Source organism: Chelon labrosus (genome assembly GCF_963514085.1).
Source record: "Chelon labrosus genome assembly, chromosome: 19".
In the NCBI taxonomy this organism is placed as follows: domain Eukaryota; kingdom Metazoa; phylum Chordata; class Actinopteri; order Mugiliformes; family Mugilidae; genus Chelon; species Chelon labrosus.
This window is the reverse complement of record NC_140352.1, coordinates 17,096,916-17,241,094: the sequence shown is the minus strand read 5'-3', so window position 1 is coordinate 17,241,094 and position 144,179 is coordinate 17,096,916. Positions and strand designations below refer to the sequence as shown.

Genomic DNA, 144,179 nt, shown 5'->3' with positions numbered 1-144,179 from the left:
CCTAGTATCATCCTGGTGGCAGTTATTTGCAGTGGTGCGGGCTGTTTGTCCACTCACGGAGGTGACGCCGCTCCGAGGCAGCTGTTCAAATGAACTCAGATTGTTGAGGACTTAATATAAACACTGGTGCTGTGATTATTTTTCTTTTTTACAGAGGCAAAATATTAGGTTTGCTGTTCCGAGTGAGCCTTCTGTTGAATGGATAACATCCGGAATCAATTAGTTTTTGTTTTTAACGGTCAACAAAATAGAAAAAGTTTCAACAGACGAGTTTAGAAATTAGCTTTGTCCCAACTTTACTGGCAGAGAAAATAAAAACTAAGCTGGATCGGAATAGGATTCTGTTTAATTAAATGATGCTGAACAGATCAGAAGAAATGCTCCTGGGATGCGGAGAGTGGATGCTTGCAGCCGGAAAAAGTGACAACTGAACATGCGCTGAAGTGGTTGTAAGTGAAATAGAGTTTACGGTAATATTCTCTAAAGAAATTTTTTTTGCATAGATCATACAGCCGCAGATGGTCGCTGGTGGCTATACCTCCCTTCTCCAGCCCATTCCTTCCTGTTCCTCAGCTCTCTCCAGAGAATCCTCTTTGTGCATACCTGGACTACACAATGGCTCCCTGCAGGATGCTTCGGAGAGAAAATCTTGCCAGGAGTTTCCTGTCTCTAGAAACTCTGTCTTTTTGGTCCACTTCTTGAATTATTTAAAAGGGAAGTTGAGGCTCTGTTACCGCATTCAAACTTTTTTCCCTCAGTGCTTGCATTGGAGGAGAAGGAGGAGGCGGCAGTGGAGGAGGAAGAGGCTGTTTTGGGTGTCTGTGTTATTTTCTTTCAGCGGTGCCACACGCTGGGTATCTGCAGGAAGAGCTTAGCATCAGAATTAAGGTTGCAGATATTAAAATGATTAAGTCGACCTCGCCGAGCCAAGCTCCCGTTTAGCCTGACCACTTTTGTGCATCTCTCCTCTCCCCTGCTCACCCTGAAAATGTCCTATTCATGCAGATGTTCCATTATGAGCCTCCTACACACGGGGATGTTGATGGGCAGGAGGCACAGAGGGTGTATGTGTGTGTGCGTGTTAGGAAATGATAAAGATTCTGTGAGGGGCGGGTGGGGACAGGAAGGGGGTAAAGGCGGATGAGAGAGCATGAGGAGAGCATTTGTAGGAGTGGTGGCTGTATGAATTCAAGACACTCAAACATCATACACAGACTGATTGTCTCCCAGGTGAACATTTGATGCAGACTACAATACTACTGTCTTTCTCGTTCAGGCATCAAGACTCATCTTTGCATTTTATAAAGGGAAAATTCTAGAATAAACATTTGCAAAAACAAGTCACTTATTTCCTAGAAGCAGACACCATATAACCAGAAAGCAAAATGATGTTCAATACGGAAGAATAAGCGCTAACGAGGCATTGATGATATCAGGATGATTATAAGAGAAGTACATTAATGGTCAGCAACACCTCCCTTGACAATTCACGCTCTGATTCTTGGAATCTTCTGCTATAATGTGATTAGATGCTGCGATCAGATGTGGCCTGCATCCGGTTGGATTAAATAAAGTGAACAGAGAAGGAACCTTGACTGCTCGTAGTGAACTTGGCAGGAGTGGAATTTTCATAAAATAAGCTGCACTGTAAATTGCCATGGAAGCGCGGGTTCGCCCTCACAGGAATTTGTATTCTGCAACAGAAGTACTACTGGGAATTGCCAGGAACTGGTGCCGAGGTCAAATTTCAGTGTTACAACTTGGCATTTGACCAAGCCGGCCTTTAGACCGCGAGCAGGGTTTCACATGTAAATAGAAATGCTGCTGCAAATGCTAATCAGGACAGTAGGAGATCCCTAAAATCAAATTGTGGAAAGTTAAAGAAAACTTTAAAACTTATAGAAAGTATTGGCATCCCTTATGAAACACATTACATGCTAGTGTATTACAACAAACAACAAAATGAATCATGAGTTTAGTGTTTGGTGGTTATTTGATTTTTTCCTAGATTACACCCATTCTGCTGAGTGGCATGAATACAGCAGACTTTTCTACCATATTGCTCTAATGCTTGTTCAGTGTGTTTACCACACATCTTCCAGCAACGCTGTTGCACTCTATGGAGAAATTACACTGTATATGATAGGGGTTGCAAGAATTCAGACTATTATGCGATGAAAGTGAAGTCGACTTTGACTAGTTGCTGTTGACGTCACTAATAAAAACACAGTAGAAAGATTTTTGCAACAATGAAATCTATATTCTTGACCTGAATGCATACGCTGAGAACAGACAGCTCATGCGCTACACACTGTGCATTGTGCACTGTATAGCCTGTATAAAAACAGGCTGCAACTCGGCACCATCAGTAGCATTTAATAGTAGGCTACTCCACAGCGTGTTGTAAGATGGGATAGTGAAGCCGGGTTTAAAACAATGCGGTAGGTCTAACAACTTTAGACAATGAAATTCACCGGCAAATTGCTGATTTGCACCCTGCTAGCGTTAGCGGATACATTTTCAGATGAGTGTGAATTGCGGTTGCACTTTTGTTGACTGACTTACATATTTTGCATGTCACGGTAGAATGGGCTTCATCTTCAGTGAAGCATTTCCACACACTTGATGAACCTAGTTTGCTACAACGACCCACTGGGCTCCTCACCTGTCTTCTTGGAGGCGTCACTGTTGTTATGGTCACATGATCAGTCGACAAACTGACTAGTCAACCACCCCTAGTAGTATATGAGGCATTTCCTTTTTCTTTCTATGGTAATGCCAGAATACAGGGCTGTCTTTCTGCTTTAGCTCAATATATATAATAGCATGGCATCATTTAAAACAGAAAAATAATGTTTTGAAAGGTCAAAATCCTTCCCGACCTACCAGGCTTTCACAGCATTATGTAAGCCTTTAAAAGTCAGCTTCACTTTTATCAGATTTCAAGCTTTCAAAACTTTCTGTTTTTCCCCATAGGTATCGTTATATAATCAGAGTACACAATCTTAACTCATCATGCAAGTAAACCGTTGCTGCTGAAAGCTGACCTCAGCAGTAGACTGAAGCAAACACAGCAGCTACCACTCTAGAGAACATTAAAAATACGTATTCTCTTACTGTACTTATTTTGATGAAGTGGTATTTCCCATGAGAGAAAGCAAACCAGTATTTTTTCGTGGAGTTGCAGCTGGTGATGGAGCGCTGTGTCAGAATCAAAGGAGAACGTGTCCCCGACCTGTAGCCTCGCCTGCCCCACTTCAGCTCTGCGCTTCACATTCACTCTCCTAATTGCCCGCCTGTGGGCATCCTAATTGGCTTAGTAGACCAGTTTTAATCAGGGAGAGTAACCAGGATTAGGACCCCAAGACTATCACTGAAAAGTTAAGACAGAGTGAGAGACGGGCGAGAAAGAGAAAGAAAAGAGCGACTTACTGCACCAACAGACTCCGAAATGACTATTTAGTAAATGAAAACAAAGCACTTGTGGCATTTTGAGTCACCTCACACACAAGCGAGCACTTAATGATGCGCATTAAAGCAGAGATTTATTAAGGAATCTGTAGACCTCTATTAGCTACGCCTTTGATTTATTCATCGGGGACTGAAGCGGCACAATAAATATGGAAATAACTCCTGGCCTTTCCAGACTACAGCTCTGGGGATCACCCAACCCACATAAGAATTTGGATCCGGAGGGTGTCGATATCTTGTTGGTTAGATGAGCTCGTGATGGCTACTTTCTGTACGCGGCGACATGATCGCTGCTGGCACAGGGCTGCAATAAATCCACCCTGCACAGATCCACACTGCACACGCAGCTCCTTAATGCAAACTGAATTATACATAATGGAATTCATAATAGTAGTTTTTCACCGACTCTCTGCTCAATGAGCCAAACACAAGAAAACCAGTTATTTGTTAAGGATTATGAGGTCATGGTCAAGTAAGATAATCAGTTTGAGAGGAGACAAGATGCTCTGTCTCTCAGACCTGGAATAATGAGGGGGGCTCTGCCAAATGGCCTGCTCACATCCACAGTGGTGGAGCTAGTGTGACAGATTTCACCACTTAGCTGTTAAAGCAGGAGTCAGTGTGACGTATTCATACAAAACTGAAATGATTTCAGTATCTTGGATTACGATCAGACCAAAGAAGATGTGCTTTAACACAATTAGGCACACGTTAATTAAAGGTTTCTGTGTATAATTATTTGATTAGCTTGTTCTGCTCTTTGTGTGAATACACCTTGCAACCATTTTAATCAGATTTGTCAAAGGTAGTTTGCTCTATTATAATTAACATTTTTTATTTTAGCCTTGGCCTTCATACTGTCTTTTACCATGGTTACTGATTTACAACATTTGCCAGAATTTCCCGCTGCAATATTGAATTTCTTACATGGACTCATCCACAGTCTCATCAAAAGAAAACACGCCTTGTGATTGCGTTGCAGTCTGATCTATGTTTATGGCCACCGTTTGTGTACAAATCAGCATCTCTGAGTCCTCAACAATGTTTTTTTTCCCCCAGTATGATATTTGAATGAAAGTGTGAAATGGCGACTCTTGATGAAAATTGGCATCTGGGCTCAAAGAAGAATGGATGCTGTGAATGGGCTTTCCTTTTTCTGGCCACCAATGAGGTAACCTCAGATCACTCATTCCAAGTATTTTGCGTGTAAACCTGCTCACCAGAGCAACTGCCTCGAGTGCAGTACTTGTACTGTAATATTATAGCTCATGCTAAAGTAACACAGTGAAACGTCAGTTTTTGTGAAGCACCCTTACTGAAGCAATAAAAATTCTCAACCCACAATTGAAAAGACCCCATCTAATCTTCATTCACGAGCAACTCAAATGTAATTTCAGAAAACATTTGGTCTGTAAGCTGTAAGTTCCCTTTCGGAGCCGCAGAATCATCTCAAAAGTTATCATCTCCGGCGTCACCAGTCCACTGTTTATGGAGCAATACATCACTGTGACAGATCTCATCACAGAGAAAGGCAGGACAAGTGCTTCCTTTCGTTTCTAGCAAACTAAATAACTCCCCGACTGCATGTGAACCACTGCACTTTGGATTCCCAATACTTCAGAGAGGTTTTCCAGTCATTCTGCTGACGGTCAGAAGTCTGATGTTGCGCCATAACAGCAAGGTTCAACTTGTAATTGTGAAAATGTTTGGATTTGTGAGCTGGAAACTTACAATCGCCCAGCTTACAATAACACATGCATTATATACAACTGCATCACTGTCTGTATATACTTCACATACTTTGCTGTTTCTTTTTCCCTATTATTCTAAGTGCGCTGAGAGAAACTTGTAACTGGAGTCAAACTGTAGTGTGTGCATACTGGCCAAATAAAACTGATTCTGATTCTGATTTAAGCTACATTATACACAGATAAAAAAAAAAAAACCTAAGCTGCTTTTCATTGTTATTGCATGTGATGTCTCCTGATACGCAACAGAATGCGGATTGTGCATGAACATATTTAGAAAGTAAAAATATGTTGATACACATAAACATCTCTCTAAATATTTTGTAGTCCAACATGCACTCGTAGTGACTGCTGAATTTGCGAGGTCGCATTTTGGAACTGACAGCACTATCTTAAACCTCATCACAGACTGAAATCTGCATGCAAACTGTAGGTGTGAGAGCTGTGTGTTTTGCACACCCACCAGTAACCCCGAGAGCCACCTGCCAAGTTGATTGCACTTTGTAAACATGGAGCTTCTGTCATTTGAAGCGTGCAGCAAATGTATCACCTGAACACACTTAATTCAGCCAGGGATTAGAAAGCCACCACAGCAATGCTAGGAACACATTTTATTTTTTTAGAGACAGGGTAGAAGAGGAACGTGCACAAGCAGTATTATTTCAGTTGAGATTTAAAAATGCATCTAATTAGCAGTTAACCAAATGTATCTGGGAAATTAACAAAGAAATTATTATGTTGGACGTGGGCATAAACTCTGGCATAAACTTGGGGATGAACTTGTGCAGTGGCAGCGTGGAGGAGGGTGACTCAGGACACTTGAATTCACTGTTAAGCCTTCTTGAGGTGTCGTGGGCCTAACTTAACGAAACATCTGTGAAGGGAGGTGCCCACTTGAAAACCCCAATGACATGCAGCATAGTGCTGTTGACTAGACCGGGTATCTGATGTCTTCATGTTGGTTGCTGAGTGGGCCATACAAGCCAGCAGCATTTACTTACTTCATTTAGATTGCAGGTTAATTGTCATATCTCATGACCGTAGGCTTGTTAGGGTTTCTCAGTCGGACAGGGCCTCTAAATGTGTTTTGCCTGGCATCTTGGCACAAGGGATTGTAACATCTAATCCTGTGTATTAACGAATGGCATAAAGTCGATGACTGCTTTTATTGTTTGTGACTACAGATTCCCCCAATACCTGTAACGTGATCAAGGACTGCAGAGGCTAAGTCTCAAAAGGAAATCTATGTCCATTCATATTACTTTTGGCACAGGACACAAGTTCCTGTGTGATCACTGTCTAACCTCTCTGAAGTTTATCTTGGCTGATGACCAAAGTCGCTGATGATTTTCCAAGTGTTGCTCTTCAAGTTACCCTTGAACAACAATCTTTAGAATCTTTCCAAGACATGTTGAATATTGGATTGTGTACAACCCATCTCAATGCTTGTGTTCACAACTGCACACCCATGCCTCCATCCCAGAGGACAGGAAGTACCCCATATGTACGTCCCCTGCAGTTATTTGCATTACAGCGGCCTTGTGTCTCGTGATGCTGGAGCCTACAGAGGATCTTCTGCTTCTAACAGTGCACACATCTTGCCATATGTCTGCGGATGAATTCAAACAGAGGCGAGCTGTATATGCTGAATATCCAAAGGCACTTTTATGCATGCCCAAACAGACACAAAGCCTGCCCACCATGTATATGCATGCACACGCATGGTCTCATTTCCTCACGCCTCTGAGGAAATCTAAATAATAATTCCGTGTGTAATAATGCCAGTAATGCCAATACACACTAGAGTGTGCACTGAGCGTCCTGCGGGAGTGCTGCCTCGCACACACTTCAAAGCCATAACGGAGAGATAGGCATCCAAGCTGGCTGCTGTGTTTCTCTGTGTGTCAATTACATACAGTAATGTGCAACCAGATGCTCCCATGTGGACGTCATGCAGGACTTAACAGTGCATTAATCGGATGAATCATACCTTACCAAGCACCTTTGTTTTTCTGGAGGATCAAGCTATAAGGTATGTAGTTTATTATGATCAGCACCACGAGTCTCCAGTGCACAAGCCAGATGCAATGTCTTCATCAAAAGTGGCTAATCACGTTGGTTTAGCTGTGAAAATGCATGCACATAGTCAGAAAGACAGACACCTGGTTCATTGTTTGACTCAGGAGTAACATAGTTTGGACCATATTCTGGCATAATTGTGGGCGTTATCAGTCTGACATTTAACTACAGCAGACAGGGAGCTTCAAAGCAATAGTGTCACAAATATCTACACCAATGGGCCATGCATACACACACACATACTCCCAATCTTGTGTTTCCATCTTTGGAAAGACTTTCCTTTGATAAAATGCATACTTTTTCCCCTCGCCCTAACCATCTCAGCCCTGATCCTAAACTAATTGAAACCTTTTACCCTAAATCCAAGTCCTAACTCAGAAAGCTTTGTGTCCCAGAAAAAAGGAAACAGCCCCACAATTCTGTTTGGCTTCCACAACGTAATACAATGAGAACACACACACACCAAACAACAACTGCTGTTGTTCAGATAACGGCGTTGAGGCAAATTGAAACATCAAAAATAAACAATAGACCTGCAATTTCAAATAGACTGAGGGAGAGGAAGTGAGCCTATTTACACAGAGCTCCGCACATACTATATGTATCTCTAATCCACTGCTGATGCGGAAAGTAGATAGTGTTAACCATCATGGCCCTGTGAGTGCATGTTTATGCCTCCATATGCAGTGGCCACACAGCTTTCCAAAGGCATTGCTAGCTCCTGGAATGGGAATGGTTCTAGCTGTTGCCCTTGGCTGCAGATTAATGTGTGTACGGGCTATGTGCGAGTGTGTGTGAAGAGCATAAATGTGTTATAGAGGCATATCTATCTCTCAAACACCTGTGATCCACTTTCTAATACCCCCCATTTCCTTTACGCACACGCAAGGAGTCTGAAATAAATTCAATGAATTCCTTCCAGTGCAAAGTTTGCAATCTTTTCTTTGGGCTTTTCAGCTCATAAGTATGACAATCACACATGGGCACACATGAGGTTCTCAAGGGAGGATTTCATAGGCTCACAAAGCTCATATTGATTTGTGAAGATGGATTATGTGCAGTATGTATAGCCTGATCAATGAGATCAAAGCGAGAGGAGCTCTTGAATATAATGCAAGGGTCGTGACCAGCCATTATTCAACTTAAATGCAGAACGACATGGTCATGGATGATACCCATGCACGGTTATGATGCTACAATATTAACTGCAGGGGCACAACAGCACTCTTGAATATCTGGAGCTAAGCTGAGGGAAAGTTCTCAATTCCCCGACAAAGAAAAACTCTTTATTTTGGGGATCCAAATGTGCATCCTTCAGTTTGAGTTTAACTTACTTAATATACATCACAATGTCACAAAATATTGATTCACTGATCTTTTTCCTCAAGGTTTTAACTTTGCTAAAAGCTCAATATTTACAATTTGACTGCAGCGTTATAGACATTCGATGACTTCAACTAGATACCGTCAATAAAAGGCTTAGAAAAGACAAACGGATAGAACGCAGCAACCCTTCTTCATCTTAGTTTGGCCTGTTAGTGTGACAGTCATTACATTTAGCCCAGATGGTGGTTAGATGAAAAACTGACCGCCAATCTGAAGGGTGCATTATTATGAGAACAACGTTTTGTTGCAAAGAATACCGCAAATATGTGTGAATATCAGTCACAACCACATCAATGTTCGCGTACCTGCTTGCTTAATTGTGTGTATCTGTAGGATTACAAATGTTTGCACAAGGGGGGCAGATTGCGACCTAATCATTCCCGTTCAAAAGTGGAAGTATAATACTCTTTTGATGGAGGTAAACAGTTGACATGGCGACAGTTGGCAAGGTTACAGTGTTAGTGGGGTGCTGTGGGTGTGCAGTGCACATTGCGGGCAAAGCAGAGAAAATGGCAGCAAAGACATGGTGATCCAAAAGAGCTGCAAATGCAAGTGTGTTGGTGTGTTAAAAGGATCACCAAAGGCGGCTAGGTTTGCTCGGTGCAGACCATGAATGTTTGAGCAAAATTACGTGACAGTGTAGCCATTATTTGTTGAGATATCTGAGTCAGAATTAGACTAGTGGCCCAATCAAAAGAGTGTCCAACAGTGGTATGTCTGAAAACAAACCATTTGTGTCAGGTACTGTCTTTAGAACCTTCACCAGTTTTGGATCTAGGATTCATTGTCTTTGCAATAAGCCCTGTCTGTACAATCATAATCCCAATCAAAAGCTCACAAACACTCCATATTTCCATCAGTATAACTATCATTAACTGTCCATTTCCTTGCCGTGTTTTCATGTCGTCATTGTGTATTAGGCGATGGTTGCGTGCAGATGGTCCCGGAGTCACCTATGTGCCGCAAATGAAAGCTGTCGTCTGCGACTGAAAAACAGTGACTGATGTTTGTGCGTTAAAACTCCGTCATTGTGTGGAAGAAGTGTCTGACAGCAACAACACATAGCCTCCCCAGTGATTGCGCTGCATTTCATCATGCACGAGCTTTGTTGGTGTCAGTTGTCAGCGCCGTAGACTCGCTGATAGATTTTAACAGTTGAAATGAGGATCGTTGACTGATTGGTTATGGGTGAGTTTTATGTCCTTGAGCTGTCAATAGACGCTGGGGCGGGTGTCTCAGACTCACGGCGGCTGCCTCGAGCTGGAGACCTCCTCACACTTTGTTAACTGAAGGAAGCTGCAAACCCATTTTTATTGTTGCAGTGTTTTCCTTCCAGAGGAGCGTGTGTTTGCTGCATTCTAGACATCGTTTAGAGCATTTCTATATGTCCTGTAAATCCAGGTAAAAAACCTCTTATCCCTTTCTACCTATATCCCGTCCTCAAAGGAGAAGATGTACTGTAGATACGAGAGGGATTTTAAAATGTTACACCACATGTATTATTCAGTGTCGGCTCCAACGTAAAGTCCTGGAGATCTCCTTACTTTTTTGCCGTTGTGTTAAAGTTTATCTTGTCTGCGTACGTCTGCCTACATACAGAGAAAAGATTTTTCAGTCAGCAACCCTGAACGTGTGCGGTTTTAAAGAGAAGTCTTTTTCATGGGCTTGGCAGAAACGCTGGATCTGCTTGTGAGGGCTAAGTTTTTCCCCTTCAGATTTTCCAAACTTTGACCCACAGAGTTTTGCCGAAGTGTTTGCTAAACTCCCCTGTGAGCCGAAGTTGAGAGAAAACCACTAAAGGTCCCTTCCACGAGTATGAAAGCCCTGTTCAAAATCCTTTATACTTGCAGTACAGAAAACAAGTAAAAATCCAGCCTTGAGTTGTGTCCATACTGAACAGTATGTTGCAGAATTGAAATTGAATCTGAAAATGAACTGTCACTCAACAATAGAGGCAATAACCATAGGTGAGTAGAGGGGCCACTGGTTCTGTGCATCTTTTGGCATTTTAAAATGTATATATTTTATGTTTGAAATCATTGAAATACGTTCATTTGTCCCTTTCTATTTCACGATAAAAAGCATAAAAACCAGATAAGTTCATCTACAAGGCAAGAGTGCGAACAATGAGAACAATCTTGTGTATAAAAATGATGAATAAAGGTATGGATGTGTGCAGCTGGCTGTGATGCATGGACACTGAGCTGTACACTGAGGCCAAATCAGATGTCATTCGCGTTTGATTGGTCAGTCCAACCTCCACCAGGTTTCATGCTGATGAAAATTGATCTAAGGTTAACACCAAGCCCCATGAAACACGTGGAAGTGACTGTTGAATACAGTCTCACAAGTATGGTGAGGCCGCACTGTAATGCTTTCACGTTATGAACTCAATAAACATTGAATCAATAGGCAGCTTCATAGATACAGTATTCATCCCTAAAGGATCTAAAGGATTCTGTTTCCTTTACTTCGATTATTTGCCATTAAATAATAGAAAAATGGTTGTTTATTCAAAAAACCACTGCAAACCAGCAGTTCGATAAGTAGCTCAAAATAATTATGCTGATGAAATGAAAACTACTTATGGGCTAATTGCACAAAGAGGCTACACAGCTGATGTGTGCATGTTGAGATATCCAATGTCAAAGTCCCTTTTTTTTACATGACTAGTGGATTGTGGCTTATTTGACCTCAGAGTGCTGCTCAGTCTTCAAGTATCACGGTCAATTGTGCAACACTACTTCTTTTACTTTATATATTTACAGCACCATCCTCCTTTGCCCTCTTGCCTTGTAAAAAACATTTCAGTTATCTAGCAATTTCATATTGTGTTATTTGATACAGACATCTGTATTTATTTATTTATTTTTTAATAAAAATCCTGTTTCAGACATGATTGAAATACCTGAGACTGCGTGGGTAGTTCGTGCCTGTATTCTCAGCTCAGCTCTGAAAACCAACATAGCTTTCGAGAGCAGGCTCTCTAAATGATCAAGTTGTCTTGACAGTGTGGACATTGAAAAAATGGAGTCAGTGTCAGAATTAAGGAACTTATCAGCTACGTTGCATTAACATGACCTCTGTCAGAGCAGAGACTAGATATAACTGGAGATGATGGCATTAAAACATCACTTACCGATCAAAATACAACTGTGTGTTAGATTTTCAAAGTAGTTATGTGACAATGTCTCAATCAGCTAGCTTTTATGTAATCAGTTTTATTGTGCAATGTATCAAACCTCTGACTAGTTATGTACTTGTCAGCAAGTCGGAATTCGCTTTTTGCAACACGTTGTAGCGTGACTGAGCCTTTAAAATATGGTGGATAACATTTTTTTTTAGTTCTGTTCTTAGATATATGAAGTTGTCTTGTGTCTCTGTTAAAGTGTGACTTCATTCATTTTGTTAACTCTGCGCTCCTTCACAACTCATGCCGAGCGAAAAGTCATCTGCCGAGGAAGAGGAAGCAACTGTATTTAGCCTCCAGTCCTTTCTGGAATGATTCAACAGTTTCTGTTGTAGGTGTCAGAGCCAACCTGCTGGTGTCAGGTGGGTTATATTTCACAGGTTAACCTGATAACCCGCCAACAACCCTCTCAGGATTTGCTGTCACATTCAATTACCTTACCTGAGTGGCTGTGTGTTTGTATGTGAAAGCAAGAGAGAGGAAGAGAAAGCAAGACGGAGAGAGAGGATGCACAGCCGAGAGAAAAGAGATTGATGGGTGTTTGTGCGCTTGTGTGTCTGTTTGCTTGTCTGTTTGCCTTCTGTGTGCCCGCGTGTGCGTGCTGCTAATTTGTGTGCACCCGTGCCTGCGCGGGGCACATCCCAGCGGTGTGTAAAAATGCTGTCAGAAAGTTAATGTGATTTCCACTGGTGGCTTTGAAGTCAGTTGTGTCATCCCCATCACATTGTGATTCATCATTATTCAGCTGTGTGTTTGGATCATGAAAACCAACTTGCTTGTGTCACATTTATTGAATCAAAGAGGTACACGGAAAATATTGATCAGGAGCTCGCGGGATAGTGTGTGACAGTGATGGATGTGCGCTTGTTAAAGTAACCATATTGTTGGTGTCAAGGAATCCTTTCTAACCTTCACTATGAGCCTCTTTAATCTCAACTACTCAGGACGTTTTATGTTGGCTAAGGTAATGCATTTGAAGAGGAAGCTGCAATGTGTTGTACAGACATTAATAATATGACGGCATTGGGTTGTTAGGTAGTTGCCTATATTTGCTGCAAATGATGCGACAAATTGACCAAGCTGTAATCAAGGGGAGCAATAATTCTCAATGAAGTAAAATCAGTACTGTTCACAGCATCAAGGTGTGAGGTGTGTTCACTTAGTAAGCAGAGAAATGTGCCTTTTGCTTGATCAGTTCAAGTCGCTATCTACATTATATAAATGATAACACAATGCCGACTGAGCCTGTGGACTACCGATAACAGTACTGCAGTATTTATATATTTTTTATTATTATGAATTGGTATCTGAGGTGATATTCCTGGAAAAAAAAATGCTGTATTAAGTTGTTGCTAATGTAATCTCTATAAACAGATGTTGTCAGAGACTGCTGCTAAAGCAAACTGAGCATTTCCTTCTGCTGCAGCTTCATATCAAAAGCATTATACCAGCAAAACACAAGTTCATCATCACATGGATAGCAGAGTTGCTTCAGTGAGATTAGGACAATTTTCCAGTGGATCAGCTCCCAATGATTCTTTCTTTAAAGTGAAAAAATAGCATGGCATAGCCAGAATCAAATCTTGACAAATTAAACTCCACGAAGCTCAGGTGATGTGTGTGTCGCTCTTGATCAGCTAAAAAAAGTCTGCCCAAACGATTTGATTCGAAGATCTTTGCAGAAAAAAGCAAGACCAACTTTTCACCTCAAATAATTTGTGGTCAAGGAAGTTGGTCTGGTTGCCACAGTCTCCAGGGAGGAAGTTCTGTACATGACTTCACCATCTGTAGCTTTAAACCACATTTGCCGTTATCAGCAACAATTACAGGTACTGACTTATATGTTAGAGAAAACCTCTAAAGGCATAAGAGCTGGTACCACTGTTAAAACTACTATCCTCACACTCAGGGACACCTGTACACCTGCTTATTCCTTTAAACTACTGTTTTTTACAACCTGGACCTTATTTCTAGCATAAAATACAGTCGTTTACTCACCCATATAACTTTTGTGTCATTTGTACCTGTTTAGGAAATAATTAGATCAGCGTATATCCATATAGCGGGAGTGACAGGGCACCGAGACGCAGCCTCTAAATAACACATTATCTGCCGGGAAACTCGTTCATTTCACCAATATTTTGTTATCGTACGCTAGTGCTATTCCCTGTTCAGTCCGGAGTTACCTGTTATCATCATCCAGGGTCTGTAGATTGACCTTCAGACTGCGGATGATGTCTTCTGACCTGGACAATGTCATCTCTGAGCGGCGCGCGCACCCGGGATGGTCGGCTTGTTTTCCTGTAATTTGCTACTGCTAGTTTTTTGCAACATGGCTGAATTTTTTTCCGATTCTGAGGGTGTGGACAAACCATAACAGTAGCAAATTACAGGTAAACAAGCCGACCGTTCAGAGATGACATCATCCAGGTCAGAAGACATCGTCCGGGGTCTGTAGGTCAATCTACAGACCCCGAGTGATGATAACAGGTAACTCCGGACTCAACGGGGAATAGCATTAGCGTATCATAACAAAATATTGGCGAAATGAGCGAGTTTTGCGGCAGATAATGCGTTATTTAGAGGCTGCGTCTCGGTGTCCTGTCACTCCCGCTATATGGATATACGTTGATCTAATTATTTCCTAAACGAGTGCAAATGACACAAAAGTTATTTGGGTGAGTAAACGACCATATTTTATGTCAGAAATAAGGTCCAGGATGTAAAAAACAGTAGTTCCCCTTTAAATGTGCCCATCATGGGGTAACAGTATATCTAATGCAGATTTCTTGTAAAACACACTCTGGAGTTTACTCAAGGCCAGCGCAGAGAGAGCATCTTGTTGTTAAGATGTCAGAGGAGAATGACAGAAAGGCTATGATAACTCAGATAATCATTCTGTTGCACAATGTGTCGAACCTCAATGCTCTGTAGGACGGGCTACAGCAGGAGAAGACCATGCTGGGGTCCACTCCTTTCAGCCCTGAGGATAAATCTGAGGTTGCATTGGGAATTCATCAAAACTGGACAGGCAACAAGTAGCCTGGTCTGCTTAAGCTCGACTTGTGCCGAGACTGAAGTCTCAGATTTTGGTGTAATCAGTGTAAATTCATAGACCCAACTGCAGTGTGGGCAGCTGCTGGTCATGGTGTAACAGTGTGGGGGATGTTTACTTGGGCACACTTTGGGGCCCTTGATACCAATCAGTCGTGGTTTGAATGCTACAGTGCATCAGACTAGTTTTGCTTACAAATTGCTAGGTGAGTGTGAATGTGCTGGATGCCACACAAAAACATTTATTCATGTCCTTTCATGTCGGTGCAGTATGGAGCTTTTGTAGGCCTTTTACACCCACACAAATGTTTTCAGTTTGTCTGGTTAATTATACCTCTGCTCAGGTTGAAGTTAGTTGATCATATGCTACAAGTCATCTAATGTCACAAAATATTAAATATATATATTTATCAATATCAATATTAAAGATAAAAGGTGCACCACTTTGATTGGTGACCTCCATATTAAAGGGTCGAGCAGATGCAGTATAAGTCGAGCAATTGGGAATATTATGCAATTTAGGGGTGAGCCCCTTATGTCTGTATGGGAGGAGCTCAATGAATGCTCTACACATACTATAATTTGCGCTTTGCAGCATTTACCACCCTCGTTAGGTATTTTTCTCCGTCTCCACCAAGTGTAAAAAATTGTAATATTTCAACTTTTGCCGTCAGGTTTTTTAATACTTTTGAAAATCCACAGTGTCCGCAGTGTTCATTGCTTGCAGTTTGCAGCACAAGGCTGCAGAGCTGTGGGAACATATGAATAACTCAGAGGCTCATAACATAACAGTTTCATAAACTGCAACTGGAACAGATTTTTTTATTTTTTTATATAGTGCTTATCAAAATCTCAGCGGGTTAAGCTGTAAGCAAAGGTAAATTTGAGCAGCTTTGGGTATTTAAAGTTTAATTAGGCTTTTAAATCGTACGCTCAGATTCAATTATTTACTGCTGGTTTGATGTCTGTTTCATCAACCTGTTTATATTTAATTTATATTCCATCTTGTTTGTACTTACTATTGCAACATATGTAATATCTTATTTCACTTGGACAACTCAGTGAAGACTTCATCCTGTTGTCTGCTACCCCTGGATTGACACCACAGTATTAGTATATCTCATTATCATACTGAGCGACAGATGAGCTCAGGGAAGCTTAAGAAGTGTTTGTTGGGATACAATGATTTGCTTTGTTTGTCTTATCGGTTGTGAAAATGAATCAGTGAAATCACTCAGTTTGAGAGATACTTTGTGTTCCTGTTTATTATTTATTTAGTGTTGCAGGAGTCAGATTTATTGAGCTGTAGACTGATTTTAGAGTAGATGCACTGGCTTACTAAAGTAATGATTATGTAAAGTCATGTAGGATTTATCAGAAGTTCTCATTTCATGTTTATTAATCATCATCTTGATCTTGAATTTGATGCGCTGTTAAATGAATGTTCATGTAAATAAATGTGTGCATGTTTAAGTTAGGAGTGGTTACCATTTACACCAGTCACTGCAATGTGATACTAGTACCCTCTGTACCCTTTAACATTTCTTGATTCCCTCTGAATTTGAACACTGTTCTTTATTTAGAATGCTGTATGTGCCACAGGAAATAAAACGGTTCCCTACCTCCCTAACCCATCCCCCCAATCTCCAGGCTGTCACGTGGAGGCTTCGACTTCTTCTGCAGGTGTGCCACTAATGTTAGCTCCAGCAGGGGACCTGGCTTTCAGGCTATAAACTACGGTACACCCTTTAGCTTCTAGAAACACTGTGTTTCTTCATGTTAGACATGTAGCTATGGCTCTTCACTTTGCTTTGTCTGCTTGAGGTTTTGACAAGCGCAGCCCCACTCGTGGCTGCTTTTCGCTCGCCATGATTGCATTGGATTTCAACAAGTTGCATGGGTGTTGTTGTCTGGGTAGTAGGCCGCAGAGAACATCGAGATAGATTACTCTTATCGAGTCTTGAGTTGAGCTGAGCTGAACCAGTGCACAAGAGAATCAAAAGTGAGGAAGTCAACAGGGCACAACCACCTTACATACAAAGACACATATTTTCACAGCAACATGGTCATGTGGAATATACACCGATCATAACATTATGACCACCTTCCTAATATTGCGTTGGTCTCCCTTATGCCTCAGAAACAGGTCAGGCCAGGTTCCTAAACTGTTTTTGTATGTGTGTGTGTGTGTGTGTGTGTGTGTGTGTGTGTGTCAGGCTGCATCCTGCTGGGGATGCCTGCTGCCATCAAGGAGTGTCATTGCTATGAGGTGGGGGTGCCTGGTCTGGTGTAGGTGGGTGGTACATGTCTAAGTAACATCTACATGAATGCCAGGTCCAAAAGTTTCCCGGCAGAACATTCAATTGTCTCAAGATGGTCAGTGTTATTCACTTCACCTCTCAGTGGTTTTAATGCTGTGGCTGATCGGTGTATAAACTATAGACAATGATAAATATAGAGTGACTAGTTATTTCCTTTCACATGGGTGAAGAACATATGACCTACCATACTGTGTTAAGTTGTGCACATTAACTGCATATATACAACATATATAGAAGAATTTGAAACCTCCTCCACCAGCCTTTCAACAGGTGATTTAACAGGCCCATAAGACACGACACAAAACAAATGTTTTCCGTTTGTTTTCAGAGACATCGAATTATGACACGTACGACGACTGTGACATATGCTGCCGTGTTCCACCGGCTGGAAAATGAGGCAGACTTTTTTTCCCCCCATCGATCACAGCATTATTGGCAGTATTTCATAAATCTGTACTCGGAAAAAAAGAGAGATAATCTGTCACTGAAAAACAGATGTAATGCTTTAGACGACTTGCATCCATTTCTAGGACAGTACTAGTGTTTGTGTGTGTGTGGATGTGTGTCACTGGAATATTGCCACTAATTACCCTGAATAAATCCTGTCCTTATGGCAATTGACTGAAAAGTGTGAAAATATGCATAGTAATTCTCTACAGTTGACTTGGTTGATACTGATGGCATTCGGTGTTAAATGTTGATTGCTCTGCAGTTGAGCTGATGAGGATGGTGATGAAAATGTACACGTGCAAAGCAAGTCAAAATGCCAAAACAAAGCTGTGGGGTGGGAAATTCACACCGCTCTTGCATGAGTCGGTATGTGAAAACATCTGCACTGCCCCCCACAGTGCACCCAGGTGACTTCCAAAGGGTGTTTGTTTACCTGCCTTCTTTACATTCCATCATCTCCCAGTGCATTCTGGGAATGGCTCCAGAAACCTCTCCATGTAATTAAAACAGATTGTGTGCTGTGTAGCCTATCTGTCTTGTGTTAAAGAACAGCTCTGTCATCAGCTGACCTGATTGCTTAGTTTTACTTAGCTAAAGACCCTCTTAGACATGTAGGTTTTGCCAGAAATTTGACAGAATTATGGCATTACACTTCCATAATGTTGGAGGATTGGAGACAGATTACAGACTGCATGCAGAGATGGCCTAATTTTTTATGAAACTGGATCCTGTGTCCCACAATGCTGCTCAAATTTGTCTTTTTAGCCATGATAGCGTAGGGATAGTAGTAGGGATAAGGATTGCAATGTTGTATTGAAATCTCTTGACAACTATTGAATGGATTACCATCAAATTTGGTGCAAATTTACCAAAAGCATGTTGGCAGTGTGTGCATGTTAACACGTCAACATTAGCAATCAGCTCAAAGCACCATCTCACAGGGAAACTATGTAAAAGTTGGTGTATGAACTGGGTGTTGTACAGACTAGTCGACTAGTCAGTTTGTCGACTTCACTACTGTGCCATGACGCTTTAAGCATCGCGCCTAGTCACTGATCATGTGACAATAACAACATGGATGCCTCCAAGAAGACAGGTGAGGAGCCCAGTGGGTCGTTGCAACGAGCTATCAGCTGTTCATCTAGTGTGTAGAAATACTTCACTAAAGATGAAGCCCATTCTACCGTAACATGCAGAATATGCACGTCAGTCCTGACATACAACAAATGTATTTACATATATATATATATGTATATGTATGTATATGCACACTCGTGCGTAAATGCATCCGAGTCTGAGTCTGGAGAAGGTGGTCTCGGCGCTGGGAGTCCAGGCAAAGGGGTTGGAAGTGGATGTGAGGCGAGCTGCAGTCAGCCACCAGGAAGCCATGCCCACTCACTCTGAAAGACATGCCTCTAATTACTGAGGCCATAACACAGTAAAAACAGATACACAGGCCAGATATATAACAGCAGACGGATAGAAATGCCTTGATACACATACTGTATATTGTAGGTCTTGATTGTTGTTGCTATGGAGATGAGGCCAATCAGACATTCAGAACAGAGAGAACAAAACAAGCCACCACAGTTTCTTTCTTCTCCTGCAATCCAGATCCAGAATTTAAGATTGAAATTGATTTAAGGTGCAATTTGTGTACTTGTTTTTATTCAACGCCATAGTCTTTAACTTCGGGCCACTGTTAGTAGTGCGTAAACTGTTTACACGGTTGTTCAATAAAATTATCCAATATGATTTATTCTGATTGCACATTGTCAAAAAAAGTATAAATGCATTCACAAAACCAAAACATCGAAGTGTAGGTTCTGCCCACTGTGGAATGTGGAGTTTGTTGAAATTACAACAGAAGAAGCAGACTTTTTCCAGTCAATAGAAGAAGATGACCAAAACAGACTCGCAATTTAGTTGGTGCTCTCTGCATTGATTGCGTTGACATTCATCTTTTTAAACAATTTGAACAATTGAGCTTCTTTTGCTACCACCAGGTTTCTGTCCCTGCCAGAAACTCCTCATGACACCTTATGTTTATCCTACATGGGACTAACGTGGGGTGGCACAGTGGAGAGGTGGTTAGCACTGATGCCTCACAGCGAGAAGGTCCTGCGTTCGAATCCATGGGCCGAATGGGACTTTCTGTGTGGAGTTTGCATGTTCTCCCTGTGTCTGCGTGGGTTCTCTCCGGGTACTCCGGCTTCCTCTCACTGTCCAAAGACATGCTGGTTAGGTTAATTAGTGATTTTAAATTGGCCGTAGGTGTGAGTGTGAATGGTTGTCTGTCTCTCTGTGTTAGCCCTGCAATAGACTGGTGACCTGTCCAGGGTGGACCCCGCCTTTCGCCTGATGACAGCTGGGATAGGCTCCCGCGACCCTTCACAGGAACAAGCGGTTACAGAAGATGAACGAATGAAAGAATGGGACTAACGTGCACTAAAGAATGCATTTTCTCCAACTTGAGGGAAAATATCAGATGAAGCTTTTATATGATTATTAGTCTTAGTATTTTCCTTCAGCAGCAAATCAAAAGTTTACACCACCCCTCTCAATCCTATTGGAAATTCAGTCTGATCTGGAGCAATTGATTATTTTGACTAAGGTGGTGAGGCATTTTTATTCTAACTGGGTTATTATTCTAATTATTAGTGGAATAGTAGTGTCCATGTGAATGCAGCAAGTGTGCATAGACTGCCAGACTAAGCAGCGCTGATCAGTGTGTGAAAAAGACAAAACTGTTTCTCTTTGATAGATCCACAGTGTTTTGCATAGAACCCAGACCGCTCAACAAATTCTCAGCACTCTGAATCGAGCGAGCAGCATAATGTACCAAAAGGATAATAAGCTTAAATACTTTCAGGGATTATGAGGAAATGTTTACTGATAAAGTTTGCTCAAAGATGACCTTGAGGAGGAAATGGAATTTTGAATTATTTGCTTCTTACACCCGGACACTGATCAGCAGCTTTACCCGAACAGAACACTTAACCTAATTACCCCGATGCTCAGTGTATGTGAGCTGTTAATCATTTAAATAAAGGTAATAAAAGTTGCGTGGAGGAGCCTAATCTAATGTAGCAGAGAGAACATTTTGCAGGGGCCGTCATCTCTGCGTGGAGCCAGCAGGATATTCGGGCAGCAACAGAAGTGCACTCTGAACAGAGTTCAAAAGAGCAATTTCAGCTCCATTTCCACCAAAAGTGTAAAGCCAACTCATCTCTCCTGCTGCTTGGTGACCCATCACCTTCAAACCCAAACAGAGATCAATAAAAAATTCCAACACAGATGAGAAAAATAAGAAAAAAAAAAATTCAATATCTTTTAAAGACATCCACAGGGTTACACACTAATCATATCAGGAAGTAGGCTGTAATTAGGAATGAGTAATCTAATTAGAAGTTCACTGTTCCGGTGCTTGGTCCAGAGGAACGTGTGTGTATGTGTGAATTGGTTATCTGATTGGCTCTACGGTCCACCTACCTTCATAGTATATAATGCCATTGCAGTCTGGGAGGCTTTTGTCGAGCTCCTGAACATCTGAAATTATCCAGGTGTGTGTAGCGACATTAGTGTGAGTGTGTTTGTGCGTGTGTGTCTGAGCAGAAGCTGTAAAGGTCCGTGCTTTCCTGTAATGTGAAGGTGTGAGCTCTTGTATCAGGCCTCTGTAATTGGCAATCGATGACGTACAAAAATCGCAAGAGTGAATTTACCCGAACGTCTCTGCCACTGTGAAGAGAAACTTCTTTCGCCGAGAAATGAGGTAAACCAATTTAGCTTCAGGAGTAATACACATCAGTAAACATCTCGCATAATCTTCCACCCAGCCCGAAAACATATGCTGAATCAGAGGGGAAAAAAAAGCGAACTAAGGCGGCATTTCTTTTTGAGCTTCTGCCTCACTTATTGATTATTCTGCTGAGCAACTTTGTTTTGGGAGGAGGTTGGAGAGAACTGTAAATTCACCCTCGCGGCTTTGCATAATTGGGGTATTAACGGGCAGAGATGGAGGGAATAAAAAAAGAGGTGGCCAATCGCATTGCTCTGGAGCCACAAGCAGCCCACTTCGCATCGGGAAGGAGGACTGCCGGGCACTGATTAGTGTTTGTATCTGGCGGTCCCAGTCTTTCCCAAATGGCTTGACTCACTTTCATGCAACCGCTGAAACGCTCAAAACTCTGAAGTAAGCTTTTTTCCTAATTTTGATCTTGCACTCATATGAAATAAAATGAATAAATCAGATCAAGATATATTTGATACTTTATCCAAGTATCAGAAGATTAAAGCTCTATATCGATCACTGAGCCTTGGATTTTCAAAATAAGATCAAGAGATTGTGTATTATTGTAATTATATTTCATTTAGGATCTAAAGCCCGACTCTCCTATTTTGTAAAAGGGATATTTCAGGAAGATATTTTGACTCATTACATGACGTGTGAGCTATTTAAGTTAATGATGGCTAAGGCAAACTAAATTCTCCTGATGATCCATGGCTAACTGACTTTCTTAGTCTTTGTATTCTTCCCAGGAAACATCCAGTCCCCAGAACTGTCCAAATGTGTCTCCCTCCCATCCAGTGGGTGAAGGTGAAGAATTTGAGCCAGACTAAAGTCTGTGCTGGTTTTCACCCTGGAAAAAGGAATGGCTTACCTCAGTGAAAGATAAAGCTCAATGTGGCTGCTCCTTCTTGCTCTATCACTCCCTGAAATATTTCAAACTGATCTGCTGTTAAGAAATGACAAAAAGGACTGTTTCGTAGACACATTTTGGGTGGACGATAGCAGGAAGTGCTCACTGAGAAAAGTTACAACCTGGACCTTATTTCTAGCATAAAATACGGTCGTTTACTCACCCATATAACTTTTGTGTCATTTGCACTCCTTTAGGACATAATAAGATCAGCGTATATTATAGCGGGAGTGACAGAGCACCGAGATGCAGCCTCTAAATAACGCATTATCTGCCATGAAACTCATTAATTTCACCAATATTTTGTTATGATACACTAATGCTATTCCCTGTTGAGTCGGGAGTTACCTGTTATCATCATCCAGGGTCTGTAGGTCAATCTACAAAATATTGGCGAAATGAACGAGTTTCGCGGCAGATAATGCGTTATTTAGAGGCTGCATCTCGGTGCCCTGTCACTCCCGCTGTAAGGATATACGCTGATCTAATTCAAATCAAGAGTTATATGGGTGAGTGAACGGCCGTATTTTATGCTAGAAATAAGGTCCAGGTTGTAAAAAACAGTAGTTCCCCTTTAAATGCTTTTAAGGTGCAGCAGAAGTAAATGTTCTGTTTGCATTAGCAACAACTTCTGAGGAGAATGGTTGGCAACGTCAAAGAATTTTTTCTTTCTCTCTATAGACTCGCCTTAATGTGACAGTGAACTGATGAGACATTTGGAAAAATGACGAATGGATTTGATCTGTGTAGCGAAGTGATTTAAACCTGTGCTAGGATGATCTTGCCGTGTTGTTCGAAATTAGCGTGATTTTGCTGCCTCAAATGGGGTCGGTGTTCTCAAACTCATAAATGGAAATTATAAGTAAGGTTACAAGTTGTGACATTTTTGCTGATGATTTTAAAAAATGGTGGATGTCAATGGTATGTCAATCTATTTGTAATTTAGCCAGGTCTTTTTTTCTGCAATTTGTTGAAAACTTTGCTGTTCCCAAGTGCCTCATGGTTTCCCTTTGCTATTGCAATACATACAAGTATGAAGAACATAGTTTTCTGGTTGTTAGCTTGCTAAACTGTTAGCCTTGGTGGCATCTAGGAGCACCAAGGATTTAAACACAAGATGGCGTAAAACGTATATATTTAAAAGGATACTCTTTATCGCGTGTTTTGCATAAACAGCACAGTCTACCTGTAGCTCTTTTTGCTCTCAGTCAACAAGTCTTTTGACACTAGGCGAGGCTGATCAGATAGCAGTTAGGGCACTAACTGGCATTCACATTTCACTGGCTGCAGAGATGGGCACTTCATCTTCCACTATTACCATCTGCGAGCATTGGCACCTTGCCCAGAGCGGGGCGGGCGGGCAGAGATCGTCCCTGACAATGTGTGTTTGTCTATGACTGTGTGTGAGAACGAGTGAATGGCTGAAGAAAAAATTAGTAAGCAGGTAAGTGTGTTTAGTTAATAAGGGCATATTCATGTGTTAAATGATTTGAGCACATCTGGCACTAAAGAGCAGCCATTATCCTCTTCCACAGAAATTGTAGTTGTATCTCAGATGTCCACAATAAATAATAAATTGTGTGAGTTTATGGCTGTAATTGGAGAAGAGAGTGGAACAAAATTCAGTCTGGATTGACGTATTTAAATGTTTGTCCACGCAGGGACATCTGTCTCCATCCTCTCCTCCTCCCTCATCAACTTCCTTTACTAGGTATTTGCTTCGTTTATTACTAACATCTCCTGCCACTGGAACATCCTCACCTGTCCACAAGTCACCACTGATTGGTTCGCTGCTCCTTCCTGTCACCTGACCTCATTATCTGCCTACCCAGAAGCTTCCCATTGCTAATTAGTGTCAGTATCTGTAATGAACTGTTGACAGTCCGCTCTGTGTCAGGCCACGCTGCCTGACCATCCTGTTTGGCTCCGTCTTTTGAATGTAGTCCTTATTTAGACCAAGTTAAGAATGTTTTTAATCCACTTCAGTTGTCCACTGAGCCCTAATGAGCGCAATAACACCTTGGATATGAGGTGCTTGTTAAGAACGCAACTCATTAATTGCAGTAGAGGGTAAAGTCAAATAGTTTCTCCCAATCATCAAAACCTTCACTTGGCGCGATGAGGAGTCATTAAATGTCCGTCCAAAAGATGAGCTGTCTGTAAACTCTTGTTAAGTTTCACAAGCTCTAACTTGATTGTTGACAATGTGCTTAGGCTTTGTTTGTTCTGTCGCGTTAATTTGCCACTTGTGAGCCTTTAAAGGGGAACTACTGTTTTTTCCAATCTGGACCTTATTTCTGGCATAAAATACGATCATTTACTCACCCATATAACTTTTGTACGCTAGTGCTAGCGTACGATAACAAAATATTGGTGAAATGAGTTTTGCGGCAGATAATGCGTTATTTAGAGGCTGCGTTTATGTGCCCCAGTCACTCCCACTATATGGATATACGGGGATCTAAATATCTCCCGATTGACTACAAATGACACAAAACTTATATGGGTGAGTAAACGATCGTATTTTATGCCAGAAATAAGGTCCAGGTTGTAAAAAACAGTAGTTGGCCTTTAAAGCTGCATCACTCAATATTTTTATGTTAACAAAGAAAATAGCTTATGTTGTAGTCTGATTTTGCAGCTCTGCTGTGCAGCATTTTTCAGTTCTGTGCCTTGGTTTTACAGCCTGAAACTGAAATTCAATATTTTTTTGTTGTTTCCTGCCACACCTATTGATTTTATACTGTACCCAGCACTAAATTGCAGACCAACCAAATTAGCAATGAGGTAATGAAAGTTGTTGCGTATTTAGCTGCTGCGGAGCCAGTGAATTTGTCAGTGAATCAGTGAAAAGTGGTTGGTGGAGACCAAAACAGAGTTAAAAGGAGACTATACCAAACTCATATTCACCAAGAGGCAAAATACAAAGAAATGCCAGTGTTGCTCTGTTTCTGCTGAATGTATATAGAAGTAACTGTTTGATAATTAAATTTCCTGCTAAATAAATCAGTGCAGGAGTGTAAGGCCCAGAGTTCTGTGTTCTGTACCTACTGTCATAACTTACATATACTTATACAACAGACAAGAGTAGAGTCACGGAAAACAATCTCAATCTTCAGTCAGTAAATCACAGAGTTAGTGAGAAAGTGGATGACAGGATGAGTGAGTGCTGCATGAGTAATAACTGAGAGAAAATGACGAAAGGCACGCAGTCAAACTACAGACACTCAGGAGGATAAGTTTGAGTTCTTGGTTGTGATGAAAGTGAGAGGACTGTGTCAAACAGCTTGAAGCAAAGCTACGACAATGAGCCGCTCCGCATAAATACTAAGAAACGCCATCTAACCCTGTTGTCGTGACTCTCATCAAAGCATTTTTAATTTCTGTTCCCTCGTCAGACTGTTGTGAGGCCGGGCTGTTCTTGTGACTCTAATTTCAAACAAAGCCAACCATCGGGGTCCTCTTTCAACGGAGGACTCTCATTATCGCTGGATCCAACTGGATGTGCACTTTTACCCCAAGCTACTGGCAACGCTCATTAAAACAGACCAACAATAAAGTCACATTCTGACTTCTTCACACCAAACAGGAACTCGGAAATGTCTCTTTGTCAAACTCGGAGTGAAATGTCACTTTTTTCTCTTTTTGTTTTGTTAGAAGTTTTCGCCGCTGCCGTGAAATTAGGAGCTGCCACTGGATAGCTTGGGCGCTCCAGTCCTCTCCCGCAACTGAAACGTAACTTGGCTTTGTTTGGTCCACTTAGGGAAATCAGTTAAAGTACTTGAAGACAGACACTGAGGGACCACAAAAGCTTCCATCCCCAAGTAACTATTTGGACATTCGTTCTTATACTTCTTTAGTCCCTTAATTTCAAGTTTTACTCATAAATTAATATAACCACAGGGGGTCATACTATTTTGAATCCATGTACCAGAGATACCTTGATTATATCTTGATACAAAATACAGTGTATCATACTGAACTACACTACAACACATTTAATCAGAGTCAGCATTTTTATTCATGCAAATTAACTAGAATATAATGTTTTATGGCTAACGTTTAGGCACTCATGATTTTTGATCAAGATCAGACAAAGACGCAGATCACTTTTTTAAGTATACGTATATTTTTGCCATTGTGGTACTAATGCGACAGCTTTTTCTGATTGTAGTTTTATCCTGTTTTTTGTTTATATGTTGTCCGAGTATTTAGTTTTTCTCATAGCCTCAGATTTTTAGCTTTTTGTGCTTGGTCAGCCACCTTTGTCTGCTCCATCCTAACATGTGCTCAGCTATGCCTACCTGCCTCAAATCACCTGCAACCACCTTTGTCTAATAATACACCAGATAAACCTTATCTTCAACCAGCAACCACCAGTCACCAACACGCACACCAAACCACTTACTGAGCCTTTCAGTCTGATTCGAAAATGACTTCCCATTCCACAACTATTTTGCGTCCAAGGGCTGAAAAAGGTGCCTGTTTTCACGGGTTAAAATATGCACAAGGAAAAGCAGAAGCCACCCATACATGCATGTAATTGCACCATAGTATTGAAGCTTCCGGCATTTAGGAACACACAGAAAAGAAATCTCCATGCATTCATACATGTACAAGGAGCCCTACGCTTCTTGTATCAATTTCTTTCTCATTAATGCACATTCAGAATAATTGCTGTTGCTGTGCATGCTTGTTTATGTGCTTTCTGTTTTGATTTGTGAGCTTTTCTCTGTACTGTTGAGGAAACAATTTTAGTTGGAGAATAATGCATAAAGTCTTGCAGCGCTTTGGTAATACGGGGTCTGAGGAGTGCACTGTGTGTCGGGGCTTGATTGTGAATGCATATATGAATACATACAGTATGCATGTGCACGTGTTCTGTTGTTTGTGCTTTTAGTGTTTTTCCTGTAACTCTCAGCAGAAAACTGTATGAATATCTCAAAGCTGAGCTGGCCTATTGATCGTCTTCACAGCCTGCAGAAAAGGTGGAGTCCGGTGTCTTCTACTGTATTTAGGAGTAAGTGTTTGACAGAGAGAGGTTTCGGTGTCCAGAGTGAGGGAATTCTCCAAATGAGGGAAGAAGAAGAAGAAAAAATATAAAGAGAAATCGTTAATCGTCTAAGAGTAATGGGGAATGACACTGTTAATGTCAATAGGCCGATACATGTGAGCGGTGACGGAAAGAGACTCTGGTATTAGCTCAGGGATAATGCAAACTGTTCCCTGCATAATAGCCAGCATCCAGCCACAGCCATATTGATTTGAAACAGTGATCCTTCTTTGTAGTTGAGCCCGAACAGACAGCAGGAGAGACTCCGCCGAGCTAATAGCCTTCACTCACCGACCTCCCTGCACGTACAAAAACGTGCAATTGGGATACAGAGGTGAAGTGTGTGAGTGTTCACTTTAGTGTATGTTCAGAAAAGTGTGTGTTTTAAAAGCGTTCGTGGGCGTGAGGTGGAATGTGTCTTTGGAGTGTGTCTTTGCATTTGTATGTTTGTGATAGAGTACGCATGAGCGCACATGTGCAAATTTGTGTGTGTGTGTGTGAGAGGAGTTTAAGCAGCGTGATACCTCCCGGCGCCTCTCGTTCACCTATCCCCTAATCTCTGGCGACTCCCAAGTGAGATAACAGAGCTTACTGACATTTGAATATTCCGACTTCTCGGCTGGAATATCAATTAAGGCCGAGGCGGCGCTGGCAGCCTTCTCTTTCCTCTGCTTTCCTGCTGTGCTCGTTTCTCCTGTCACTCCAGCGGGGTGATTGAGTCGAGAAAGAACACAAAGCACTTCAAGTGGACAAGTGAACGCAGACCGAATTTGCACCACCATAGGAGTACGCATGAAGTTTGCACCGAGCTGAAGTTCTCTGTTCCTTCTCTGCAACGTAGCTGATTGCCCCGACCACCAATTGCTTCAGAAGCTATGTTAGCGTTAGACAACACATAACTTTTTGGATCTTTCCATCAGTCTCTGCTCACTTTCACGAGATTTGTTTTGATTGAATTTCCCCCTAATCGCTCCCTCATGCACATTGTGATGTATGGAGCAGCACACAAAGTGTTGAACAAGGGTGGGGCGATTAAAGTAATGAGCAGCCTCGAAGATGGAGGGCTGCATAAATCTGCATACTCCAATGTAACCAGGAGCATATTGAAACATCTAGTCATTTATCCGCCCTCTGTCAAGTCTACTTACACTTTTCTGGCCTCCCAAAAAAAAAAGAAAGAAAAAGAAAATGTTAAATTATTACATTATTCATCACATTTATTATAGTGGAGATGAAGCTGCAATGGAGCCTCTTAGAGTGTTTTTTTTTTTGTCTCACACGCATATGCTAAACCCCGAAACGCTGAGAAGAAACACTTCTACAGTGTCATTCTTCCCTGCTAGATTTATGCAATCAATTCAAACACAGTGGGAATTAGTGAGGCCCCGGAGCAAAAGCAGTTCATAAGTTATCAAAATGACTCCAATAAATGTTTTGAAGCCACAGTTCAAAACTGAAATAAAAAATAAAAGATCTTGGACTTGGAGTTCTTGACTCCAGAGGGAAACACTGAGACACAGCAGGAGACAGAGAGAGGGAGAAAGAGAGAGATGGCGAGGAGGAGGAGGGAGAGGGTGAACAGGAAGAATAAAGAAAGCAGTGCTAGGGAGAAGGCAGTAGTAAGGAAGAGAGGCAGGAATAGAAAAGAGAAAGTGGGGTATCTATAGCGTAGCTCCCTGCTCTCTCCAGCCTGCAGACATGCAGTAGGTAAAGGCACCACTGACTTATTGTCCTGTTTGAGCTCCCTCCTCAAAGAAGTGCTGCCGCATCCTTCTGACTCAAAAGAATCTGCTGAGTAACTTTGTTTGGGATGAGGTTACAGCAAACTGTAAATTCTCCCACGCAGTCGAGAATCATCCAGCATAAACAAGGCAGAGATGGAGGGAATAATAAAGCCTGAGCTCATATCTCTGCATTTTAAACAGCAACTCCTCGTCCCTTCCTCTTCCTCTCATCCTTCTACTGCGACTCTCCCTCCTGTGCCCAGTGTCTCTCTTCCTTTCTTTCTCTTCTCCTCTCACCAACTCTCCCTTTCCACCCTTCCCTTCTCTTCTACCCTGTCTATCCTTCCTTCCCCACCTATCCACAGTTGTTGCCTTGGTAACAATACAAAGAGATTTTCTTCTCGGCTCTGTCACCGTGGCAACGCTTGGCTTTCCTCCAGGCCGTTGTTGGAAACACGCCGCTCTCCGGTCCACTCCAGCCGGCTTGTACTGACCACGGCTCAGAATGAGGCCATGCATCGGCTGGAAATCACTCAAGTGCCGGTGCCTCTATGAAAACCAACACAAAGTGTGAGTGGCCATGAGACTGCTGGAGGTTTTGATTTTGATTTTGCAAGACAGGCACTCCAGGTTTACTTCAAGCAGTGACTGGGCAGACATGATTAAAGTGTCTCGACTGGGATGGCTTTTGTCATATTAGGATGAATCTCTGGTTTTATAAAAAGGATGCCTTCAATCATCAAAGTATTCTTCAGTACTAAAAATATTTTACTGACTGTTCTTGACAAAATAAACAAAGCTGGGCTTACCTTTCAAGCTTTCTAAGGTTATTAGTAGATTTGCAAATGGGAGAAGCTATGTTGGTCAGTCATGGTTGAAGAAAGGGTCCCATTCTGGTCATACTGTATTTGGATTCAACCGGTACAGAAAAAAAAAAAAAAAAATCCTCTGTACACATTTGGACAGTCCTACAGCTAATTTAGAGTAAACAAATTCAACTCCATGGCGCTCAGATGGCGTGTATCACTACGTCGTTCTTACATCGCTCTTAACTGTCCATCAAACCCATCCAAATGATTTGACTGGCCCAGCAGACTTGTGCTGGAGCATAATCATCTCCCAACAGAGTGACTCCAGAACGACCTTTCCCCACTTAAATGCCGTGGGCGGGAGGAAGTTTGGCCTTTCTCCCAGGCTATGATGGGGCTCAAAGATGGAGCATTAATTTCCACTTCTTCTGCCAGTGAGAAGCACTCCTGATTAAATTCTCACTACGAAAGATGAAGCACAACCTTCATCAAAGACATCTGGTTCTTTGATAATATTGTCAGCCGTATAACCCATGTGCATGAAAGTATGGGAGGAGATGTCTAACCAAAGGCCATTGGTCAATACTGTTTAGACACAAGTGGAAACCATGAAATGTCCGGTACCAAAGTCTTGTCTCTTGCCTACAGATTTTGAATATGCATGTGCAGATACTGGCCACTGTACTTGACATCAGCACAAGGTCTGGAATATATTAGATGGTAAGTGATGGCAATCAAGGTGTTGGATGTGGCAGAATTGGGAAATAACCGACGTCAGCGATCCTGTTGTGTGGTCATAAATGTGTCAGATCAGAAGTGTGGAGTAACAACCGACAATAGAACCATGAACTGGTGTGACAGGCTGTTGGCAAGTGTGCTCGAACTAGTCTGATTTGTGGCAGCTCTGACGCGGCTCTTACAAAACGGGATCTGCAGCTAGCATCCTGGCACCGGATCATAAAGGAGGTTGTGGGTGTTTTAGCAGCCTGTGATAGACAACACCATCTTAGGCAGCGGTGGTCAGAATGTTGTCTGAATATAGTTTCTGCAAAAACGCCTGACTGAAGCATGCTGTCTGTAAATAAAGAAAGAAATATAAATAAAGAAGCAAAAACAGACAGTGATTCAAAGGGATAGACTTTTATTTTGTCTGGCAAAAACTGAAGGATGTCCTGAATACTACACTCACTGGTCACCTTAGTATGTAAACCTTACTAGTACTGTGTAGGGCCACTTTTTATCTTTAGAACTGCATTAATTCTTCAGTGCTGGACACATTCCTTAGAGTTTTGTCCGTATTAACACAACAGCATCCCAGAGTTGCTGCAGATTTGTCAGCTGTGTGTTCATGATGTAAATCTCCTGTTCCAGCACATCCCAAAGGTGCTCTACTGGACTGAGATCTGGTGACTGTGGAGGCCATTTGAGTACAGTGAATTTCAATGTCGTGTTCAAGAAACAAGTGTGAGATGATTTTAGTTTTGTGACATGGAGAGTTACTCTGCTGGACGTAGCCATCAGAAGATTGGTACACTGTGGTCATGAAGGGATGAACATGGGCAGCAACAATACTCTGGTGGGCTGTGGCATTATGCTTAGTTGGTAGTAAGGAGCCCAAAGTGTGCCAATATAATACCCCTCACACAGGTACTACACCACCAGCTTGAGCCATTAATACAAGGCAGGATGGATCCATGTGTTTGTGTGTTTTACACCAGATTCTGATTTCACACCAGAAATTTAAGACTCATCAGACCAGGCAGCGTTTTTCCAATCTTCAGTTGTCCAATTTTGGTGAGCCTCAATTTTGGTTTCCTGTACTGAGCTCACAAGACTGGCACTTAGTGTGGTTTTCTGCTGCTATAGCCCCTCTTTTTCTTTAATGTTTGTGTGTTACCTTGGCCAGAAAGCTGCTGCTCACTGGATATTTTCTCTTTTATAGACTATTCTCTGTAAACCCTAGAGATGGTTGTGTCTGAAAATCCCAGTAGATCAGCAGCTTCTGAGATACTCAGAGTAGAACAATCTGGCAACAACAACCGTTCTATATTCAAAGTGACCTGAGTCACCTTTCATCCCCATTCTGATGCTCGGTTTGAACTTCAGCAGATATCCTTCACCATGTCCAGGCAGTGGAACTCATACACTTAATAGGACTGCCAGTGAATGTATATTGAATTGAACCTTTGTTGACTTATTGTGGGGTCCACCACTTGTGACAGCAGTTAGCATGAACAGCTCAAAGTATATGGTTTGACAACCTACTGTGAAATAAATTCTGTGAAAATTCTTGTGGAATAATATCCATGATGATGTTGTGTGGAAACAACTGGCTCCCAGCCGCCTTCCTCCACATGGGCCCACAGTTGCTTGCTACACCCCTGCTGGTGGAACACAGATATTGCTACAAATGCTAATTCTGTACAGCTGGTGCTGAAACCGAGTGCCACTTGTGAGCCGCAGCAGCCAGTTGGCAACCGAGAGGTTTATTACAACAGTAACAGGAGACTTGACATTCTGGATGCATTGTGCCAACAAGTAAAACGCACTTTAGAGATGTCATACTAATGGGATTATGTTTTGGCAGGCTGGCAGTCGCTGGGAATTTATACGTTTACCAGGCCAGAAGCTGCCATTACCGCCACGGTAACTGATTACACTTATGTAAGAGTGTCAGTGGGCCGTTGTTTCGAGTCTTTTGTTTGAGTGTCAGCGAGTTGTTTTTCTCCTCAAGCTTTACTTTGTCTCTGGTTCACATCAAGACCCACTGAAGCGATGTCTCAGAGTATTATCTCAACAGATTAGTCCTGATTACCCTCACTGCCATGGTGACAGGCCAGGCACAACAAATCTTAGAGTGACTTTAATTACAAGATTTTATAAAGGCAGGAAGAAAAGGGGCTGATTTTACGCATAGTTCAGTTTCTTTTTTAAAAGTAGTACTCAGTGCATTATCTTCTGTGGCTCTGGAGGGAATTTTCCAAAGGTAGGAAACAAAACATTTTATGTGGCAAACCAAAGGTATTAGCAAGAAACTTAGCTTTGCAAAGTGCTTGTTTGGCGAGTCCCTCCCTAACTGTTGACCAGATACCAATCCCATGGTGTGAATGGGGTCCACGTGTGAGGATTTCTTAGGCTCTACTGCTCAGATTTTGAGCATTATTTAAAGAAATCTTTAGTCTGAAGTCTCTAATCTGACAAAGCATTGTCATTGTGGTCATTTAATTCATTTTCTGTTTATTTCAATTGTCATGACTACTACTTTCAGATTAATCATATTAAAAGTAGTTGTCTGCGAAATAATGTCTTAAAGAATCATATACCGTATCTAGTCTGTAGTCTCACCTCAGCTACGGCCTCATATACATCCGCCAACATTTCCGCCGCAACCATCGGAGTCCATCTCGACAAATTAAAGTAGCAGCAATGTTAATCTGTTTACTTATTCGTCAGCAGCCAGGCTGTTCCTCTTTTGTATTTTCCGTTCCAATTTCCTCAAAGAAAAGAAACAATTACAGCCCGATACATCCACACAGTCGCGGTGAACATTGTTAGTCAGCCTGAGCTGTTACAGGGAGTCAGACAGACTACACCTGTGATCTTTCACAAAATATTCATGCCAGCGATTTTATTCAGCATATTTATAGCAGTTTAATAGCTCCCTCATGTCTGTTGTGTCCGTACAGCAATAAAAAAAACTGCCTATTTGTATTATTTCTGTCAGTCACATTATGTGACACCCTGACTATGCATATTAAGTGCCGGAGCAGGACTTAATGAAAGCTAGGTGTTTCCTTCTGCACGTTTAATTGGACTCTACACATTTGACATCACAGCAAGAGAATCTGCTGTGTCTTTAAAATCATGCTGTCCCATTTGGTGAAAATTATTTTACGCCCTCACATACATATTTTGCTCAGCTTTCTCTCACACATGTACTTTCCAGCCATGAGGGGTTGAGACACGTGAGGGAAGCAGCACAATTTCTTCCTAGAATTTTCACACGATCTTTGTAAAAGGTCATAATGAGATGACCTTTGACCGAATGTAACAGGTCACCTCCATAGGCCAGGTTCAGTTTGAATGAAGAAGAGGTACTGTTGTTGTACTGCATGTGCAAGGATACAATCACGATGCAACACTCTGAGTATAAAAACTCGTGGTCAAATCAAGATACTCATCAGTGCGTACAAATATAAGTTCATGAAAAGCTTCTCTGGCAGTCTGGTTCACCTGAGCTTCCTCAAAAACGAATAGTGTTGTGGTGAAAGGGTGTAAGGCCCGGGAGAAGTTCTATGATATATCAGAGCTGAAAACCCTCTCTACTACCTCACTGTCAGCAGACACAGGGCTGGGATCTGTTCTTGTCAACTTCATGAAGTCCACCACAGTCACTTGAGTCATGTCCTTATTAAGAACGAAATTAGTTTGCCTTAGCTTGATGACTATTTCTACCGTAGAGACCCATTCTTCATCTCTCCCAGTAAGTGACATGACTCCTCTCCTTCCTCCGACACATATGCAGAATACTACATACACCGAGCAGGCATAACATTATGACCACCTTCCTAATATTGGTGTAGGTCTCCCTTGTGCCTCCAAAACAGTTGTGACTCTGGCAACAGGATGTTGTTAGTGGGGGCCTTTGGGTCCTATGGGTTGAGGGGAGGGGCCTCTGTGGATCATCCCACGGATACTTGATCACTTTGGGATCTAGTGAATTTGGAAGCCAGGTCAACACCTTGTCCTGTTCTTCATGTTTTTTGAGTTGTTCCTAAACCGTTTTTGTGCGTGTGCCTGCGTCAGGCTGATGGGGGTGCCTGGTCTGGTCTGGTTTAGGTGGGTGCTACATGTCGAAGTAACATCCACATGAATGCCAGGTCCAAAAGTTTTCCAGCAGAACATTGTATTGTCACCAGATGGTCAATGTTATTTGCTTCTCCTGTCAGTGGTTTTAATGATATGGCTGATTGATATTTATACTGTTGTTGCACTGCAGGGCTATCATTGAGAGCTTTTTCTGTTACAATTAAGGGGCTGCCTGCTAAGGAAGGAATGCCATAGTTTTACATGACTCTGTTTTCATCTATTCTTTTAAAGGTCAAACAAATACAGATTCATTTAATTTGCTAAAGATAATGGAATCACTGTTATTTTGTTTTGTACTGTTCACTTATGCTCTCTTAGCAATGAAAAAAACTGATGGCTTGCTTAACATTCTGTGTTTTTTTTCTTCTTTTCTCTTCTCTTTATCTCACGCACTTTTGATGAACTTCATAAATCTGCTGCTTCCACATTTTCTTCTAATGTTTAGCTCCACATGTCAGTTCAAGAAAAATTTGGCTTCTGCGTTTTCTCTATTGGGCCATTAATTTTTGTTTAATTGGTATTCTGTTTTATAACAGTGATGGAGTTTCAGAGATAATCATTTCGTAATTTACTTTTAATTAATGATGTACTTTGAAGATAAACAGTCCCAGGGAGGTAAAATGTGCTTCAGCTTCCGTATCTATTAAACATTCAAATATTTGCTGGGTGCTCTCCATCAGCTGACCTTTAAGCTGTGATTAGTCTTTTTGCGCAGCGGCAGGTAGCTGATGGTCTGATTACAGAAATGACTGAGATTGCCAGTGCGACTTGCATTAAGTTCAAATTTTTCGAGTGGCGTCAACTCCGCAGGATCTGTGTGTAAAAATGTCCGTGCAGTTGAGTAGGCGGAGTGGAGTTGTTAAGAGTATACACTGGTATCTGCATGTGTGTGTTTACATATGAAAAGTGCACGTGTCTTTGTGGAGCCTTATGTACAAGTATGCAGCTACTCACATGGTGTGCCTGTGAGCGTAAACGGCGCTGTCACAGTGTGGGTGTGGGGAGGTCTGGCAGGGCACTCTGGGACCGCTGGAAATAAAGAGCCATCTGACAGCTCTATGCTGAAATGCACTCTGGGAAAGGAGAAGCAGGAAGGTGGCCTATTTGACAGCCAGTGCATTGCCTGGTGCGCCTGAGCATCCAGGTGTCAGCAGCAAGAAAGCGTGTGTGTGTGTGCATAGTATGAGTCAGGAGCAAGTTTCCATGTGCGCAATTATGCAAATGTTTGTGCGGACGTGTGTGGGTTTATGCGGCTGTAAGGCGGTGTGTGTTTGCATGCGGTGTCGTAGTGTGTGTGGTCTTTGTAGTAATTAGGTAACAGTCTGGCCCTCAGCAATCTATTTCCTGTCAGTGAGGACAAAGAGAGACCTGCTGATGAACCATCTGTTGTCCAGGTGCATTACTAGCTCTCTCTCTCTTTCTCTCTCTCTCTCCTGTTAGCTCTGTCCCATTACGGACATCTGTCTGTCCCACTCACTTTAACCCTGGGAAGCTGCTTGACCCCGGCGGCAGCTTGTTCTTGTCTCCTCCGTAAAATCGATCTCATCAAGCAGGTCTGTGGCGAAGTGTGGTTGTTGTTGCCATCCATTTTGTTCTGGACTGGATCTTTCCGCTTTGCGCCCACACACAGAGTGCTTCATCTTATGACAAGAAAAATAATGTGCTAACTAAAAGGCTAACAGGGCAGGACATTAAAGGATGGCAAAACAGCAAGTAAACACCAGGTGAATGTGCAGCTAGAATTTGTATGCTCTGTGTTCAGCTGCAAGATTTCCATAGAAGATCCTTTCTGGGTATTTTTCACCTTGTCGTTCTAAAGACATGGGCATTCTGAATATGAGGCTAACATGGCTTATATTGGTGTGCATTTGATTTCAAATTTCTGGACATTTAATGAGTCCACATTTTACTCTCCAGCTACCAGTTAGTTGCTAGTTTTATCCATTTTTTGTTTGCTGGTGGGCAGTTTAAGGATTCATTTATTAAAAACATGTGCATCTTGAGACCACAAATGCTGCTGAGGAGCGCCGTACAACCAGAGGCGATGCTAAAGCCTTTAGGGGCCCTAGGCAAAGATTTCCAGTTGCTTATTGTCGCTCTTTCGGCCTCCTAGCTAAGCTTACAAGTCAATTAGCTGCAGTGTCTCGACTCCCGCTGGCGGAGCACACACTACACTTGGTCACGGGCAATGGAGCTAGCTGAGTTGATCTCACCGTCAAAGAAATAAAAAATGAAATAACATAATGCATTTTATTCAGATGTTCCACCCCCATAGTTAAGGCTAGACTGTCATTCATTACCACTGGCTTGCTTTTAGTTCCTCTCATCTGCCTTCTTTTCCCACTCCCAGAGAGATTACTTATTTTAATTTTTTACCCGGTAGCCATTGTCATACTTAACTACTTTAAGGAGTCACACACACGACATGACGACAGGATTGTGCGTGCAGTGTTTTGTCAGGTAGGGGGGCCCCTTATGGACGTCTTCTACTGTCGTTGAAAACTTGCCACTGCTGTAGTTTAAAGTTTGTGAGCCCTCTGGGCCTCCTTCCTACGGGCCTGGGGCGCCAAGCAGTTGTCTGCCTCGCCTGTTGACAAGCCACACCTCTGAGTCTGACTGATCCTAACAGAAAAGGCTAGAAATCTAAAGAATTACTCTACCAACTGTGACACATTATTATATTTTACTATTTTACTGACACAGAAATATAAAGGCTTATTAAACCTGGTTAGTGATGCACCTTAGTCCTGGTTGCTTCTTCTTGATCATGGTAGTTTATAAACTAGTCCAGGGGTGCCCACATTTTTTTTGGCTTCTTTTAGAGTCATATTAATTGTTGCTACAGAGTTAAAAGCTTTATTCGTCTTTGTTTTTGTTATTTTAAGAAGAAAAATTGTGGCACAAAACCTTTAGGAAAATAGCTGTCCCTTTAAGGAAAGACAGTAGTCTTGAGATGTTGATGTTGTGAATGGCTGTGGATGTGTGCAACTGAACTGAGGGCGGAAAAAAAAGAAGATATAAGCTTGTCTTGCTGTTCATTCTGGAGGTACAACAGACAAATGATAGACTATGATAGACGCAACCTACCCGGACGACCTTCGCGATCTACTGGTCACTTGCGATCAACGTATAGGGTACCCCTGAACTAGTCAAACACACAGTCAAACTGATTGACATTCAGTGCAAATTGTCATTTTCTTGTGACAGAGGATTGATTTGGCAGTATTTTTAGTACATGTACCGCATTCTTGAAAGGTACAGACCAGTCTTTATGGCTGTCTGTGACATAGTCAAGAAATAGATTTCTGTAAATGATGGTGGCTCCAGTTACACAAGGGACTTCCTTCCTTCCATCCTTTCATTTTTCCGCTTGAGGTATGTCTTCACTTGGTATTGTATTTCTTTTTTTTCCATTCTTATCTTGTTTAAATTTTTTTTCACCACATCGTTAGGTTAAGAAAAGACATGTTGCACTGGGTGATTGCACCCCAGTGTACCAGCTTACAAGTCTAAACAGTAAATATTAATAGTAGCAAGAGTTTTTTTTAGAGATCCAAGAAATTTAAAATAGGGACTAATTAAAGAAATGCTGTTCTTCTATACCTCCACACACCAACTCTAGCCACCCTCTACGGATTATTCGCGTAATTCTAATTTCAGAGATTTTCATTTGCAGAAACGTCTGTGCCTCTATCGATCTCTAAATAAGAGCTAAATAAGTGCATGGAACAAAATGGCGACAGGGCTGCTGAAGCTGTATGGCATTACGAATGAGTGCCTTTGGAGAGGTTCCCATAGTGACACGTGATCCATCACCCAGCAGTTATCTCTCAGTCAGAAAGGGAGTTGTTGCTAACAATCAAGTGAGTCTCAAAAACACAACATGCAATTACCTCTTTTATATATCTGGTTTGCGATAAGGACCTCGAGAGAAAACAAAATGAAGATCTTTGAGATTGCCATAATGCAAATCTCACCTTAGGTTAAGTGTTCTCCCGTGTCTTATGTTATCCGACATGTGATGTTGCGTTGCGCCTTGCACAGTATGTACAAAACAAAGGTCTCCAATTCCCTGACTTGGCTCTCACAAGGACAGATGTGCTGAAGACAGACATGCACAGAGCATATACGACACTTCAGTCAAAAGTCTTTCCGCTGCAAAGAGGAGTCACAGTCTGACAAAGAGGGTTATAAAAAGGAGACTTATTTGTTCAGCTTCTCTACATTGTATACCCTTTTTAAAGAGCGTGGAGAGGAGCCCCGCTTAGCACAGTGCATTTTCTCCATGAGAGCCCACAGCTCACTCTGCCCCTGTCTGTGTCTTTGAATACAGTATTATCTTGACAGAGAAAGAGAGAGAGTCTCCAGGGAGATTGGCCGGTCAATCCTTTTGACAAGATGACTCATTGAACTTTGTGCAGAGGGTAGTCCCATAATACACCGCCGTCTGCATACAATAATTAGCTGTAGCAGGGGTCGTGATGTGCACACAGTGACAGGCCCCAGCCCCGGCTCCGGCTTTCGTTACGCTGCTCAAGTTCAGCTTTACACTCGCTCTGACGCGTATGACACTGACGTCTTCTTTTATCAGCAACAATACCAACAGGAAAAGGCTAAAGGTCGGAGCTGCAGTCGCTCAGATCATGATTATGTGTGTCTGTGGGGGAAACGGCAGAGTGGGAAATCAGAGCTGCCGTTAAAAGGTACGAGGAGGTATTATAACAGGTATGACTCACAACTGCTATTGGTTCAAGTTTGTCCCTGCGATGTAGTATGAATTGTGTGTGTGTGCCTACATTTAATTATACAATCTTCACTTCTTCAATGCTTCCTTTTTTTCGCAGCGCAGTCTCAGGATTTTTTAAATCCTCTTTTTGGTCATGATATTTATTTCATATTTCTTTCTCTTTCCTTTCTTAACATCCACTGCATAAAGTCCTCTTCATCTGCTATGCAGGATCACTGCATAAAATATGTATGATGCTTTGTTGTTCCTTTTCTCCAAGTCTGAATTCCTTAAACCCTCTTTTGGGTTGTAATATTTGCATTTCGTCCCATTCTTAATTTCCTAAAAGGGGTCTTAATCTGCAACGCGGGATAAAAGCTGAACTGGAGAAACGGAGGGAAAAAATGGCTTGAATAGAAAACTGGGGGGAAAAAATATTCAGACTATCAGAGCACATTTCCAATTTCAAACAGACACCATTACTATGATACGAAACGAAGCTCCCTTGGATCTCGAAGTTCAAATAAACAGTGTAAAAGAAGACAAAGTGAGTCCCAGCGTCACTGTCAGCAGTATTCCTCCAGGCTGTACATCGCTTTCTCTTCGCAGATTAGAGTCTGACTCCTCCTGGTCGGAAGCGTTGGAAGGGAATGGCTCATTTTCACAGGCGCTGATTTTCGCTGCCCTGGGCCATGAGAATAACGTGTGCAATTTCTGAAAAGCGTAGTGGTGTTTTCCCTTTATAATTGATTGTGGTGTGCAGTGAGCGCTTCAAGAGACTTATGAGGAAATACCGAACAGAAAAAAACTGAGAAAGACATGAGTTATGAGGATACAGACAGACATTGTTGTCTAAATCTTTTTGATCACATCTAATCTGGTCACATAATCCACCAAGTCTCATGGTAGCTCGTGGAAGAGTGGAATATATATATATATTTATTTTTTCTGTGACATTGACCATGACTATTATTTACGTAGGTGCAGGAACAGCAGCACTTTCACCTTGGAGACTGGATATAATTAGCTTGGAAACCAGACAAACAATTTTTTAGCGGCGGAAAATTGGTCGGTAACTGATTATGCTCCGGCAAACATCTGCTGGGCCAATCAGATCTTCAGGCTGCATGCGGTGACGGACATTTTTTTTTTCTTCCGTGTATCGGTAAAGACACGCCCCATAATCAAATCCAAATGGTTTGTTGCCTGAATCATACTCTAAAAAGAATTGCATCACAGGATAGGGTAAAACTGCTAAGGGGATACTTACTTTTTCCTTTAATCTTTTTTACGTTAAGTTTAATTTTCCATCACTTTCATGTTGTGTCGCTGTCTTCTGATGCTGCTAGGTGAGGTGTCGGAAACGCTTGGTTATGTTAAAGAAAGACGAACGGATTGGGTTTAAGCGCAATTCAAAATATATGGTGCAGGCATAAAACATTCTGCCAAGTTAAATAAATTGTCGTGTAAGATTTTGGGACCATTTCCCTAAGTACCATGAGAATGACCTGGATAGTCGTGTTTTTGAAGCAGTTATGTTTAGATGAAACTCCATGCCGTTGTGTACATTGTGTGTGTACTTAGCCCAAATAGCATACCAATATTTAACTGCTAATCGAGCAAGCTACCACTAGCTGCTAGATTAACCCAATAAACATAGAGATGGCTTCTATTTGATGAGAAAAACAACACTCCCCTGTATAGCCATAAATAACTCAACTTTTATTCAAACAGCTGCAGCTTGCAAGTTAGCCAAGACGGCAACCAGCGTATGAAGTGGCCATCGTTTCACGCTCAACCTTTTGACCATAGACCATCTGGGTACTCACAGTGCACTGATGTTGCCATATTTATCAGTGCAACTGCAATTATGTGTTAAAAAAAAAAAAAAAAGCAAATGTAATTATGGAAGAGCATGATTTGAGACAAGGCGGGTGTTCTCATTGCTGGAGAGGATTTATTTTTATAATTCTGGCTGTCTGGACATGGGCTGGCTGTCTGGGACCAATCACTTTTCTTTTTTTTCTTTTTTTTTGTTGTAACAGATCATTTCCTGATGATTTGAGAGTTCAGAAACTGAACTTTTTGTAAATGCAGTTCAGTTCTTTTATTGTGAGATCCAGTTTGAAGATCCTCAGGAGAAGATTTGTTGATCGGTGAGCGAAGATGCTGAAGAACTGAAACAGTGAACCAATGTGAAATTTCTGTCTTTTTTGTTAGGATAGTGATGGGACCCGAATTGATACAAACACAGACATACAGTATGAAGTGTCTTCTGACTGAATGGGTCCTGGTCTGATGTGACCGAACCAGATTGACTTTGACGGTAACATGATTTTGACTTTAAATGATGAGAGAAACAGTACAAACTAATTAATCCCAAAGTAAATGTAAATGTGTTCTTGAGCCATTTGGAGTACAGGCATGATTTTGCCTCTTTTGAAAGAAGAATCTGTCTAAGTGCTACTGGCACTGAGTAATAGGAGTTTGAACACACTGAAAAAGAAGGATTTTATGTCCGCCTAATTTTTTTTCACTAATATTCGCCATCAAAATGACTGTAGCTTGGTGGTGTGGACTGGAAAACATAATGGGACCACAGCTTGAAGTCTTACCTAGTCCCATTTCAATGAATCAATCAAGAGTTCAGAGCTCTTTTGGTATCACAGTGTAGCTAATACATGCAAGCTAACTGAAGTTACAATCGAGAATATTATGAACATATGCACTTATAACGGAAATTGTGTAAGTGTGCCTTTATAGGTCAAAGACTTGGTGTGGACTATTTTACTGGATCCATGGCAATGTAACAGGACCATTTTTGTTGGAGTTTTATCTCTTCTTGGAATACAGCTTGGCTCAATAGATAAGAGCCTCGTAGATCGTATAAATTTGTGTGTTTGCGACTGGTCTGACATAAGTGCTTACTGAGCCTGCGGTGATGATTGTATCCTGTAATGGTATGCATCATTCTAATCTCAAGAAATTAAGCTTTCCAACAGTGTATAACAATGTATTAAGACATAGATGGGGGCTGAGTTAATCCCCAGTTTAGTCGCAAAAATAGCAGCAACAGGTTAGGATCACTAAGCCAAAAAACAATGATTAAAGGGTGAATGATGCAACTAAGGAATTATTGCCTAGAGTGGAGATGCTTCCACCTGCAGCCATATTTTGATGTGGTGAATAATACTGGACTGCATTTAGACGGTTTTATCTTCAGACCCATCCAGCACTTTCTTTAAAATACACCTGAGATTCTGTCAATTTAGTTTTTATGTTTGGAACACACACACACACACACACACACACACCCGCACACACACACACACACACACACACACACACACACACACACACACACACAAAACATCTAAAGCAAAAACCTACCAGCAAAGACGGATGACCGTAATGTCACCTTACGTCGTCTGTGTCTGGACAAAAACCTTGAAGACACTGCAAAAACTATCAACGGCCAGTTGGTACGTATTTTCTGAGCCTCTGTGAAAGAATTATTATTATTTTATTTTTTTTTCTGGGAAACCAGAGGAGCACTTTTACAAGTCTAGCAAGAGCTACTTACAGTCGTACAGAGCTGGCCTCTCCTAAATCATGCCGTTCAATTGGTCTGCAGTTTATAAATTCTGCACGATCATGTCGTTGGGAAAAATATTCCAGTAGTTGAATATTCAGTGCAGTGGTTTTCTAAGCTGAACAGTAAATCACAGTGATCTCTCTCACCGACTCCTTCTGCCACCAATTCAACATGCTCAATCACCTGAAAAGCCACACGGTGTCAACACCAAAAAATGGCACGCAGAGTGATCGCTGTGTCACGGCCTTTTGTTTTTTCCGTCTTTCAGTCAGCGTGATCTAGACGGCGCTCGGCGGGTTTTGCATGGCTAACTTTGCACTGCGTGTGACTGAAGGATGGTTTAAACAATGGCGTACTGATAACAATATTAACAAAGTAGAGAAGTGAGAACAAAAGCAGGAATAACTAATACTAATGCTGATTGCGATGATGGCGATGATGCCCCCAAAGCAGCAGTGCCAGATGGCTTTAAACTCACTCTTGTTGCGCGGCTCCGCTCTGCTGAGCATGGATTCTGGAAGGTAGCAAAGGATTGGCAGGGGAGCGGGAGGAAAAGCAGGCTTCGCTTTGTTTTGGGTTAAATTCCCTGGACTGTTTCCTACCTGCCAACAGCACTGGCAGCCTGAACAATTGGTGTAATTTCACGTTGTCTGAATAGGTGCACCGGTTGATTTGTATTTGTATTTCTGCATGCGGACGTGCGAAGGCAACATTTGGTTCTTGTTTGTTTATTCATACCCCGCTTGCACAGCTCATATGAAGGCAAAAAAAAAAAAAAAAAAAAAGAGAGAGAAAGAAACATTTACAACCAAAACAGTGGGTTTGATTCTGTCTGGCAGTGATGTTCCATTTGAAGCCCAAGGACACATTAACTGTCAGACTTCAGCTCTGCGTGCAGGGAAAGGGTAATGAGAGGAGTACTTTCACGGTGAATAACTTCCCTGAACACAGTGACTTTAAAGACCAAGGCACATTTCTTATACATTTCAACCTTTTATGTCTTAAGCAAATAGCCACATGCAAAAATGTACAAAGATAGTATAAGTCTAACACCTAATCACACGTATAATATCTGAAATTCTTGTTTCAGGAAATTTAAACCAACTACTTGACTTACAGTGACAAATACAGTATTTTACCTTAAACTGACAGTTCCTAAACTATTTTAATGATTTACAGCATCTTGTAATAATGTGAAGGACACTGCTATAAACTGACTAAATGTTAAACGTGTATTTGGTATTTGGGGCCATACATTTTCCACCTAGGCCTTTAGTGCCCTCCAGCCTCATTCAAAACACCTCTTAATACGATCATCATGACGCTACTGCTATAGAAACCATCAACGGCATATGGATCCACAATGAAACAGGACGTTGCATCGTAGACGGGTATCACACATAGCGATTTGAATGCCATTACTAAAGCAAGAAACTTGCTTAAGTCTCCTCTCACTCACTGCAGCTACTGCTTTGCTCCAGCTGTGCACCAGCGCCACATACGTCAAATCCAGCAGAAGCATCATTGTCGACCCAAGTTCTCCTCGGAGCCTGTCAACCAAGGGTAACACTCATAGTTGCTGACCTGAAAGTGGCGGACGCACCCTTTCCCTAGCTGGGTCAGGCTAGCTAGCTCCAGGATTGGACGGTCTTTCTTAACAATATCCAGCTTTTCCTTCAAAGTCCACCGCGAAAATTTCTTTCTAAGAAGATCTGCAACCACATCGATAGCCTCTCCTCCTTCCAGCATCGTGGGTTCAAAAAATAACTATCAAAATGTCAACAGGGACAATTTGATTGTGCAGCACACAACAGATGAACATGAACCGCTAGCTTGGCTTAAACGGAGCGGCTCTCTGACCCTCCAATCAGAGGAAGCAAAAACGCTGATGCTACAGTAGGCCACATAGAAGGCCTAAGCATACAGACTTGAAATGTGATTGGTTAAAGGAACAGCGTCTTTACAATGTATTTCAAGCTTCAGTCGCCTGCAGTTTTAATTATGAAGGCCCAGGCAGATTTCTTTGTCTCCAGCAACAGATGACGGCTGAAAAATGCTTGGGTAACAGCTCTAATGCAGTTACACTGCCAGAAGCACCACAGCTGAGAGACAGACAAACCATAAAATTAGAAGAATACCCTACTGGAAATAATTAATGGCAAAATATTAAAAAGTAAGCAAGTGATTTTGATAAAGTTCGGGCCAACAGAGAAGGCTTTGCTGGCCCTGACGGCCCACCACTGAATGATACCCTGACTGCTTAGTAAAAAGCCTTTCCAGAGCACGAAAAATCTATGTCAGGAATAGCTGAAAACTACTTATCGCCAAGCGCCGCTAAAGCTAAAGTAGCAACCTCTGGCTAGGTTTGAAACTTTTCCTTTTGTTTGGTAACTTTGACACAGTCTTACCATTCTGAAGCATCTCGCTGGAGTCTCAGCAGCAGGCCCTGCTGCTTCCCATTCAGGATCAGCCTCTGGTTCACAGAGAGCTATATAAATGTTCCCGAGGCTCCAGTTGCAACCACCGTTCACCATAAAAATGGGGTGTAAGGAGATTTACATTATTCATCAGTTGGTAGTCTGATTTGTGAACCTGAAGCCACACCTCCAGCCAAACGGAGCAGGTACTCATGAATAATATGCATATTTTATGCAAATAGATTCTAAAACAGCCTTCTGGAGGAAAGAGGAGGATCTGGGCTTTAAGGAAAGATGCATTTAGAGAGAGATTTAAAAAATAAAATAAAAAATAAAACTTTTTGACTTGTCACATGTTTAAAATAGGCACTGTATTTATAAAAATGGCCCATCTGACAAATGTTCACTTTGATTAAAAAAAAAAGTAAGCAGCGTCAAAATTGTCTTTAAACTGACATCTGTGAGACATTTAGGTGTCAACTTCAGAGACAAAGCAGCTGATGCATGAACGTTGCTTCAACTTTAACTTTACAGCTGCTATATATATAAAAATACGTTTCCAAACTTAGTCCAGCCTGTCCTAATATCATCTGTTTAGCATCAAATGTTTGCCGGGAAGCAGCGAGCCGAGGGAAACGGAGAGAGGAGGATGGCGGGAGGGGAGGCGAGAAGAAGAGAAGAAGGACGGGGAATAAAGAAGAGCTGGGAAACTGTGCAGCGTCTCTCCTTGAGGACAAAGGGACAAGCAAACAAAACAGGATAAAAAGGAAGACAAAGAGAGGAGCGCGTTTACAGAAGTCGTCTTTTATTGCCACGTAAGAAAGTCGTATATAGAACAATGGTGATATACTGTCAGATGGCAAATCAACAACAAAAGAAGAACAAAAAATATCCCTATCATCCCTCCCCCAAAATAAGGAAAACAGACAGTCATAGCAACACTATGGTAATATATTTCTTGGACAAAACGTCTGCTATATTTCTTTTTTTTTTTTTTAACAATATTTGAATAGTACCAAAATACAGCTTTTTCATAACTCAGTTTCACAAATTATAAAGTCAGTAAACAGTAAAAGTACAATGGGGCATCACGGTGCATATTATAAGCTACTGTGCAAACAATAGTGGGAGATGGGTTCTACCATAGAAAATATGCTTTACTAGTCACACATAAATGCAGTGTCGGGGGCCATATGATTCCTTATACACATATGCTTAAATACCACAAACTGGTCTGGACATCAAAAATAGAAAATTAGATCTCGTATAACTTTGTACGTAATGTGTGATTAACACCAAAATGAGTTAATCAATGAGTTATTCTATAAAAGGATATGCTTGCTAATGGATAGTAGTTATGTCGCAAATAGCTTATTGATTCTTCAAAAGTAATGGGAAATCCCTTGGCTCCGGACCATATAAGAGATCAATAATCAGAGGACTATTCACATCCGCTGTGACTCAAATCCTTCCATTAATTTCCGAATGGGCTCGTGATAAAAATCATACATACGTATAAAGTACGCCATAGGAGCAAACGCTATTAAAAACAGATGTTGAGCGTTACTGGACAACAAACACTGCGTCTCCTCTGCCGCTGTATGCATAAGTAGACAGCTCCAAATTGGTGAAAACACTGCGCATAAAGAGCGATGCTATACAAAGTCGTAAACATGAGTGACGAGAACCCCTGTGAGGGAATGGTGAAGTGTGGATTAGTTTGCTCGTAGGGATTCATTGGCCGTAATGTTTACAATCCTATCAAATCCAGTGACGATAAAGGACGGAAAAGAAAGGAATGCAAAGTCAGAGAGAAATGTAACTTGTGTTCGAGCCCTTTAGTGTCCTTCCAGTGAATTGTACATATCCTTCGTACCAATCACAATAACGCTGCTCTGTCTTTTCTGCAATGAAGAGTAGCCTATGCCGCATTTCACCTGTACTCATTAAGGGGCTTCCCCACCAAGAAATGAATATTTACACCTGCATTTTCCCAATTCAGACTGCTAGCAAGACCAATCCATGGTTCACATCTTAAATAGGATACAGAGTGTAAAAAACAAACAAAAAATAAATCACCAGAAGCTAACAAAATGTTCCAGTGCTTATTAGAGAGAGCAGATTTCTTCGGAGGAACCACGGAATCTATTGATCTACATGTGCGTTTACATTACGCATCAATAGCCTCCATGCCTCTCGGTAACAGTATTTTAGCAACATGAAACAATTGGACAGAGGAGTTTGTGTGTGTGTGGATGTGCGTGTACGTGTGTGTGTGAGCCAATGGGCCTCTCTGATTCACAGCTTTCCAAGTGGAGCTGTTAGCGCTCACGTGCCCTGCACCGCCGACATTGTGACATCGATAACTCAAAGCTTCTTATCAGCTGTTGACACTAACTTCCTTTTCTGTCTCTTGTGTGTGTGGCGCTGTGGACTTGGTTGCGGGCGCCAAAGCTCCTCCTCACGTTTCACTGGGATTTGTGATTAAAGACCACAGTGAGAGCTCATAAACAGCCGCCGCTGTTCGGTCTCTCGTTGAATGCTCCTTGTAGATATTCCACCGTGCGTTTTTTTCTCCCAACGGCTTCCTGCTCTTCTGAACAAGAGAGCATCGATTTCATGGTAACTTGCTTTTTTCTATTAATGGGCCTCTCTCAGAAGTTTCCTCACATTCATGTCACATTGACATTTCCTCCTAATGGCTCTCTCTCTCTCTGTTCATGGGAGCACAAGCCTTTGAAATACTCAGTTTTTGTGATTGCCAGTTCTTGTCTGTGTATTTTGTGATTGTGGTTGGTGGGGAGGTTTGTTTGTATTCGCCTTTCTGCTTTCCCTATCTTGTTCAGAGTCATTTAATTAATCAAAGTCAAATTCTCAGCCCGTTTGCGTGCCTCGCTTCCTCTTTGCTCTTCTTTGTGCTCTTATTAATTTGACTCGAGACAAACCATCCGGTCACCAGCTCAACATCAGCTCCGTGAATTTATTTCTGGACATCTTAATGTGATCATTGCTGGCTGCTGATTAACTGTGGGCGCACCAGTGAATTAGCTTCATGTGGCGCTGATGCCGCACCACACGTCTCTACTCGAACACGGGTGGCTCTTGGCAGTGAGAGGCAGCTCGTCATGTATTGCGGTGGCTCAAGTAATGCAGGCGTAAAAAGACATGTACAGAGATCAGGAAGAGCTCAAAAGGCAGTGTTTTGCAAGCGGGAAACCAGTGAGTGATTACTGTTTCTGCACAAGCAAATTGTTCATTAAGTCGATAAGTGCAAAGCTCAAGCTAGCAAGGCTGTGCCACCAAGCTTGGTCTGCAATGTTTCATAGGAAAGTACACTAGAAAAAAAGTAAAAAAAGATCCAAGGCAATGAGTTGTTAGAACAGAGTGCTGGCTGCTGTTTATCTTTGTTATCTTTATCTAAGTTAGTTACTTTCTAATGCATTGTAAGCGTCCATGCCAGACAATGGAATTCACTCTGATTATATGTGAAGTGACGATAGAGATGACATTAATTTGTCTCTACTGTGGCCCCACTTGGTAATTCCGAGACAATATTGTATCCGTAAACATCATTATTAACTCTAGGTCACAAGGCCAAAGCATATTCAGCACAAGCACTAACACCGCATAACTTAAAGCTGCATGCTTGACCGGCCTGATTCCTGCTCCTGCCTCTACTGCTGATCAATGTGCCACTGAACCGCAGCACCCTCCAACTTGGGTCTGATTGCTATAATTAGCTCACTTTCACCTCAGCCAGGACTGATGGCAGGCAGCATGCCTTTGGGGCAATCTGGTCCGAGATGGTTTGGAGCAATGAGTTCACACTGAGCGGTTTTAGCTAGCCAGCCAGCCAGGAACATGCTAGAGATGGACAAAATAGCTTCACAAGCCTCTTCTCATACCTTGCTTGTATAGGGCTCTTTACTGCAGAGCAGTTTAGACTCCAACACAAGTTCAGATAAAAGTTAGCAGTGCAGCGCAGCTAATAACCAGCAACTGTTTTGTCTTTTTTGGACAGCGTAACTTTCATATGGCAGATTTCACTAACTTTGAAGACATTTGTATTATTTCTCCTGTATGAGTAAATCCATCAATAGGAATAAATGTTGCAGCTGTTGAAGCTACAGTGCAAAACTTGTTTTGGGCCATCTTCTGGCAGCTAGCTAACAGCTGGCTAGCAGCTAGCGTGATAACACAAACACTGTTAATGCAAGCATATGGCATACTATATACCTACAGTCTATAGCCCCTCAGTCCCTTCTCTCAATCAACAGCCAAGAAATAGCTCCAACCTTGTTAATCAGTCAGTGATCATCACTTTCTTTACCTTGTAAACCTTCCTCTCTCTTAATCTGGAGCATTAACAGCTTCTCGCGGACACTTTCCAGGTTCTATTTCATTCTTTCTGACTTCCAAAGACAGAGAATTCATAGAACCCAAGTTACATTTGCAACTTTCAATTCAGTGCCATTGGCTCTACCAAGCTCGTAGTTGTTGTGATCTACCCCTTTTTCTAACACTACATTTGCTCCACTCTAAAAGAAGGAGTATAAAACTCATTGCAACCAGTGCACAGAAAGGTTGCCACTCTGGTATACTGTTGACATACAGCGATATCTTCCTGCCGTTGATGAGCTTAATAAGAATTCTGTGAACTTGTTTGGCAAGGACTTGAGTGTGAAGTTAATTTATATGTAAAGAGCATTAATGGCTGTTATGCCAGTACTGACAGTGTGTATAAGCACATTCACAGATTGCCTTTTCAATAAATGATAAATACTCACTGCTCCAGAGTTCCTACTGACTCCTCTGTAACTGAACTGGTTTGGAGCCTGCAGACTACCCGTGTCCTTTTGTCTCTGCTGTGGCATTTTTTGTCTGACTGACTCGTCTGATGAGAAATGTCACACATGACTGTCCCCTGAACCCACTCATCTGTGGTCCTGACCCTATCAAGCGTGACCCATCCTACGCAACCGATTCCCAGCTTTCTATCAGGTTTATTTTGGCTGTTACGGTGAGTGATGAGGGTGTTTTTTTTTTTTTTTCCTTGTTCCTTTTTTGTTTTTTTTTTGGTTTGTTTACCAACTGTTTCCACTGCCATGCCTGCTTACCAATCGTTCCGGTGGCTGCTTTTGCAGAGCTCAACATGCTTTAGGAATGGGGCGGCAAGGGGTGGCAAGTAGGGCTCATATTTCCACATTTCCGCCTTGCTGGATTAAGTCAATTGGTTCTGATAATGCACACCGAGCAAACACTGACCTGCTTTTCAACTCCGTCACAAACAAAACCACATATCTGTCAGGAAAAAGAAAAGAAATACGAAAGGTACAAAAAAGAAAAAGGACAAAATCTGCGAAGGATTCTCATCGGATGCAAATAGGTTTATGGGATCAAGAATCCCATTTAGATATGATTGACTTTGTCTGGTTTGTTTGTTCGAGTTTTGACTTTTCCAGAGACAATAATCATATGCAAAGGTTGGAGTCACACACACACACACACACACACAATCTATAAACAGTGAAATGCCGCAGTGTTCAAGGGGACACACAGTGGTACAAAATTGCAAACTGAATTACATTTTTGGGCTCACGGAATAAATCACTTATATTTCCAGCTCGAACAACGCACGAACCAAGCGTGTCTTTCAAGGTGGGGGTGAATTATGATTGCTCACTGTCTTGTTACGACTGTACTCCACTATCACAGAAAAGATTCATCACAGCCCCGTTTTTGTTTCTCTCGATATCCTCTGCTCTGGACGTCTTTCATTCAGAAAATGAGGGATCAATGGAGAAGAAAAGGGTGGAAAGAAGTGTAGTAGATAAGAAGATGAAAAGAAAGAATGAGAGAAAGGCTTTATATATATATATGTATATATATATATATATATAAAGCATTATATCAGTTATCGCTACAAAGGGCCAAGATCTGGAGTTTCACAGTCTTTCATATACAACAGGCGCAGTAACAGTACCGACTCTTTGTCTCTCTGCTGTGACGACGCCTGCCACTCGCCACTGTGGGAGCACAAGAAAAGCAGAGTCCACCCTGTAATATATTCTGTGCATGTGAGTGAGTGTGCGTGTTAGGTGTGGGTGTATAGGTGACACATTTTAATGCTCCGACGACTTCTTAAATCCTGTTCCACGCCTCAACTTCGGCATCGGGTTTCCAGTCACGCGACCCCCAAGGTGGCGGGGGTTCCACAGCGTGTGGCAAAAAATATCCCCCTTATAGAGCCCCTTATCTTACGCTCAGCTGGCTTACTTGTTTCATGTAGCTTTTGATTTGGGAACTGTAGTATTAGGCGCCCCTTTGCACCTCATATCTACATGCAGTCTGGATCCAAAATGAGCCCAAACTGTGTGGCTCTGCTGGCGCTGGCAATAAAATGTGTCTCTGATATACACGCTGTAATTCTTTATTTCTCAGCAGATTGTCATGTGCACCTCTTCCTCTCATATTCATCCGAATGCTTTAAAATGGACTATTAACACCTTTTTTTTTTCTTAAATCTATCTACAAATTCGTCTTTGCCAGAGTGTCACTGTCTGAGCCACTCGTCATCTGTCTGTGCTTCGGCATGAGTCTACACAAACAGTTTCATTACAATCAGATCACTCAAAATGCATCTCAGTGCTCAATTAATAATAGCCGTGGAGGCAGCACTTAAGATGGCAAGGTCAAATAAATGGTAACAGTTGCTAACATCTCACATTTACGAGTCTAAAAATAAAAAAACTAGGCTTGGAGGGAGAAACCCTCGGAAAATTTGGCCTATCTGTCAGAATTTATTTTTATGTTTGAGCCGTGTAACCCAGATAGATATTTCCAGCTGGTTGTGATGTTTTTTTGTTTGTTTTTTTTAGCTAGAGCTTGAGTACAGTGAGTGATCAAATCAAGCCTAGTTTGGTTTGGCAGTGTGTTACCAGCAAAAAAAAAGAAGAAAAGAAAAAAAAGAAACACTCACTTTTCACAGTAGTTTTTTTGTCATAAGCCCAAGAAATAATAAATAATAAATAAATAGAAATAAGCTCAAAATATGTGCAGAAACAATGCATTATTAATTTAAAACTAACATTTGGTCCACGGAATAAAATGCTAGGCGTATAGTTGCACATATTTTACATGTGCTGTCGGTGTTCACCTTGATAAATAATATCAAACACAGTTTTAATTAAATTCAGTTATTTTGTCCATTGCCAGCATGATCGAAGGCCTGCAGCTTTATTTCTTGAACATTTTATTTGATACTTTAGAGGAATAGTTCAACTGTTTTGTTGCCTGGCAACGTGGTGTGAAGTTACTTCGCAGTTAGTCTGGCACGTAACCCCCCTCAGAACCACAGGATGTCCTTTTTACACTTAGGTTTTTGTTCAGCTTAAACAAATTAGATATGAAGTATTAGTCTCTGGCATTCTGAGGTGGGCGCAGGCAGTTTTCATTATTGTACTATTGCCTTTCTGTTTCCAGTGTTTGTTCAAAAGTAAGCCCAGACATGGAGTGGCCTCTAATCTACAGTAACATGTATCACATAACAACTTTTTTAAATTGTATAAATGGTTTTTGAATAGATAAAGTCAGTTATTCTGACTAAGCTGCCATTTCTAGGAGTATAAGCTTAATCTTGTAAGAGAGTTTTAATACTTTGATGATCTAAACTGAAGATCTTTGACAATATGTTCGGAAAGCAAACGAACTGGCATCATTCTTTTTCTGTCAGACCCCGGTGTGCGGCATTTCTACAGTATCTATTTCTCTGCTTGTGAAAATGTGTCTGCTTGTGTGTATTTCTGCGTGTGTGTGTACGAGCGCAATGCTCCGAGGAACCTCTGCTAGCTGCAGCATCACCCAGATGCAGCCTTCCGGCCCCGTTATCCATCCTCTGGGCCAGCTGTCACCACACAGAGGAGATCAGAACAGAACAATACCGGTGCGACAGCCTCCATTCTCTGTGCAGGAGCCGTGTGGAAAAGGGCGACCTTCAGCTGCAGAGCTTATGAAGGCGCTTCTGAATAGCCAAAGTACAAAGCCCTGTATGTCTGCAGTCCAAAGCCCAGTGCCCTCATCATGTGTGTCTGCTTCAAAGCCCTCAGGAGATTTGGGTATGAATCATAAGGGAATGCTGTATCTTCCAAACCATTCAACGCTGTGCTGGGCAGATGAGCACACCTCTCGTTGCAAGGTTTGTGGGTAAAATTTGCTGTGTTTTTCTTCCCACGATGCTTCAGTACACTTGATCCCTTATATTGCTTCTCAGGTTTGGTTCATAAAGCCAATCCATTTTATTATCAGCAGTTTCCCACTGTAACATCTGTGTCACACCATATTCTCAGATATTTTTACCATTACAGAGATATTAGCTGTGAGACAACACTCTGATATCATCACAAGTATACAGACATCCCTGCTCTGTAGGTTCTTGGTATGGTTACACACACCACCAACTTGGACGGCATCCTCTGGACAACAAAGGTCTGTTGAGTGATTTGATTGGGTGAACTCTTTGTGAAACGAGGACCACTCAGACACAATATACCAACAAGCCTCAGCTTCTTCACACAAACACACATGTACGTTTGCACCTTTGAACACCCAGGAGTCGGTGTCTCCGCTCAGAGAATATTTGTACCACCACTCCACATGCATCCTTTTCCTCGTCTTTTCCTGCTTCTCCTCCTCTCTCACACAGTCACCTCTGTCTTGCTGTTGGTCACAAAGTAGGGCTGTGTGGGGAGGAAGTGTTGGCTGTGGCTGTGACCTCTGGTGCTGTGGAGCTGATTCGGCTCCAGCACGGTACACTGAGGCCTCTTGTGCCCGTAGGTCTTTCTCCGGCCCACCGTCTCAGTCCCGTCCCAGGCTTTTAGCCCCAGCCCCATCGCATGCCCAGCTGCAATTGTGTTGGAACTGTACGCCAATGGGCGGCCCATTGTAGCTGAGCCTGGGCCAATGGTGGTCTCGGCGGCCCTGGAGAGGCCCAGGGATGTGCCACCTGGCATGGTCCCCACCATGTGTGCCAGGGAGGTAGCTCCAAGTCCGTGCTGCTTGCTACTGTGGCTGTGAGCATGAGTGTGAGAGCTGTGAGAGCTGTGGGCAGCGTGACTGTGGCTGCTTTTAGGTTTCTGGCCATTTGGCTTTAGTCCTCCCCCACCTCCACCGGCTATGTGCCGTTCTGTTGGGAGCGTTGAGATGGAGGAGATGCTGGGCATCTCAGTGACATAGGTGGCCACTGGCTCTGGAGTCAGTGGACCCAAGGAGGTCATAGGAGTCATGGAGGTCATCGGGGTGAGTGAAGTCATGGGCGTCATGGAGGTCATGGGTGTCATGGAGGTCATTTGGGTCATCGAAGTCATCTGGGTGATGGTGGGGTTCATGTGATTGGAGGTCATAGGGTTTGAAGCCATGGGGTTGGTGGTCATTGGAGGAGTCATTGACGATATGTTGCCCATGGAGGGTCTGGAGTTCCCCATGGGCTGGAGAGGAAGGCCACCTTTCGTTGGCAGTTCTACCATCAGTCGACGTTTGTTGTAGAGTTCACCATTATATTTGGCAGCTGACAGAAGAAGGGGAGAGAGACAAAGAAATAATCAAATGTTAAGTGGACACAAAAGAGCTGCTAAAGAGCACAGCTGAAATCTTGGGTTAAATCTTAAAATGTGTATGAATTCCAGTTTGGCTGTTTGCAGAAACTAACACTGTTATGCAGAGTGAAATGAGCAGTTTGCAGATCAGCTGCAGACTAAGATAAGAACAAGCGAGTACACACACACACACACACACCCACCCAGGAATTTGGTTATAAAATATCCAGTCAAATTTCACTCCCACAATCTGCAAAGGTCATATAACAAACCCCATATACTTTAACTTTGTTTCACAGCCTTCCCTCATCTAACTGACCAAGCAAGGTGTCAGGGCTACTCTGAACGCCTGCATGTGGCCTGTCTTGCCACTGGAGGAGTGAAATCAAAAGGAAAGCCCAGAATGTCTCCTCCACCTCGCCTCTTCCTCCCTTAGAAAACCAAGAAAGCATCTCATTTCTCTGTGGTGGGAAGTTGTTCAATGTGATAAAAAAAGGAAGAGTATCTGGGCAAAAGATGATGGTGGTCATCTATCTATCTATCTATCTATCTATCTTGACTGATATATTTGTAATTTATAACACAATTCTAACCACATCTATAAATTAAATTAAATATAAATTATTTCTCTTTTGCCATTGACTACCATACATATTTTTTTTCAGGAGGAGCAGAACTTTGATTCTCTATAACTGGAGTAAAGCTCTGGAGGATAAGGATAGTACTCTTCCAAAGCTGGAAGGCTTTTTGATGCAAAGTGCATGTGGAACAGTATGTGTAGTGTGTATGATTTCACTTGCTATATATATATAGAGCTATAGATTTATTGGCTTTTGTAGGTAAATGTCACTGGCAAGTAACTGTAATTGTAATAATACATGAGGTTCAAGGTGAGTTGCTGAACATATTTTTTCAGTCAAGTGCAACAAGTGGATACGATTCATTTATAGTGCTGCACTGATCAAATCACGAAAGGGTTAAAGAGTAGAGCGAATGCATGCACCAACCTATGTGTTGGCGAAATCATCTTCTATTTCTCTCTATACCTGGGCGTGTGTTTGTGTTTCTTCAGCTTTGTAGCAGTCAGCTTTAATGCCTCTCATTTATTCCTCCCTCTGTCAGTCAGTGTCACCAAGCAACGGCCTCTCTTATCACTGCGAAATGTGACCTTTTTCTATCCGTCAGATTCACGTTCACAGTCGAGTCATTACTCTTTAGCCCCTAGTTGCCTCCACATCCTTGAAGATAAAGTTAACACACTCAGCGAGTTTGCTTTGCTGCTGTAACTATAAATCTACTTTATCGCTCTGTGAACGGCGGAGAGAAATGAGCAAGCAGACCTGTGAAGGGATAGGAGAAGGGGGTTGTGGGTGGAAGAGGGTGGGCGAGGGGGGGCACACGCCGAGTCGCCACTAGACCGCCCTTGGGGATCAAACTTGCTTAAGCGACAGGTGAATCAATCCGGCGCTAGTCAGCTCGACGGTTCACACATCCAGCGGTGTACGTGAGTGGAAACGGAAATCACCGCTGCTACGCAGTGTGGGCTCTGCATGCCTCTGCCTGAGAAAGCCAGTATCCCATTGAGACTAACACACATTATGCATCAGGAAAAAAACAAAACCCCGAGCTCTGTTTCTCAGAAGTCCCTCAGTGCCAGTAACGTAAAAACCTTATTAGGGTTAAACTAGTATGTCAATCTGCTTTTTATTAGGCAATCAGGTTGTCTGCTGCCAAGGTGGTGGAGAGTTCATTAGCTCCAAAAGTCTTTGAATTTGGAAAAGAGAAACCTTGTAAAATGTAAAACGCTTCAAAGACATAATGTATTCCTGATTCGGTTAGTATTTACTATAAGTGGGTGGTTCTCGCTGTCATAGTGCTGCTACCCTAACCAAAACATCCATTAGCCCGGATTTCTGTGGAGACCTTTATTGTCTTAATGCAAAGTAAATGCTGTCCGTGAGAAATTATTATTTATTTATTTATTTTTACTGCAGGAACTCTTTACAACTGCATGGCTGAAAAATGATCTAATTTAAAGATATTCAGTGCTGGCACAGCATGTGAGATGTAATCCAAACCTGCTCTCAGTAGAAGGCCAGCTACTATCCCTGCTTGTGGGAACGTACAGTGATGCCAGGGAGGCCTGGGTATAGTAATTATAGAGTGAACACACATCTATAAGGACACAGATGCAAACCGCTTTTGCTTTTGTTGTAATATTCTGGAAAATTGTTATTGGTCATACACAGATTTACACGATTTTCTTTTTTCACAATTGTTGCCATGAGGCTGACATATGAATACATTGATACCTACTGGGTGAACTGATGAAATCTGGAACAAATACGCTAGATATCCTTTAGGAACAGTGTCTCTTGACTTTATCTGAGCAATCATACCCCAAACTAAGGACTTACTTGGCACACCATCTGTAGAAAACTTATTTAGAGACATGTAGGAGCAATTGTCTCCTTGGGGTTTAAACCAGTTGTTAGACTGAGCAGAATATTTGTATGCTGCGCTAGATGTAAACCATAACTGTTCATTTTTACTTATACTGTGTCCTCCTCTGGGCTTAGTTACAGGCCTGCACCCAGGGACCCTTATTAGCTAGATTTTGCCTTGGTTGCTGTTGGAACTCAATAAAGAGACCTTATATAGATGCACAGTGGGACAGTGGAGATGGTTATTGACAGAAGAGGGCCTTATCAGTTGACTGGATGACCACTGGGAAAGTGGCAGAAGCAATTAAAGAACTGAGGGGAAAAGTAGTTTAAGGATGTTGGGAGATGGTGTTGATCTTAGCTGTCCATACTCAAGACTGGCTAGCAAAGGAGAATAAAATACATTTTGGTTTTAGCTTCCTGTCATTTTCATGTTCTCTCTATGTCTCTTCCATAACGTCTTACCCAAGCATTTTTTCACAGCTCACGTGTAACGTTCTCATTATTGGACTCGGGGTAATGGCAGCCTGCCTCCCAGGATCCCAAGCTCCTGTGCTGTGTATCTTTGGACAGGTTTCCAATAATTTCATAGGGGACTCTTTGAATACCACTTGTGGAATGGGAACCTGTCAGTCAAGCGTGAGCCTGAGGGCGTGAGGCCTCCCTTCAATTACAGAAATGGAATCAGATATGAGCTGCTATACGGGAGGATCGAGATTAGCAGCCCAACGATTCTTTAAGGGGTGAGATGGAGCGTGATGGATTGGAGGTGAGGTGAGGTGCGAGGGAGGGATGGGGGGAGGATCAGAGGGTGAAGAGGGACTGGGAGGGGGATGCAAAAGAAGCAAAAAGAAAAGGCGAGAGAAAATTAAATTGTGAAAAATATGAAGAAAAATATGATGGAAGAGAAGACGGAAAATGGGGACAGGTGGGAGGAAAAGGAAAGGAGGGAGAGAAAAGTGAGCCTAGACATTAAAAAGGTGAGAAGAGCAAACAGAAAGGTAAGAGGATGGTCTGGGGGGACTGGTGAAAGGATGATGGGGTCCATTCTAGACAAAGAAACAGAGATTGGGAAGCTGGTTTGAAAGGAGCTGTAGATGAAGAAGGGAAGAATACTGGCAGACATGTGCTATAAGTCCGAATACAGTTTCTACATAGCTGGTAATCTTCATAAAAAGAGCCTCGCACAATACCAAAAATCACCTTATTATAAATGAACCAAATTGGTAGTTCTGCACATTTTATCCCATTAACTTGAAATCATAGACACTTTACATTGCTTCCAGCTATCGTCAGAGCATACCGCAGGTTTTTAGATTAACTTTGCCGCCTACTGGCAGACACAGCTCTCAGGCCACGTCAGTACATTATAAAAATCATCATGCGGAGACTTAATAGTGCTTCAGAATAATAATCTCGGTGAATATTAAGTCTGGTACATTTTCACTGACGTCGTAGTCTAGGTGTCCCACTCCATGTACCAATGCACTAGCAGGGATTTGAGTGAAATGGTCGTCTGATTCATGTGAGCAGTAAAACAGCGGTAAATAAACATCTCTGCTCAATAACGTTGCTTGCTTTCAAGTTCATGACATCACAATGCTTACACCGCCGTACCCCGCCGTGGTGCAGATCACTTGCGGGAGTTTAAACCAAGCTTGAGAGTTCTTCAATATGCAAATGGTTCTTACGAAGTTAGCCCGTGACACATGTTGATGGACAGATATAATATCGCTTGCCGAGTTGCTGCCTTCCCCTTCCCAAACCTTTTTAAAAGACGACTTCTAGGATGGTCCTGTGCAACAATCCACCTGGCGCATCAGGGAATCTACGACGGGAACGCAACAACAGGACTGAGACTCTCTGTGTCAGGATTTTACTCGGATTGTATACACGATCCAAAACCACTCAGTTCTCGATTAACAAACGTAAACGGTAGTTTTAAGCTCTCATTGCAGTACTGACAAGTGTGAGAAAGCAGCTTTTGCAACAGTTTTCCAGTACTGGAATAAATCGTTATTTACTGGGCATTCTCTGAACGTCTTTTCTGAAATAAATAAAGAAAACAATGCATGCCGTTGATATAATCTCTGCAGCAGTGAAGAGCCACCACTTCAGCCTTTACAGAAGCCATTGTTATTCATAGTGCTCTGTTGCAACAAGTTATTTTCTTTGCCTTAGTTGCCTGGAAGTGCTGTAAGGCAGCATGCTGTAGTTTTTTTTTAGTCAGACGGTCTCATTTGTCAGTGCTGCTCCTTAAATGTTCATCTCTGGGCCACTGGGTGATGACATCGTCTCGCGAAGCTAATTACCAAGCAGTTCAATCCAAAATGCACCATAATCTAAATTTAGCTCTCCTGAAGACAACACAGTTGTAGAAGATAAGAACTGTAATTCTTATGCGAATCAATACCCACAATCGCGTTCCCTCTGTCACAGCCCAGCGTCTGGTACTGGAAGTTTAGCTTCTAATTCGTGGCACATTCTCAGTTTGTAACAGCGAACACATTTCAGAAACTTTGCTAGAATTTTCTTGTACCTATTATCTATGAACCTGCCTCATCTGTTTTCCCTATGGATAGAGATCTCAGCCATTTCCCAAAATGCCGACAGCAATCCCTAGAGCATGTGTTGCATCCATCTGTTGGGTTTATGTGCGGTGAGATGAAAGGAAGCAGTAACCTAACAACAGAGAGAGGATGGATTTCCAGTTGAGAAACAGTTGGCTCCCGTACTCAAACGGCCTTACGTCCTGTGGCGGTACTGCACTATTGAACAATAAACTGTAGAGAGACAGTCTATGCATTGAAGCCTCTGTCAGTGGAAATATGGGCGTGTATTCCTTTCCTTCCTTTTATGATGGGTTTCTTTTCTCCTTGTTGAATATTGGTGCAAAAATATGAAGTTCAGAAAGAATACTTTGTTCCTTGATCTTCAGGGACTAACACCAAGTTGTCTTCTGTTGGCGTTTTTTGAAAGCAATTTTCTGCAATCAGACACGACTGCAGCTGTGCTGAAAATATGCAGACATTTCTCTGATGTCTATATTTGGCCAGCTTTCTGGGAATTATAAAATGTAACCACCAAACAATAAAGTTGCCAGGACCCAGGTTGACAGTGTTCATCACCATTGTCGCTGATGTTCTTTTCAGAGTCCTTAAAGCTTTAAAAAATGATGCGTCCGCTTGCAACTTTTTATTTATTACTCATTCGGTTGTTTCCCTGTTTTCAGTTTTGCTGGCAGTTACATAAACTGAAACCACAATTACACAACTTCTTCTTGGTTTGCCCAAAACAGTGCTCAGAATATCAAGCATGATAATCTATTACTGTAACATTTCTTTGGATGAGTCAAGGCCCTCGATGTGCCGTGCTGTGTAGGGAATTTATAATACAGAGGAAGTTCACGCCTTTATTTGTCATCAGAATCAATTTTACTTTCTGCTGCCTGACGTGCAGAAAATGGGTTTCAAATGCAAGCCCTGTAAGGTCATTTTTCTAATAAATCATGCACAGCACAAACAAATACCACCTTGTAGCTGTTTAAACAGATATCTAGATGTATTTGGAGATAATATCCGCTGCCGGTGAGCTGAATTCTGATTCAAGTGAGGGCCGGGTACCTGTCTAGCACAAACAAGCTGACAAAGACACAGTGAAAAATGGCACGTCACTCTCAAATTAATCTAGGTTGTGAAATAGCGATGCCGCTGTTTAATATGGCCACGGTGAGGAAAATTTGAAATAAGCAGAACTGGAAAACTGAATAATAAGATGTGTTGGTATGTAGTAAGAAGTCGAGAGCTTAATAAGCAGTTTCTGTCTTAAAGTAAATCCAGTTTTGCTGAGCACCCGTCAAATCTGCCTGTGAGTCTGTTATAGGCTGTATATAAAGATGGACTGCGATGTCACCCATAGATTTCCTGAAGTTGAATGTTGTGGTTCTGAACGGTGGCCATCTTGGCAGTGCCTGACCCCCACCTAACTCTCAGCGAATCTAGAAATGGGCAAAGAGTTGAACTGTGAGTGGGCACGAGATAGATGGCAAACAACCAGTGATCATTCCTGTAGTTATGTACAAACTTCATTTTCTGTAAGCCAGCGCCAACATTCCCCACCAACAAAATTTAGATTTTGTTCAACCAGAATAGGTCCATTGGGAAGTGATCATGTGCTGGGCTAATCACATCGTCTTTGTGTGGTGATGGACAGACAAGTACCAGCAAAGTGGAACTGACTTTGTTTACAACACAGTGCCTCCAATTGTTCATAAGACTATCCATATGTGTGCAGAGGTATTATTTTCTCTGTAGTCAGGCTACAACAGGCTGTAAAATTTAAACCTCAATACAATTTAAATTAGCGAGAGAGACTATAGGTCTTTTATGGTACCAGTTGCTGCTTGGTTTACACGACCGACTGTATCTAAAGATGGACGAACCCTCCCTGACGCCATCCAAAGAATTCCAGAAGTGTGGTTTTGAAGCTCAGAGTTGTGGCTCTGGCCGTTGCCATCTTGGCAGTGTCTGACTCCGCCCAATTTTGGGCTAGTTCAAAAATGATCACAGCGGTGGAGCATGAGCTGTGCTGAAGCAGACAGCTAGCCACCTGTTATGGAACTCACTCAAAGCAGCTACGCCCTTGATTTTGATTAACTCACATACTTCCTCGTTCTTCTTTTATCCAAATCAACTGCCAGACATGGATGAATCATGGTGACTGCGCTAGCAAGAGTGGGGACCACCCCAGGTATAGTCCGAACAGCTACTCATAGCGCGATATCAAGCTACCAATAGTGAAACAGCATCAAGTACACATCATCTGTGACTGTACAAAAGCTCTCTGTGCTTCTTCATCATACGTTTTAGAGATGTCACAACAATAAGAAAACCTGACACTCACCTACAGCCTTCAGGGAGGCGTACTTGTTGAGATCCTTGTTTTGCTGCTGTTGCTGCTGCTGCTGCTGTTGCTGCTGCTGTTCGTAGACGTGAGCCAGCTGGCTGAGGGCTGGGTAGGGGTGCTGCTGTCCCATGTTTGAGCCCTGTCCCACGTTGTTGTTAATCTGACCACCCTCTGCGGACAAGAACACATGACGGGACAAGGTTACGATGAAAGCTCCAATTTCATTGGCCGACGAGCAGCTGAGGGAGGGGAACGTGAAAGTCAAAGGGTTTGCTAAAGGGCAGCTTGACAGGAAAATTTCTCATTTGCCTTTTTTTGGCATCCAGTTATGGTCTTTTTTATATTGTAGAACTCATGAGCATCAGCTGATGGGCTCATGCCATCATTTTACAGCTGCAGCCCATTATGTAGACTTGGACACAATCCATCGTGTAAATATACCCACATTTGAAAAGCTGCATCTGCTGTCTCTTACATGAGATTTTCCCAGTATTTTTATCATAGATGCCAGTACATGCCACCATTACATATTGAATACTCCTGTTTCTCTTTTTTTATATGAGATGCCTCATATACAAATCCTAATTTATATATTTTTCCAGGTACTGCATGTGTTCTTAGTGTGACTACAGAGCTATGAATGTTGTTCCGTACATTTAACATATTACTTCAAGGAAATATAACAGTCTTTTCCCTCAAGTCTTGGGATTTCTCACCACAAAGGAAATACACATTTAAAACCAGAACTACTTGAAGGTAATAATAACAATTACTTTTAAGTTCTGTGGTTTATTTGAGTAAAGGGACCATTAAAAGTCCATTATCTTGTGGGTTAGGGTTAGAAAGAAACTGTTAAAGTCAAAATCATTTCGGTTTCTGTTTTTCAGTATATCCTCTTCACAGCAGGGACAGTCTGGCCATCATTATAGTGCATACTGAAGGTTGTTACTATGAGAGCAGCAGGGAACACACTGTGTTGTTTTGGGGATTTGAAAGAAAGTGACCTTGTTTGATTGAGCTCCAAATGTTGAAATCTCTCCAGTTGGGCCCACTGCTCTGATTCAGAGATGAAAGTCTGCATATCCGCAGAGCCAATTTCATAGATTTTTTTTAACCTTCCTTGTTTACATAATCTAAAAAATAACGATGAAAGATGGTAAAGTCGGAATATACACCGATCAGGCATAACATTATGACCACCTTCCTAATATTGTGTAGGTCTCCCTCCTGCCTCCAAAGCAGTTGTGACTCATCCAAGAATATTGACCTTCTGAGGGTGTTCTGTGGTGTCTGACAACATAAGTGTTGTTAGTGGAGGCCTTTGGGTCCTATGGCTTGAGATGAGGGGCCTCTGTGGATCATCCCACAGATACTTGATCAGTTTGGGATCTAGTGAATTTGGAGGCCAGGTCAACACCTTGTACTGTTCTTCATGTTTTTTTAATTGTTCCTAAGCAGTTTTTTTGTGTGTGTCTGTGTCAGGCTGCATCCTGCTGGGGATGGCTGCTGCTATCAAGGAGTGTCATTGCTATGGGGTGGGGATACCTGGTCTGGTCTAGATGAGTGGTATATATCTAAGTAACATCCACATGAATGCCGGGTTCAAAAGTTTCCCACCAGAACACTGTATTGTCACAAGATGGTCAATGTCAATGTCAATGGTCATATTTACTTCGTCAGTGGTTTTAATGTTGTGGCTGATCGTTGTAGTAGCATAAAACATTATTGTGGCTTGGGAACGGTCACATTTCAGCCGCAGGAACTTTCCCCAGGGAACGGAGCCTTCAGGAGTATCCACTGTATTACAATAGAACGGACCAGGATCTACATTTTGTTACTCCCACAGATAGTCCCATCACAGTGTTTCCAAATATATAGTACACCGTTTTTAGAAGCATGTAATTGTCTTTGCTTACTTTGAGTTAAGGATTTTAGGCTTTTTGAATCTTGAATCTGCTCTGTGACTGCCGCTCATTTATTTTCCAGCGCTGACTCAGTAACCCCATTTGCAAAGCAGTAAATCATGATCAGCATCAGCTTGACCCTCCACCATAGTCACTGTTGTTGCAGAGCTACAATGGTCATCCTGTTTATAATATTGTTGTAAAGTCTTCTGCATTTCCACAATGTGCTTCATTGTAGTATAGTCTGCTTTTGTATAATTGCATGTCACATGTAAAACACTGAGATATCTGTGGACTAATTTGCTTATGACTCCTATGAAGACAACCAATGATCCGATGGAACATTTTTGTTCCTAGCAAATGTTACTATACTATACATACATAGTATGTGACTAACTCTTTTTTTTTTTTTTTTTTTTTTTTGCTACCCGCTTATGGTGTAGGAAGCAGCAGATGTCTTATATTAATTACAGTATCGTGGTTGCAATATTGGCTAAGTGTAACGTCTTCCTCTAATTAAATAAGTGATAATTAGATTTCAAAAGATTTGCGGCTGGTTGAGCGACGGAGAACTGCTCTAGCAGAGCCGCTGCACAGTCTGACTTTAAAGCACAGCCGAATGTTAAGATATAACGTGGGAATTGTTCTCTCGCCGTGCTGAGCCTGAAAGATAATTGCAAATTCCTGTTACTGAAGGCGAAGGAATCCCGGCTAAGTGAATACATTGTGTTAAAAGCCTCAATCCTGCCACTTGATAATATGAGAAGGAGGAAAAAAGTTAAGAGACAGAGAGCAAGGCTAAGGAACGAGGGGGAGGAAAAAAAGCAGGAATAGGGGAAATGGAGAAGGGTGAGATCCATGAAGAGAAGAGAGTAGGAATAAATTAACTTAAAGGAGGAGTGTGAAGCACGAAAGAAGCTGGACAAAAAATCATTAAGGCAGACAGCGAGTCAAAAAAAGATGGACAAACAGTCCTATCCTAGCTATTCCATTCCCTTCCCTTCTCTTTGCTCTCGGTAAAGGTGCTCATAGATGGCCTTTTGTTACTCCACTGAGATGGGGAATGTGCGAAGCCGCAACCCCGACAATATTGATTTCCACTGCCATTTTCTCCCTTCATCTCAAAGGCACATTCCTGAGCCGCGACACGCGCTCGGAGGCCTTAAACCTGCACAGCGCAACCGTCAAGGCAAAGCAACTTGTGTCGTTACTAATTAAACACTTAGCCCCGGCACCGACGAGGTAGAGGGAGAGTAGAGACAATTAAAAAGAGCATCCGAGTGAGAAGACAAATAAGACATACGATTCCCTGATGTGATTCCTCGTGGTGTCTGGTGAATATGTAAACACGACGTAACTTCACATAGGCGACCACCCGTGATGCATTTTGTGGGTTAAACTCCAGCAGTGGCTCTGAAGGCCACGTGAATTTAGGCAAACTGAAACTGTGTGAGGAGTCAGACACACAATGTGGAGAGGGAAGAGGCACGGCGATATATGGAGGGAATAAGGAAGCAAAGGATCCGAAGCCACTGAGTCAACATTCGCTCCAGTCGTGATCAAAACAGGATTTATTTTTCTGCAGGAAGGCAAAATGGCTGTCACGAGGTCACCAATTTTCTCATTTCATAATGGATTTTGTCTGGCTGAGGGGGACATTTATAAAATTCAATATCCTATCAAAGCACAGGTGCGCCTCCTTCTTTTTTTTTTTTTTTCAGGCGCTCTGCCATGAACTGATTCACAGAGGATCCGTGAGCAGCCGCGGGAATGGCAGCACAGATTTGCAAAATCCACAGTTACATAAAATAAAAAAGCATACTTCCTCACATCCCGTCCCGTATAGTAAATTATGACTGTATGCTTTATGTTGTTTAGAAAATAAAATCTGGTCAGACAGAAGCTGAGACAAGATAATCAAATTATACTCTGACTAAAGTACAAATAAACACTGTTTTGTCTTAAAGGGGAACTGCTGTTTTTTACAACCTGGACCTTATTTCTGGCATAAAATACGATCGTTTACTCACCCATATAACTTTTGTGTAATTTGTAGTCGTTCGGGAGATAATTAGATCAGCCTATATCCATATAGTGGGAGTGACTGGGGCACCGAAACGCAGCCTCTAAATAATGCATTATCTGCCGCGAAACTCGTTCATTTCACCAATATTTTGTTATTGTACATTAGTGCTACTCCCCCGTTGAGTCTGAGCTCCGCACGCACCCACGGCGGTCGGCTTGTTTACCTGTAATTTGCTACTGCTAGTTTTTGCTACATGGCTGAATATTTTTCCAATTCTAAGGTTGTGGACGAACAATAGCAGTAGCAAATTACATGTAAACAAGCCGGTTGTCGCAGATGCTGTAGGTCAATCTACAGACTTGGATGATGATAACAGGTAACTCTGGATTCAACGGGGAATAGCACTAGCGTACGATAACAAAATGTTGGTGAAATGAACGAGTTTCGCTGCAGATAATGTGTTATTTAGAGGCTGCGTTTTCGGTGCCCCAGTCACTCCCACTATATGGATATACGCTGATCTAAATATCTCCCGAACGACTACAAATTACACAAAAGTTATATGGGTGAGTAAACGATCGTATTTTATGCCAGAAATAAGGTCCAGGTTGTAAAAAACAATAGACAGGCACTGCACCGTTTTGGGTAAATGGGTAAATACGAAGCTGCAGAAAGCTCGGAGACAGTGAGAATAGAATAACACCTGGAATAAGAAATAAAGTGTCTCCTTTATTCAGCTCCTGTTAAGCATCTTGGATGTGCATCAATAGCAAAACAAGCTTGTAAGAAGTAGGTTCAAAAGCAATTCAGCACCTCATGAAGTGCTCAGTGAGGATGTTGAATCATCCAAGAAACTGCAGCAGAACTGTTAGGGTTACAATAGGTAAGACATGTGGTATTACTGGATGATCAGTATCCATTCTGGAGAGAACCTTTCCTGCAGTTCATCATGTTATATTGTCGTTCCTAGTCTGTAAAACTTCCACGGCCACTTATCTCAAAGAGCATTTATGGTTGGATCATTTCGGTTGCACGAGAGTAACACAGCGTACTGCTTCTCGCTGTAGTTTCCTCCAATATTTACTCAAATGCCGTTTTAATGTGGAATTATCTCTCACTCTGGTTTGCCCATAAAGGGCTATTATTATTTTAGTGTGATAGAACCACTTTGCATGTTCTCTTGACAGCTCAGAAAGTGACAATAATGATAGGAATATGAGGCATGTCGCCACAAAAACTCTTCTACAATACCAATATCATAGATCCCATTATCCCACTCCCGGACTTTATCAGGATCCCATTGAAAACCCTCTCATTTAAGAGGAAAAGAAATCACACGCATTCACTGAGCCAGTGAAAACAAACAGATGACATCATCACGCCGTGAACCCATTCCCCGGGATGACTGACAGCTTCCGCCGTGGATGTCTGTCAAGAGGATGAAAGGGATGCGGTGGGAGTCTGCCGCGGTGGTCACAGGGCTTCACCAAGCTGAACCAAGCCAAAGTGATTCTCTGAGGTCATGACAGTCTTCAACCAGCACAGCAGTGACAGACAGCTTTTATTCCTGCAGCTGAGCTGTCTCCCCAAGATTAGAAACAAGCTGCGAAGTACAAACAAATGCACATAAATTGGCCGCAGTTGGGAATCAGTAGTCGTAATCAGCGGCAGATCCCACAGCAGTGCTCTTCGGCGTCATGAATATTTCAGCCACGGATGAGGTACTTCATCAGACAGGGACTCCGGGTTTTTAGTAAACCATCTCGCAGCTCATTTAAAAATCAGTTGTATTACGGGGAACCTGAGAAATGTCTTGATAGCTCTCAAATAAAACCTCCACTAGAGTCAAATCATCTCAGTGATCCGGGGTTTCCAAAATGCCAAACTGTACTGGGTAGACGAACGTACACAAGGTCAACGATATTCATCAAGTTTTCTCAAACTGGGAGAACGCACAGAAGATGTTATGTTTATGAAAAAGGCCAGAGGACACAGTATGCTCGTCTGAAAACTGAAAGATGGGGCGATGGCGGTGCCAGCAGTAAGAATTTTTGGCGAGATGCACTGTTGTCAGACGTATTTTAAAAGCGAGTGGGCGGTCTGGTAGTTTGTGTGCACGTCACGCTAATAGACGGACAGAGTTGATTGTACACGCAGCAGTTTCCGCTGAGAAATGTACTAAAAAATCTCTTGGGCCTCCTCTCCGTGTGGCTTCAAAATAAAAGACAGACTCTGGATGCCTGAGATTCTTACAGTGGCAGCCCAAATAAAATGAATAATATAACTAGAATATCCAAAAAAACGACTAGCTAGCTGACAAGCTCAAACTAAAACTACAACTCCACAATGTAATTTTAAACTATACTTCCTATTATTTCTATAGTGAGCCTATAGTGAGCCATGGATTATCTCACGAGTAGTGGTTGGACATATGTATTGCTGACAATGGATGTAATCCTATACAGGGACGAAATCCAGTAAGAGGACCTTCACTCTAACAATAGCAAAACTACAGGCTTTCCGATTCAGCGAGGCTTCACTGGTGCAGAGGGTTTCCTGTTGTAGATGACTGATGAATAAACATCTAATGGTAGAATGCAGCCCGTTTGCTAATATGTGTGAGACAGAGAGAAAGCTACAGGCAGTGAAGTCCATTGTTTGTACAATGTGCTAAATCAGCTGTTAACATAGAAAGCAATTGAATCATTCAGTTACATCAGTGGTTCACAATCTTTTGTCCTCAGACCATGTTCTTTCTTTCACACACACACACACACAGAGATCTCTCTCCTCCAGTTTGCGCACAGAAGCATTGAGAGCATGTTCACTGAGTGTTGTTTTTTCATCAGTTATCTCCACAAATGACACATTCTGGCCAGGTCCGGTCCCGTCCTTCAAGGGATCTTTCGAGAAATTGCCGTACTTTCTTTTTTGACGCTGACCACTCATCAGCACTTTCTCGGACAGGTTGTTTCATCTGTTAAAAAAACAAACAAAGTGATGCTCCGACTGCAGGGAGAACTAGAGTGAACCGGGGTGAACTAGCAGCTTGCTGACCTGACGAAACAGATTTAGATCTGGGCCACAGATGTTGGAAAATCACAAAGGCATGGTCTGTTAAGTAGCCTGACAGGAATGAGTGAGAACAAAAACAAAAACCAAACAACAAAAGTCTCACAACCCTGGGATCCCCCATGTCATTAGAGAACTGTGGAGTTATGATGCACTGGATTCATTTCAATATTTTCTACGTTCATTTTGACCTTTTAACTTTAAGCCTTGTTATACACCGATCAGCCACAACATTAAAACCACTGACAGGAGAAGTAAATAACATTAAACATCTTGTGACAATACAATGTTCTCCTGGGAAACTTTTCGACCTGGCATTCATGTGGATGTTACTAGACATGTACCACCCACCTAGACCAGACCAGGCACCCCCACCCCATAGCAATGACACTCCTTGATGGCAGCAGCCATCCACAGCAGGATGCAGCCTGACACAGGCACACAAAAACAGTTTAGAACAACAAAACATGAAGAACAGCACAAGGTGTTGACCTGGCCTCCAAATTCACTAGATCCCAAACTGATAAAGTATCTGTGGGATGAACCACAGAGGCCCCTCCCCTCAACCCATAGGACCCAAAGGCCCCCACTAACAACATCCTGTTGCTAGACACCATGGGACACCCTCAGAAGGCCCGTGTCCATTTCTAATTGTCTTTGCTGTCAAATATGTTGCCAGTAAAAGGCCGAACTCCAATTGTCTGGGACTGAAGCCGCCTATTCTTTGACTATTATGCCATGTAGGTCATCACTGTTGTGGTAGCTCTGTAGTAACCCTTACATTCTAATCTACCCTCAATTACTGTTGTTTCTGTACATTCCTGATCAGCAAAATCATCATCTCCGCAGAGTCATGGAAATTCTAGCTCAGATGTCAGTTCTAGTAGAAAAGGATGTCATGTCGGGTGACTAAGAGCTCGTCCGCGTCTACCCATGCTGTGTACCAAGTTGACCAATCTATCTTTAGTAGACGTAATCAAACTGCACAAATTCGGCAACTCTTAAGGCTCAATGAGAAAACCAGGGAGTCCACAGTTCTGATTTATAATCTAATCCTACCAGGGTGCATTGTTTCAGTTGGTATGTGGTCCATGTCACAGCCAGTTCCTCTAAAGGTCAGTTATGATGATTTTCCTCAGAGCCCCGTGAGTTTGACAAGATAGGCATCTGGCTGTGGAACATTGCCGCTGACCAGTATGAAATATTTATCACTTCCTGTGTGCCGATTTTCCTCCCCTCTTGAAACGCGTGCTCTTTGCAAAAGTACACGGTAACAGTGGCTGTAAATTGGCTTAAGGTTGAATCATTGCTATGTTACGTCAGTCAATGACAGGAGGATTTATTTATATGAAGGCGTGACAGAGGGGCGCTTAAGAGAGGGGAAGCAGCTGCATTTGGTTTGAAATATATGCCACAGCTTGAGCCTTAATTTTAGCGTTAAAGAAGAGGACATTTACATGAATTTACACTGCAGGGCGAAGGCGCGGGAACGTCAGGATTACAGTAAGTGTGACTGCACTGATGAGACAGCATGTGGATGATGAGCTCATGACTGCCAGGTAACACACAGTGCAGCGATGCACAACTTGAGCGTGCGCGGGGACACGGTGGCGAAACACAGAGTGATTTCAAAGCCGCGTTGTGCGCCTCGCGAGGGAGCCAGACGTTCAGCGTGGAGCCGCGAGGCAATCCTCCCGGGGCAGAAACGGTATCTCCGCTTTTCTCGTGTCCCAGACAAGAATACATTCGGTTCCCCTCCACGGTGAAGCAGTGGAAATGGAGTAGACAACACATTCGGCTGTGTCTCTTGATGTGTGGTGTGTGTGCGCAAGAGAAAATGGAGAGGTAGTAGCATAAAGACAGATGGAGATATCAAAAGAGGGCCCGAGTACATGTATGTAGGCCTCTATCTCATGCTTGGCCTTGCTCCATTGCTACTGGCTGTACAGTGTAATTTCACTGCTTGTTTGATTCGCCTCTGGAAACCGTAAGCAGCTGACTCATCTATTATTCCCTCTTTCTCCTCACTGTGCAAAGTGGATAAACCCTCTTCTTTTCTTCAGCGGCAACGCTGCTTCTCTGTCATTACTCATCTCTCTCTCCATCTCTCCCTCTCCTTCTCTCTTGTCATGGCAACAGTATTCTCTCGTGTAGTATTTGCTGCGTGGCACACGGCGAGTTCGCATTGTCCCGCAGTCACCCGCGCCCACATATCAACAGGCAGGCCGGCTGTACTGTACTGAAAAAGTCATTGTTATGCAACCTATGTTATGCCGCCTGCTGCTCTGTCGGTCTGTCTGTTCAACTCTCTCCACTGATTCTTCATGTGTCTGCTTGCCTCCACTGAGCTTGTTCTAGGTCACATCCTAACAGCTCTGTCAGGCGTTGTCAAAAAAGCGCACATGTTTTATTGAAAGACCTGCTCTAGTTTGGTAAAAAGGCAATTTTATGACTCATCTTTGGGTAAAACACTTTGTCGCTGAATAGATGTTGACACAAAAGTCTGCACCGACAATGACAACCTGCGTAAACACGGCCTCAGTGTGAAAGATGAGACGTGTGCGGTTGTCCAAGGCTGCTTTTTCTCGTATCGCGATATCAGTTCAGAAAAGTGACACGAAAATTGCTCCGTACCCTTCATGAGACTGCGAACAAGCGGAGGGTTGTGCCTTCCGTGTCAGCCGTCCGAGATCGTCTGCCTTTGTTTGACAGCATGCACCCACCCTCGTGTTTGAGTAGGAGTGTGTGGGGTCCTCGCCGTTTCTGTGCATATGCATATTCAGTCACACTGAAAATGGTAAGCAGGTTACGTGTGAGCCTGTGTGTTAGACGGGAGTCGAGAGCTTCCTCCTTATTTGCCCTCCTGTCTGTGTACACAACACGGGAAGCTGCATCTGTCCTGACCTCATCCCTTCGGTGCATATCTCTCGCCTGCAGCATGGAGGATGGCGAGGATCGCAGAGCAGGCAGACGCCTCGCTGGGTGGCCGCTGAGCTCACGGGAATTTTGCAGGGAGTCGACTGTAAAATCCCCTTTCTATGGCAGGCACTAAGGTGAGGGGAGTTCATGTGGCGGCTTGAGCAAGGGGCCCTCGGGAGAATGGGTCAATGTGATTGTTGGGCATGGGGGAAAAAAAACAAACTCAAATGCTTGCAATATATAAACAAGAAAGTTTTCTAGAATGCGAAGGAGACGGGTAGCAAGAAAAGAACAGATGTACGGGGCTCCATGGGTCTGGCTACCTGCTGCTGCTGTCGGCAGTGGGAGGCAAGTTTGCAATGTAAGGGCCAGAGTTCACAGATAAAAACTATTTGACACCAAATAGACCCCCACCTTCATGAGAGATAAGCAAACAGCATACAGCTTTTAGAGGAGCTTCAAAAGTCACAGAAAAGTCGATTTTAAAATAGTGTTTCCCAAGCAACTGCTTGCTTTCCAGGGGTACAGCAGGAAAGACTGTGTTTAACTCAGTCCAGAGAAGTGATTTGATTTATGCCTGGATGCACACATGTTGAGAATGCTTGTGAACTAGAGAGCAAGCAAGCAGACTACCAGTAATATAATGCATTAGCTTACTGATAAGCTACACAGATCAGGCATAACATTATGACCACCTCCCTAATATTGTGTAGGTCTCCCTTGTGACCCTTTCTACCTGATGCCACAAAGTATCTATCAGCCCTACGTGGCTAGCTGAAACCAAGCAGCAAAGTGAAATCAATGCACTGCAGTTCCTTGATTGACTGCTCACTACTACTTACCGCCTTGTTAAAATGCCCACATTTACAGCAGAAATAAAGGTGTTACCTTGTACTATAGCTGATTTCCCCATTAATGACAAATGTACTGGGGGAACTCCTCTGTTTAAATTTTAGCAAGGCTTAAACTTACTCTTAATTAAGTATGTGGGCGCTTTGAGTGACAGGTAGGTGTTGCTAGCTGTCTGCTGTCTGCAGCTCCACTCACACTCCTCCTCTGTGGGGATCTTTAATTAACCGAGAGTTAGGTGGAGTCAGGCACTGCCAAGATGGTGACAGCGGGAGCCAACACACTGAGCTTCAAAAACACTCTTCAGGAATCCTGTGGGTGACTTTGCATACAGTCCGTGGCTAAAACTAGTGAATGAGCTGCTGAAATGTGCGAGCTAAATGGTTACGCTACAGCTAAAAGAGCACATGCTGTACGTAACACTTGAAATACCACTAGTTAGGTAAGAGCAACCGGAAAGTGGCTGAAATAGTAAAATAGTTGTCGTACACATAGCTTGAAGAGATAAAAATGATCCAGTTCTCTTCAAATTAACATTTTGGAACATGTGTTTTTGTGTTGCTATAGGAGTACTTGAGTATGCTTTTCAAAAGAGAGGGAACCTTTCCAGTTTCAAGGCTCCATTGCACGAACATTCGGCACCATGTGCATTATGATAAAAGGGTCTTACATATTAAAGCCATGTCACTGGCATCAGCAGTCATTTATTTGCCCGGAGGACTTTGTGCCTTCGGGAGTTGGGTGGGCATGGTCATGAATTATATATCTCATGTAGCTTAGCCTTAAGGCTGCTGTGTGGAATTCAGTGCACCACACTGCCTGTCTGCTCCAAAGAAATATGTCACAGTCTCAGCCTTATATATGGCCTTGTTTTCCAAACATTGTTCATCTCATTACCATCACCATATGCTCCTAGCTTTGTCTTCACTCATTAGCGTATCAGCACACGACCATTTAGGAAGAGATAGAAAGAGAGAGAGAGAGCGAGAGAGAGCAAGAGCTCAGAGGGGGGCGGGGGGCGAGGCGGAGAGAGAGGATTGTGAAAATGCTCAGGAGATGTGGAGAAATGCGCAACAGAGGAATGTGCGCAGCCAGCTCTATCCCGAAACTGATCACATATCTGTGTGTAATTCCCATGAGGACTGACCATTAAACAGATAGGAGCGCCATGCAGAGAAACAGTATTATTGAAAAGTCTGTCACAGGAAATGGCGGAGGGAAACGATAGCGGAGAGAATGGCTTATCTACCCTTAATTGTCCCTGCCTGAGCCATTGAAAGCACAATGACTTCCGCTGTACCCTTTTATGATTAGAGCTTTCCGTCATACCTTCCTCATTTTGAAGAGCTATTGATTTCTATTGTTCGTTTTTTCTTTTTTTTTTTTTTCCCAGTCTCTCTTCTGCTGGTGGTACATTTGCAGCAGGATTCAACAGCTGTCTCCCTGTTGCATTGTCTTGTCACAGGACAATGCATTGACGCGAGTCTCAACGGACATTGTTAAAGCTGGTCACTGAATCCATAGTAAGATATCACTCTGGAAGCCGTTTAAATATCTCAGACCAAGGGAGTTGGCTTTTAAAGGTTATCTGTGTGGGAGCTTATCCCACGCAGATTACCAAACAATCTTGATAATGATGTTACCAAAATAAGATCTTTCAGTATCTTCTCTCCCTCCTGCCTCACTGTGGCCAACAACACTTTTTCTTTGATTTTTATCCGCATCTAACTCCTAAAACGTACAGCAGCAGCAAGATGCATAACAACATTATAATGTGTCACTGCCACTGACTTCACACTCACGTTTATAGGTACAGGAATCTGCCTTGTGGCGTCTGCATCGCACGAGTGGATGGGAACAACTCACACGAGAAGGTTGTTGGAGCAGATATAATGCAAAATAACACCTCCAGATACAGACCTGTTTATCAGACGCTTTAAACCGTAAGTTCTCTGCCGACAGATGTGTGGGAGAACAGGCTAAAAAGGAGTTTGCAGGGAAAAGCTGCAGAAAGAGAGAGCAACAGTTTCATAAGCTGAAACTGTCCGTAGCATGACAAGCACTCAACAGCACTGGTGGATTTATTTGAGGCGAATGAAACTATTTGTGTGTACGTAGCTCTGTGGTCACTTGAATAGGGACTTGTAACATCTCAGGAACCATCACCATGCTTGTGGAAGAATGGCAAAGAAGCGTATGGCAGGTTATAGAAGTTTGCCTTGCAACATGGGTACAACATGTGTTATGAAATGGTGTATTTTAACCCATACAGTGGGCGGCCGTGTCTCAGTACGTAACCAGAGGGTTAGCATTTGATGCCCGGTTAATGGACCACACGCCTATGACCTTTAGCCAGTCCTTGGTGCTTGGGTATTAATGTGTGCGCACTCGGATAGATTTTTCATTGTGACTGTAAAGCACTTGGAGTACCAATAGGTAGCAATGGTAGCGCCATTTGCACACCATTCACATTGGTCCGGCTTTGGGTAAATCCCACTATCCTCCCTTCTTCCTCCTCTTTATACTCCCTCACGTGCAAGCGCATTGTGAACGGTCACTCGTGCTGTTTCTACCAATGATCACCTTGGTGGTTTTGGAAGTCACCGGCAATCGATCGAAAATGTGAAGCATTGCAAGGTTATGCAAAGATCATTGGTGTATCAGATCCCTACAAGGATCTCCTGTTACGGTTTCTATCCAGAAACAGGTAGTGGTCGTGTTGTAATCGTTCACATTGAGTCTTTTTTTTTTTTTTTTTTTTTTTTTAATCTGTGTCATACAATTTTATGTTCCCACTATCAGTTACACTCATTCAGTCACTCTGACTATAAGTCACTTAGATTTTAGAGGGACAGCAGATCCTGGCCTCATATTACCTCGTTCTAAAGTTGTAGAAAAGCCCAGATACCTTCAGTTGGGATTTCAGGAAATACATTTTTTTTAAAAAAAACTAGTGTGGTGCACCACTAGAATCAGTTTACCCTATTTCAAAAAGATTTCAAAGAAATTTCCTTTACTTGGCATTTCAAAATATCTACATTCAGTTTCTGTGTCATGATAAGAGTGTTGGACAGTTATCTCCGGTGGCTACAGACTGGGGGTTCCTCCTGGTGACAGGGCTCATCAGTCACCGGGCCAGAGAAAGAGCAAGAGAGTCAGGCAGGCAGCGAAAACACAGGAAATAAATACCTTCTCACTATAGGACATGATTGACAAAAAAAAAAAGAGTCCTTATTCATCATGATGATGGAGGACCACTCAAGGAAACAGAGCACTCACAATCACATCCGAACTATTGTTTCCCTCAACAATCTTTTGTCTCTTTCAAAGAAAAAAAAGTTCCATTTCAAAGACACGTCTGTTGTGTTTGTATTTGGGTCTTTCTGAGCTGTCTGACTGGCAGGATGCTACTGCTGTATTACCCCCCCCCCCCCCCCTCCATCCAGTGTTATGAGTCAGCAGTGGGACCGCTGCTCTATCAACTGAGGGCAACATGCTGCTAGAGACAAAGTGAGACAGACAAAGTGAGACAGATTCGGAGGGAGGCAGTGGGAGACGGTGATGATAATGATGTGCGCCTCCATGGGGGGCTGACACCTCTGACTGCATGTCGGCGCTGCCGCCCCAGATACCAAAAGAGAGCGGCAGGCAGGACGCTGCGTTCCAACAGTTGATTGTATGAGCCTGTCAGGTAGCTGTGGTATTTGTGTTGACAGAAGTTAATCAAAACATATGTGATTCAACTGAAGGACTGTGATATTAAGCTAGGATTCGTTTCTTAATTATAGCAAAAGGTTCGCAACAGTATTGTATTGAGTATCCTTCAATTTGAGCGGAATTAAAGGGCACACCATCGATTTTACACATGAAGAAAGTTTACTGGTCAGAAGGAATAATAGTCAGTTAAGAACTTGCCGAAGTTTGAAAGCATAACCCTGACAATCATAAAGACAGAGCAATCCAGAGGTATGATGTTTGAATGGAGCAGGCATGAAGGTCTTAGAAGGTCTTATGAAAGAAGGGAAGAACTTCACAAGGCTTCAAGATGCAAGCCCAGTTGCCTTTGTTTCAGCTGTGTTTGTCAGATACACCGTGACCTGGACAACTGAGAACACTGATAGCCCCATTGCACTGTGGGAAATATCTTACATGTTGAGTTTGTTTCAAGCTCACCTCAGACCACAGACGTCTACAAATCCTACCCATCACACACTTAAGGAGAAACTTCACAGATGATCTCCCTTATCTCAAACTTGCCCACGCTACAAGATTTGAGAATACACAATACACAGATTATCGTCCAAGATCAAGGAGCATTGACTTCACAGCATCACGGGGAATCACATGGTAACAAGTTAGGAGCTAGTAGAAAATACAAAAGCAGAGGAAACTGACTGGAGGAAATGCGGTCAACACCAAGCGTCTGTTCTCCAGTCAGAACTGGAGGGAAGATTTTAACTGCCAGTTTAAACAGCTGTCTGCGCCAGTACGCTGGCTAACGTTAACCTAGGGGGCTAGAATGTTTACGGCTGCCTGACGAAAGCATCAGCTGCTCTGATTCCTTGCAGACTCATTTCGCCCATTGGTTATTGTGAAAATAATCCTCCAGATTTTGAATCCCAAATATCAAACGTGATTTCCGGCGCCAAAAAGTCTGCAAACGGCTCAGGGAGAGCGAATCTATGAACCTTCACGTTAGCTAACTTCTAGCTTTCATTTAATTTGATGCTGTTAGCTGTGTGCTATACAAATCAGCTGGGATCTCGTTCTTAAAAGGGGTTAAACGGAGATACAATTCTCACTTTAAAACTTAATGCTGCAGACGTGCTGAAGGCAGGATTCTGACGGCTGATAGTGTTTAATTAAGTGTAACCTCAGAATCTATTCCCCCTGCAGTCTCTGACCCACAGTCTGCTCCGCTGGCTCTGCTGAAGAGAGGCTTTATGTTTAAAAGCTTTAGTCTGCTGCACCTGGCCCTTGGGCTGAATCCCTGGCAGGTTTAAGCGTCGGAGCACAGCTGTGAGGGGCTTTTCTTGGCCTGCGAGGGCGAGGCAGGGCAGTCGGCAGATTTCTCCTCGCCCAGCCGGCAGCGGCGGGATGAGAAATGCAGTGACTGCTGAACTGAGGTGAGTGGGAGAGTTAAATGTGAGCGGTAACGGCTTAAGCTGCATGCAGTTCGCACGACATCGGGACAATCTAATCAATCCCTGACTGCAATTAACAGGCTTTTTTTCTTTTCTTTTCTTTTTGGCGAACAAAGGAAAGGCTTCTAGGTGCTTGTTTAGGGAGCTACAGTTCAAATAACCTCTTGTCACAGCTCGATAACGTGATCTCATTTGTTCTGCTCCCTAACTTTGTGACATTTACAAGTCTCCCCAACATACTAACTGGAGTCCTTTCTTCTTTGTTTAATGTTTTCATGCGTCCTGCACAAAGCCACGGGACAACCCATCAAAGATGAGTCACGGGTACGTGATAGCCGTGCATCCTGTTTCTTCCTTTAGCTACAACACTTGGGTGATAATCCGAGAATTTTTGCTTCACTGAGGCGGCAGCTTGTTTTGGGATGCGTTTGCTTAATGTGCATCTGGATGGGTGCTTTATTGTAGATGTGGCCTTAGTTGACCAAAGGGAGAAAGGCTACTGCAGGGCCAGGTTGAGAGGCTTGGTATCCCTCTGTCTCTGTCTCTGTCTCTGTCTCTGCCTCTGCCTCTGCGTTGCTGCCATATGCCTGCTTCATATCAGCACATTTTGGGCGACGCACTCTTCTCTGTGTGCCTGTTTATTTGTGTACCTGTTTATCTGTCGTCTCTTTCTGTCTTCTCCCTCAGCCTCCTCCTTCCTTCTCCTCTCTGAATCCCCTGCTCCATCGGCCCATCTGTTGTCAAAAGCGTCCTGAGTGTTTATCTGCCTGTCTCTGTCTCTCTGTCTCTGCAGCTCAGCAAGAAACTGGTCAACGCACTTTCACTGCACCATTCAGTAATCACGCACACATCCAGAAGGGTATCTGATGCCATTCCCCCAGCTTATGAAAGATATAAAATTTTGGAAGCAGAGGAAATATTATTTCCGGAAGCGATCCTGAGGAATCTCCTCACTGAGAGGGGCAGATTAGCCCGGGAGTGAATCCCACACTCCACCGCGGGACCTATCTATTCATCCAAAAAGATGCCTCGGTGACATTCTATTACTGGCAATACAAACTAAACAGAGCGCTTATTGATGGCCCGTGCTGCAGGAATCGACTCAAGCAAGACACGTATACTCCCTCGGAGAGTTAGGGATGCAAGTGAAAAAGGAGAGGGAAGAGGAAAAAGTAGGTTACAGAAGAAAAGACCGGCTGCCTCGCTCCATTTGCAAGCTAGGAGAACACAAGCACTGGCGGGGTGATAGTGTACAGTATGTGAGTGTGCGTCATTGTGATTCGTATGTGTGCGAGTGTGCTGTTGTGAGAATTGCACGAAGAACAACAGAACTAGACTAGATGCTGAAGTGTGCGTTCCGACACGGGCGTCTGGTCTTGCCAGCGTCCATTTGTGGAGCACGGATTTTTCTGTGTGAACGCTTTCGCCCTACCACGCGCCCTTTGTTTCCTGCACGGATATCTGCACGGACGCATTTGCGCGAGGGTCTGTGCGATGCAATGGCCCTGCAGAGTGGCAGTGTAGCTGTCGGCTCCTCTCCGCCGCTCCGTGTCTTGGCAACAGGGAGTGCGAGGGAACCAGTGCGAGCAGACAAAGGCACCTCCATCTGCCTGACGAGTGCTGCAGAGCAGGGAGGAAGGCAGGCGAGAGATGGCTTCTGTGCGACGGCGTGGCGGTTAGAAATGGGTCGTAAGGAAATCCCCATATGGATGACCCTCCAACCCCGCCACCCCCGAGCTCACCACCCTGCTGGGCACTGGCTGTGTTGCCAGCAGCCCTTCACGACTAACCCAGAGCCCTGAGCGAGAGGCACAGAGGGGGGCTGGGGGATGCTTGGCTTCAAATACACAAACTTACATTGAAACAGATTGTGCCGATTCCAACAAGTTACCCATTATATCACTATGTGGAAGATCTGTGTCACAGTCAGCGTAATTAGATCACTTAGTGTAATTGAATGTAAGAAAGGGCAAAAGGCAAGAGGCCTGCTGGTTGCACCGTCGCCCAGCTGGTTTGGCTTTCTGAGTACAACTCTTTCGCTGATATATATATGAAGAGCGGGGTGAACAAAAATGCTGCAATGTGTGGATCGGAGGATCAAAAGGAAAATGTCATGAATCCTGCAAAGCAGTAGACATCCACAACCAGACAAATCACTTGCACTTGTATTTCTGTCTGACATCACCTTTCGCTGTGTCTCTCGCATCTGGTTTTTCCTTTGTATGCGCACACACAGCCACACACATGTCTCCCCCCACTGCTTCGTTCTCATGTCTTTCCAAATGAACTAAATCTAAACTGGTTAATTATGAGATCCATCGCTGTTAGCACCTGTTAGGTAATTAATGCCAATCACTGCCTTCTGGGGAGGAAAATTATCCTCCATAAAAACATGGTTTAGCTAGCATCAGTCTCTGTCTCTCTCTTGCTTTCTTCCTCCTTTCTCTCTCCCCTGCTCATTACCTCCATCAACCTGTGCGCCCTGTGCCTGCTGTTAGCAAATCACCTCAGAAAAGGAAATAAATAAGCAGCGCCACAAACGAATGTTGCACCAGCGGCGACCCCTGCGTTCGTCTGCAAAGCGAAGGCAAAGTCGCGGAATTCCACCAGCCACAGATGGGCAGACGGTGTGGGAGTGCGGACGTGGGGACGGAGAAACCCGAGCTGTCCGTTGGCAAATGCAATCAGAAGACAATAAATAATTTAGGTTGGCGCTAATGCTGGTTTTGAGTGGCGGTAAGCTGAGCGAGCCTGCAGTTTCACCACTGTATATTGATATTCAAACCAATAGTGTTCTGTATAAAATTTTAAGACATGTTGCAAATTTAATCAGCGGTCAACCACTTGATATTAAAACCTTGACTCCAGGTTTGCTGCGGCTGCAGGTTTGGAGCCAACGAAGGATGTTTCAGCATGTGTTTGAATTTCCACTCAGAGCTGATATTGAAATACAGTGTGTGTTTATATATATATATATATATATATATATATATATATATAAATCTATATATGGTATATCTGGCAGGTTGCAGATGTGGAGTGTGGAAGGCATTTCTGGAGATACGATGATGATAATCTCCTTTCCCGACGCATTCCCAACACTGGCTTGTGCGAAAGCTGCAGCCTGTGCAAATGCTGGCAAATAAGCTATTAAAGGTGTTGCATTATAGCATCAATACCCCATTAATGCAAACACACAGATTATCACTTGGCAGCTGTGTTAGGCTGGAGTCTGCACGTCTCTTTATTTTCTATGTATATCAGTATTATAGCAGTGGGGTGGGGAACAGATACAGTAAACTCATGGGGATTGTGTTAATGTTAACAGTGTGACTATATGAATTATAGCTGTTCCAAGGTAGCTAATTAACATTTTAGCGACATGAGGTGTTTAAAAATGCAGTTTCTGGCTGACTTTTCAGTTTTTCCAGCTGACTTGCTTCCAAATGAAGATCTGAGGAGACCGTAAGTATGGTACATTTTAAATGGTTTGCACTTAAAGTATTACGGTGCTTTACTAACCTTAGCGGTTCAGATATTTACAGTTTCAATCAGGCGGAGCATTATGACTTAACCCTAATATTGCGAAGGTGTCCCTTGTGCCTCATGGGTCTTCTGAGGGTGTCCTGTAGTGTCTGGCAACAGGATGTTCTTAGTTGGGGCCTTTGGGTCCTGTGGGTTGTGGATCATCCCACAGATACTTGATCAGTTTGGGATCTAGGGAATTTGGAGCCCAGGTCAGGAACAAGGCCGCGCCCCAAGTCATTCTCTTTCCTGTGCTTACCTACAAAGGCGCGTCTTGATCCTCTCCCTCTCTGTTCCTCTCACTTCCCTCCACATCCCTCTCCTTTCCTTTGTTCCTCCTTCATCTTTCATTACAGTAACCAGACGGGCAAGGAGCTGAAGCTTCCCGAGACGTGCCCCGACCCTGAGTCTCAGCCCCTGGGTTCCTCTGTCCATCTGTGCATTCTGACCCGTTCATCCCTCTTCCCCTCAACCCCTCATCCCCCGATCCAGTTCCCTCGCTCGCATCCTGTCTACAATAAATTTTTAGTTAAGGTATTGTCTTTGTTAGTGAAAATGAAGTTGTCAATATAACAGAAACATGTGTCAGCACTGCAAATCCCTGGATATCTAATACATGATGTTGTGCTAAACCTCTGGGCTAAAGCTTACAAGTGCCAGAATGAACGGCATTGTTCTTCTGTTACAGACCCAATGAGGGAAAACATGTCTGACTACTATCCCACCGTAACCCTGTTTGACTGTTCATACTGTAAATTTACACTTTAATTTCTATTTCTGTTTACACTTTTAACGCTCCAAGAGGAAAGGCTTTTGGGACGAGGACTAATTGACGTGTTTGGCAAATGTGTTTCAGGTAAATGGCTGGTGTTAAGGTCCCCAAATCCAACAAAGAGCAGGATTAAGCCGCTAATGTTAGCTCGCTGTGAGCGTCCAGGACTGGCTTTTGCACAGCGGTGACGGAATACAGTGTGGATCAGGGTTATTTTGGCAGGAAACTGAGACAGATAGAGAAGAGAAAAAAAAGGGTTTCCTACTGTAGCTAAAAATATGCCGGAGCACATTAGCGCCGTATTAAACCAGCCCTTACGCCTTTGCATGATTTTTTTTTTTTCACTCTTGCTACGACCCCATGCACAGATCCTACATGAGTAGAAGTTAGAAATTTTGACAGGCTGGTTTGTTTAGCTGTGGCTGGATAATAGCTGTTTGAGGGTGGTAGTACAGGCCGGGTATTTATCAGTGCAATATTAATGTGATGTGCTTCAAACTGCTAAAGGCTGTAGCCAGAGTCAGAGTAAAAAGGCTATAAACTTTTTCAACTAACTTTTCGTTTCTAAATCAGAATGAGAGTTCAGCTTACCTCAACTTTTTACACACAAACACACAAACATGGGCTGAAAAGCATTATAATTAAAGCAAAGTACCGGGAGATAGATATGGCGGGGTCGAGGGAGGCTCTTATACATAAATCTAATCTACTCCGTGGGCGTCGCTGGGTGGAATGACCTATACATCATTCATGACTTTTAACCGTTGATCCCCAGGCATCGCACAGCCTCGTGGAACAATGTTCGCGATCGGGGAGGAGGAGGAGGAGGGGACGAGCGAAGAAGAAGTACGAGATGGGCGGAAGGGAGGTAGCCGACGGTGGGGATGTATTGAGGGAGCAGATTAAAATCAATACAAACATACAGCTGGGCTAAATGACTCGGGTACAGCGAGATGAAATTCAATATGATGATGAAATAACACGGGGAAGAGACAGGTGGGCGAATTGAATGCATGCACTCAAGGCCAGGCATGCAAAATGGCACTATACGCCCTTGCATGATTGTACGTACGCCCGTGAACGTACAAAAGGATCAAAAATCAGAGGCTTGGTGCCAAACGAGGCCTCGAGACTGGATTTCCTAGAGTTTGCACGGATCAAATTTAGACCTTTTAATTTCCGCGAGCAATAAAACAATTAACAAAATATCGTCAGGCAGGTTTTGCATAGCTAAAGACCGTGAATACTTAATTATTAGGTATGTGCATTGATCTGCAGTTGGCAAGTCAATTATGCAGAGAGGAAGGTATTTTAATGGCCACCATATACACCAGAAACCCAACATACTTGCATCTTGCCTTGCATATTTCGTTTGCTGTGCAAAAACACAGTGTGCAAACCACTTTATTTGGAGTGAAAACCATAAATGAGAACCTAAAATGTAGGGAATTGTCGCTCCGGAAAACTGGATGTGCACAATTTGAGACAAGCACAGTGTAGGTCAAAGTTTAACTAGGATGTTATTGTGTCTTCCAAATCCTCCCAAAGCTGCTGCCCTCATTCTGTTTATGTAAGGGTGCTCCAGTGCACTGACCACCAATTGTTATCCGTCAGTATTCGCTAGGGCCAATCAGAAGAGAAGATTGTTGACAGTTCCTGTAGCCACGGGTAAATTGCTTCGCCTTCTTCACCAGTCTGGCAGTTCTACCAGGTGCCTGAAAAAGACAATAAATTTGCTATCTGCTATATGTTTTCCAAAGAAATTCCTTGAGGAGGAAAGCAACCAAGGACCTGTTGCACCGTGAACATCACCAGACGTTTGAAGGTTAGTCACGTAAAGGAATGAGATTTCAGAGCTGGAACACAATAGCAAGTCACTCAGCTGTCAGTAACAGAGACATTGCATATGAACAGCAAATCTACGGCAAAAACACACACAAAGAAAGTATTGTTTATATACACCGATCAGGCATAACATTATGACCACTGACAGGAGAAGTGAATAACATTGACCATCTTGTGACAACACAATGTTCTGCTGGGAAACTTTTGGACCTGGCATTCATGACATGTACCACCCACCTAGACCAGACCAGACACCCCCACCCCATAGCAATGATACTCCTTGATGGCAGCAGCCATCCCCAGCAGGATGCAGCCTGACACAGGCACACACACAAAAACACTTTAGGAACAACTAAAAAAAAAACAGCACAAGGTGTTGACCTGGCCTCCAAATTCACTAGATCCCAAACTGATCAAGTATCTGTGGGATGATCCACAGAGGCCCCTCCCCTCAATCCATAGGGCCCAAAGGTCCCCACTAACAACATATTGTTGCCAGACACCACAGGACACCCTCAGAAGACCCATGTCCATTCTCTGATGAGTCACAACTGTTTTGGAGGCACAAGGGAGACCTACACAATATTAGGAAGGTGGTCATAATGTTATGCCTGATCTGTGTATATGCATTACTGTGAACTGGTCACCAGTGGTGATATTACCCGAAAAAGTGCTGTATAAAATTACTGCTAATGCAATATTCGTTTATCAGTGCACAATGCTAAGCTGATGCGTTCAGAGACTGGACATTTACTACTGCTGCAGCTTCAAATTGAAAGTATTTAACCGACGTAACAAGATTTGTAAAAGAGTTTACACATCAGAAACGTGTCTAGAAACAAGAACTATAATTTCTGACGTGTTTGAAGGGTCACTTTCAAATACTGCAGGACCTAGAGAGAACAACCACAGTGAGCTGCTGGATGAAGAGCTGCAAGTGACAGGCTGGACATTTTGATGACAAACACATTTTACTGCTCCCTGCTGTTTACAGGCTCGTGTTCTGTGCAGTACAAATCACTGTATGATGGAGAAAAAAGAACAATTGTTTCCTGAGTTCTTTTTTTAAACATGCTATATGTTTGTTTTGATGCTAAATTTGCTGTTGCAACCAGTGACTGGAAGTATAGGCCAAACTGCAGGACAGAATTGTTGGAGTATGGGATTATAAATAAAAAAATGATCCACTTATGGATTTAGAATCGTTGACCAGCCCCCAAATCCTGATCCTTTGTACTATTTCACATTTTATGTGAAGTCTCATGCTTGTTGTCATGTTTTCTAACGCACTAATTCATTCATTCATACCAACATACAGCACGGTTACGCAATCCAAACACTACATTCTCTGTCGCCGTCCTCTGTCTGCCTACTATCTGCTGCTTTCTCACTGTTCACCAGAGAAAACAAGAACTCCCTGCCTCTCATCATTTATCTGTAAACTCTGCAAGGCCGGTGCACCTGCCACGTTCACATCGATACTGTTTGTTCACACTTGACATGCAACAGAATTGCCGATGCGACAGCACACAGGGGGGCTTTTGACCGTTTCAGGACTAAATGAATTACAAAGGGTCTGAGCCGCATTGCCACAACAGAAGAACGCTGCCATTGTGTTCCCAAGGCAAAAAGCAACAGGGTGCTTTGTCTAAATCCTATCTGCTCTGTCTCTCATACCAGGAGAGGCCCGAGAGATCGATGGCCTCGCGTATAGATTTCCTCACAGTTCACCGCTCTGTCAGGTCCATTCCTCTCACTTTTTCGCCACCAGTCTTTTCTCATTTTTTCATCCTCCACTTGCAATCTGCTTGTCTCGTCTTCTGTTCCCTCCTTTTATTTCTCCCCATCTTTCAGACTCGATGTGTGCAGCTGCTCTCCGTCAGGCTCCCAGACATCAGGATGGGAGAAAAACAGAGAGACACCTTCAGATGTATTCTACTTCCATTTCCCAACATTCCTGAGGGGAACTGATTCAATTGCTGCCTGCTGGTGAAGCTGACAGTGACATCTGAAGGTACCTCTCCCTGTGGATGTCTGTCTTTTATGCTTCTCCTGAATTCCTACACATCTACTCAGTACAGCACTCAATGCAATTGCTCGCTCTTTGTGGCGGAAAAAGTACCTTTCTTGCGTGCTTGGAGATGGTTATCCTATATGCAAAGACGTACAGAGTTGTATGATTATAGGCTGTCAGCCAGACACTCATGGGAAGAATTAAATCTGCTCGGAGTTCTATTCCCGATAATAGAGCTAAGTAAAAGTTGAATGCTTCATCACGGGGCGGCGTCGCGTGTGTTATACATTACCGGGCAGCCGCCTAAATTAATGCGCTCGCTGATTTTCCAATAAGGTACGGCCCGTTGGGATTATGAAGCTCATTAAGTTGCTTTGTGCGCAGACACGGTGTCGTGCTGCTGCCCGCGATCTGATGAAGAAAATACCAAAATGGTGCATTTGCATATGCGCGTGAGACGAAACAGAGTCGGCAATAAAAGAGGGCAGGAATGCAATCCAGATTTCCACTTTAAGCCTTTGGGGTTAAAAGTGTGATTTTGGCAACAACAATGAAAGGAAGCCGCTTTAAAGTTAATAATGCACATGGATGTTGTTTATTTATCCCGGAATGATTGGTTTTCAACAAATTATTCTTACGTGGCGTTCACTACACCTGTTACTGTAATTGCTGCAGATGCTCTATTCATGCAGAGCTGTCCATCTGAGCACAAATCATTTACCCTAAGGTATGGTTTTTATTATTCTCTTTAGCCACTTTGCGTTGAAAATAACAATATCTGGTACACGCCGAGCTCAGTTTGAGTAGTTTATTTGAATGTTCGGACGCCTGTTGACCCCTGCTTGTCTTCAAATAACGTATGTATGAAGACTACAAACAGCTGACTTGACTGCGCACACAGGTAACAACATCCACCCACACCTCTAAACCTCACTAATTACCTAATTACTATCTTGTTTCTTGGAAAGAGTGAAAACATTTGCGCTTTTGCGAAGCTGATATGAGGGACTATTTCTGTTTTCTATTTTGCAGTCAAAGTGTAGTTGCCAGGCAACCGGTAGCTGTTTCCACCTGTCTCCAGTATTTATGCTGAGCTAAGCTTCTCCCGGCTGCTAAACCTCAGACATCAGTCCTCTCGTTTAACTCTCGAAATGAAAGCAAACGCGGAGACTTTGTAGCATTTCAGCCCGTTTGATTTGTGGCGCGAAAACTCGATTGCGATTGCAAGAATTCTCTGCAAAGGAAGAAGCAACAAACTTTTCAGAGCACCCCATTCGAAAGCGTTTATGTATTCAATCTGTGTGTTCTCCTTGACTCTGAGGTGATTCTGGCTGTGTGGAGCTTTCTCTAAAAAATAAATAGACAACATTTGACCTTTCCTGAAAGAAAGACTCTAGGAGGGAAAAAATACACCTTGATCTCCTGGTTTAAATCCACCAGAAATTGAGACCTGCTGCTCAGTTGTAGATTCATTCACATTCACACAGCACAAGATATAATCTGAACATGTATATCAGCGCCTTCTAAGAGACAGAGACACACATTTGTGCTTCTCTCTGGTGAAAATCCCATCTAGAAAACGATGACAAAAACAACCCCAGGGGTGGAGAGAGGAGCAGATTCTGTAACCGGCTATTGCCATAAGAGACGAGACATGCCAACAGAAAAGGCAACAGTGGGCTAAAGCAGAGCCGAGCCGAGAGCAGGGCGATTGCTGCAATCAGGAGGGTGGAAAACAAAACTCCTTCTCTGTTTTCGTGAGGCGTTCCAGGCTGGTAATTTGCAGGCAGGCAGACAGGCACAGGATCTGTCAGAGTGAGAGCCCAGCATCGTGACGCATTTCGCCCAGCCACATGTCCCCTATCCATGGGCCAGCGCCCAGCCGGATGGGGTGCAGGGGGTGGTGGGAGCGGGAGCGGTACGCCTGTCCATTTACTGTTTGTGTGTGCGTCCATATGTATGCATGCGGATAGGAGGGCGAGCGACGGGAGAGCTGCCAATGCGTCCTGACCTCCTCGGGGCAGAGTGCCGAGCGAGCCAGGCCATACTGAAGCCTGCAGGCAAAAAGAGAGAGAAAGACACCGAGCTGGCTCTCCCAAGACCGCCACCCCAACTATATATGTACATGTGGGGGGAGGGTGGCAAGGATGGCGGGCGCGAGTGGGGGTTTCACAAATGTGCTCTCAGCATGAGTCCTCCCTGCATGTGACGCTGGTGGCATCAGTCAGCTGGCCAAGCGAATCTGCTGCCTGCCCCTGGGCTGTGTGAAACACACAAACCCGGAACAAAATCGCAAAGCGTATGTGGAGCTCGTACACGTGTGGGTGGGCGCGTTTTGTGTGTCCGTACGCATGTGTGTGCGCGCAAGGAAGAGAAAAGACAAAAGAGCCTTCAGTACATTCGGGACATGGACGGTGATCTGTTGCTTTGGCCGGGTTGGTCCGAAACAGACTGTTCGCTCTTAAAGCCAAGATTTTCAAAATACGCACACATGGTAAGGATAGTGGCCAAAGTGGCCAGCTCAGCTCCGATCGTACTCAAATCCTTTTGTGTATTTGTTTTGTTTTTTTTGGCCCCACAACCTGAAGTCCACCAATTATAACAAAATAAAAGCAGGCAAAGTTCAATCGTGTTCCACAGTAAAGCAGATAAAGACAGTCGGTGTTCATTTTGGTTTGAATTCACGCTGAAGCGCAGCCAGTGGCAGACATTTTCAACCATTCACAGGGTTTATATAAGGGTCTATATAAAAAATAATTCATAGGGTATAATTCAGACCAACACACGCCACCACCCACTGCAATCTCAATAATAAGCCTACAGACTAGAGCTCTATTTTCCTATTAGAAACAGTAGAAAAGGGGGAAACTGTGGAAATGGCTGCAGATTACAGAGGATTTCGCACAGCGCATTACACGCCGTAACACAGTTATACATGTTAAGGGGCCTAAACAGACTTACAATGCCACTATGAGACTCAGCCTGCTTCACTGTGTATCTGCCAGGCGGTAAGCTTGTTATTGTTATAAGGAACATTGCTGTTTTCTCCACAGCATTGACGGAAGAAAAAAAAAAAAGGAAACAAGTATTGATTCAAGCGGCTCTCAAAAGTTGAATTGCAAATAAAGCCCTTGCCTTGAAAACTGTGTTTACAGTTATTGTCATTAATAATACATCTTTGTGTGTGCGTGCTTGTTTGTGTGCGGGAATTCAAAGAACAGAAAATAATCCTAATGTTTGCAAAGGGCTCGAGTCATTGATTTGAATAGTCAATTAAGGAGAGTCAGTGTGGCAGTTAATTAGAAACCAGTGGTGATAACCACCTGTTCAAACATGCAGATGGGAAGTCTGTCTGCTCGTCCCACGACTGCCTGCTCGTGCCGTATCATTCCGGATAGTCGGATGCAAATGAGACTGAAATGGATGAAGACGGATGGATGTAATATTCCTTGTCGCGCTCAGGGTTTGACTGAAGCGCGCCGCAGGTCACGACATACACGCGGCCGTGCAGACAGTTCGTGGGGACGAGGCGCGCCAAAGTGGGCACGTGCACACCTGGAAAGGCGCGGACGGACGTAATTACCTGTCAGACGCGAGACGTGGGAGCCTTCCTGGGAGTAAATGAAGTGATTAATATTCCCGCGGAAGGGGTGGGGGTGTTCGGCTGATTAGAAGTTAAGATATTCCCTTTTATTACGTCGTGCCACGGTGAAAAAGATAGAAAATGCAAAACACCACGAGCAGAAAAGGATGGGCGCCATTAAACCTCGATCTCACTGCCTATCTATCAGTGTTTGCTTTCTTTTAAATCTCTGCAGAATGAGTGCTTGTTCCAATTCTGAAAGAAGTCAGCGTAACCTGCCACCACTTCAGGATTTCAGAGAGGCGGTTAAAACGCATTTTCTGTTTCTCTTCTCATTTTTCTTTTTTAAATATTTTTTTCCTTCTCCTTCCAGCCCTCAGTCCCTGTCTCCCTCCTTCCCCGCTCATGCTGTGTTGACACCTCCTTTGCCGGCATCCCTCTGCGCCTAAACTGAGCAAATGTCTACTGTCGGTCGATGCTTGCCGGCTCTATGGCCCCAGAGCCCCAGTAAGCAGGAGTCTAACAGCTTCCCAGTGCTGCTGAGGCGCTTCACATTAAAATAATTAGGCGGAGAGAGGGTATAGGAATGCGGCCCGGGAGGGGAGGAGGAGACACTTCTGTGCTTTCGTAGAGTCTGAGCCTGCGACTTACTGTCTCTTTGCTTTGTTGCTCTCTGTGGCCTGATTTAATCCTACAGCGAGGCTCCAAGTGACTCAGAGGGACGAGATTGTTTTTAGGAGTGATGAGGTTTTCAAACTAACTAAATCACCTTTAACGCAAGTCATGGGGAGACGGATGCAGGAATGTGAATTCCAGCAAGTTGTTTCTCATGCGCCAACCACTTCACCATTTCTTCATGCAAAAATTTTAAGTGGCAAACACCACAGCATTCATGAATGCCGTGTCCAAATGGGGCCAATGATGCGTTCAGCTTGCATACAGTCCATTAAGAAGACATTTGAACTAAAAGCACACTCTGGGGCATATTTGGCTTCACAGGGGCCTCACATGCTAATGTGTTGGTCGCGTCTTGCTTGGCACACTGAAGCTACACCTCTTCAAATCGCAATTCACTGGGTAGAAGCAGCAGTCAGGACGGCGACAGTAGCTTAAGCTGAAGGTTTACGACATTGTTGCTATCCCCATGTCTATGTGGCATAAAAACTAGAGCCAGCAGACGATTAGCAGCTCTTTCCAAAGTAGAAAGACTTCGCCTAGAAACCACGTCCAAAGCTTACTGGACGTTGTATGTAGCTGCCTTCAAATGGAACTTGTGACCTTGTGGTTACAACATGGGCAGTGATGTAGACAAAACACTCGGCAATGAAATGGTAGCATCACCTGTAAGTCGTGAGAACTCCCCTGCTAGGTAGCTGTTGGTGTCCAGAGGCTGCAAAGCTAACAATCAGCCAGCTAAGGTAGGCTAACCAGGTGACTTGATGTAAGAAATGCAAAGGATGACGCTGTTGGGAATATCATCATTTTCCTTAAACATATTATACAGTTCCTCAGATAATATATGAACTACCAACTTCCACCAAAACTTTGGCAAACACCTCATCACCCGTAGATTTAGTCCTTTCCAAAAATGTTAACGTTACATGAAGCTGTGAGTACAACAAGAAGGGGCTGTTCATGCGAACACTTAATTTGCTCGTCAAGTTGCTCCAATTGGGTTTGGTTCAAATAAGTGGCAGTTGTTTCCTACCTTTACGCCAGCTGTAGCTTCATATCTAACACACAGATTCGTCTAAGGGTGCTTTTGCACTAGGGTCGTTGCTGCAAAACCAGGAACATTGATTTGGTCTGGTGTGAACACAGCGATCGCACTCCGTTCCGTAACGAATGCACCGACCTGAGCCCAGTTAGAGAGGGTGGTCTCAGCGTGATTGTAAGCGGTTTGTTTGAAGTGTGAACACGCGTTACCTATGATATAATTATATTACCAAGCAGTTTATCTGATATCTGATACAGAGGGGTGTGGTGGCACACTGCTGCTCTTTCGGAGATGTGTAGCATAAACTAATCTGGATCAAACTGGACATGTTGTTATAAATACAGAACTCTGGTACATGAGCCACAGAACAGCAAGAAATGACAGTGCCACACGCTCGCTGCCTATGAACCACTAATGAATGAAAAATTGTAACAATATTGTATTATTCACTCCCTGAATCAGAATGAAATATAGACAGAAAACAGCCAAAGAAAGCGAGCAGCCGTACGTCCCAAACTCCTGCACTACATCTTTAAGAGTAGGTATAAAAATGTCTATTAAAGCATCCACTGTTAGTGTCAGAATGTGGGTGAACATCATTAAAGAAGGGAATTAACATTTTCCTCAATGGCGTGGATCAAAGAAAACTAGCTGTAGATATAGTAGAGGCTTTACTGTCACTCCAACAGGCTATGAGCCTAAAAGACAAACCCAGGGATGGAACCTCAGCCGTGCTTTTCCTGCCTGTTTGAACGCAAGGACAGAAGCTGAGCTTCAAACAGAGCCGGAGCTGGAGTGATGCCTCACAGATAACTACCTACAGCTCTGTCATTTTCTCTTTCACAGCCTCTCTTTGCTTGTTTTTGTGGCTCGTGTGTAGGTTCACTAGCTGATGCTCCTCTTTCCCGCTCTGACACTGTGCAATCAGATGTGACATGCTGAGGGCTCGAATGACAGCCGGGAAGACAAGGTCACACAGTCACCTACTTTTAACGAAGGGTATGTACAACTCCTTGTGACAGGTCTGTACTGTGCAATAAAAACACATTCATACACTGTATACAGACCTTGGGCACGCGTACACCTTCATTCACTTACGTACACACACAGATATACACACTCCAACACAAGGCAGAGCAGGAGGGTTTTGCAGACAGGGCCTTTTCTCGTGGCTGCACAATCTCAGAAGCAATTGCCTATTAAAATTTCATCCTTCCCATCTCAGAATGTTTAGGAAAAGATTATAACTACCGGGGAGGTAATTAAGCCTGCAAATGGTGAACTGAGTCGTGAATACAGAGTACTGTGTACGTTGTGTAAGCGTATGTGTGTGTGTATGTTTTGTCTTAATAAACTAAAATATAATGCTGCCAGCCCAGGGCTCTTTGAGTCTGATACCTAAAATGATCACATACACATAGAGCTGTATTGTGAGTGCTTTATTGGTCTGGAGGTGAGGCTCAGCGTAATAATGCATGAGCGTAACTACCTTTTTCTAATTCACAACCATCCTATTCATAAGCAAATGTAGCACCAATTATATTAGCAGATCAGTTTATAGTGATACAAACTTCGATGAAAGTTGATTTCAGAGTTGTTTCCAGACTTTTTTACGTCACCTCAGCCTCGATAGGGCTTTAATATTGAACATATGACGTGTGACTTTGAACAGCGACGGCCGCCATCAGGCTGGATGGCATCATTTGACTCCTATTACCCATTCTCTCTATCCCCTCTGTTTTCTCGCTCAAGCCTTTGTCCCGTCCGCTCTTTGATGCCGAGAGTGAAGAGGCGCGGGATTTTTTTGCAGCCTTTTAAGGATTCAAACAAAGTCCCGGGGTTTTGAGACGACATGAAAGTCTGCAAGCCTGCCCGCTGGGGAATTCGTGGGCTGGCTGCTTCGCATAGCAACCGCGGTGTCCGTTTTTAATGTGTAGTAGGTTCCGGGGGGGGGGGGGGGGGGGGGACGCATTGGGGTCCCCCGCGCATAAGAAAACGCAAACCTCAGTCAGCTTATTTATTACTAATTGATACTGTTTGCTTCTGAGTTGTGGTGTGATAATGATTTCTCAAGGAAACCCAGCAAAGCATGGATTAAGTGGTGCACTTGCTGTCCCTTACGTCTGTTAACAAATACACTAAATAGGCTACTTATAGGTAGTAAAACATCTGTGGTGTCTCCTTCAGAGGCAAATGACATTCTGACAGTCTCTCAAGACCTGAAGGAATTTTCTCCCCTTATGCAAACAAGCAGAGATCTGCCAGAGCAGATTCATTGATGCTAGTAATAGGTCAATCTGGCCATAAGCTATAATCAATATGTGGTTTGCACTAAAAATAGATTTTCCAGCACATTCCTGCGCTATATCTGAACAGGCCTCCTTCCTGCATGCAGGCGTGTGCACCACTGGCCCCTGTAACCCGAGCACTTATCTTTACATTGCAATTACCACTCTCTTTACTCTTCTCCTCCTTCGCATTCGCAGTGACACTCTCAATGAAGAAGATCACCTTCCCCCCCTTCCCCCGTTTTCACTCTATTTATCTTCTGTTAATCACTTAAAATAAGAATAACACGCGCGCATGCGGAAAAATCCATATCTCATTCCTCTCTCCTCTCCCACGGCCGTGATGAATCGCCTCCCTCGCCGACGGAGGGACCCGTGAACCAATCAGGTGCCTGTCGAGGAGGATCCTGTCAGATCACAGAGGTTAATAACATTCCACATGATTACCCGCAAGCCTGAGGATGAGGAGGTTCAGAGGGAGCAGGTTCCGCATTGCAAATAATAAGCGCTATTTCACAGCAACGTCCTCCTGCTCACTTAGGTGATAGGCCGGCCTCGCTATCTCATCACTCCCACAGTGCCACAGTGAGGAAAAGGGGGGCGGGGGGGGGGGGACTTGAGTGGACCCTGACACCTACTGAAAGTGTTATTTATCTCATTTCACGGTAGCATGTCTTTGAGGCAACCCCCACCTCACTTAAAAAAAACAAATCAAACCTTTTTTAATGAATGCAACCTTTCTTCCCCCCCCCCTTTTTCACGAGATGCGCGCTTGTAGCGATGTTGATGGTGTCTGTGGGTGTAGTGCTTCACGCTGAGTAGGGTTATGTCACTTTGTCGCTAGCCAGGGGAGATGGTGAAGGGCTGTATGGTTATCACATTCTCACAAATAGAATTAGTCATCCAGTCGCTTCCTTAACCGAACACTTCCTGGTTCCCGGTGAATGGACTGAAGCTGCAAAGCAAACGCTGGTGGAAGAGGAAAGAAAGCTAATTTGGGGACGACACCAGCACTGAAATCCGTGTTGCATTTGCATAACAAAATTGAAAAATAATCTGATTCAGCGGCTAATCTTTTTAGTTTCAACAAAAGTGGAACTTTAAAACTGAATACAAGGTTGTAAACTTTGCGCCATTCACATATGCAGTGCAGTAGCTTGATAGTAACACAAGAAAAGAGGGAGAGGCTTCATCGGACACGCTGTCCGTGTTGAATATCAGTGTGTTGGCACAAGAAATATGGACAGGAGGTGCAACTTTGAGACTTTGAGAGAAGCTCATCACCGCGTACTGACTGTTTCCCTGCATGCATCATGTGTTCATAGGTATGCCCTGGTCTGCACACATTTGTGGGTTTTTTGTGTGCACATTCATCTGTACTCATTCTTCAGTGTTAAAAACACAAAGAGGCTTGGTACTGTAGCAGCCCACGGTGCACAACAGAAATAGACGGCATTCATGCACTTTGAATTATACCCCCACGACCACCACCGCCACCACCACCACCACGCGCAAACACTCTGCCGCCACCGCCGCCACTTCTTTCGCCGACTCACACACATACTCCCACTTTCCTCTTTCTCTCTGTCATTATACCATGTGGGCACGAACCAAAATAAAGCAGTGAATAACGGCTGGATTTGAAAAGCAGGCAAGAAAAGGCAGGCAGATATTCTCTCGCTGTTATGAAATGGATGGATATCTGGCCGGTGCGAGATAAAACAAAACCCAGCGCTGTCATTTGAAACAAAATAGGAACAAGCCTGCAGGGATGTGTGCTTTTTTTTTTTTTTTTTTTGTCTCCCAGTGCTTATGCTGTTTGAAGATCTCACAACCTCATCAAACATCAACCCCGCCGGCTTTAAAACATTTGAGACCAACTGAGACGACTGACTTAATCTCAGGCTCTCGCATCCTTTCATCAATCTTCAGGAGGACCTTTGACACCAGCCTGGATACACTCCCTTTAAATAAGCAGCTTCTTGCTGACACACTCCCCGCCTGAACTTCCTGCTTTAAGCTGCATAGGGTCGCACACAGTTCAGACAGCAAGGAGCTGTCTAAAACTGCTGGAAAACAAATAAAAACTCACGAAGGTTTGTGGCCCTGGAAACATAGTGCTGGGAGTGCATCCCAAGGGCCTCCTCCCCCCGATACTGCTCACCTGGACACCCGCCCTGCAGCACACTGGCGACGGCCCTGTCAGACAGAGAGAAAGGAAAGGAGAGAGTGAGAGAGAAAGAGGGAGAGAGGGGGAGACGGATGAGGAACTGTGCACAACATGGTTAATTTAATTATTCAGTTGGGCTGCACTGGTGCATATTATCTTCTCGTGAAACTGTGAAGTGCAGCTAACTGGGAGGGGGAAAAAAGGAAATTCCCGCTTGAATGGAAAAGATTTTTTTTTCTCCATTTGTCCTGTTTTCGGTGCAATCGTCGCGCACACCACCTATTGAATTACGCTACGAAGGTGTGGAGGAAAATCAGTGATCTCCAGTCAGACAGATAACACAATGGAGCGCAGTGCCGCGTTACTCTAGTGAAAGAAAACGCCCCCGCCAGACTAGAGAAGAGTAGCTCACGTAATGTTAAGCCATATCACAATGGACAGATAGACTGAAGTGGACGGGGCATGCCATCTCCAGCCACGTCCATGCAGAATCTGGACGCGGAAGATGTGAGACATGAGTTGCTCCGGTTACCCAGAGACCTCAGCCAGTGTGTGAAACATAGCCAGATCGGTGTGTTTGAACCAAGTTGAAGTTTATGTGTTTTGTATATTTCATTATATACTTCTGATTTGCACGGGAGCAGCAGAAAAAGAGGAGAAGGACACGTTGCGCGCTCCAGATCACTGCGTGCGTAGGCTACTATGGCAAGTCTCTTTGTAAACAAGCACGCTGAGAGAAGCAGGGAGAGAGAGAGAGGGGGAGAGAAGGAGGGAGGTAGGCCGAGAGAGAAAGAAAGAGAGAGGGAAAGAGACTCACCTGGACATGTTCTCTCTTTGGGGTCGGTGCGCCTTTTCCAGCCCCAGTTTAGTGAAAATCCCCACAAGAGCCATAATGGCCACTACTCCACAAATGATGTAAACAATTAAGTTCGTCTTGTCTTTGGTGCTGTCGACAATCTTGTTCATATTTTTGAACGACTGCTTCCCTGTCTTCATCCACACCGGAGCGTCATAATTTTTACAGCTGCTCTGGTCCAGCCGCGAGTGCTTGTAGGAGCAGCAGAAGCGGAAGCCACAGGTGCCGCAGCAGTACAGATAATTGCCCGTTTTGCAGATGAACGGCGGGTCCCACTGGCCCATCACGTCGAAGTAACCCCGACATTTGTCCTCCGTGTGCGGGGTCTCCTCGGACACGCTCTCCTCCTCCCTGGAGCCGTTGGAGGTGGCGATCATCACGAATCCCCCGAGCAGTCCTGGCTCCCCGTCAGCCTTGCACACGAGAGCCATAAGTTTGAGCAACAAGAAGCCGAGGAGAAAGTATTTGCCTCTCATTGTGCTTTCTCCTCCGTTCAACTTCACGCGGAAACGAAAAGACTTGGGGAGAGGGAAAAAGGCGCACAGTCATGATATGCTGAAAAGTCCAGAAACATACATCCGAATGGCAACGCACCGTCATCCGCGCCGATGAACATCTTTCCTAACATACCATCATCTGAAAAAACAAAAACAAAAACAAAAAAAACAAACAAAAAAAAAAAACGCGTAGAATAAAAACAATCTTCACCGGACTGAACTTGATTTAACCTGTTTTCCAAAGCGCGCTCTCTGCTGCGCATCTATAAGGTCTCTCCAGAATGGATGGACGGTGCAGGCTCAGATTTCGCGTATTCAGGAGTGCATCACTTTACATAGGCTATCCATCGGTGCGCTATTACGCACAGGAGTAGGCAGAGGCTCAAGCCACACCGAGGATGAGAGCGCAGTGAGCGAATAGAAGAGTCGAGGGTGGGAGCGCCTGGTGCGCAAAGGAGAGGAAGAGGAGGAGGAGGAGGAGGAGGAGGAAAACAGGGGGAGGGAGTGAGACTGCGAGGGCCGTGGACAACGAGAGAGAGAGAGAGAGGGAGAGAGAGAGAGAAGGAGATAGAGGGGGAGTTTTTATTGTGAAATATTATGATAAAAGCCCCGAAAAACGCACACCACTATTCTGTTTTGAGAGGGAAGCCGTGGGAGTCACTTGCCACTTGGTGCACATCCAGTCGTAGGTTGCCATTGTTTGAGAAATCCTGGAATCACAAGTAGCTTAATGTGTTGCAATAGGTAGTGGCTGGCTGGGCTTCTACTGTCAAGGGATACACTTTGAAATCACCAAAAGGTGAGGAGCCGTGGATCCCACGGGACTTTCTCCAAAACAGGCTCTTAGCCCTCAGTGCTTAGTAAGACTCAGTCCTGATTCAAATGCTGTGATAGCCAAGTGACACAACCACACACTAAGACAAGAAATGCCATATTTGTAACATGGTAAACAGAAAAATGTATCTCGTCAAAAAAATAATGGATAATAGAAAACGACTAAAAGCATATATGTTTTAAATGGCTCATTAACAACTTAACATGAAGGCACGATATTTTGCAAACAATAGGAGGTGTTATATTTATTGACTAACTGAAGTCATTCAAATGCAGTTGTTTATGTCAAACAGATGCTGTGAGGGAGAAAATAACACCTTAGCTGCGTTGACTGAAGTGGAACTGCAGTAGGCAAAAATATCCAAAAACCTAAGTCCAGTTCTCCTGCAAGTCATGACTGACTTGTGATGATTCATCTTGTGGGAAGCGCATGCAACTTGTCCTCATTCAAATATTCACCCATATTAAAGCAACCAGACACACATTTTGTGTTCACCTATAAACAGGAAGGATGCCTTACTGGGCCACAATGAGCTCTCTCCATGGTGCTGAAAGCACCCAGCCTCTGTCCAAGGTCCTTCTCTTAGTGTGGACAAGGAGCAGTGGGCGATGACAGCGTTTAGAAACTAAGCACACGTTCAGTTTCTAAAGGCTTATCCTTGGGAGGGAGCTGATACATTTTGGTGATGAGAGACCATCAACCTGTTGTAACGATTTTATTTTTTTTTAACAGCATATATGTATAATCTCACTTGACATTTCATTAGGGCACACTGGTGAAAATGAATACACTCTAATATACAGTTGCCCATAAAGTTTGAATAATTTTCAGACACTCCTCTTTTTATTCCTATTGATACATGTCAGTTATATGTTTGGAAGAGACTGATCAGTAAAGTTTTGAGAAGATATGCACTTTATCTATCAAGAATAAATTATATTTTCACAATCATTTCACAAGGAGAGGTAATATATATATATATATATATATATATATATAGATAGATAGATATTTTTTTTTTTAATCCAATTCTATGGGCAACAGTGTATAACAGTCCTGCACTAACTCTTAGCTTCATGAAGGTTACAGAGAGATTGAACTGTGTTTTCATTTTGGAGGGTGTAAATCTGAACTGTGTTGCACCAACACATGTTTCTGTTCTATTTCTATTCTAGCCACAACAGAAAGACATTTGTGTTTAACCCAATCCAGTTTAACAGCACCGCAATCTACACCCGCCAAAATCATCATACAGTTGAATTATCACTTTTCTGACACTGTTTCAACTTAAACTGAAAAATAGAACAGCCACGAATTGGGATTTAGTGCAGGATTGGCCATCTTGCAGTAGTTTTAAATAGTGTACCTAATGTTTTGGCTAGTGATTGTAACTGTGGTTTGTGAATTAAAATGATGATGAGCATAGGTGTGGATCCTCCTAACAGGACGCCCTGTGCTCAATGAAATACGGAAGAGTATTGCTGCCACACTGTAGAAAAAAAAAAGGCTCAATATTATGTAATTACATGAAAGTTTCTTGTTATAACATGATATTTTTCACGTTTTAACAAGATAAGTATCACGTTATTACATGAAATTATCACGTTATTACATGAAATATCACGTTATTTCATGATAATGATATTTTCACGTGAAAATATCATTATCATGAAATAACGTGATAATTTCACGAAATAACGTGATACTTATCTTGTTAAAACGTGAAAAATATCATGTTATAACAAGAAACTTTCATGTAATTACATAATATTGAGCCTTTTTTTTTCTACAGTGTGGCAGCAATACGCTTCCGTACTTCCGTAATGAAATCAGATAAGTAAATAAATTCAAAAGAGTAATTCATAAATGGTCCTGTTTGGTCTTAATTAAAATAATAAACGTTAAATCCTGCACGTGGTTTTGATGATCTGAAGTGCATACTTGCTGTTTAATTTTATTTTTTTTTTTTAACTTTTATTTTAGGAAAGTGTGCATGTAGCGGTCACGCTGGCGCCCGCTGCAGTGACAGTCACACAGGCTGTTTAATTGATCACCGATCCTCGGCAGCCTAAGCTAGCCGCAGTGACAGCTGGAGCGACGCGGCAGCTACACAACAACAACAACCCTGCTCGGAGGCTCTCTAGCGGGCTCACGGGTCACACGTCAGTTTCCCCGGTCCAGTCTGTAACCAGCGGATGCTATGGCTGAGAGGGAGGATATATTCCTCAGGGCAAAACATCGGACATTTAGCGGACTCACTGAAGGTAACCGACTGGCGTTAGCCTCTTTAGCCTCGCCGGCTAGCCAACTTCTCGGCTAACGCATTAGCTAACAGTGTCTTAACTCGGCTGTTACGCAAGTGTTTGTTGTTGGCTGGAGGTCGTCGGTCAGCGAGAACAAACACTGTCACTTGACAGCTTTTATGTTTACGTTTATTTACGTTAACCCGTTTCCGTGGGCGGCCATAGCCGGACAAGGTCGCTAGCTTGGTAGCGTTTATTTACAGAATTATCACTAGGCAGCGTTATCTGTTTTAGCAATGAATCATATCAGCACAGGAAGTAAATGCTGCGGTTGCTGGTGTTTGAAAAGTGCTCTATAAATACCAGGTGACACATATCATACTTTTCTGCAACTTAGTGTGTGGGGTAGTGAACGAAGTCGCACAAAACTTCACACTAAAAGTCATGTTTGACTGAAACTTCTCAGTTGTTATTCATTTGCAGCTAAATGTGACCACGTCCTTGAGCCTGGGACACCTTTTTTTCTTACAGTTTTGTCTCTATGGCCGAAAATTATGAGTTGAGTAAATTATAATTAGATGTTTTACTATTAAAATGTGTGGTAAAGCGCTGCAGCTGAGATATTCAGAGATTGAACACACAAGCACGGTGCTCAGCTGTGTGTGTGTGTGTGTGTTCTTCAGTTTCCACCCCTCAGGTCTGTTGGGTTTATTAGCACCCCCTGCTGGAAACCGGCTGGTATCAGTGAACTCATGAGAAGACCTCTTCAGTGTGAAGTTATTTGCCACAAAAGCATTTTAATCTGAAAAAAGGTGATTGGTTTAATTTTAAGTGCACCCTTTTACTCCTGAGCAAACGCACTGATTTGATCCTCTTCTCCATCACGGCCGCACGCAACTGCCGCCTCTTATCTCTCACCGCGGGAGCACTGGCAGCTTTTTATTTTTCATTTCTTTGTAGAATATTCACGCCCCTGCCTCCAGAGAGAAATGCTTTGGAACAAAAATATGTTCATTGTTCCAATAAAAAGTTTCCCGTGTATGCATGCGCGCACATGAATGCCCTTGGGTTTTTTTTGCATAGATTGCTCTGCAAAGAATAGCAGCTTACTGAGGTGTCTATTGTCAGGTAATGGAATTCCATATGAAAACATCTATAAGAGGCTGAGGCAGAGTTAGGAGGCGTCTGAGCTGCAAGCGCTCAAGATGTGCTGATGAATGTTTTTGAAGATAAAATTAGGCATATGCCACAGCCAGAAACTTAACTTTATGTTGCACTGATTCCTGCCAGCTGGTTAGATTCGAAACTCATCAGCAGTCCTCACTGTTTGCAGCGTAATTCATCATGCGTCCCTACTGGGTAGTCGTAAGTTAAAATCAAGGCGAGACTAGTTTGGACTGAAGGCTTTCTCGGGTAATTTGGTTGAAGAGATGATGATAGTTGTAAATGTAGAATGTGCTTCCCCTCATGATTTCATAAATGTCAATTACACCGAGGGGATCATTGTTAAGCTTTTACACGCCGCGTTCCCAGGAGCGAGACGCTCTTTGTCGCTCTTTTTTCTTTTTCCTATCGTTGCTCAAGTTTCTCTGGAGGACAGAATTATCACAAACTCATTTGGGTGAGAGATACGCGAAGAGCATGCTAAACACAGAGGATGCTGAACAGCTACTCGCCCCTGCTGAGTATGAGTAGGGGGGGATTTGTGCAGAATGCAGATGCAGACTCTCCACGGTGACAGCCGTGCATAGCTACAGTGCTTCTGCTTCCCTCGTCCTCCGGAAACTAAATGAGTGGAGCGGAACGCTGTTGTTTTACACCTGCCCTTAGCATCTGCCTATTTTCCAGCAACACAGAGACCCCATTACCGTGTGATTTTGCCAGTTTTTATCTCATGTTCTCCACGTCATACCTTGTCATTACCATCAGCCAAGTGTCTGCCTCTGTTCTTTTCATGGAAAAGCAGACACTGTTTGTCTAGTTAATGAATATTTGAGAGTGATTAGATTGCAGGGCCCTTCTGTTACATAATATCAGGATTATGTAAAACACTTGTTCTTTGCCATTCATTCTCTAACATGTAGCTCTTTGTTAATTATTTAGCATTGGTTGCTTATGGAGTGAGCCGGTCTTCAGTTGCCAGTCCTGAATCCCGATCGCGACGCTTTCAAGTGTTGTGCCGATTCCAAGAATGAATATAACGAGATTTCTGTGTAAAGCTTTCACAGCGGGGCTTACTCCACTAAATGACTAATGTTGTGATAACGCTTAATCCTTAAAGCTTTTACGGTTACACATATTACTACACACCTTTTTCTGTGAAAGCGTCCTGTGACTTAAAACAATGTTTGGATTCTGCAAAAAAAAAAAAACACCAAGCAGATAAATCAAATGGTCAGCTGCTAATGAAAGTGTCATTGCCATGTCATTATTGTTTCATAAAATCCTTAGATATTATGAGTCTTAAAAGTGATCTCTCGTTAGAAATCAGCCTTGCGAGACTCGCTTTGCATGAGTTCTCCTGCGAGACGAGATTAGCCCACATTTGAGGGAAAAGGCTGGAGTGTGGCGGCGTTTTGGATTTAAAAAGTATGACGACAGAGAAAAGCTGGACAAAAGCAAAGCATATGCAAGATGTGCAGACTAGAGGCAACATATTGTGGAAATACCACAAATCTCCAAAACTAATGATAACGTTATTTTTGCGAAAATGAAACGTGCCTTAATGAACTGAATTGAATCGTGATCTCAAACCGATTCAGGATATCAGTATTGACACCCAGCCCAACTCTCTCTACGGGATATAGCTCGTTTATTAAAGCTGTATTGATTGTTTAATACCAGAAGGTAGCGCAAGGAGACAGCAACATAACTCTTTGTTTATATTCGCTATATATTCCCTCACCTTTTAGCACTGTTTTTGTATCTACCAATGAGCCTGGAAGCTAACCGAACTTCCCCCGTCCACAAAATTCCTGTGGTCTGGAGTCACGCGCTGGGAACTGAATATGCTCCGGGCCAGTCAGACCTCTTGGGCAGACTTTCTGTGGTGATGGAACAATGAGAAACAAAGACGTAATCGTTCACATCATCAGTTGAATTTGTTAAGAACAAAATGACTCTGATTGGTTGTAGGACTATACGTTGAAACCTTCCCCAATAACGGATCCCAGTGGCGGGCTACCACACTCATATTGAGAACTGAGTCTGGCTGTGCTAGGCTAGGTGACAACTGCTTTTCGTAGTAAAAGGTTAAAGTTTAAAGTGGCAAAGTGGCACTTCTACCTCTGTTAACAATGACTCAGTTCCTTTAAGTGAACTAGTAAACATGCAGAAAAGCAGTACCTCCTCTAAGTAGAATCCAGATGTCATTCATACACCTGTGTTTTCCCCACGGCAACAAGTCAAATTGTCAGCCATAAAAAAAAGGCCTTTTGCATAATGACCTTGGTAATAACCACCCAATGTCCCTGCTTGTCTTTTCTTGTTCTAGATGCACAGCGTGAGTGGACCGGACCGTTTTGCTTCATCCAAGCTGCAGACCCCCAGCTCGGGCTGATGAAGGCCTGGAGGGACGGCGACTGCGACGGCGGCGGAGACGAGTGGGCCGAGGAAGTGGAGCTCACTAAACAGGCCGTGGAGGCCGTTAACCAGCTCAGGCCGAGGCCGAGGTTCATGGTGCTCTGCGGTGACCTAGTCCACGCTATGCCAGGTAGGGTTGGAGCACAGAGGAGAAAGACGCTGCATTTGACGCTGTAGGTTTAAAACATGTCAGTCTTTCACTTGGCAAGGTCTTCTGTAGCTTTGTTTGTCATTTATAATAAATTAAGGTGTTTAGGGAGAGCACAAAGTGAGTGCTTTGGGATGAAATGCTCTTTGAAGCACATTACCTTTACTGAGGTATAAATACGTGCTGAGTTCCGAGGCTTTGAACGAGACCACAAAAGCAAATGCTCACTATTAAAAACACACTGCAGAAGTGGGGAGAGGTTCCCAGCGGACTCATAACCATATGCACAGTAAAAACAGGATACTGCCCTCAACCACTGCGACTGCCAATTATTCGGTAATGTTTGAGGACATAATGTGAACTCACAGATGCCAGCTGCGTGAGATTTAACTCTCCTCAGCCATTTTTTTTTTAGTCAGACCCAATGATACAGCAGTGCTCCTGTGAGTGTTATTTTATTGCATGTGGTACCTCACTCAGGTTCGCGCAAATGCTGCCCTTATTTTAAAATGCATGAAATGGCGTTCCCAAATTACAGATAACGGCAAACTATTTGGAAACACAAGCTGTGATTTCACGCATTTCAAGCCTCATTGATATTTAACAGTTTGCATTTAATACCTCTGTGATTTGGAACAACGCTCGGCTTTGTGCTGGGACTGGAGGGAGAGCTGGAGTTATATCCAGGTTATTTCACCTTGTCTAAATACAGGAGATTATATTGTTTGTGGAGCAGTGAATGCACCGGGCAGAAGGGTTGCTGTGACCTTAAGCTTGACGGCGTTATTAAAAAAAGCATCAGATTCACTTTCTTCTGATGTTTCAATGTTATATTACTTTGTGGTGTGTCGAGGTCAGACGGATCAGCAGTTATTTGCACAGTGGCTTTTAGTTTTTGACCTTAGGCACAAAAGCTTCTCTGAAAAGGAGTTTTTAAGCCAATCTCAAATATATTTGTCGTAATAGTAAAACAAGGATGTTTCTGACTGAAACCCTTTTTTGTCTTTTGTAAACACATGTGCATTTAATCCATTCACTCGTACACACAGTGGTGAGCAAACTCAAAGCAGTCTGGCATTCGTGCGGATGCTATTTAGACATGTACCACCCACCTAGACCAGACCAGGCACCCCCACCCCATAGCAATAACACTCCTTGATGGTAGCAGCCATCCCCAGCAGGATGCAGCCTGACACAGGCACACACACAAACACTTTACAAACAACTCAAAAAAAACAAAACATGAAAAACAGCACAACGTGTTGACCTGGCCTCCAAATTCACTAGATCCCAAAGCCATCAAGTATCTGTGGGATGATCCACAGAGGACCCTCCCCTAAACCCATAGGACCCAAAGGCCCCCATTAACAACATCCTGTTCCCAGACACCACAGGACACCCTCAGAAGGCCCATGTCCATTCTCTGATGAGTAACATCTGTTTTGGAGGCACAAGGGAGACCTACACAATATAAGGAAGGTGGTCATAATGTTATGAAATTAACAACTCCTCTCTGTGTCAATTACTGCAGATTTCCAGATATGTTTTTAGCACAAGCAGGATTACTGACGCTCATCAGTCTTTAAAGAGAATGGAATATGTCTCATATATACAGTATATTGATTTATTTATTCTCTGCTGCCCAGTGAGTTAGGCCTAATCTAATTAATGCACTCTGTGAAGAACGTCGACTTTGGGAGGGTTCAGTCAAAGAATATTCCTCATTGAGGTAGGTTTGAACATTAGCCTTCTCTGTTTCCCAGCCAAAGCCTGTAAACAACTTATTCCCATATGACAGCAGCTGATATTTATCTATGAAAAGCAAAGGCCTTCTGGCTCTTCTCAGGCTGATGCTGATGAAGATTTTGGCTATTGATCGGACCAGACAGACTTTAAATTCCCGTCCAATTCTGAAAATCAATAAAAGCCAGCCACTGGTGTGTCTGCGGGTGCTGCAGTCGCGGGGAAGCTGGGAGGCAAAAAAGTTAGTCGACTGGCCTGTTTGTGAAGTCTAGGTGGTAAACATCAAACCTCCTGTGACAGCATGCAATATTTATCTATACAAAACACCTGGTTGCCTTCAAGCTGTTTGCAAGAAAGCAGTGTTTTGCGTTTTGTTGAAGATTACTAGTTGCATTTGGAGAATGTGAGGGGTTTTATTCCGTCATTTGTTTTTTTTAAATAGATTAGATTAGATTAGATTCAACTTTATTGTCATTACACATGTACATGTACAGAGCAACGAAATGCAGTTTAGCATCTAACCAGAAGTGCAATAGGCAGTAAGTGCACGTGGCATAAATAATAGCTATAAATACACATACATGCCAGCTCATTAGGTACACCAGTGAAAATAAATGCATTCTAGTGTAACATCCCTACACTTATCTGAGTTTTATAAAAGTCAGCATTTGTTTGCAATTACTGAGAGCGCAGTTGATTTAACTGCGTTTTCATCTTGGATAAGGGTGCTTCAACCAATTACCGACCGGTCATTATCCAATATTCTATCTAGAATAGCGAGGTTTCTGGTGCACACCCACATTGGATACACCAGATACACCAGTCGAGCATAACATTATGACCAGCTTCCCTTGTGCCTCCAAAACAGTGCTGATTCATCGGAGAATGGACATGGGACTTCTGAGGGTGTCCTGTGGTCTCTGACAACAGAATGTTGTTAGTGGGGGCCTTTGGGTCCTATGGGTTGAAGAGAGGAGCCTCTGTGGATCAGACTTGTTCCAGTGCATCCCACAGATACTTGATCAGTTTCGGATCTTGTGAATTTGGAGGTCAGGTCAACACGTTGTGCTGTTTTTCATGTTTTTTGGCTGCATCCTGCTGGGGATGGCCGCTGCCATCAAGGAGTATCATTGCCAAGTGGTGGGGGTGCCTGGTCTGGTCTAGGTGGGTGGTAAGTAATATCCACAGAAATGCCAGGTCCGAAAGTTTCCCAGCAGAACACTGTAATGTCACAAGATGGTCAATGTTACTTCACCTGTCAGTGGTCATAATGTTATGCCTGATTGGTGTGGTCTGCTTTGTGATGTCCTGGCTACTGGACTAGAGCAGCAGAACATAGCAGCCACCAGAGAAATTACCACAAACTGGCTCTATTATGTGTAATGCAAGCCAAGCATCACCACAGATGAACATCTACCTACTGGAGCCAGTTGTCCCTCGCAGTGAACAGCTGCATGTTTTTTGGCAGGACAACTGCTTTTCTGCTCCGGCCCAAGCAGCGAGAGTCTGCCTCTGTGCACTGTGCACAAGTGTCAGTAGTAGGCGACTTTCCAGCGTGGCAAGTCATATAGCAGACGAGAAGAAGACTGCTTTTCTTTACTTCTATTAGCCTCCTGGAGTTTAATTACAGAGAAAATTAGACTCTTTATTCTTTCTTTCAGCCTGCTGGAATTTAAAGGGGAAAAACGAGGAGACGGTTTTTTGTTTCTTCTCTTAGCCAACTGGAATTTATTTTTGCACCTTTTGTTTTGTGCACATTTTACTTTTTTTCTATTTTTTTAAGAATTATTTATTTTAAAACAGGAAAACAAGACTATATTTGTTATGTGTTAAAATTGGACTACTTTCTTCAGTATTCCTGAGAAAACACGTTGCAGTGATGTTTTTGTTACTCTTTTTTTGGAACCACATTCATATAATTGGGTCAAAATAATTAATTTTGAAGAGGCTTCAGACAGACCCGGTGATTGGTATCAGAGTAGTGCTTCCCGTCTGAGCACCCCTAATTTTGAAAGCTGTTTTTTGTAATGCTATTGAATTGCACTGTGCTGTACTGACACGTTTTTATTATTTTGACAACCCCATATCGATCATATCTAAATAACGGTAAACACCTTTGTGTTTAACAGCACCACAAATCTACATCCCCCAAAATGATCACACAGTTTAATTACCACCTTTCTGATGCTGTTTCAACGTGATGGGGGATTTAGTGCAGGACTATTATATTAGAATGCATTCATTTTTAATTAGTGTTCCTAGTGAACTGGCAAGTGAGTGTGTGTTCGTTGGTTTCTGTCCATCAATCTCCTTCTGGGAGTTAGACATGTTAGATGTGATGGAACCATGACAGCGAGCCAGCTTCTTTTGTCACAGTGGCAGCTGGTTTCCCCGGTACACCAGATGCTTCCACTGTTTAGCCAGATATATTGAATAGAAGCGGGTTTGAAAATAGCTGGTCACCTCCAGAAATGGCTGGTCGTGTAAACCAAATAATTATTTTGCGTCTCATTTCCCACCTTGTTTGGAACCGGCACGCTGTGTTTGACTCATGCTGTGTTCAGACGCGTCTGTCTCTCTGTTTCAGTAGAGACAGATAAGTGATGATTAATAGAACATAACCTGTAAATATAGACCTACCAGTTGGTAAAATAAACGCGCATTATAAATCCGTAGACAACGTGTTCTTCTGTACAAGACCCTGTGTTTTGTCAGATTTTATTATTGAAGTAATTGGAATGACTTGAAATGAGTGACTGTGGCTTGTTTCTCTATGTCCAGCTGCCTGATTTCATAACAGCGTACGAGAAACGGGCTGGCAGGACCCACTGCAGAGAAATGTTCAGCAAAAGAGCCGCAAGCTACCAACCAATGCAAACTACCTTTGCATGACAATTATGGGCCTAGCATGAGGTGCCTGACTCGATGATTGGCCTCAAGGAATGGTCACAGAAAGAGAAAAGAAGTCAGCAGGTGAAGCTGTCTCCCCCCATCTCTGCATGTCCTCTCTTCCTCAGTGCTCTGTTGACATATTTGATTGGATTATGATGAAATTTTCACTGGGCTTGATCCTGATGCCGAGGCACAAGATTAAACAGAAATATAATATTTAGTTATACGTGGTGCAGTATGTCATCTGTAAAATGTCCTTGGCTCTCTGTTTCTAAAAATTTGACTCAAGGCAAACTATTCATATTCAACACAGATTTGGCTTGGCTTAGTCACAGAGCAACTCTTGCTTTCCACATCCTTTCTGGGTCATAATGACCACCAATTTTAGCTGCACAGTCACAGTCGTGAACACCCCTGGATCCGTCTCTCCCGATCATCTGAGTGTCTTGTTGTAGGCGTCCGAGCATCCTCATCGTCTCCGTGACTGCTCCATTCATGCCAAAACATTTCCGCCGCCCATTTCCCCCCACAGTCTCCAGGTCTCTCCTCTGATCAGTCACACTTAGAGGTCCAAATTTGATCTGTTTCAAATGCAGGGGGACAGTAGATAGTGTCAGCATAGGGTTTAAACCGCAAAGCCTTTGGGACCTTTAAACGCTGCGGCGTCAACCCTTGTTACTGTCAGCCCCAGCAGAGCAGGTTGTGTGTGCCATCCTCATTACTCGCCACGGCCGTCACTTGCCTGGCAACTGGGCCGCCGCATCAGTGGGGAGGAGGGGAGAAGATATTATAGCCGGAGCTGCTTCTTCCGTCTCTCGGCTGACATTTCCCCTTAAACTGTTTATTTACAATAGAGAATGAATGGGTGGCGGCCAGGGGAAGCTGGCTGTCAAACCGGCATTGTCAACACTGCTGCCTTTTGGCGACAGGAAATTGGCAACTGTATTCCTGTTCTCACAGATTTCACTCTCCATCTCTCCTCTCCGCTGTTCGCACGTTCTCCTTTTCTTTCGGCCTCTTTTCCCTGTCGTCTGTCGGTTCTCTTTAGCGAACAGCTGCGGTCACATGCCTCACCTTCATTTGCAAGTCTGCCACCACGCTCAGGTGCTCTGATTTAAAGTGCCCATTTGAATTACGTCTAGAGGTGGGCGATCAAAGGTTTGTTTTTGTAGTTCTCGAAGATGCATTAAAAAACAACAACGTCAGTCTTCTTTCAGGTATCCAATTTGAGATTTACAGCCAGACTTGGAGGCAGGAAAACTGTAAGCTGAGTAGTGATGTCTCCATTTTAATACAGTAAATCCTCTTCCTTATCAAAAACTTGTTACTGAAGTGGTGATTAGAGACAGTTATGCGCACAAGCTGGAGAGGAGCCCTGGTGGACTCACATTAATCTACAAGGAAAAACCCATTTCTTCAAATGAAACCATCTTCCACCAGGTGCACCAGGTTAGAAAAATGGTAAGTAAGCGCGAGCAGGTGTTTGCTCCCACAACATCCCATCATCCAGACCTTTACAGATGGAATGGTCTTCAATCGCAATACCCTGTCTCCTCTCCAATCCGAGCCGGCCCCCAAGAGACGCTTTCTCATCTCGAGAACTTCGCTCAATCTTTGCTCTCTTTCTCTCCCTGTCACTGCCGCTCCCTCCCTCAATTTCACTTTCTGGCTTCTTTCTCTCACTTACTTTCAAAGCTGACAAATGAAGAGGATAAAGAGTGGGGAGGGGGTGGGCAGCAGAGGGAGGAGGTGAGGTGGGGGAAAAGAGCGAGATAGAGAGCTGATTAGATTAGAGAAACACGCTGGACTTGACACTCTCCTAATGAGCACTACAAAGGCTTCAAGCTGTGTCTCTGGGGGTATGTGAGGGATGTAACGCATGATACAGCAGGGAGAAGTGTTTAAGTATGTGTGCGCATCTGCACGTGTGTAAGTCTCACGGAGGTGAAGGAGAGGTTGCCGTGGGACTTCTCTGTCCCCTCTCTGGAACCGTGGAGACCCGTTTAGTTGCAATTGAAGGAGGGGATAAAATGGGGCTCCCTGTGAGATTCTGAATCAAAGGAGATTTTGTAGGAGAGACTGCCTTGGGAAGATTTGTATTGGACATGTGGAAGCATTTGGATTTCTTTGGAGGTGGGTGGGTGAGTGGGGAGGCTTTGTGTGTTTACCAAATGATTCATCCAGTAGCTTGTGGGCTGTAATAGGTTTGTTTGGGGGTCTGGGACTACTAGCAATGCAGAAGTTTAGAAATGTCCACTTTCTTTGAGGCGTAGGAGAATCACCATTCACACAATGTAAAAATATCACTTTAAAGCCAATTTGTGGTTTCCGTGTTCAGGTGTGTGGATGGCGGCAGACAAACCCTTACCCCCAGGTGTCAAGACAGCAGAGCTATGGAATTTATTACCAAGAATAGAGATACAGTAGAGATGCATCACAACATACAGTACATGCGGCGCATAAAAAAGGAGCATCATGTTCTCAGCACATGCTCAAGTGGCGTGCTTGCTGTGTTGACAGTGTGTTCACATTATTGTAAATCCATCCTGATATTCACACAGTTCTGCTTTCAAGTGTGGCGATTCAGAACAGCTTTGCACTACTACTAATACTACAGAGTGCTTTATTTGCATTAATGCTAATACTACACTCATGTACTCTGCATGATGCTAAAAGAAGTATTTACAGTCACCATACCAACTTTTATACATAACCAGTCTACTGCTGTATAATTTAATACCGTGCAGAGCCAATGCAACAAGGTACACTTGTTGTATACATTAATGACAAAATCTCTGCAAACTTGTGATGTCACAGATCGGCTTTGACGTCATTGAAATCCACATGCACAGATACTCATTAAGTACATAGAGTTAGGTCCATACATGTTTGGACACCAGCACATTGCTGGTTATTTCAGGTGTTTTATCAAAATATTTTTAAGTCATAAAGTTATATAATCAACCTGAGCCATTTTTATACCCAGTCTCCTATTTTCTGAAGATCAAAAGGACAGTAGCTTCAAATCCTGCACAGGTGTGGGAGAGTCCCTCAATATTTCCTCATCAGTTAAGAAGATGAAAGGTTTGGACTTGATTCCAAGTGTGGCATTTGCATTTGGAAACTGTTGCCGCGTTCTCAGAACATGTGTTCAAAGGAGCTCTCGATGGAAGAGGAACATGCCAGTCTTATGCTTCAAAAACAAAAGAATCCATCAAAGAGGTAGCTGGAACATTTGGAGTGGCTGAAAGGCAACATAAAAATGCCTGGATGTCCACAGGAGACAGCAGTGGTAGATGATCTCAGGATCCTTTCCATGGAAAAGAAAAAATAATTTGCACAACAGCACGTCACACAGCATTAAGTGGATGCTGTGTGAATCATGGGCATTCATAGCACAGTATACTAGTGTTTATGCTGCTAGTGCTAGTGTTTATTGATGATGTGATGTGTATAGAAATGTACTTTCTGCTCAGATTTGGCCAAATGAGGCAAAGTTGATTGGATGTGTTCCACTGGACAGATGGACTATGACAGTGTGAAACATAAAGAGAAAGCGGCCACATTCAGGAAACCAGTTTGAGATGATTTCAGCTTTGTGAGATGGAGAGGTATCCAGCTGGAAGTAGCCATCAGAAGACGTGTACTCTGTGGCCATAAAGGGATGGACATGGTCAGCAGCAATATTCTGTTTGGCTCTAGCATGTGAATAATACTCAGTTGGTATTAAGGGAAACAAACTGTGCCAAGAAATTATCCCCTACACCATTATATCGCCACTACCAACGTGAACCATTGATCCAAAAAAGAATGGATCCATGTTTTCATGTTGTCTACCATTTAAATGTCACTGTGGAAACTGAGAGTCCTCAGACAAGGGAAAGGTTTTCAGGTCCTCTGCTGTCTAATTTCGGTGAACCCTCTGCAAATCGTTGGCTCAGTTTCTTGTGATTAATATTTTCTTCATTACTGATAGAAGCTTTTATTTCACCCACAGTGTGTTTGCTGTAAATGTCTTCACACTAAAGATGGTTGTTTTGTTTAAGGATACTATGTTGGTTGTGTGAAAAGGTTGTAGATACATTTAATATCATACCTAAGACCTTGTCAGAAACTGTAGGCCGACGCCACATCAGCACAACCTGACGGTTCGCGCTTGACTTAGTCACAAATAAAGAGGTCCCCACGCGTTGAAAATACAGTTGTTTAAGTGTAGGAAATGATTGCGACGGCAAAACCCCACGCACTGAGGTCTCTGTGCCGGCTCGACAGGCAGTCTTTAAAGAAAATTGAGAGAAGTGCTTGCGGCGTTGGACAGGCTCAACGAGAACCTGCCACAGTCTCCTGTCAAGGTTTCAGAATCAATGTTGCAACCTCATTAAATGAACAAGGCCTTTTCAGTCAGAGCCCCAGAGAGAGGGGAGAGCTGCATTGTGTGTTTTTTTTTTTTATTTGCGTATACCCTACTCTGTACATACATATATTGCTTATTCCAAAAGAGAGAATCACAGCACAGAAATATACACAGTTTTAGTTCATAAGTTCATACGCTTACTTGCACAGAGAGATAATGCACTTGTTATCTAATATAAGACATCTTAATCATTTATTAAATTCTATCACTCTATATAATTTTTCATGTTTTCTATATCGGGCATATAATGAGTTCACATCGCAAGTCTTTTCTTCCCCCTTGTGTCCTCCTTGCAATACAATTTGCACAAAGTATATACTGTATGGCACTATTAAAGGAGAAGAAGAATATGATAAATGGCAAAAGAAACCAGATAAGTATGAGTCCACTTTTACAACGAATAACTATAACAAGAGTGAGATTGTGTTTAACAACATTGTAGCTCCTCTCATTGGTTGCTGGAGGTCAAAAATGTAGGAATTTAAAACATTTTTAGGCTTTGTCTTCAGCTACTGCAGGTTCATCCAGATAACCCATCACTGTTGAACCCTCCTCATTAATCTAGAGCAAGGTGTCTTAAATGCAGGTGGGGTTTGGTTGAGGCTTGGTTTGAGTTGTGTTGTGCAGATGGTTGATTCATGGTTATGCCATGTTAGCAGATGGCTGTAGTTGAGGGCAGGCAGCTGGTGGTGTGAGGAAGCAGACGGCAGCACAGCGTCCCTGCCACTGGGTGTGGCAACTAGTGCTATTTATTCACGTTTATTTATCTAGAGAAATTTAAGTGCAGCAAGATGCTTTTGTTGCATCCCCCCTCCGCTTCACAATGCCATGCTTGGCATGGTAGAGCCTAAATCCGAATGCCCCTGATAAATATTAACATTGCATACTCTACTGGCCTCCTCAGAGAAGCGGACTTGAGCCCAGATCAAGCGTACTCAGTTGCGATGTCAAGCATAAAACTTGTCTTCCTTTTCTTAGCCTCTGGGCAGCTCCAGTGGAGCAGCTGACAAGGTCAGGTGACTTGCTAAGAGGCACATTGATGGTGTTAAAAAGAGGGTAGAGTGCATTCACTTATCCTTCCTGGCTTCCTATCTAGTGGAGTACTTAAAGAAACTGACCTTATACAAACACAAACTTGTGAATAAATGGTCAAAACAAGCTATAAATCAATTTGTCTTTAACAGCAGGGTTAGTTCGAAGCTACCAGCTGCAACAATTGCCTCCGCATTTTAAATGACAACCTTTTTGCCCCCAATTCTCCATCCCAGCTTCATTAGCGAGGCTGCCTTTGTTTGCATGTGATTGTGGCAGCGGTCAAATACTGTGACGGTGGAATAATGAGTTTGCATTGTTACGCCTTCAGCTGTCATCCATTTTTTTTTTATTATTATTATTATTTTTTTTTATCAAGATTCCGCTTCAAACTGTCGGCTCACCAGAGAAGCAGGTGTTTAGTTGTTTTAAATTGCACTACGCATCCCCCAGTAGAAAATACTGCCCAGACCACTTATCTAGTTATTGATAATCAATGAATATGCTGGGAATTCACAAGTGAAGTGGCTAGATTTATGCACAACTAATGAATTTCATTACATGTTTTCCACATCAATGACAATTTCAGTTTGTTTTTTCCATTAGGCTTGGCATTTGTTATGAGCTGCCAAATATAATTTCTATTCACCAAATACATTTTCCACAACCTGAATGTTTCTTGGCACACAATGCGCTGTATGCACCGGTGAACAGTTTTCATAGCACAGAATTATAGTTAAGCAATCAAATAAAGGAAAGCAGTCTGGAATAATTATTGCATAATTTGCAATTTGCAATCGCTAATATCGCTACCAATTTAATACAAACTGCAACAAAATAAACGCAACTTTTAATTTAATCCTGCATAAATCTCAATCACCAACATGCCACCGTCATTTCACATGTTGTTATCATTGTCCTCTGTCTGTAGTACTTTCAGCACATACCATAGGAAGAAAAATCTTCTCACAGTAGGAGAATTTTTCCTGTCCTTGTTATGGTTACAATGGCATGTCAGTATAATCAGCTACATTGATTCTAGTGGAATATATTGGCTCATACCTGGTGTACCTAGCATGTACATTCATCGCCAATGTCAAACAATGAAGTTTCACATTAAATTTAAGCTGTACTTGGGTACAAGCAACTGTTGCAGTAAGATTTCTACAAGAGGATACAGGAAATGGCATATATTTATTAATCTTTTTATGATTTTAGGAGATTTCATACAAATTGAATCGGAAAATAGTTATTTTTTACCCGACACTAATGTTTAGATGAATTACTAAATTACTGTTTCATGCCCCCGTAATACATACTGTATTCTGCAAGAGACTTGAACCTAGAGCTATACTGGCAGCCCAACTATTGGGCAAGAATTACCTCCTGGTGTCATCAGCCGACCAATCAATTGGTTGCAATACTTTATGACAGTGATTTTCAAAGTGGGGGCCTCGGCGCTAGGGGGGCCTCAGACAATTGGAGGGAAGATAAGAAAAAAACTTGCAAAAATAAAAAAATATAATCTTAATTGTTTTTAATCATTATTATATTATTATATAGTGAATAAAAGTAAGAAAAAACATTCTAAAAGTTGATGTTTCTTTACATATTTTGTAGCATTGTCTGTGGGTTTGCAAAGGGGGTCCTCGGCCAGAAGCTGATGCTGTTTGGGGGGCCTTGGCATGGAAAAGTTTGGGAACCCCTGCTTTATGAGGCTGTTGACTGCCAGTGACGGCCTATCAACATTTTACTGCCTTAATGCTATTGTTCCTGTGGAGTGCTACATGTCATATGGAATTATATCAAAATACTACATGCAGTTACTCCTCTAAGCTGGTCGCAAATCCAGTTTTAAAATTCTACATAACAAAAAAGGCATTCAGTTGTCACTCCATATTCGAGTGCATGTTTTTCTCATGTTCTGGCAGTTTGCTATCTGACAGTCTGGCTTCATTGTGGCGGACTGGCAGGAGAAAGCGAGGATTAACCTTTTATCTGGATGCGTTTTAAACTCTAAACAGTTTCTCCCACCGTCCTGCACAAGATGTTCTGCCGAAAAAGGCTCTTATGTAATGAGTCCTATCCAAACATCCAAGGAAACGTTTGCTCCAAAAGTAGGCCAGTAAAATAATTACTCAGATGAATAAAAAGAGAGAGAGAGGGAGATAGAGAGAGTCAGAGAGACAGAGAGAAGAGAAAAGGGGAGGGGAAGGAATAACTTACAGTAAGAGCAGGGGCTGGTAGGTTTGTTTGATATCAATTCTAAATTATAAATAGATTTCAGTTTTTACCCATTCTCTGGCCTTTACCAATGCTGGGACTGAATTAATTTAGCTCAAATAATTACCCTCAGTTCTGCATACTTCTCCTTTTTGTGAACTCCAGGCTTAATGTTGTAGTACGCCTGATTTTATTAAACACGAAGATCCTTTCAAGCAAATAGCCTCGTATATCTTGGACCACTAGATCTGGCTTCTAACAGCTGTGTCTCGCAAGATTTGTTTTACCACATGGACTGAGACGAGCCCAGAACACCACACACGATGTAGGTAACCATGGTGATGTTAAGCTGGCTTGTACAGAGCATTTATCATTATCTGAGGTGTTATCATCAACCAAATAATCCCCTCTTCCTTCAGGCAGTTCTCCCCTGTTGTACCCTTCACATTCTCAGTCTGACAGTTCTCAATTTTCATTCACCTCTCTCTGTTTGACTCATTTTTATCTTCTTCAAGTAAATATTAAGGTACACAAGCTTCAGCCGCAAGTCAATATAGTTTTTACATCAATGTGCACCAATCAGGCATAACATTATGACCACCTTGCTAATATTGTGTAGGTCTCCCTTGTGCCTCCAAAACAGTTGTGACTCAGAATGGGCATGGCCCTTCTGAGAGATGTTGTTAGTGGGGGGCCTTTGGGTCCTATGGGTTGAGGGAAGGGGCCTCTGTGGATCATCCCACAGATACTTGATCAGTTTGGGATCTAGTGAATTTGGAGGCCAGGTCAACACCTTGTGCTGTTTTTCATGTTTTGTTTGAGTTGTTCCTAAACTGTTTTTGTGCGTGTGCCTGTGTCAGGCTGCATCCTGCTGGGGATGGCTGCTGCCATCAAGGAGTGTCATTGCTATGGGGTGGGGGTGCCTGGTCTGGTGTAAGTGGGTGGTACATGTCTTAAGTAACATCCACATGAATGCCAGGTCCAACAGTTTCCCAACAGAGCATTGAATTGTCACAAGATGGTCAATGTTATTTACTTCTCTTGTCAGTGGTTTTAATGTTGTGGCTGATCAGTCTATGTAGCTGCCACAATGTTTGTCCTTTGAATGTGACAGTCAGTCCCCCATTTCCCCCACAGACACGCCATTCAGAGATGGTCAGGAGCGCGACCTGAAGGCTGCCCTGAAGGGGACGGATCCCTCCATCCCTCTGGTGTTTGTCAGTGGGAACCACGACCTGGGTAACACACCCACCCCCGCCACCGTGGAGCAGTACTGCAGTGCATGGGGAGATGACTACTTCAGCTTCTGGGTAAGCAGGCACCTAACAGATATAGTAATAGTAGCATTGCCAGTAGAGTTCACCTGTGAATGCCTTCTCCCGTCTCACAGGATTTAGGTGCACAACACCACGGCACCAAGTAGCAGCACCATGTGTTATGTTACTCATGTCATCACTGTAAACAGAGAGAGATGATAAAACTGTATTTTGTCTCTGTGTTTCCTTCCTCACACTGCTGTTGTCTCAGGTCGGTGGAGTTCTCTGCCTGGTTCTGAACTCCCAGTTGTTCTACGACGCCTCAGCCTGCCCTCAGCTGAAGGAGGCTCAGGAGACCTGGCTGGAGCTGCAGCTGAGCAGGGCCTCCTCGTCCTCTTCAACGGTAGAATGGCATTCATGTGTTTGATTTGTGAAGATGTTCAGATAGAGGATGTCATGTTAAATGGAACTTTAACTTTGGAGATCTTCTCATCCAGCTCATCTGTCTCTGCACAGGAGCCCAAACCCAAACATGTCTTGGTGTTCCAGCACATTCCTCTGTATCTAAAGAGCCCTGAGGAAGCAGACGACTACTTCAACCTGCAGAGGATAGTCAGACAAAACCTGCTGGACAGGTTCAAGAAGGCAGGTAGGAGATCAGGAAAACACAAGTTATGGGTGTTCAAGTTATTGTGTTGGGAACAGGTTACAGTGATTCAGTATGACATACCATTTATTCCTTAAAACACATCATCTCGGGGGCAGTTTTTTAATTTGTATAAAATTACAAGTCAGAGAAGAGATAAAAGTTTTAAAAGCTAGTAAGATGCCTCTTCCCAAGCCCTCCAGTATCAGCAGTATTTTCCGTGATGATGGATTTAGGCCACTGTGAAGTGGTCTTAAGTTTCTCGTCATAATACCTTTTAGCTCCACTCCTGTAAAACCTGTTCATTTCAAGCATATCTGACTGAGGCACAGCTAAGATCCCAGCCCAGAGGATTAGGACGCCATTATCCAGGACCACAGGAGGAGCTCCTGGCACACGCACAACACAGACGTAATTGAATTAATTAACGCATCCACTTCCTGTATTAAGAATAATTCCGTAATCAAAATCCATTCTTGTAGGCTTATAAGAGGATGATACAAGGGTAGCGGACAGTGAAACTCTCACAAGGACATTAAGTGTCTGAGACGCCTCTGGCTCAACTGACTGATGCACATTGCGCTGTCGGGCCAGTTCTGCACTACTGATTGACAGGACCCCTGATTCTATGCTTGTCATGCTTCTCAAATCATGCATCAAGGTGACTGACGGGGGATGGTATTAATTTCATTATCCACCCATTATTCCGGTGTGTATTTAGCCACGCTGCCCCGTTTTGGTCTGGTGGCCATGTTCACTCATAATGAATTGCTCCTTCAAGTAACACCGGTTAAAAATTTAAAGGGCAATAGGTACAAGCTTTTATATGTAGGAGGGTGTTGTTGTAGGTGCAGAACATGTTATATGCATGTGTCTTTTCTCAGCCACACTCTTATTCACATATGTCCTGCCAGCACTTATGAATTCACACCTCATACAGGGCACTGTACTGAATGAACTGTATGCGTACATACGTGTATGTGGTTATTAATAATGGATGTCAGACATGCTGCTGCTCACTGTAAACCGCATACACTACATGACTTTATAATGTCCCTGTGTATGTAAGAACAGCGAGAGAAGGTCTGTGATTTATCTTAGAGCACTCATATTTTACTCATCACCTTCGTGTACCATCTGTGCTCAGAGACATAATAAGGATGTCAAGCTTAATTTTATCTTAACATGTCTGTAAGATTGTTGGTTAGTAAAAAAAATAAAAATTCTTAATGTGAAAATTACTGACAAATCTGTGAAATTTAACCACCTGTAATGATCTGACAAAAACAATACTCCCTTTAAAAAATTTTTAAAATGAGACCAGTTATTATTGTTTAATATAGTCTTCGTATCTTAGTTCTTTCTGCTCTCCTCTGATCTCTCCTCTCACTTTCATGCTCTTTCTGCTTTCTAATTCATCTCTTACTAAAAGTGACTCGTGACTGGGACTGTTACATTTGTACTCTGAATATAGTGGAGTCAGTCCTGGAGGCATGCTTGTAAAAAAAAAAAAAGCGTCTGACTGTGATCATCTTGGCTCAGCGTCAGTTTGTGACAGAGCCGCTGCTGTGCGTTTGTACTGGATACACCGTAGTCATTACGGTCACTGCCAGGACAGGAAATCATACATTGACTAGAAAGGCAATATTGAATAGATGACCTGATGAAGTGGTTAACGTTATCCCCAGTAAACGTCAGCATGTTAAACGTTGCCATTATGAGCATGTTGGTATTCCAATGACTCTGGTTGTCATGGACAGTGCCTCCTTGTGGTAAACTTTGTATTTGCATCATATGTCAGTCGACTATTTCGGTCGCTCCCAGTGGTTGTTGCCTGAAACGTGTTGGCTTGAAGTTGACATTAGTTCAGCTTGTTACGTGCCCATTTTCTGTTGCCAAAGATAATTTTCAACCTATCATCACTACGACATTCTGAACATTCAATGGTCTCTTGTTACCACATTGCTATTAGCTGCTTCTTGTGCCACACGGTTTATTTTTAAAGCGTTTAGGCTTATAACTGAGTTCAGAATATATTTTTATTCTCATCAAATTCACACAAGGTTCTTGGTTGGAACCTTCCAGCCAACTGGGACCTTTCTATGCAAATTTTGCGTGTTCCTCCTGTGCTCTCCTCGCCTCGAAACCAACCAGAGCATCACGTGTGCACAAATATTTTGTAAAAGAAAGTTGTTCTGAAGTTCACTGGTTGGAAATTGATTATGCCTCGGCAAAGAACCTGCCAAGCCAATCAAATAATTTAGGTATGGCGTCGTCATACATGACGTCTAAGCGTCGCAGAGTTGAATTTGTTTACAATAACGTGCCTCTTATTGGTTATATGATTATTCAGTTCTGTGCAGAGATATTATTTTGTTTCGATCTGTTTGATTTCAATATGTGGCGTGTATCAGTTAATACGCGCCACATATTGTAACCCAGATGGCACGTTAGCACCCTCGTAGGGCTCGTGCCAAACACTGTCGAGCATGGCTCATTGCATGTTTCCCGTGCTAACGTGGTTGTAGTTTAGATGTATGCTTGGCATGCATGAAATAAACTACTACGCACACAGCCTTAGCTTTGTCGAGTGATTTTAAATCAAGCTTCCGATTCAAGATATCTTTCTCCATCATTCACTGATTCAAAGAGCACAGAGCACCTTGTATCGTATTATGACTCACTTGAAGGCTTGAGTGGTGTGCATTCAATTTGCGGCTGGAACTACATGTGTCTCACAGGGTCAAATAGAACCTGTGTTCTTCTTCTTGACTATTAAGGTGGCTGGCAGACAACTTCCCAGGGAAACTGTGCAATAACTAGAAAATAACAGGACCTGTGTTGGTTTCACTTGAAATTGCAGTTCTGTGTTATTGCTATGTTAACTTCCTAGTTATTTATTGTATATTGAAGAATTACAGAGCTAAGGAAAGTGTGTTGTTTGTTTTCCTGCCTGTATGGTGATGGACTTTGTTTTCCCCTCATCCATAGTAAATTATGTCTCTTTTGGTCATACGTCAGCTTTGGTAATTGAATCCCTCATTGTTTCTGCGTTATTCACACTTCGTCTCCCTCCCCTGTTGGTCTCTCCTCACCGCTGCACCCTGTGATCTGAAGCCTCCAGATGTGCTCTTGCACTCCGGTGATCATTACTGTCATTACATTAAAAGGGCAGCATCATTAACCCCACACACACGCTAGCTTCTCATGCCTCACTCTCCGAAGGATTCAGGCACACTGAAGAACAGTCAAGCACGGGCACAGAAAGCACGGATGTCATTTTTCTTCTGAGATTTTCATTAAGTAAGCATTTGACATGATAAGTTTCTAGCTGTATTTGTGCAGCTATAATTTTTGCCGGAAGACAAATGTAGCTATAACAGAGCGACTGAGCTATTACATGTTTTATTGTGTAGTATTTCTTTGCACCAGTAGCACATTAATATTGTTGAAAAACTTGGGTGTTCTTAACTAAGGATGTTCGTCTTAGTTGGCTAGTTCTTATTGGTTCGTATTTGAGCAACGCCAAACATCAGTCTGGCAAGACATATAAAATAAAACTGAACAGCTTCTCATTTGTTTCTGGTAATTCCAGTGCTATGGAAGACAGCCTTGAAATAAGATCTGTGCACGTTACACAAATGTGTCTTTGGCATCGGATCAATCCTCGTGAGTAAGTACACACCGCTGTGTGTGAGTGAGTTGTCTGATCACTCCAGAGGTGTCTTTTTGTGGTGGCAGTTGACTTACAGCTACTGGGGATTTGGCTCAACATTTATAAGGTTGTTATTGCTGCTACAGTGTTTCCTGCAGCCCCCACACCACTCCTGTGACATATGATGGGAACGGAGACTATAGTGCCCTGCAGACAAAGAAATACATTTAATAGATTTTTCCTCACAGAGGTGTTTTTCATTTTTCTCTCCCTACTTCTTCATTTCATGTGATATGTGCGCTGCTAGTTGAGTAATTGAGTGTGTGTGCCCGCTGTGGGATTTGTATGCGTTTTCCATATAAATTACTATCCAGTGGTGCATTTTTCCATGCGCGATATATTCTTCAGTACGTATCTATATGTTATCTCAGCGGCACGGTTGCACATGGAAAAGGTGCAACACCAATTAGTCTTCTTGTGGCTCATCAGAGCGAGCATTTCCACCCTGGGAACTGTCGACTGTATTCCAGCTCATATTAATGATACTCTGTCTCTATTTTATGACCTTCTCTCAGGGACTATTGTGCAGTCCCTTTTTTTAATTGCATAAGCAATTACAAGGTTTTGTAGTGATTTGGTTAAAATTCAAGTGTGCCTTTCATTGTGCACTTGTTTGCTGTCTTTAATATAATTTGAGTTTAAATCAGACTCCTGATTGGATTTTTTGAAATGTGCAATTAAGTCTGTCTGGAGTTTGTTGTAAAATGAGAATAACAAAACAAGTTTGACAAGCAACATTTTTTTTAATATTATCACGGTAGCTTGAAAGCCAAATTAAACTTCATCTGCCCACAAACCTTCTGTGGGGAAATTTTGGTCTGGAGTATGTCCAGCAGATCAATTTGTTTGGATCTTTTTGTGATGATGTGCTCATATCAGCACCATTGGTTTGTTCCAAAGAAGCAGGAGGTTTAGATTCCACTGTTGCGTTTGTTGTAAAAGATATAGGTAGCAAAATTACTTTAAGTGACAAGCCATTAACAGCTATTAAGAAATTTGTGGAGAAGTGTATATCACCTACTTCTTTGCTCTGCTTGGTTGTAGGACTATCCAATGGCGTGCAGTCGCTGCAGTCTGTTACCAGACTCGTATTCTGATAAGAACTGAGCCTGGTTACGCCCAGCTAGGTATTTAGTATGTGGTGGATGAACATTTCTAGGTATAAGGGCGTTATAAACTCCATGAACTGAGTATAAAGCTGATATAATATGTCAGCGGAAGACTGACGGTCAGCTCGGTACAGTCAGTTTGTTGGTAACAATCACACAAAGCCCTGGAGGAAGCTCTTTACTCATATTATGGGTATATCTGCGCTGTCTTGTCACTGTCAAACTCATAATCACAGTAAATAACATTCTCTTGGGCTTTATTATTCCTACCTTTGCCAGTTTTCCAGTGCATGGAAGCAACTCAGCCAGCATTTAGTTACTGCAAGTAGAGGAAGAAGGACATGCATAAGTTGTACGTTGCACGCTCGTTAAGGATGTTGAATTTAGAGAGAACAGGTTTTACGAACATCCAGAATCTCCTCAGAGAAGATTGAACTCCCATGGCTGAGGACCGCTGTCTGCTTTCTGAGAGGGGAGTGGAGTAGCAGAAATCCCAGCAGTTCTCTCTGCCACTCCTCTCCTTATAGATGGAGTACTGTAATTAGACCCCCCCTCCTCCTCCCTCTTCCTCCGAGGTTTATATCCTACATTCAGGATCAGCACACGTACAAACAAGGATGGATGAATGCACAGAGAGATACACACTTCTTTGGTGCCTTTGTTCGCCTCCAAACCCTGTTTACGTATAGAAAAAGGAAAAAAAAAACAAAAAAAAAACAAAACAAGAGTGCCGCTGAGAAATTCACTGGGATTCCCAACATTGCCAGCGGCTGTTGAGTTGTACATACAGTAGGTAATTAGAGGCAAAGATAAGCCATGTGCTGCTCTACATAGTGTCTTCGTCTTTCCCTCTGTGCCTCTCACTCTTTCCTGCTTTCTTGCCGCAGGTTGTCTTTATCAGCAAGGGTTCTACTCTGTTCAAAAGTGAAGACACATTTATCACTCACTGGGGATTTGATAAGAGGCCACGGTTAAGCTTTTAACCCCATTGTTTTAATGATGAGACTGAATAATGCTTCTGTTTTTCCAGTTTCTTACTCCGGTACTATTTCTTTGCTGCAACCAAAGCTCTTACTGGACTGGACATAAAGACTGAAAAACAGGGGCTGTATGGATCGAGTTGTGTTGTTTCAGGTACCAAGATTATGTAACACAATCTAGGAAGACTAGTTTTTGCGTAGGAGTAATGTACTAACCAAAAAGTGTGCCACTTTATTGCCCATTGTGGTGTCTTTTCAGACGATGTCCACAACAATGTGGATGGTGGAATTGTTTTGTCACCCAAGTGTTGGCAATCAAGCTCTGACTAAGCTCTGAGTTGCCTCATTGAATGATAGGGGTTCTGCATTCTTTCAGGGTGCGCCATGTTTGTCTGAGCAGATCTGTAGTGCAGTGATTCATCATCCCTTCATGCATCAAACAGCTGCCGTGGATGATACCCTTGGAGAGATTTTCAACACTTCCCCTTTGTTTACCAGTTTACTGATTTAGCCATTGAAGACCTTGTCTTATCTTGAGTCTTGTTTCTTTTTATCAAGTCACCTTAGACACGCATGGCTGCTTGGCGCTTGTTTTTGTGCTTCCTCTGCACGTTTTGCATAATTAGAGCCTCAGTGACTGAAATACCTAAAATACCTAGTGAAATACCTATTGTTTATTTATACCTGGGCAGGTAGGTGCTATTCATCTTAAGGCCTTTGCTAATTTCATTGTATTAATGAGTCCACGTTATTATATGGCTGCATGAGCTTTACAGCAATTAACCACTAAGGAATTTGGCATTTCCTGCTAATCACAAAAAAACATTTGCAGAAAATCCATCCGCCATCCATAGGTTTTGAAGCTCAGTATGTTGCTATTTGGCGGCCATCTTGGAACGCCAATGGTCTCCTATTTAAATGAATGCCGAGGGAGCTATAACTGCAATTTGAATGTTCACCGTAATACAAAAGCTTCATGTGTAGAATCACAAGTCAAATCTGATTTTTAAAAAAAAAACATTTTGAACAGTTCATAATACACAAACATGACGTCTCAAGAAACCAACAAAATGTACAGGTCAATCCAGGCTGCCCAAGGTCTCTGGGTCCTACCTGAGCACTTGACCGAAAGCCATGCTAATTTATGTTAAAAGAAAAATTATACATTTATTTACCTGGAGCACTGGAAACAGTCCAACAACACCATTGGTTTGATACTTCATGGGACGGCTGTTATAAAGCACACGATCAACTTTGAGGTTCGAGGGGTGGGATGTGTGTCACACAACTACCATTTATGCTATGATGGAACTGTGCCACAGATTTACATTCATGATTCGCGGATTTTTTCGTCGGTCTCTCCTAATGTCTCGGATGCCTCCTGGCTAATCTGGAAAATGGGCAGAGGTGGAGGATGAGTGAAACTGAGACAGGTGGGCGACAACTGGGCAGACCGCTAGCAGCCACTGAATAGATGTAAAGATGGATAAACCCTCTGTCATCCATAGGTTTTCTGACGAGTAGATGGCACCGTCGCCATCTTGGCAGTGCTCAACTCTTCCTAACACCCAGCTAATTCGAGAATGGGCAAAGAGATGGAGCTGGGCTCGGTGGATGACGCAGAGGTCGACAGCTAGCTTTAATTCTTGAAACAGGTGACTAATATAAAAACTCACCCTCCTACAGTTTCCAAGATTGGGGATATTAACTGTAGAGACCAAGACCATATTGTGTACCAGGCTATATACGTTTATTTCTGTTCTAAAGTTGGACATTTTAACACGTTGGTCTATTCGGATTAACTCTCTTTTGGAGACAGCCTCAAGTGGTCATTTGAGGAACTGCAATTATTGATACATACCGTATTTTCCGGACTATAAGTCGCTCCGGAGTATAAGTCGCACCAGCTAAAAAATGCATAATGAAGAAGAAAAAAACATATATAAGTCGCACTGGACTATGAGTCGCATTTTGGGGGGAAATTTATTTGATAAAATCAGAGACCAAGAACACGTTTCATCTTGAAAGGCAAGTTATAGTACTAACAATAGAACAACGGGCTGAATAGGTGTCTGGTATGTTAACGTAACATATTAACAGCTATTCCGATAACTATAGCATAAACAACATAACATAACAAGTTTACCAAACTCTCGATCTCACTCCAAATCACTAAATCCATTGAATTCTTCATCCTCTGTGTCACTTCTACGCCACCGCTATTACGCAGGAGTAAAAGGAGTAGCAGATACTGGCACACAAGCCTAGAGCGCCCTCTCGCGGCTGTCAGTGTGAAAATAATGAACACGTGAAATTATATATTTTAATATATAAGTCGCACCTGAGTATAAGTCGCAGGGCCAGCCAAACCATGAAAAAAAGTGCGACTTATATTCCGGAAAATACGGTAAAGGTTTGCAGCATTTTTTTATTTTGTATTCTGTTGACAGGTTGTAGGTTTGTAACATAACCACACAACTATATTATTTTAGGATTAATACATGGTTGCAATCACAGTCGCCTATGATGCATCTTTGACTGATTGAATGTCTGTCGTATTTAGAGAAGTATAAGAATCATAGCTTGGTGAATTCAAGATGATTAGTAGCAGGGTGGGGACCAAATGGCCCCCAGTCATGCATGCTCTTATAGGAGTAAATAGCATGCTGACTACTTTCATTTACCAGTTCCCTTTGTGATTGTGTCCATGTGTGTGCGTTTTTATCTTGTGTGTGTTTTGCTGGAGGACACAGGATGGGGATGCTTCACGGTGACGGATGGCTGAGAGTGATTTATGAGGCACCAGGGCTGCAAGATGCCTCACCACGCTACATCATTTTCTATCCCTCTGTCATGCAAATTATCAACAGCTACTATTTCATGGTGAATTATTTCCCGGACCTGCACTTTAATGACAGCCGCCCTTCAATACACGCGTACACGTTGTGTGTTCACTCCCACGCAGCCCATTCTCACAGCTGTGCAGATGACAGCTTTGTTCGGAACTACATTAGGAGTTTTTGTCAAAAGAGAAAGAGGGAGAAAAGGGGGAAAGGTCAGAAGGAAAACAATTCTTCTTAGTGTTTGCCAGTTGGAAGAGGTTTATTGGCAAGATAAGAACTTGGCTTGTAATTAGCAAATCCAGTGTTATAGCCAGCAAATCAGTGACCAAGAGATGAAAGGGTTATGATGGAAAGTGAGAAGAGAAAGAAGGGGAGGGCAGATTGAAGGAAGGATCACAAACATCAAACCTAATTAGATGTGGGCTGATGTTTCTTCTTGTATCCCTTTATTTTGAGGGCTACATCAGCAGCAGCTATTAGCATTTGAACAGTAATATGTGCTACAGAATATTCAAACAGATATACCAATGGATAACGTGGTTCAGATCGCTGTAAAATATAAGAATCATAATATACACAGAACACGGCGCATATTGGAAGGGACTCTGCTTTCCTCTCTGTGCATTTTTTGGCAACCCCTGACCAGAATTCAATTTGACTCCGGGTAATTTTCCTCCGCTTGCATTCAATATGTTTTCATCACTCTGACTGCTTACTCTGGGTATTTTCCGAGCGCTCTAATGCTGCCTCCCTCTTTCCCACCCTCCCCACCTCTGTCTGTCAAAGCAAAGACCGGTCCCCACAGTCTATCACAAAGAAAAGCGCAATAGAACCGGCGTTGTTTCAAGGTTGGCGGGTACACTTAGATTTCCGCCGAAACCTCGACATGATGTGGTATCACCAGCACAGAGAGTGCATGTTTGCACAGGGCATCCACTCAGCAAGAAAGGGGAATGGGAATAATGCAGGAAAGCGTGACAAAGAGACAAATAAGTGGGACAAAATTGGACTTAACGATCCGGTTGTGAATGTAATACTGCCTTTTAGCACTCTATGAACACGTACTGTGCCTCCCGTCTGCGTATGGCTGAATGGGTTTAGTATAGTGTTATATGTGGAAGGCAGGTAATTTTATTCTTGATGTCACTCTCTGATATCTAGAGCCACAACCCTACAGTTCCACAGTTAAGGGTTCAAGTCTCACTAGGCCACCCACGCTAATTGTACTGCAAAGCACTTCGGATAACAATGTACAGAAGGTGGTATGTGGCGCTTTGATTGGAGTGAACGGAAGTGAAAATCAGTTGTGTGTTGTAATTCGTCAGTGTCGTATCAAGGCCATTTTCACAGAAGGATGCCAGCTGTCATTATCCTGGAGGCAGCGGTGGCTCTCAGAGGTGTATGTAGCTCCAGCAGCCATCCAGTTTTTATTCCAGTAGAGAATTACAGCAGTTAGCACTTTCTGGTTAAAGGTGGGCACATCGAAATTTGAAACCCCTAAAATTTTTGTTGGAACTACTACTTGAAAGGAGCTGTTTTTTTGGTTTCCACAGTTTTAAGCTCTATGTCTTTTTAGTCATTTCAGCTGCATGCATGGGCACCACTGTTGGCCGGTCAGTTGGTGCAACACTTTGGGACGGATGCAGAAATCCTTGCCCCCATGCGGATACATCATAATAACTCTGGTGATTTCTCAACTTTTCATCTAGCGCCATTACCCGATCATATTCTAAACTGTCCAGTGTATCATGAGCCCACCACTTGCCCAATACTTGCCCACCTGCACACAATGTCGGCATGTTGCGTCGACACTGTGTAACTTAGGTGCAGCCTCACACTAAGATTGTGCACATGTAGCGTAGCGGCAGCTTCCCGTTTTCACTGCAAGTTTTCCACTGCTGCTAAATATGCATTACACACCGCGCTTCACGTATCTTCTGCGGTTAGCAGGGCTTTTAAATTGTATTTTGCTTTTTATTTTGTGTGTTTGTCAGTTTCGTGCTGGCCCTCACAGCCTCCACCCGTTCGTTCATTTTCTGGCGCACAATTTCAGAGGTCAGCTTCATCTTCAGACTATTACCAAGGGAATAGCTTTTTTTTTTCCTATGTATATTTATTCATTTTTTTTCATTTGTTTATGTTTTTATTCATACGGGCAATCTTTTAGAGATTGAAAATCCTTTTCTTTCTCAGACAGGCCATCTTGTCTCTCAGAAAGAGGTTTTTAGAAAACATGGCCCTGGGGAGAGCGGTTTGACTTCTAAAACCGCATGAAGGCGGCTTTCTGAAAAGGACATTTTGAAATGCATTCTGGCGAGGGTACGTCAGGCCTTTGCTAAATTATCTATGAGATCTGTTTTGGTGGAAAAGCCAGCAGAGCAAGCTGATTCATGTCACAACATAACAAATTGTCTATTGGTCGTGTCCACTTTAGTTCTCAGCTATATGGAAGACCTCGAAGGAAAGCTTGTGTTGTGTGGCGGTGACCTAAAAGTGGTCTGATAGACGGCTTCACCTAGCACAACTCTCAGGACCTCTGTACCTCTGATGAGAAAACTAGGAGTTGAATCACTCACAGAACAGGACACAATCTGTTGTTCTGGTATTCAAACTGTTGTATCCCTTATTGGCTTAGGTACTTTATGCTCAGAAGCACCAGCAAAGGACAGATACATGAGTGCACATGCATTAAATACAAATATACCTGAGGGGACCATCTATTACACTAAATACTTGGTGGTGGTTTCTTCATTGGGGTGATGAAGCTACACCTACTGCATTTTGTACCTCTGGATTTAGTCCAATCAGTATTCAACCATGTACCATCGAATACTGCTGCCCAACCTGTTTGGGCTATTTCAGCTTGGCAAATTACCAAGATATATATATATACACACAGTATGCTTGGGCAGCCAGTTAAGAAACTCCTGTAAAGAAGATGAGTTGGCAATATCTTAATGTACTTGACATATTTTTTTAATGAAGAGGGAACTAGTCAGGAACAAATCTGATTTCACTGAGAGTGTACGTGAGCATTTGGATGGTTTGAAAGGGAGACGTGTAAAAATCAAGTGAGAAATGTGGTTTTAATACATGAGGAACTGAATCAGATGAATGTGAGGCCCCTGAATTGGTATGGTCCAGCAGTAACTGGTGGTGCTTCTACCTGAGCTGGACTGTTGAATTGTTCAGTATCTAGTTAGTCTGCTATTACTCTACCCATTAGACTCTTAGCGACAATGTCCACCAACACAATGTTTACTGTGTTGGACTGTTTAAGAAGTTCTTTTGACCTCTTGATTGATGAGTGTTCCTGAGAAGTTTCACACTCTTACTGTTGGCCTTTACACTACAAAGCTACAGCTAGCAACTAGTTAGCTTAACGTAGCATTAAGACTGAAAACTGTCTCAGCGAACCAGACACTTACTGCTTTATGAAAGTGGTGACCATCATCTAAATCTCATTAAAAGGGAATGAGAATTTTCTCAATATGCCAACACTGCCTGTTTTTACTTGACTTTGTGCGACAAGCAGCACAGCACAGCGCAACGACATGGATTCATCTCAAATATGTCTCATACATATGGGGGGAAGTCACCGCTGCTGCGTGGTGGTGTCGTGCGACGTGAGTGGGATGTGGATCATCAGCGATATGGCGACAGAACTCAGGACGCACTGATACTGTACATGTGTACATATGCACACTTAGTACGCACTCCCACACACTTTATTTGGCGGCGTGATTAAACGTGGTATCTTCGGGAGTTTCAGACGAGGTTCAGAGACACTGTTTCAGCTTCAAAAAGATTTTTTTTTTTTCCCTCCCGCCGTTTCATTCGTCAGTACAGGATTAATCCTTGTCTAACGCTGCTTTACTATTTGCCGTCTTCTTTCCACCACCTCATCTCCGCGAGGTGACTCAGAAGTCGCCGCTCTCATGTGGATCCTGTAACGCATTCCAGCGTTTCCACAATCGGCGTCGCTAACTGACTCATCAAGTGATCCCATCAAACATTTTCCCCAGTTCACACTTCTGTCGCCGCTTCGCTTTGTTTTCATTCTCAGGTTCTGAATAATTGTAGATGAGCTGTGTAATTCCTTGTGGGATGGATAAAAACACTTAGGCGTCTGTTAGGATTGGAAAGCCTGCACCACAGAACACACACACGCACCTTTACGAGCATAGTCATACGGAATAATGAGTACACGCTTTGGCCTAGAGGTGTAGAGGGCATTTATGGCCTTTCATCCTTCATCTGGAAACGATATCAAGGACACACATTTGCGACTAGACGGTGTTGAGCCCACCTAGTTAGTCAGTCACCTGGAGAAGTGGCAAGGTTACATAAAAAGGCTACTACTCCTGGCAACACACAGACCATACACACAGCTTCGTGAAATGTGTGGGCTAATGATATAGCTACAGGCCCACCCACAAGTCACAGAAGGGTGGACACACACACAGCGCTGCCACAGGTTTGTATTGGAAGTGAATTTAGCCCAGACGGACGTACACAGACACAAGCCTAAACCATCAATTTCCATCTATGGCAGATTAATTATTTAATGGTCCAGCACGTGCGGCCGCCCTCCTCACGTAGCTCCCAATATTAATACAAATTTAGGTCAGATTTGTATTCTGGTGCTGTTTGATTACGCGGCTTGGCGGACTCGGTGATTCAGGGGCAATTTCACGGTGCCGACGTCGAAGTAGTCTGAGCGGTGGATACATGAGAGCTTTTTTTTTTTTTTTTTTTTCGGAAGGATCTTCCTCGCCTTTGTTGTGCAGATTTCTGGGACAGACCGACGTCTTTCTCATGCACAGACTGCAATTTATCCTCTTTTGTTGCCAGTTTTCATTATTTTTTTGGCTGGGTGTCTCTCCGGAGACGAGGCAGCGAGCAGCCAGACTTCCCTCCGTGGAAACACTTGCAGTTAGAAAATAGAGCGGCTCACGTTCTCTGCCAAAAGGCTGCAGTGAGCTCATTTTGAAACCCCTCACTTACACAATCACGTCCGTGCCAAAACACATGTAGACATTAGAATATTGACATGCAGCCACACCTTAGCCAGACCATTTTCTATCCTGGATTTAAAGCACTAAATCAGCTGTCTAACATATTCCTAACTCTACCCTTTCCCTCAAACCAAACCTTATTTTAACCACTTGTGAAAAGTGGATATTGGCCAAAAATGACAGCAACTTTGCTAAAAGTCAAATTGATTTGCTCCTGAAAACACATTTTAAGACAAATACAACCTTCACACAGACAAACAACTCATCTCCCAGTCCTCATTCAGGATTTGTTCAGAGTATTAGTTGGCAAAAAAAGCTGTAATGACACAATATCACTGCCACAACGCTGAGTCACACCTTCTCTGCTCTAATAATAAGCCTGTAAAATCAAATTAAAAAACATTTAATTTTCAAAATGCAAGTAGAAGATTCCACAGTTTTTTTTTTTTCTGTTTTTACTTTCTTCCTTCCTCAGTTTCTGTTTTTCAGTTTCAGTGTTTCTTTTTCACCCTTCTTTTATTTTTTTATTCGTTCGTTCGTCATTAATCTATCCTGTCTAGTTTCTCTACGCTTCTCTTTCATCCCGTCTTCTTTGTTCTACTCTTTCTTTTCTTCTTTTTCTATCCACTAACATCTTGTTTAATGACTGGATTGGGTTCATGTGAGAAGTGAAAATGCTAGGAAGTGCTTCCACATTTCACTGGAACGCCGCACTTATTTACAGGACGCACTAAAGACATGAGAGGTGTTAAAAATGATGAGGACATCTAAATATACATATTTTTTTTTTCTCTCAGAAACTGATGGAAGGTTCTTGTTTAAAAGCGCCCCAGGAGGTGTAAGCTCAGTTATATAAAGCCAAAGCATGAGTCACTAATATTGATTAACAAACCTGTCATCTCCTTGTAGAAATATTTTGGTTGCTTTTTTTGCTGTGAGTTGTTTATAATTGTTTGTACTGCACATCTATTTGGGATGCAAGAGGAACAGAAGGTCAAACGTGATAAGAATTATTCGGCACCATTGAAAGCTTTGTTGCCTATAAATAGGCTATATAGGAGGAGCCATGGATTAGTGGTTAGAGAAGGGGTCTTGGTACAGTTGAGTCACTGAAGTACGTTTGAGCAAGGCTCCTAACCTCTAATCTGCTCCCTAGATGCAGTTTATGGCTGCCTCCTTCTCCATTCAGATGGGTCATATGGGTGAGCTTTTAGTTCTCCATTTAATGCAGGAACTTATTTCTGTCACTCCTCGCCGCAGGGGTGAAGGCGGTCTTCTCCGGGCATTACCACCGAAACGCCGGCGGCTGCCACGGCGGCCTGGACATGGTCGTGAGCTCAGCCATCGGCTGCCAGCTTGGCGAGGACACCCACGGCGTCAGGGTGGTGGTAGTGACCGCCGACAGCGTCGTCCATCGCTACCACAGCCTGGAGCAGCTGAGAGCGCGAGGCATGGACGAGGACCTCAAGAAGCTCCTGCAGGCCTGAAGACCAGTCCAAGGAATTCCAGAGAAGTTTAACAACGAAATCTGTGTATTTTGTTATTGATTTGATTTGATTGTACATATTTGAGCCCTTCTTCTCAGAGCTTCCAGGAGATTAGTGCATTGGTCAACTCAAGAGTTGGGTGCCTTCAGTTGACCGAAGGACTGATCTCAAAGTGAAAATAAAGTAACCCCGTTCAGACCTTGCATTGACATACGGCCTGGGCAATCAGATCATCAGCAGCCAGTTTACAGATGTTTAAGTACAGGTGTGAACACCCAGGACTCATTGATGACAATCTCGGACCACATTTGGAGGACTGCATTCCTTTAGTAGTGTAAACACACAATGCATCCTGGGTCACATTAAACACACACACAAAAAAAATGCAGACAGTGTCTCAGGAATGTTTTTTTGAAAAACACTGAAATGATTGTCTATAAAGGAAAAAGCACCATAAGTGTGAACATCAGGACAAATAAATAATCTAGTGTGTGTGTGTGTTTACAGTGGGGAAGAGAGAGACTTCACAGCTTGTTCCAAAATATGTATTATCTCCCCAAGTCCTCATGACATGACACACTCAACAAACAGCTGTTGGTGGTTCTGCTATTCATTAAAGACATCAGCTGTGAAAATATTCTACTGCTCCCCCAAATAATATCCGTGTTTATTACCTCACAGAACACGAAACTGAGATGGGGGGCGCATGTAGAGACATATTTCAATGCCAGGTCTGAACGGGGCCATAGAGTTACACTGAGGCATGTGACCAGAGACGAGACAAAAGCAATCACTTAAAACCTACCAAAATTAGACTACATGCCAGCCACACGTTATAAAGTAGGGCTTCTGATGGAATTAAATTAGGTTTATGTTGTCCATACTGAATGTTTGAAGCGTCTCTTGGAGGATTGGATGTAATCTCTGCTCCTGCTGCCCTGAAAGGCTGCGCAGAGATCAGTGAATGTATTTTAACACCAGTGTTTGTTTTTGTGGAGAAGCACAGATACTGTATATCCGAAGTAGCATCACACCCTCTGTCTTCCTGTGCAGTGCAGACGTAGTCCGTGCAACTTTAATCCAAAGTGTTCCACCATTAACGGAAGGTTCCGCCGTAAAACACTGACATCTCATTCAGAGCAGCTGCTGGGGGGTAGTTCAGGAGGCATTTCGTGGCTTGTTGGTGCAGTTTTCTTCCTGTTTCTGCAGATGGTGAAAGGGCAAAGAGAGACCAAATAACAGCACGGTGCAAGGCTTGATAAAAGTAAGATTAAATTACCTTTACACATGGTCTTCAAAAGCCTCATGGGAGATGTAGGAAGGTATAAAAAAAATGACATTTCAGCTCTCTGTCTATCAATTTGTAATAGTGAAAGGTTGGAATTTTCCATTAATGATTGTGAATTATGTAGCTATTTCTACTGTGTTTGTTGTTGCTACAGTCTAATGCCTTGTCGGCCATCCTATGCAAGCCACTCACATCAACATAATATGTGTGTTCTTATGTTTAGCGTTGTTTTACTGACCTCTGTTCTGTATATAGACACTGCCCTGTCTGCAGGTAAAAGATGCAACTAATACTGATGAGATTTTGTACTGTCCGGCAAGCGAACCGTTTTAGAGAGTTTTTGAATGTATTGCTCACTTAAGAAATTATTCTTAATCACTATTAATTATGACAAAAAGGACATTATTCCTTTGGGACTGAAACTAATTGAAAAAATATATTTTTCTTACAATTTCAGGCCTGGTAAAAAAAAAATATATTGTATAAAAAGTAAAAAAAGTATATTGATGATTTTGTCAACACTAGCCCCTTACACTTCTACACTGCCATTATTGTGGCTCCTTCACAATAAAAGCTTTGCCAGCTGTACGCTTGGAATGTGAAGCAGCAGCAGGAGAGAGCGTTGGGCTTGAATCAGCATGAAAACGCTTTTTAAAACAAAATTCAATGGGACCAGAAACACTATGGATTTAATGACAGTGTACATCAGATTACCATTAAATTACTCAAGTGCAATATCTATTTGGTAGCTCCTAATGACATTCTTATTAAAACATGAATCAAAGAAATCCAAAAATGCTTTTGGTGATGAATCTGTTTCATTATTAGAGCGCCGTTTCAGTCACTATATACGATGCCACTCTTCACGTTTAAATCACACTAACCACTTTACTGTGCGCACATTTGGGATGCTTGCATCAAACTACACACGAAGCAGATGAAGTGAAATTGTCTTGTTAAAAGCCAAACTAAAGGATTGGTGTGAGACTCTTTGAGGACAGTGATCTGCTAGCGGTTGCTGATGGGAGGAGGACAGTATTTCCTGCCTCTTTAGTCAGAGCTGAAACAGCCTCACAGTGTAACGCTCCATAGTCTACGGGCTAATGTGAGAGCTCTCCGTCCCCAAATGGTCTTTAAAATGGACATTTCTGCAACAAAACGACTTCCAGTGCGAGCCCTAAATGACTCCTCTCGATTACACTTTCCACACACAGACTCTCACACTCTCTCCCTGACCGACTGGGAACGTAAGAGAGTTGTCATGGCAACGCTTTAGCAACACATCTGTGTGTGTGTGTGTGTGTGTGTGTGTGTGTGTGTGTGTGTGCGCGCCTCGGGGAGAAAGCGTACATACTGGGTGTGTGTGTCCGTCCGTGGTCTGGTGGGTACTGTAGGTGAATTTCTATCAGCGATGTGATCGCTGACCTCATTTCACACTGACGGATTCTGTCTCTTTTCCAAAAAGTCAGCATGCAAGGGATGGAGGGAGGAGGAGGAGGGGGGGTGTCTGAGAGGAATGGATAATGAGTGTGATGTGTGAAAGACGACTCAGTCCATCTCCTTCATTTCCTGTCTGAGAAGGAACCTTATGTCCTTATCTATTTTTATATCCTCATGGCGGCCGCGCTCAGTCACATTGTTCTTTATCTTTTTAGTGTGTGTGAATTTTCTTGTAGAGCACCACGGCTCCGTGAATTAGGGGAACATCACACGCTTTTGACTTGTTCCTGAACACCGTGACTGTGACAACTGGTTGTATTTTTATAATAAACGTTGATTTTATCTAATGATTGCGTGGCGTCGGTGTGCTGTGTCTGTTGGGTTGCTGCTCCGAGCACTTTAAAAAGCTCACACAAACAACTTTCCATGTGTTTCTGAACTGTGGGAAGAAGTGTTGCTGTAGCTCATATTGTCTGGTATCGGCCGCCTGCTTATGTTTCTCAGCCTGTTATACTTTCAGATTTACAAAGCAAGCTAGGTTTATTCAAGTCGGCCTTAGATTTAGGACATCCTGTTTCATGAATAAATAGAATTAGAGAAAAAGACAGGCAGAAGTCTGTTTATTATAAAACATAAAAAAACCTCTTTATTTGAACAATGAACGTAGTTTTAGAAGATGTTAATGCTCAAACATCTTAATTTTCAGCAAGGTAATATTCAGAGCACCACAAAGGACTGAATCAACAAAGGAGTTCATTATTTTATGAATATTTTACCACATATTTTGTATTGCAAATATACTAAGTGGCAGAACAATACAGATTTGAAGTTTATTGTCACGTGAATGGATTTCATTTCTTCTTGTGTACACTTCGTCATTCCTGTCAGAGAAACATCTGCCCAGTGAGCATTTTTATCTGCTTGAATCTTCTCTGTGTGAAAAGAAACCCAAAAAAAACAGTTCTACAAGTCCATGCTCTGATTCAGACCAGAGGTAATGAAGTTTGAACAGCCTCTAAAACCAATTTGCTCTGGGTTTGTGGAGCACCATAATCCTGGTTCACTGTGTTAGGCTCATTCAAGCTTTTCTGGGTTACACTAATGAAACACCTCTCAGGATTATATATGTTTTTGTGAAGCACACTGATGCACAAAATTAAACAGATGTATGCCTTCCTATCTCATTCCTCCCTTAGTTTGTTTTAGAATTTATATGAAACTTTGTATTTTTTTTTCTCCTAAAAGAAAAAGAAATCACGTCACGCTCTCCTCTTTTCTCTTTTCTGATTCCTGAATGGATGATGATAATTCTGACATGTACTGTAGCTACAGTATTATTAACTGAAACTCTTTTGTCCAAACCATAGACTGTGTATAAATATGGACGACATCTCGCCATTTTCTTGCATCGCCCAAACTGACGCTATTTTCCCGGGGATACGGGCTGCGCCATCTTGCAAGCCGCGATATCGATGACCCGACCACGCTTCCTCCAGACTCATTCGTTTAATTAATACTGTGTCCCGCTCGACCTCCACCAGTTACAAAGAAACGTTGGATTATACACTGTACTTATTTATTTGTTTGTTTTTTTACAACTCTCACACTCCAAATTGAAGTTTTAGCAGCAGTTGTCATGGCAACCGGTAGTCGCCCTTATGTCACATGTTTCTATCGTGTCAAATACAAAATTTATCAAACAAAAATGACACTTGAACATGCATCAACATTTTATTAACTACCTAAACAGACAGAAACCATCCTTTTAAAAAAAAAAAATATATTTGAAATTTATATTTTATATTATATTTAAATTTGTATTTTAATGTTTTAGTTTGGCCCAAGTCCCATCCACTAACATGGAGGGGGAGGAGCTTATGACCTATACTGCAGCCAGCCACCAGGGGGAGCTCTTCTTTCTTTGGCTTCACTTTGTACGCGCTGTTACGCCATCCATCTTTATACAGTCTGTGGTCAAAACAGACTGGAGGACTTTGGAGAGCAAACGGCAAAAACGTATGTATAGCAAAACACCAAGTCATGATATGTTATCTTCAGCAGGATTTTCATCCTTGCTCGCTGCATATTTTGTGTATTTCTACCTTTCTGATCCTCTCAGTGTTAAATGAGAGATGAGCTAGCTTGCAGCACATCTGGAGGTGAGCGACCAGGTGGCGGTTGCTCGCTCGAGGACTGCACAGTTGAGCAAACATCTCTTATTGGACACAGCAACAGACGCTGAGCAGGGGATCAGCTGCTTAAGGAATTCATTCACAAAACTCACACACATCAGCACACATAGTAGCTCGGCTGAAAAAGAAATAACATCAGGGCTCCTTTTTCATTTTAAAAAGTGTCCCCACAAGATGTCAGCTCTCTGGGCGGATCTGAGGTCGGCGACACGGCCTTTCCTCTCTGCTCCTTCCCCGCAGGATATTTATTCTGCCGTGACAGATGAAAGCCAGTTCCTGTTTATTGATCTAAAGTGCTGTCGCCGTGTCTTTGAGTGCTAGCACACGTAAAAAAAAAACGGACATACACATAAGCTACACACACACACTTAAAAAAAAAACGTAGTATCTCTACAACACTTTCATCAGCTGCCAGGGTGTGAAATCCACAACACTGATGTTTTTCCTCAGTGGTTCTCACGTATAAGAGAGCACTTGAAGTAGATGTGGCGGGGGCTCGGGTCACGGGGTCGTCTGCTTCTGAACGCCCATGAGAGGCTTGCGCGCAGCCCGACAACACGAGGAGGACGTTAACATTTCATCAGTGGAGCGCGGCGAATCACCAGAGACGCACAAAAGGGGCCTTATTTTATGTTCGCCTGAGTGTTTCGGCTCCTAATGGAATCCAAGAAGTTGTCGTTTTCGCGGCGGCGGGGATGCTCTGGTCATCAGACGTTTTTGGCTGGCGAGGGAACTCATGAGGTGGTGTAAGTAAAGCCGAAAGCGGCACAATTCACTCGAGGTTCATCTTAGTTTTTGAACTCTTTGTAATGACAGCTGACAGCGCTTAAATTACATGCTCCACGAGTTAGGCCTCCCATTCCTATTGTGAGAGCAGAGAAAGTAATTTCACAACACGAATCTCCTGCACTATAATGCCCGAGGACTTAAATCCACTTTTGTTTGGTTCACTCAAAATTACTTCACGCTGGAGTCTGGGAGGACGTGCCGCACATGGGAGATTTGTGGTGTAAACAGTGACACCACAGAGAGTCTTATCAAATATTACACCCAAGCTGAATTGCTCTCTAAATGGATTTATGTGTTTTCTGTGGCCTAATTCCTAATAATTCTGCGATATGATTACTAGCTTGAGGAGAGTTTATGAGAATTGTGTATCTGGTCACGTCCGCTCTGCTCCCTCTGAGTGACTGCAATAAAATAATCCCAAATTCAACCGGTTCGTTCGGCCGTGAAGCCAGCCACATCCACCGCGGCATGTGAAACACGGGAAAGTTACCAAATCCTGAATCAGGCTTTAATGAAAACACCTATAATCCAAAAGAAACATTACCAGAGTGCACACCTGTAGGTTTAAAATGATGGAATAAGAGAAAAGGTGGAAAGAATGAGTGTCAAATGTTAAAACTGAACACCAGTAAGGATATGTTGACAAAATGAGTGAAGACTAAGTGGTACAATAAGAGCACTAATCACTATGTTTAACCTAAGTCTAAATCAAATCTTCTAAGCTCGTATAAACTAATTGTCTAAATCCGTCTAATCATCTAACATCTAATCCCAAACTGCCATCATTAACCTCCTGACAGAGGCCTTAACTTCATTTATACTTGGCATGAAACGTTCCCTCTCACCACAAGCTCCATTCATTGCCTGTTAATGAGAATTTTGTCTTCTTTAGTTTGGCCGGTTATAACACAGCTCTTCTGGTCCGTTTTAGCTTAGAGGTGAAACTGAAGGTTCATTTTTTGACCTCGGAAACAAAACCAATCTTACCTCCATGTCCATTTAGAAGCTATTATGGAGCTTTTAGCGGTAGGATGTGAATTTACAGCTACTTTGAGGCTGTTGGAGCCTTGACACTTAAAGCTAAAATGTTACCTTGCTCTGTTCTAGATTACACTTGTAACCTTATAACCTGAACTGTATGTGACCCTTCACTCTTACACCGATCAGCCACAACATTAAAACCACTGACAGGAGAAGCGAATAACATTGACTATCTTGTGGCATTACAATGTTCTGCTGGGAAATTTTTGGACCTGGCATTCGTGTGGATGTTACTTAGACATGTAGCACCCACTTAGACCAGACCAGGCACCCACACCCCATAGCAATGACACTCCTTGATGGCAGCAGCCATCCCCAGCACAGGCACACACACAAAAATAGTTTAGGAACAACTCAAAAAACATGAAGAACAGCACAAGGTGTTGACCTGGCTTCCAAATTCACTAGATCCCAAACTGAACAAGTATCAGTGGGATGATCCTGTTGCCAGACACCACAGGACACCCTCAGAAGGCCCATGTCCATTCTCTGATGAGTCACAATTGTTTTGAAGGCAGAAGGGAGACCTACACAATATTAGGAAGGTGGTCATAATGTTGTGACTAATCGGTGTATATGAGTACATGTTTCAGAATATAGAACTAAACATGTTGCTTCTATGATGTTCATATGATTCCCTTGAGACTACTTTCAACTATAGGTCCATGCTGTGAGTCTATCTACAGATACTGAATTAAGCACACTGAAAAGACCAGAGTGTTCTGATTTCTTATTTTCCAACAGAGTTCCACCACAGGTGCACAAGCAGCAGCACCGATTTTAAAACACAGCAGTTCAATAGTTCAATATTCGCTTCTCTCGTGAAACAAATCAGTACAGTAGCAGCACCCCCCAAAAAAACGAAATAATAGTCTGAAAGACCTCAAAATGCTGGGAAGAGATGGAGGGAACTGTAAAGTCGTGAGTTAACAATCCAGTGTGGATTTGTCACTATGAGTGGCATCCTTCACATTACGTATAGTAATATGACGCACTGTCACGACAATGATCTCAGTCATAGCAGCTTTAACGTACATACACAACCACAAGTGTATGAAGACAGGCCCGAATCCATTCGTTGACAAAGACATGATCGTTCCAGAGCAGCTCCTAAAGGTTGACACAGTCTGTCAACTTCTGTTTCTAAAGCAAAAATGACGTCAAATCTTAAAGATGTACTCATCTCCAAACGAGCAGCCTTTAGTACACAGTTAATTTCCTCACGCTACAAGTACATGAAGACACAGATACACACACACACTTGGCCAGCCTGCAGCAGCACCACCCCTTCATTTCTCTGCACAGTCCACAGGTGTCGAGGGGGGGGGGGGGACGCAGATGAAAGTTGGCGTATCCAATCTTGGCCTGACGTCAGGGCGCCACCCATTATGGCTGCGAGCCCGCTGACAGAGCGAGCCATCTGGGCAGCAGAGAGCCCGTGACGGGCCCATCCATTCCTGTGCCCTGCCCTCCGGGCCTGCAGCCAGCGAGACAGACTGGGAGAGCTGGCGGGGATCGGCGCTCCTCGCTCGCTCGCCAAGCTGGAGCATGTTTTGATCGTTCTAGCATTCAGCGAGGTCAAAATTGTGCATGATTCACTTTATTTAATGCACTGGGTCGGTTTCAGCCACGTAGTCTGGCAGGTCACGGATTTACACCAACTGTTGCACAAACGCCGTGAATAATATTTGTTTTTTTTTTCACTTTCACCAGATGATATCGTACTGATTTGCCTGCGCACGGTTTGAACAGTGGTTCTTCTGTAGTTTCTGCTGCATGAAAACAGAAAGTCACGGTTCCAGTAACACGTCTCCTGTGAAGCAGCAAAGACACAACGCATGTTTAAAAGCCCGTCGGCTGGGTTAATCATGGCTGACCGAGAAGTACCTGCGCACAACTTGAGTGAGCTCCCTGGAGGGTAAACAAGAAGTGGAAGCCAGGTTGTGATGAGGCAATTTAAATTATAATTGTCAGCCTCTTGAGCTAAAAATTCGTATTTTTTTTTTTTTTCTGATTTGAATTCAAGAAAGTTTTTAACTAAAATGGCCACTTGAAGCAGTCCACAGAGTTTCATGAGAATGAACTGGGTTTGAGCCTCTAAGTGCCGCGCTGCCACGTCTAAGAGCGAGACTGTGACATTTTTCCACATCTACCAGGTGCTCTCTTTGGCCAGACAGCTGACACAACAGCAATTAAACTAAACGGTGCTGTATGTCACCTGTCAAACCTTTAGCCTTGCTAGCAGCATGCCGGTATGCCACTGTTGCTCTGATGGTAGGTCAGTCACCACTTTGGTCAAACTTACTTCATCCGGTACTTTCAGAACAAAATGCTGGGGCAGCTGAGTCAGAGAAAAGCTGAGACCCTTTTTGACTTCTAATTTAAATTTTGGGATATTGGAGAAATTCTGACAATGCTGAAATCATTTGCTGAAAATCCACCAATTGTTATTGTTCCTTTCTTAATAAGTGAAATTTTTTAGAAGTTTTGTAGCATGGTGTAGCCAGACCAGAATAAGAATCAGGTAGTACTCATTTGGATTTTATCATGGGGCGTGTTTCAACTGATACAGAAAGAAATACCTCTGCACGCAACTGGATAGTCCTCCAGCCAATCTTGACAAATGCCTTAAATGTTGTTAAATGTTGTCGTTGGCTGTCAGTATTTTTTACATTTTGTTCTAATGTAAAATGGTGCCTAGATGACTTCCCTGACTATCTGGCTGTTACTCTTCTGTGCGACAGCTTATAACGCCCACCCGGACGAGTTGATTGGCCCAATAGATCATTGCCAAAGCCTAATCAATTCCCAGTGGAGGGTTATAGAGCTCCGGTAGCTGATGTCACCCGGCACCAGCAATCACAGCTCCGCCATACTGGCAAGAAAGGACGCTTTTGGAATTACAATTCGGTTGACAACTGCAAGCAACTTGTCCTTGTACCAGTTACATCCAATAATGGGCGACAGCTGTTGTGCCCCAGGACGCCAGAATAGTCGGGGACAGGCAAAGGTGAAATCGTCTTATAGGATTCCCAAAGATCCCGCAAGACGGCAGATGTGGGTTACAACTGCAAGAAAACGTGTAAGAAGCAGGCACGAGAAAACAGAGCGGTGGGATCCCTCAAGAAACGGATTTCACTTGTGTAGCAGTCACTTTATATCAGGTACAGAATCCAGCGTTTTCCAAGTGTAATGTCTTGTTTATTTACCATGTTTTTAACACGATGTCCAACAGATTTCTTTTCATAAAGGCAAGTTAGGCTAATGTTTATAACGTGAATTACAAAGGGGTGTTGCTCATTCAGCACTAAAACTACTCACAATGAGAAAGAAATTCAGGATTAAACTTGTTATTGTAGTTACGTTACTGTCATGAACCTCCTCAGAAAAATTCCGGATACTCCTAAAATGACAGAAACTGTCATTTTAGGAAGTTGATATAATGCTGACGTATGTTCACGTGCCCATTTTTCTTAGAAGTTTCAATTTAGTTATTTGACACTACAGAAACAGGATGTGATGTGATCAGTTGCCATGACAACCTCTCTGAA

The 144,179-nt window shown here is 42.9% G+C and overlaps 2 protein-coding genes across 3 annotated transcripts; one reads left to right on the top strand and one right to left on the bottom strand.

Moving 5' to 3' along the window:
- Positions 1-53,551: 53,551 nt before the first annotated feature.
- Positions 53,552-97,691, bottom strand: shisa9a (shisa family member 9a; the record flags this gene model as incomplete). Its single annotated transcript, XM_084567176.1, has 4 exons — positions 53,552-55,154; positions 62,529-62,702; positions 96,282-96,388; positions 97,177-97,691. The coding sequence occupies 4 exons, from the start codon at positions 97,689-97,691 to the stop codon at positions 54,286-54,288; spliced, it is 1,665 nt and encodes a 554-aa protein (XP_084423302.1). The 3' UTR covers positions 53,552-54,285.
- A 2,923-nt stretch (positions 97,692-100,614) lies between these two features.
- cpped1 (calcineurin-like phosphoesterase domain containing 1) lies at positions 100,615-136,956 on the top strand. Of its 2 annotated transcripts, XM_084567814.1 has the most exons (7): positions 100,615-100,811; positions 101,274-101,348; positions 104,284-104,502; positions 117,962-118,134; positions 118,352-118,483; positions 118,597-118,729; positions 133,652-136,956. In XM_084567814.1, the coding sequence occupies exons 1-7, from the start codon at positions 100,748-100,750 to the stop codon at positions 133,876-133,878; spliced, it is 1,023 nt and encodes a 340-aa protein (XP_084423940.1). In that variant the 5' UTR covers positions 100,615-100,747; the 3' UTR covers positions 133,879-136,956. The 2 variants fall into 2 exon arrangements, with proteins under 2 accessions (XP_084423940.1, XP_084423941.1); XM_084567815.1 differs by lacking the exon at positions 101,274-101,348.
- Positions 136,957-144,179: the final 7,223 nt, after the last annotated feature.

Coding starts and splice junctions, on each gene's coding strand:
- cpped1 (XM_084567814.1), top strand. CDS start 100,748: ATGGCTGAGAGGGAGGATATATTCCTCAGGGCAAAACATCGGACATTT. Junction 101,349..104,283: donor TCTATGGCCGAAAATTATGA/GTTGAGTAAATT, acceptor TTCTTGTTCTAG/ATGCACAGCGTGAGTGGACC. Junction 118,730..133,651: donor GGACAGGTTCAAGAAGGCAG/GTAGGAGATCAG, acceptor TCCTCGCCGCAG/GGGTGAAGGCGGTCTTCTCC.